General features: G+C 39.8%; 1 protein-coding gene across 2 annotated transcripts; it reads right to left on the reverse strand.

Moving 5' to 3' along the window:
- Window positions 1–884: 884 nt before the first annotated feature.
- Window positions 885–116,081, reverse strand: STK32A (serine/threonine kinase 32A; the record flags this gene model as incomplete). Of its 2 annotated transcripts, XM_082835399.1 has the most annotated exons (11): window positions 885–953; window positions 7,083–7,211; window positions 8,694–8,819; window positions 11,211–11,327; window positions 16,594–16,691; window positions 25,102–25,191; window positions 32,225–32,262; window positions 53,423–53,596; window positions 84,981–85,132; window positions 86,202–86,257; window positions 116,030–116,081. In XM_082835399.1, the coding sequence occupies 11 exons, from the start codon at window positions 116,079–116,081 to the stop codon at window positions 885–887; spliced, it is 1,101 nt and encodes a 366-aa protein (XP_082691525.1). The 2 variants fall into 2 exon arrangements, with proteins under 2 accessions (XP_082691525.1, XP_082691526.1); XM_082835400.1 differs by lacking the exons at window positions 885–953; window positions 7,083–7,211; window positions 8,694–8,819; window positions 11,211–11,327; window positions 25,102–25,191 and having other exon boundaries at window positions 16,226–16,691.
- Window positions 116,082–144,179: the final 28,098 nt, after the last annotated feature.

The raw sequence follows: 144,179 nt of genomic DNA on the forward strand, positions 1-144,179 counted from the left end.
GATTCGCTCCATCACCCAGCAATGTCCATTTGTCACAGTGTAATTAGGAGTGGAAAAAATAAATCTGCGTCCAAATATTCCTTTTAAAATAAAAATAGAGGCTGTTTAGAATAACAGAATGGAGAACGGTGGCAGTAAAAAGGCAGCATAGGGCTCATCTAGTATTACGTTCTCGTTTTTAGATGAAAAAACTGATGAAGCAGAGAAAGGGGTAAGTAACTTGCTCAAGGTCGCGCGGTGGTGAATCTAGTTCCCGGGAGCCTGGGGACTCTTCCCTGGGTCATGCTGCCTCCCTCCAAAGGTATTCAGTCATATTTTCTAAGGTGCGTGAGGTGTGGAGAGGTGAGAATTTCTGTCACTTCTTCCTGACGTGGAAATGTCCCAAGAAGATGTTGAGGACTTCACGGGTTATTCCGGCCATCCTTTTCTTGTGGGTCTTTGGTTTGTTCCAAGGCTTGATTGGCTTGTCTTTTATTAAAGTCCTTTTTGACTCTTAAAAGGAAAAAAATAAAGTGGGTTTATTCATTGAAGTGAAAAAGAAAAGATTTAAGCTTTTGAAGTGATAGCATTAAGCCCAACAATTTATAAAGAGGCGTGAGCCAGGGTAACTCTTACAAACATCATTGATTTTAAGTGTTGAAGTCCCCGTTCTTCTGCCCTTCCCATCAACAGAAACCTGATACTAAGCTAATTTACCTATTACAATTTTTGAAATCTCTTACAAGAAAACAAAGTTTCTGTATTTTCCAGATTTTCTATCATGGATATGCATTATTTTTGTAATCAGAAAGGAAAAAATGTTTAAAACTATATTAAGTCTTTGCAAGTTGAATCTGGCTGAAACACTCCATCATTTGCTGAGCTGCTGTTCTTCCAGGGGTTACTTACTTCTCTCGGTTGAAAATTATGAACTCCTTTTGGACAGATTCAAGGTGCTCCTGAAGAAGGCACATCTTCCGGGTGAATGTTGGAAAAAAAATAGAGGTATAGTTAGCAGACCAATGAAGATCCTCAAGTAGCCAGTAACCTACTGAGTGTCTGTTAACTGAGTGGCCCAAATCGAGGAGGACCAGTGTGTCCTCAAAATAGATGCTATTTGAGAGTTTGTAGCAGGAGTGAGACCACAATGAGATTAATAGAGGAGCATATAGGAAAGAAACAGGGAAAAATACATCAACTCTCTGCTCCCCACGATGAGGCAGCAAAGAAGACCTGGGTTATGGTTTACGAGCTGGATGTCTTTCAGCCATTTAGCCCAAGAAACCACGGCTTCAAGGCAGATGGGCACAAGGGTTTATTAAGCTGGTCCCCTATTTGCTTCTCGTCTCCTGGCCCTCATGTAAAAGGTTTGGAGGTTCTGAAACCAAGTCCCCCTAAAACTGAGTTCCCCTGCCAAGTTTATGATTAATCTCTCTGTCCAAAACTTTATTCCCTTTTCTGTCCTGCCCCTGTCCCCCTCAGGATTCAAAGAGAAGGGGAGACTGAAACTGAGCAGGACCCTGTGGGGCCTTCCCAGGTACAAGAGTCGCTCTGTGCCCCCCGTTTTTCTTTGTAGAGAAAAAAGGCTTTAGTCTCCTAGGCCTTTCCCAAGTTCCAAAGAGCACTGAAGCAGTTAATTATTAGGACAATAGAATCACAGGACTCCCATTTCCTCCTGAAGGGAACTGGATAACAATCTGATGCGTATCTTTGAGTTGTTCTGTAGAAACTCAGACCCTCCAGCCAAGTGGGGGATGGTGACTAAATGCTGACCAGAGCACGTAGACCCCAGGCTGGTTGGAACCAGAGGGTTGAGATTCCCAAAACATCACCCCGTTCCCTCGCCACCAACCAATCAGAAGAAGGTCCATGAGCTGAACACGCATCCTATGACCCTCTTTCCTAAACACTGTCTTTAAAAAACCCTTGTCTGAAAGCCGTCGGGGAGTTTGGGTCTTTTGAGCCCATCCCCTCCTCCCCTTTCACCTTGCTTGACCCCTGCAATAAACCTTTCTCTGCTCTAAACTCAAACATTTCGGTTTGTTTGACCTCACTGTGCGTCAGGCACACAAACTTGGGTTCAACAACAGTTCTGCTTGGATTTAACGAGTAGCCTGGAAACATGTCTTCACGCTGAATTCGGATTGACTGTTCCCCTCAGCTGCACTGGGGCTGATTATACTTCGGTTGTGGTGAGCAGCCTTCTTCAGTTGTGACTTTCTCACAGATTTGCAAAGCATTTGCTTTGCTGCTTCACTGTCTGGCTGTCAGTATCTCTAGATGATGTTTCCAACATAATCAGAAAATGTAACCTCAGAGAAATGACCATCATCAGGCCCAGTACAGTATCAGCCCCAGATCAAATGTTTTAAACATCTGTAACAAAATACTTCCAAATGACTTCTGATGACAAATATTCTTCTTGAAGGAAAAAATATCATTCATTCATTTTGTTTTTAAATCTAGGAATTAGCAAATACTAAGTCTTCAAGTACCAGAGAGTTGTTTTTTTTTTTTTTTTTTACCTTTCCTGAACAAATAATTAAGTGTTGGGAGAGTAAACTATAAAAAGGAGAGGACATTTTCAGAGAAGGGGTGGGGGGAAGCAAAACAAAGGAGAGAAAAGAGATTCTGCTACACCTCACTCTTATCCTCAAGTTGGGGTACCTGTAACCCTGGGGGTTTCCAGTATCAGTAATAGGGGACATGAAGCTATGGGATAAACATGATCTGATAGAGCTCCTGGGGGCAGCAGATTTACCCCAAGATTGTAGAACAAATATTTTTAACATTTAAATATTCCATAAAAATATATAAATATATAAAATATTACATAATGTCTTAACACATTTATATAATACTTTATATGTTTATAGAAACATGTTTATGTTTTATATATGTTTGTATTTTATACATATACATGTTTCTATATTTATGTACATATTTAGGTACTTATATATATTATAGACATAAAAATATATGTGTAATATAAACATATAAAATACATAAACATACAAAATGTTATATAAAGTTTAACATGAAGATATTTAAAATATTAACATTTTAACATTAAAAATCAAGATTATAGTCACTAAAATGCAGAAATTCACTCAAGTTCTTTTCTCTGTCATATAACTCTGTTTTATTTAAACAAAGATGTAAAGTGCACACTCAGATGAGTTTGTGATACGGCACTGCAGACCCTATGAGTCCCACCCTGGCCCTAAGGGCTCATGTGCCACATGTTCTTTTTCCTCTGCTTTAGTTGGAAAAGTTTAAGAAGTGCAGCTACATGGACAAGTCAACAGCAGTAGCCAGAGTATGAGGGAGAGGAGTGGGGAGCAAACAGAATGGAGGAACGAATGAGTCTTATGTGGTTGAAAAGAGAACTACTGATTAAAAAATGTTAGAATGTGCTTCTCAGGGATGACAGAACAAACCGAGATTAGACTGGTGTAAGTAGAGATGGCATCAGAAATATCTGAAGGGTTTAGAGCAGGTGGAAATCTCAGGAGGCAGAAAAAGAGGACTTAGGCCATTTGCTTCCATAGCAGGCAGACTGGGTGTGTGTCAGTCTTTTTGGTTCTCTACTTTAAAGGGGCTGATGAGCAGAGAGGGTCAGTGGAGAACATCCTGGATGCAAAGAAACAACAGAGGCATCTACTGTGAGCATGAACCAGAGTCATGGAAAAGAATGGAGTTAGAAGTCAGGAAGTCGAGTGGAAAAGTAAAACATAAAAAATGGCTAACTTTTTTTTTTTTTTAGGGTTAGCTCTTTAATTTTTTTTCGTTTCTGTTTTTTAATCTTTATTTTATACTGGACTATAGTTGATTTACAACGTTACTAACGTTGTGTTCATTTCGGGTGTACAGCAAAGTGATTCAGTTATACATATAGCTATTCTTTTTTAAATTTCTTTTCCCATTTAGGTTATTACGGAATATTGAGCAGAGTTCCCTGTGTTATACAGTAGGTCCTTATTAGTTATCTATTTTAGATATAGTAGTGTGTATATGTCAATCCCAAACTCCCAATCCATCCCTCCCCTACTCCGTCTCCCCCTTAGCAGCCACAGGTCTGTTCTCTGTGAGTCTGTTTCTGTTTTGTAGATAAGTTCATCTGTGTCATATTTTAGATTCCACATATAAGTGATATTCTATGATGTATGTCTTTCTCTTTCTGACTTACTTTACTTAGTATGATAATCTCTAGGTCCATCCATGTTGCTGGAGATGGCATTATTTCATTCTTTTTTATGGCTGAGTAATATTCCATTGTGTATATGTACATCTTCTTTAACAACGGCTAGCATTTTGGCAGACATGTACTAATTGACTCAGAACAGTCTATGAAGTAGGTAGCAATACTAACTCCATTTTATAAATGAGGAAACAGAGACACGGGGGAAAGGAAAACTTTAGTGCTTTAACTTTATTTAATCACAGCCTGCATTCTACAGCTGTAGATGGTAACAGTCACTGCATACCTGAATCACCTGAAGAACTTAAAAAATCCTGATGCCCCGGCCACACCCCCAGATTCAGCTGAATGAATAAACAAGCATGATGATGATGTAAGGAGCTGCTAAGATTGACTCTCACATTTTAAAATCCTTGAATAGAGATAAAGTGCTACTTTGAGATGCACCATCTTTCTGATTCTTCTTTGAGGGAAGGCTACTCTTTGTTTTGAAACAAAATCCTTTTTATTTTTAAATGGAGGCTATAAGATTAGGAGAAACTAGAGCAAAATGATGGCAGAGGCAGCTCCAAACCCCCAACCCTCAACAGAGACATCAGAAAAACAAACAGAAACCGTTAGGGCCAACACTGTCAGAACTCTGGAAAGCAAGCAGAGGTTTATAGCAACCAGACAAACACTGAATCAGGAAAAAAGCAACTTAAAAATGGTCCTGGTGTTTAAGGAAATCTCTATCAAAGTATTATCTGAACACAAGCTAACATAACAAGAGACAGCAGTGGTGATGCATGACAAGGAATAGCCTTTTTGCAGAATAGTTTGTAAAAGTCACTCAAAAATGCAAGTACAGCCTTCAACAATCAAAAAACAGCAAACCCTAGAGAAAGAAGGGGAGAATCTGATTTCTGGAGTTACTGGATTGTAATAGTCAACTAGCAAGTTTTCAACAAAAATACCACAAGGTGTACAAAGAAACAAGAAAGTATGGCCCATTCAAAGAAACCAAATAAACTGACATAAATCATCCCTGAGGAAGCCCAGACATTGGACTTACTAGACAGAGACCCTAAAACAACTATTTTAGGTATGCTCAAATAGTCAAAGGAAACCATGGAAGGAAACCATATGTTAGGCCACAAAACAGGTCTCAATAGATTTAAAAAGATTAAAATCATACAAAATATTTTCTCTGACCACAATGAAGCTAGAAATCAAAAACGGAAGAAAAACTGGAAAATTCACAAACGTGGAAATTAACACATTCTTAAGCAACCGATGTGTCAAAAAATAAATCACAAGAAGAATTAGGAACTATTTTGAGGTGAATGAAAACAAAAATACAACATGCCAAAACTTAAGAGATGCAGAGAAAGGCAGTGCTCAGAGGGAACTTTATAGCTGTAGATATCTACATTAAGAAAGCAGAAATATCTTAAGGTCAAGAATGGCATAGTACAAGGGTTGGGGCGGGGGAAATAGACAGATCATATAGAGCATGGAAGGCATGGCAAAAGTTACTCACAGATTGCTGTCATCTCTAAAACTTTAGAAAACTTGTAATTAAGATGATGTCCTGTACTTGGCTACATTTGGGGGTCTGTTAACAGAGGAGCCTGCATAGGCAAGCTTTCTAGGTGCAAAGGAAGGAGCTGGCCTGGAGAAGCTGGTTGGTTATATGAAGAAGAACAGATCATTAGGAGGAAGATGGGTGAAGTAAAAAGCAAGAAGCAAGATGGGTTTGTGGCATAGCTAAGCATTCCTTGGAGGGCCCTAGAAAACACTTAAGGATGGGAATCTGGTAAGAGGCCAGTTCTGTGGACAAACAGGATGTGGACTTTGGTTAACTGACCGTTAAAGGGTATAGTAGCCCCTGAGGACTAGAGAAATTAGGGACATTGAGGATACTTATTTGAAGAGCTATTTTCACCACAAGACTATGCAATCTTTGAGAACAGATGTCAGTGAATGCAGAAATAATATCTCATCTATATCTCTCTCCAGTGTTGAGCACAGAATGTGGCAGATAATAGGGATTCAGTAAAAATAGCCTAAACAATTGGATGGGGGGAGGGATGGAGGGGTGGAGAGATGGAGGAATGGAGGGATGGAGAGATGCAGGGATGGAAGAATGGAGGGATGGAGAGATGCAGGGATGGAAGAATGCACGACCATTAGTTGAGTGGGTAGGGTGACGGGTGGATGATGGATGGCCATTAGAGGCAAAATGAATGTTTGTTACTTTACCATCATTATAATATGCAGAACCACATGTATAAAATCCTACTGAGTCCCTGCAGGTTACCGTATTGAAATCTGACCTCGAACTCTGACAGAGGATAATGCAGTTAGTTACAAAATTAATTTGACTCAGCCTGAATTCCAGCAGTAGTGCTCACCCGTATAAGAGTTCTATCTTTTCTGTGAATAGGTACTCCTTACTTCTGCTAGCCCTGATATCACAAGATTCTGCGTCCGGCAAAGAACAGACACCCCCGTCTAGGGTCTGCTGCTCCCAGTAAGTCCTTGGAGTGTGGCCCAAAACAGCCACCATGTGTGTCCTTTAGAACCAGCCCATTTCCATCATTTTAGGGATGGTCACCTGACCTAGGCTTGGCCAATTCGATTTTCTCCCAGGAGATTGCAAAGTTTGAATTGAGAGCTGGGAGAGGGCAGTAAGGGAATCAAGTTAATGGCAGAAACCTAGGGAGGAAGTCCACCTGTGAAATGTTGCTGCTGGGACCCCCCCCCCCAGAGCTGCCCTTTCAGAAGCTGGGGTGTTCAGCTCCGTCTCACATTCATGAAGCAGCCAGTTCTCGTGGGATGGCCGCCCACCAGAAGCTCTCCCACGAATTGCAGCTGCCACGAAGATTCCCACGACCCTGGGTCTGAGGGGACTGCTTACCTGGGAGGAATCACATTTCCTCATTTCCTTCTCCTTCTTGGCCAGGCGCTTCTTTTTCTTGTGAAGAGGCTTGGACTCCAGAATCATTTCTTCGAGCTCAAAGGTGGGGTCGCAATTCAGCCTGCCTTTCTGCAAGGAAGCCAGGTTGACTCACTCCTTAGATACCTGTATCTTTCTAAAACTAGACCCAACCGGATAAGGAGAATAACACTCCCTCCTGCAGGAGCAGTCCAAGAATAACCAGCTCCGAGTCCCACTTGAAGTTTGAAATAATTTATTGCCAACCTTGCTTTTCATGTTCTTTGATTTTGTATATTTTTCTAAACTCCCAAGGAGCCTTCCATGAGTTAGAAAGGAAATCCTATTATAATTATTTTTCTAAAGTTTGCCTTTGGGGCTGTTTCTTGAAGTGGGTTCAAGGGTAGATCAGAATCACCTGAGTTGATTCCCAGTTTCCCCAACCAGACCTGGAGAATTAATGTTTCTGAACACCAGGGCCAGGAAATTGCATGTTTAACGAGCTGCCCAGATGATTCAGATTCACAATTAAGTCAGAGAAGTCTAGGTAGAAGGTCTCTCGAGGCAGCGCTCATTGCAGGGTGCGTGGCAGAGCAGAAACGACAGGAAAGGTGCCTAGATCTCCACGGCGTCATACATCACCCACGGTGCAAGCGGCCCCTGCTGGACCCTGGAGGGTGACCAGGTAGGACCCCACCCCCCTGCTGCTCCATGAGCTTGTTATTCTGCCAATCTGCCGACAGCGACAACTGAATGTGTAAAATCAGGCTGTGGGGAGAGAGGGGAGTCAGAGCGCTCAGTTGGTCCCTTGGCCGGAGCTTCTGGGTCTGGCTTTTACCGGCCGACTGCGGGAGGCCACAGATACCTTGGCCGGGTAGAGACGGTGGGAATTATTTCGCTTTGGCTATTAGTCATTGTGAATATTGGTCCAGCATAGAACTACCAGAGGAAGAGGGGTGCATGGTAAAGATAAATACCCCACCCCATCCCCAGCAGCTGTCAGTCCTTTGACTCAGAACTCCTTGGATACAAATTTCTATATCTTTGGAATCAGAGAAAACTTTTTTTTTTAACTGGCAGATTCCCAGAAATGACTGTGTGTAGGATTAGGACTTCCTCCCATTAAAAGTAAGCCACAGGGGCTTCCCTGGTGGCGCAGTGGTTGAGAGTCCGCCTGCCGATGCAGGGGACACGGGTTCGTGCCCCGGTCCGGGAGGATCCCACATGCCGCGGAGCGGCTGGGCCCGTGAGCCATGGCCGCTGAGCCTGCGCGTCTGGAGCCTGTGCCCCGCAACGGGAGAGGCCACAACAGTGAGAGGTCCGCGTACCACACACACACACACAAAAAAAGCCACAAAACGTGGTTAGGAGCTGGAACTCCCAACATAGATCTAGATTAGAATCCCAACCCAGCTGTGTGACTTTGGTGGCCCATCTACCCTGTGTGTGCCTCAGTTTTCTCACCTGTAAAATAGAAATCTGGGCTGTCTTACAACATTGGCGCGTTATCTAATGAGACCATGTGCATATCTGGCACACAGAGTTAATGTGCATTGAATGAGAGTTACTATGGGTTTGTTAAGATTGACTCACGTTAGGAATAAATCCTGGAATGAGCCTCTTCTGCAAAACTGCGTCCCAGTTCATATCATTCATATATGGGAAGTTCTGAACATCAGACAAATGGGAAAATCGTTGGTCTGGATTCGGTTCCAGTAGCTGCCAATGGAATACAAACACCAAGATCATGAGGAAGGTCAGAACTTGGAGTGCAAAAAAGCATACAGATTCCCTATGAATATTTCCAAGTATAGGATTGAAGGAAACAAGTAGTGTTCTCCTTTCTTAGCCCCATAAACAAATACTATAGATGAGTGGTCAGAATGAATTGTAAGTTGGTTTTTGTAAGTTGCAATGTGGTGAGTGAAAATAGCTTGTCCTACTGAGTCAAACTTATGTGTGATTACTGATTCCCCAACTTAGTAATGATGGGCAAGTTTGTTCTCTAAACCTCAGTTTACCCATCTGTAAAAAAGGGATAATAAGCTATTTCATAAGGTTTAGCTACGATTAAATCAAGCCATGTATATAAAGTGACCAAGAGAAGGTCTGTTCTTCTTACGTGGAAAATGTACATTGGTTTTAACAAATGAAATTTATTTCACACTAGAAAATTTAGCAGTTTTTACCACTAATCAAAATATACTGGGGTGCCACAGATAAGATGTAACTAAGGTTGCTGTGATAGTTCTGGGTTTTATGAACTGGGATTAAAGAATTTTTCCCCTTTAACCACTCCAGAGCCAACATCACTTCAGTCCTGTGGCTCAAATGGAAAATAGCAGTTCCACTTGAGAATGGGCCTGGAGGTGACAGCCGTGGGTCATCCGTATGCACTTTTGGGATAATAGCGCTGTCTTGGAACTAAGGAAAATTTGCTTATGGAAAATGACCCCCGCCCCCATTCTTTATCTTTGACATCACCAACGGCAATATCCCTATTCCAAAACAGAACGCTGGACCCATAGACAAGAGACATAGGTTTTGAATTCTTAGCCCCCAAAGCTCTTTTCCTTGACCAGTTACAACCTGGGCAATTTTCTCTCTTCAGAAAAAAGCCAAGCTCATCCTCTTAGGCTCCTCATTCTTTCTTTCACGTAATTATTCACTATACATGACTGAGCTCTCACTACAGCTGTCCTTAATCTTTCTGGTGAACACAGGCACCTTGACAAGCTGAGGAAAACTGTGGACCTCATTAATTTAAATACCAAAGTCTACCACCTGTCATACTCTGTGTTAAGTGCTGAGGACACCATGAACAAGTCAGACGTGGTCCTTCCCTCATGCAGCTTAAAGAACAATGGTCATTAACCCAAGAGTCACACACGTGCAATGTATAATTTAAAAGTGTGAAAAATATGATGAAGGAAAGTTCGTGCTGTGTGATCTGAAAACAGAGGGAGGCTCCCAGAGGAAGTGATACGTGAGCTGAGATCTAAAGCTGTGTTTCTCAAACTATGCAGAAGGGCCAGTTATTTCTCTTTGTTTGTTTGGTTTAATTTCCAACCCACTGAAGTCTATGTGGTGTTACTGTGCATGGCTGGTGTAGAACACCACACTGTGTGCAACTTGTGATTTGAGTTCAACATCACTGCATAGGCTTGGACCCTATCCAGTGAGATGAGTCCATTGACCATGTGCTTTGAGGTATCAGAGGTATCAAGTTGCTATAAAAGTTTTAAAATACTTCTCTCAATTTCTATACATGTTATGGACCTGTTGGAAGTAATTCGTGGACTTGAACCAGTCAGTGAATCGCATTAGTAGTACTGACCTAAAGGAGGGAGCTGGAAAAGCTGGGGATGGGAGCAATGCTCTAGGCAGTGAGACTAGCTTGTGCAAAGGCCCTGTGGTTAGAGAATGATGTATGAGGGTGAGGAGGGGGAGGGCAAAGAGGAGAGAAAATCAGCTCAAAGCAGTTTGTAGTCAAAAGGGGGACAACAGTCCAAAATAAGACTTGAGGGGTAGTTAGAACCTTTATACCATATAAATAATTTTGATCTTTATTCTAAGAACAATGGGAAGGCAGTAAACTTTGCATTGAACAGATCCCTATGGGGCACAGCAGAGAAGAGAATGGAGTGTATAAAAGTGTACAGGGGCAAACCAGTGAAAAGGCAAGACTTGATGGCAGTAGGACTAGGAAGATAGATGGAGAGAAGTGACAGATCCAGAAGACATTTAAAAGGTCAGATATGAACATGGTGATGAACTGGGTATGCGGATGATGAATGATTTCTGGTTCTGGCTTATATTAGTGGGTGGACGGAGACGCCAGAGCAGGAACGCTGGAGAAAGTCCAGGAAATAATGAGTTCAAGAATTCCATTTGGCACATGGAGTTTGAGATGTCTTTGGGACATTTAAGAGGACGTGTGTGTCACCTTATTAATGAAGCCATGTATTTGAAAGCTCTTAGCTGCAAAACCCACTCTGGAAATGTATTTATCGTGACTGCCTCCAATATTGTAACTTAACTTTTAACTTCAAACCAGAGCATGTGCTTCATTTTTATCACTTCCTTTTGTCATGCATTTGTCCTTCTTACCTTTTTAAGAAGTGACACCATTTCCTGTGACCAGGCAGAAGGGTAAGTCACAAGCGCCGTCTCAAACATGTGTGCAATTTCCTTGCTGGAAGTACTGGAGCGAATATGATACGGTCTCTTAAGGGAGAGAAGTAAGTCTTCATTTTTAAAGGGTAAAAGAAAAAATGTTCCTTTGCAAATGCTTCCAAGCTAAATTTTCAACTAGTAAAATCTAAATAGCATTTTCTAATCCCCTCCAGCCAATTGTTGTGTTGCCACATGCATATGTGGTCCACGGTTGCCAGATTTCCTACTTTTAAAAAAGCGTACCAGAAATCTATACATCCTTGTGAAATCTTGGAATTTTTAAAAGTTGGTAACCCTCTGGGTCAAAGGAAACATTTCTGTGGGCTAAATCCACGCCTGAGATGTCAGTTTGGAACAGTTTTGTAAGGTTAACTAATGTAAGTATTTACCTAAAACACTGGACAAGCGCTCAGTAAATGGAAATTTAAAAAATTGTTATTTAAGTGTTGATGATAAAGAGATTCAGAGTTTTGCCATGCACACACCTCTTTTTACTTCTTCGAATCATAACGACTAAGCTCAGGTTAGAAGGTTACCCAGAAGACTTCAACCCCAGTCCCAAATGCTATGAGCTGCTAGTACTACGGAGTGGGGTGGAGAATTTTGTGATGAGGCAAAAGTATTTTTACCTCTGAGAGAACCAGATTCTTCTATAGTCCTAACTTGGGGGAAAAAGAAATTAAACAAAACGGTGGCTTTGTTGTAATTTTCACAGATATCCACTAGAGGGCAGCCTTTACCTACGTTGATTTCTCTGTTTCATACAGGATTCACCCTGGGATTGTCTCTCTTTATGTGAAGTGAGCTACTTAAAGCTGGAGATTTTTACCATCTTCACATTTTTGCCCATGGGACCTAGCACCTAGTGAGTGCTCATTACATGTGTGTTGAATGAACACAATTTTCATATTAGATTAGCCAACAATAGGACAGTGAATATGGATATGTACATTTATCAAGTGCCTGACTCTTTCGAGATAATAGATGACCGTGGACCGATTTCTCCCAAGTAAATTGGGAGAAATGGAGGAGTTTAATTTTTTCCTTGTTGTAAATCATTATTAAAAGGTAACATAATGTAATTAAGTGTTGGAGCTCTGAAGGCAAAAGGATTTGAGTGCTAAACTGGGTCAGTCAATTTGAGTTTCAATTCCTTCATCTGTAAGATGAAGTTACTTCTGTAAAATGAACCACCTTAGGGGAGTGTTGGGAAAATTAAATGACATAGTACATGTAAAGTTCTCAATAGAGTGGCTAATATATATTAGACATAATACAGGAGAGATATGATTATTGACATAAAGGTAAAAAGGATGGTGGCTATAAATGTAAATAATGAACAGCAAGATGAGTTATCAACAAAGGTGATGTGAAGGAAGGCTTAATTCTATGCATGGCATGTCAACCGCAGTTACCCAGGGAACCAGGAAGTGCTAGGGGTTGACTCCCTAAAAGGGAGATTGACCAAACTTTATTTTTTTAATGCAAGGTTTAAAAACCCCTGCCGCATATTTTCTTGCCTCAAGACTGAATAAAGGACCATAGTTAGTTCATTTGTCTGAGTAATGATACAGTGGAAATAACCCTTGTAACTCAATATCAGAAAAAGAGTGCCAGGTACCTTATCAGCGTCATCAATGTTTATTGACTGTTTGCAAGCCAAGGGCACTGTGGGTCACTACATGTGATTCACTGCATGTTTACCATCAAGAGCTGGGGCAGGCTGGCACACCAAGTTTCCCGGGTTATGTGTATGTGCACATATATTTTCTCTTTTTTCTAATTTTCTTTAATTCATTGATGTCTCGAAACCTGCTTTTGAGACATCTAAAAACACAAAATGCTTTGATAAACTAATAAAGGAACTAACAAATGCCACAAGCAAATGGCTTAAGTATGTTGTGGTTTTTTTCATTAACTTTAGGCCATATGACTGAATATAATATACATATATTTAAATCCTCATGCTCTGTCGACTTGTTCAAAATAGTCAAATTACCTTTGTCTTATACAGTAATGTATGTTTCTAGTTCCAAACTTTAAAATCCACATTAAGCCATCAACAACCAGAGCTTTATACTTATTCATTTACCAAATATTGATTGAACGCCTACCATGTCCTGCACCTCTGCTGGGCCCTGGGGATACAATGAAGACAGGAAAGATGGGATTTCTACAGTGGTAGAGCCTACAGTCTACTCAGCAAAACCATAAATAATAAGAGAGACTGTACACACACACACACACACACACACACACACACACATACATCAGTGGAATACATGCTATAAAGAAAAATTACAGTGTGCACTGACAGGATATAGCAGACAGTTTTAGGGCAGCATATAAGTTAAGAATGAGAATATAAAAAATAACCAAGGTGGAAAAGGTAAAACGTTAGATGGGACAAAGTGAGGTGTTGTGATTATAGTCTTATTTCAGGAGTACAAAAGCAAAAGAGCTACAGCCAAGGATGTACAATTAGTGCAAAACGATGTACTTCCCTATTATAAGCTAATACTATGGACAATACAAAATTAGAGAAGACGTGGACCTTGCCTTTACAATGGCAGTGCAAGCGGGGACACAGAGAGATGACAAAGCAGCTTAAGGGCTATGGGACCATGGTCAGGACAAGATCAGACACCACAGGGAAGTTTCAGGCACATTTCCCTTTGAAGCATATATTTTTCTGTTAATCTCAATTTGTAAATGTGGAGGAAATGATCGTTTAGCACCCTTCCTCTGTGGTTTAGTTGTGTTGCCAGTTGTAATTAAATGTTGGTATTTCATTTCTTCAGATTAGCTATATTTTGAAACATAATTACATGCAGGCTCCTTGGTGATTCTTTGTGAGAATGTGTCAGAATCGTTTTGTAGTGACTTGTTCCTCTGTACTTTCAACAAGCATTTGTTATGTACCTGTTGAAAGCTAAATATTGTGGATAATACTAAACTGTATAAAACACTGGCTCCACCTTTAATAAATTTACAGTCTGATGATATAGAAGAGATTAAAACCATAAAAATAGATATATCTGGGGCTTCCCTGGTGGCGCAGTGGTTGAGAGTCCACCTGCTGATGCAGGGGACATGGGTTCGTGCCTCGGTCCGGGAGGATCTCACATGCCACGGAGCGGCTGGGCCCGTGAGCCATGGCCGCTGAGCCTGCACGTCCAGAGCCTGTGCTCCGCAACGGGAGAGGCCACAGCAGTGAGAGGCCCGCGTACCAAAAAAAAAAAAAAAAAAGATATATCTGGAAAAATTTACAAGGGTGACACATTTGCGAAATAGATTTAATCCTAAAATGTAAAATAGATTTACGTGTTCTGATGTAGAAAGTTCTACATTTTATTTTAAGTGGAAAAAAAAAGTCTCAACAGGTTAAAGCATAATTCTCTTTTTACTGAAACAACAGTAACTACGTATATGCGCATGTATGTGAAAACGTTATCCTTATAAAATCAGAAAAGGTTTGGAAGTAAATACAAGCTGTTAATTCTAGAAGATGAGATTGGAAGGTCAAATGAGTTTTTAATTTCTTAACTAAGAATTTTCTAAGTCTGTCCTTTCTTAGAAATGATCAATATACATGAGATATAAGGATTCTGTTCTACAATTAAGACACATCCTTAACTTTACTCAAACTTAATTTAGCAATTTCCAAACTTATTCAAAGAGTGATTTTTTTTTAAAAAAAAGACCAGGGCTTATCTTAGGAAATACCTTTATAGGCAAAGGAACAAGAGGAAAAGAGCTCCAAGGGATGCCTCGAGACAGGAGGGAGTCCAAAGAGGCTGAAGTGAGTTTGTGAAGAGTCAGGGTCATTCAAATTGAAGCAAAATCTGAAAAGTTAACATGATTCTAACGGGCAAAGAATGCCAAGCTAAGGTGTCTGAAGAGTGTCGGGGAGAAGAGGGGTGGGTAAGGCAGGTGAAGGGTGTGTGTGTGTGTGTGTGTGTGTGTGTGTGAATATACGAGGCATTAGGGAGTAACAGCATTTTTTTTTAACATGAAGTTATATCTGTGCTTTACAAAAAAAAGCACATGCATTCCCATGTTCATTGCAGCATTATTCACAATAGCCAAGGCACAGAAACAGCATAAATATCCATCAACAGATGAACGAATAAAGACGTGTGTGTACATGATATACATATATATATTTATACACCCACATATATACATATATTTATAATATATACTTATATATGGTATTATATATTTACACATCATATCATTATATATGGATAAATTATAAATGAATAATGGAATATTATACCTAACATATATAATACATATCCATATACAATATATATGAATGGAATATTATTCAGCCATAAAAAAGGAAATCCTGCCTTTGCAGCAACATGGACAGACCTTGAGTCCAATACACAAACTGAAACAAGTCAGACAGAGAAGCCAAATAACTGCATCGTATCACTTACACGTGGAATCTTAAAAAAAAAAAAATGCAAACACATAGAAACAGAGAGTAGAATAGTTGCCAGAGGTTGAGGGTGGGGAAAATAGGGAGAGGTTGGGAAAAGGGTACCCACTTTCAGTTGTGAGCCGAATGAGATCTGAGGATGTAAGTGTAACATAGTCACTATAGCTGATAACCCCGAATTTATATACGTAGATATGAATTCAGCAACCTAACAGTAACTATGCTTCACCTTTTCTAAGCAGAAAACGAAAAGAAAAATGAATCTGACGGTGTTAATACATTGTCAGTTACATCAAATCACAGGGAACTACCACGAGGTACAATAATATGGGAGGGAGAAAAAAAATCTTAGCAAAATTCTTCCTAGGCATTTTCTTAGTTTAAGAAATGTTTCTTCTAAAAGGAAACTACTCTAATTTGCCACTGAACCCAGAACTCAAGAGGCAAATGAAAGACAGGAGTCCAACAAGATAGGGCATGAATTGTGTTGTATTAATACTTCACACTGAATCAGAGCCCTGGACTCTGACTGCAAAATTATTTTCTTTAAACGAACAAATATATTTATATTAGATATGGAGTGACATATATTGATTTTCCCTCTCTGGGAGTTAATAATATCCCTATAATTCATTTAATTTTATCTGCATAATTTAATGTCAACTCACATGCTTGGCCCCATATGTAGGAGAGTGAATTAATTATGGGCGGAAATCCCAAGGGTTGTTACCAGCATCACATGGCATTGTTGCTTTCATCTCTGAAACAAACTACTTGACTTTTGGCAAAAAAAGAAAATCAATCCTTTCACTGTAAAAATGAAACTTGCTGGAAGAGTAACTAAAGAGAAATGTAATTCTACTGTACCCGGCCTCTCAACAGTTCATATGCTGTCACTCCCAGTGACCACCAGTCAACAGCAAAGGAATAACCTGCTTCTCTTCTGGAGTTGAACATCTCAGGTGCTGAAAAACACAGAAGAGTTAGGTCAGTTTTACTCCCTGAGACATTAACAAATCTATCTTCCCAACATGTTCCTCCAAAGGCGAATTACCAGGGAAAAGTGTACCAACACTTTTATGTGTGTTTATCATCCATTGCTAGTTTGCTCACTGCAGGCAAAAGTTTCTAATTTTCTAGTCTTTCTCATTCATCACCAACACACACAGGCATACACAGCCCTTAATGGACAAATTCTTCTCTGACTTAGAACATGCACCTGTGAAAACTTGGATCCCATCAGGCCTCAAATGTGTGGCTGACTCTGAAAGCAGGAAGGCTGAGAAGAGGTTATATTCATTGTCTTGATTTGGAAGGGTTGTGATCAGGACGTAAATTTGTATTACTGCTGCAAACATTGTTCAGAATTTAGCTGCAACTACATGGGATTGACTCTCCATCTCAGAGTCATCTGGAAGAGGCAAAGGCAGCATTTGCAGCCTGTACTGGGGCTGAGGGAGAGGAGAAAGGGTGGGGCACTCTGAGAGAGACACGGTTTTCCATCACTTGTGGGGCATTGACCCTTTGTCCCATAGTTCTGTGAATTGGCTCCAGTGGAAGGCAGAACCTCAGTCAATCTTACCCCAGTGGAGACCCCTAGTTATGTGTTCTCTAACACACTGAGAACCTTCTACCTTCTACACACCCTTCCAAGAATGTACCTAACTCCTGAGGGATGGAGTGGGGAAAATGAAGTACAAAGCAAGGGCAGGTCTCTTCTCCGTTTGCTTGTCCAGTACCGAATCTGGCATGTAGTGTCACTCAACAGAAACTGGTTAAAAGAAGGAACAATACTGAACCAATCAATCAGGCCCTGGTTGCAAACATTAGCTGGAACCAGGCTGTCTGTGTTCACCAACTGCCTTCACCACTTATCGTGACCTTAAACGAGTCAGTGGGCTGAGCTTGAGAATCTTCAGCAGCAAAATCAGAACAATGAGAAGGCAGTTCCTACAGAGGTGAGAAGCTAAATGAGATAATAATGCATGCCAAAATCTCAGCACAGTGTCTGGCACCTGGAAAGGACTCAAAAAACTAGGCACTCTTCTAGAGAGGCAAACATCCATAATAATGGGAATTTTACCTAGCCAAAAGTTGCACACTTGACCCAAGCCTCTGGTAGTAAGGTGCTGGCTCCGGACAAAGGAAATTGGTGTGATGTGGGACCTGCATACAGGTTTGCCCTGCCTGGTGCACTCAATTTCAAGGAAAATCCTGTGGGCAACATCCAATTAGAGAGGTACAATGTTGACATCCCAACGTCCGGGGTTGACCCAGACTATAAAAGCCCGCCATAGCGGAACTAAGGAAGCTTCATTCCCTGGTGGGTTCACCTTTCATGCGTCACTGCATTCTTTCTGCAAGTCACAGCTCCCCGTGCAATTTGGGAAATAATGGTCCTGAACCCACGGTGCTCCCACAGACTGGATGGAGTGGGCTATACTTCTGCTTTCCCTTATCAGTATCTCACAGCAAGTCATCTGTAGATGACGTAGTCCCTCCAGGTGACAGATATCTCAGAGAAGCTGCAGAGAACTTTGAGGGATAAACAGACAACTGTGCTAAGAAATTATCCACCGGCATAAACATCACTCTATGAAAGCTGTGTATTCTGTCATCTTGGACCACCCTTGGAGTTTATATGAGTAGAATCCTCTTCTACTTACTGTTTTCCGGCATGAAGATACTTGAATATGAATTCATTCATTGAACAAATATTCATGGTATGCTAGGCATTAAGGAATTTTGGAAGAACACTAAGAAAAAACATGATGGCAACATACGAAAGCATAACAGATGGGTAATTCTTTGAGCCCTCAAAGAGCTGAAAAGTCAGGGCAGGGAGATGCTGAGGGCTTCCATCAACCCTGCAGGAGGACTCCTTGCTCCTGAGATGGTACAAATAGAGGTGGAGAGGGACTAAGTTTCCTTCAAAAAAGACGTTGAGTATTTCATTTAGTTCTTAAACTATTTCCATACTTCCATTCAGAAAAGTAAATATAACATAAAAGAAAAATTAACAAGCATTTATAAGTAAATAGCCACGTAACCTTACACAGGGCACAATATAGAATCTTGACTCCACCACTGGGTCCTGTCCTGTTTACAACCATAGAAGTAACCACTATCCTGAATTTCTGTCGGTAATTTTCTTCTTGCCTTTCTACATAGATTTACTACCTGCGTTTGCATTTCTAAGCAACACCTTAGTTTTGCCTATTTTAGTAATACATATATGTATGTTGTGTATATATATATGTGTATATGACATTATGTATATATAACAGATGTGTGTATAACATATGTATATGTATTTGTGCATATATATATATATAACATGGGTGTGTGTGTGTGTTAAATCTTACTGCTCGTTTTCTTCGGTGACTTGCTTTTCTTGTTCAACATTATGTGTATAAAATTCATCCAACTTGCTGCACATAGTTTGTTCACATTCAAAGCCATACGAATACACTGTCATTTACCTCCTTTCCTACTTTTAATAGCCATTTGGACTGTTTTCAATTTGGAGTATTTTGAATAATGCTCTCATGAACATTCCTGCACATGTAAGACTCCTCTAAGTCCACACGTCTTTAGGTTACATTTCTGGGAGGGGAAATTCTGGGATGGGCTGTGCATCTTCACCCATGCTAGATAATGCCAAACTATTTACCACAGTGGTTGTACCAATTAACGCTCTGACTAGCAACGCATGAGACTTTGCTCAACCTCCTTATCCACTCTCGACATTAACTAACTTTGTGACTTTTCCAATCTAGTGGGTATGTAATGGTCTTCCGTTGTGGTTTAAATTGGCATTCCCCTGATTACTAATAAGCTTGCCCATGCTTTAATACATTTATTAGCTATTTGGATTTCCATTATTTGGCTTTCAGATTTTAAAGCAACTGGACGGTAGATTCTGCTCAGGACATAAAGAAAGGGGACAAAAACTGATATATAAATATAGTACAACAGAAATAATTCATGGAATTTACAAAAATGATTCTAAATTTCCTCTATAAAATATGTGAACAATAAAGGTTTTCTGAAAAAGGATAAAGGGACTTGCATTCCATGTGTTAAACCACATTGTAAAGCTACAATAATTGATTTGAAAGCCACAGAATACAGATGCTAGTATATAAAACTACTTAGTTTATGATAAACATGTTTCAAATCAGCATGTATGGGATCTTATTTGATACATGGTCTCAAAACAATTATTTAAGAATATAACAAAAATAAAGTCACATCCTTACTGTATATCTTACCACATATATAGCTGGATTAAGAAAAATTAAACTATAACAAAAATTAGAATATAGGTAACCATGTCTAAAATCTAGAGGTAAGAAGATCTTGCCAAGAATATCATCAAAGGTAGAAGCTATAAAGTAAAAAGACTAATGGTTTAAGATCTGGAAGCAACCTAAGTGTCCATCAACAGATGAATGGATAAAGCAGATGTGGTAGATATATACCATGGAATACTACTCTGCCATAAAAAGAATGAAATTTTGCCATTTGCAACAACATGGATGAACTTGGAGGGTATTATGCTAAGTGAAATAAATCAGAGAAAGACAAATGCTGTATAATATCACTTATATATGGAATCTAAAAAATACAACATCAAAAAGAGTCATGTACCAAAATGTTCATTGCAGCTCTATTTACAATAGCCAGGACATGGAAGCAACCTAAGTGTCCATCAACAGATGAATGGATAAAGAAGATATGGCACATATATACAATGGAATATTGCTCAGCCATAAAAAGAAACGAAATTGAGTTATTTGTAGTGAGGTGGATGGACCTAGAGTCTGTCATACAGAGCGAAGTAAGTCAGAAAGAGAAAAACAAATACCATATGCTAACCCATATATATATGGAATCTTAAAAAAAAAATGGTCATGAAGAACCTAGGGGCAAGATGGGAATAAAGACACAGACCTACTAGAGAATGGACTTGAGGACACAGGGAGGGGGAAGGGTAAGCTGTGACAAAGTGAGAGAGAGGCATGGACATATATACACTACCAAACGTGAGGTAGATAGCTAGTGGGAAGCAGCCGCATAGCACAGGGAGATCAGCTCGGTGCTTTGTGACCGCCTGGAGGGGTGGGATAGGGAGGGTGGGAGGGAGGGAGATGCAAGAGGGAAGAGATATGGGGACATATGTATATGTATAACTGATTCATTTTGTTATAAAGCAGAAACTAACACACCATTGTAAAGCAATTATACTCCAATAAAGATGTTAAAAAAATTAAAAGAAATAAAAAATACAACAAACGAGTGAATGTAACGAAAAAGATGCAGATTCACAGTTATAGAGAACAAACTAGTGGTTACCAGTGGGGGGAGGGAAGAGAGGAGGGGCAATATGGGGGGAGGGGCAATATAAGGGTAGGGGATTAAAACTTACAAACTACTGTTAGGTATAAAATAAGCTACAGGTACATACTGTGCAATACAGGGAATATAGCCAATATTTTATAATAACTATAAATGGAGTATAACCTTTAAAAATAAAAAATAAAATAGACTACAAAAGAATATGACTAAGGGTTTGATGTTAGGAACATAGTTTTCATGTCAATGCTATAAGAACAGCAACTAAAAAGTAGGAAATTATATTTATAACACATGGCACATTAGAATTTAATATCCTTTATATATAAAGGTCAAGAATTCTTTACATAATAAGAAATAGACAAAAATGTATTAACACTCTAATAGAAAATGGGCAAAGAACATGAACAGGCAACTTACAAAAGAATTAAAAGCAATTTTAATGTCATAATGAGGTACCGTTTTCACTTATCTTTTTTGCGAAGATTAAGATATTGACAGCGCAGCCCTGGTGAGGATGCAAGGAAGTGAATATCGTCAGATGCTTCCAGAGCAAATGAGTAGAAATCAACGCAGACTTTCAGGGGGGAAATGCATTAACGTATATACCCTTTGACCAGAAATTCCTTGAATGGGGATTTATCACGGGAAATAAGTTGTAGCACATATTTCTGCTAACAGGATTTTTATCACAAATTTAGTTATATTTCAAAATGAGAAATAACCTAAAATTCAACAATAAAGAATTGGTTCAATAGATTCTGATGCAGCCCTCTAATTCTGTAGCATGTGAACATTAAAAACGATAGTTATATATATGGGCCTGGAAAAATAAGTAGCGTCAGTTGTGCAGAACCGGGCTCTGAAGTCAGAGAGTAGTGGTTTCCGTTCTGGCTGAGACACACTTATTGCCAGGAGGCGGAGAGATAGCACAGCAGCGTGTGGAGGGTTAGACACTGGCATCCCTCACTGAATTGCTTTTAGTTTAAATGATGTCACACGTGCACTTAGGCCAGTGCTTGGCCAATAGGAAGAGCTCAGTAAATGTCAGCCATTACCCCTCCTGCTCTGTTGTCATCACCATCAGCATTCCAGACTTGAGACGTTTTCGATTTGGATTTAAATTTGTGCTCTGCCAGTTGCTTGCTGTGTGATTATACATGTCGCTTTCTCTGTAGGCCTGATTATTTTTAATCTATGAAAACATATTTCGTTGAGTTGCTTTGAAAATTTAATGATATAATGTTAAAAACTTAGCAAAATGCTTGGGACATAATAGATTCTCACTATATGATGCCTATTATTACATTTTAAAGTGAAAATTTAGGTTGCCAAACTCCAGTATGATCCAACTTAAAAAAATGTGTTTGTGTGTATACAGAATAAAGGTCTGGAAGGAAACCCTAAATATCTACAAGTAGAGAGATGAATTTCCCCATTGCTTAATCAGCATTTTCCATAGTATATCTGTTTGTTTGGTTTGGTTAATTTGGAGAAGAGGAATGTTTTAATTGGTTAAGCTCTAAGCGATCTGAATGATATTTACACAGACCACGGATGGGGAGAAGGAGGGATTGGAGTTGATTGGAAAGAGCATGGAGGTAGAAGATGAGGAATTCAAAAAAGTAAAACTTCCTTGTTGGGTGCAGGTGCTTAAGAACTGACAGACAAAGGGTGGGATAGGGAGGGTGGGAGGGAGGGAGATGCAAGAGGGAGGGGATATGGGTATATATGTATATGTATAGCTGATTCACTTTGTTATAAAGCAGAGACTAACACACCATTGTAAAGCAATTATACGCCAATAAAGATGTTAAAAAAAAAAAAAAGAACTGACAGACAGCTCATCTTCTTATTGCCAGAGTCGAGGAACTGCTGTATAATATGCTAAGCATCTTACATTAGAAAATGTTGTATATTCCTATAATCTTCATTCAGTATTTCATCCTAGTTTTCTTTCTTTTTAGAATTTTTTTTCTTTCTGGTTAATTGCTAATTACATTCTGCAGGAATGCTATAAAATGAGTGCTGGTGAATGTCTGTTAGGTAGATTTTACCAAATTATAGGGAACATACATATATATATATTTTTGCAATACGCGGGCCTCTCACTGTTGTGGCCTCTCCCGTTGCGGAGCACAGGCTTCGGACGCGCAGGCTCAGCGGCCATGGCTTACGGGCCCAGCCGCTCCGCGGCATGTGGGATCTTCCCGGACCGGGGCACGAACCCGCGTCCCCTGCATCGGCAGGCGGACTCTCAACCACTGCACCACCAGGGAAGCCCGGGAACATAATTTTTAAAAAGAGAAAGCAGACTTCCGCCTGTGATACCTCTTAGGAAGATTCCCATCCAAAAATCAAAGGCAAGAACAACTTCTGGATGAAAATATAAGCCTTGACAGTCAGATATTCATTTTTAAAAATAAAACTAGAAACATTTCTAAGAGTATGGCCTACCTAATTTGGCTTACATCTATTTAAGAATCATAAATACCTAAACTTCTAAATTTCTGTCTCTCTCTTTTAGGGAGAAGTTTGGTTTTCTAAACCAACGAGCTTGCTCTAAATCTAGGCTTTTTCAATTATTAGCCACGTGATCTTGAGCAAATTACTTAGCTTCTTATTTTCCTCATTGTAAAATGGTGATAATTACAGTTTGCCTCACAGGGTTGTTGAGAAAAACTTAAGCAGTCAATGAATGCAAAACATTTAACACATTGTCTGGTCCCCAGAATGCTTTCAATAAATATTAGTAACTGTTAATTATAAGGGTGAGGGTGGAGAGGTGCAGAGAAACTTGACAGGATTCCAATCTCCTAGCTCTATGTCGTGAAAAGACTGGAAATGCCAACCTTTAGGAGAATCAAATTATACGGATATTGTATTTAAAATCACTGGGGAGAGGAAACAAAGTTGGGCTTCCTTTACTCCTCTCACCATGGAAACCAGGCTTAGAAAACCCAGATGCACATTTTCTGATTTGGCTTCAAGCAAGTAGCCCTTAATATGGAAACCCAGGAAACCTAGGGAATAAACTCATCAGACCAGCAGTCTCAGAGATTCCTTTTTATCATTTGAGTACCATGGGTTTCAGGCAAGAAAATAGGCTGAATTACATGTGTCCATTATTTTAGAAGGACAAAGGAGGCTTCTTCCCCCCACTGATAATTGGAAGCCAGGAACTTGCTTTTATATGGTTCAAATACCATATAAAATCAGGCTCATTTTTCCCCACAGATGATTTCTTTCTCTTGGAAAGTGAGGTGGCCCTGCACAGTTCTCTTTTCCTCTCTCTCTTTAATTCTCTCTTCAGTTCCATGAGGAAGAGAATGAAATATCGAAAGAAAGTGGCATTGCTCTTGCCTTTAATTTCAAGTTCCAGTATTTCACCTGTGACTTATTCATGGGATTGTTGTGGTGATAAACCTAAAACCAAAATTATAACTGGAAGGTACTTTGTGAACTTACAGCCCTATGCATGTTATGCAGGATTATGTAAATCATGGTTATAATCATACTTATGTCACTTATTACCATCCTACTTATGGCTGTACCTTCTCTGTTGGATTCTACTTTTTTTTTTTTTTTAACTCCTTTTACTAGAAGGTAAGCTCCATGGGCTGGAGACCTTGTATGTTTTGCTCCCTGCAGCACCGCCAGCACCTGAAACAGTGCTGAGTACACAGAGGCAATTAGTAGATATTTATTGAATTAATTATTAATATTCTTCATCAGGAAGTAGGTAGAAACTGTCCTTAATAACTCATAAAATAGTGTTTTTACATGTAATCCGTGACTGTCCTGAATCGAGATCAGTCTGGGTGCTTGCTAAAAGGAGGTTCCTGAGGCTCACTGCAGACCTGTGAAATTAGCAGCTCTCTAGGTAAAGTCAGAGGGGGACTCGTCATTTCTAGCTGCAAGGCCCTACAGATGATTGAACCCGTAGTACATGGTGTCTACAGGAATGAATAAAAAAGCCTTCCTCTTAGTCGCTATGGCGGCTCAGGGGGCCCATACCCATGTAAGGCTTGGTGCCGGCCATGGTGGTGATGCACATCTCCACAGGTAGCATCGTAGCAATGTTGAAGTCTGTGATGTGCACGTGCCCTGCGAGGGAGAAGGACCACAGAGAACGTTAAGTTCCATTCAACCCAGCGGCAGACCACGCTTTTTTTTTTTTTATCAATAGTACCTGGAAGCTTAGTTTGTAAATTCTTGTACGCCATTTGCAATTGGGTACACAGTAAAAAGTCAATTATCCTATCCTCAAGACCAATATAGTCTAAACCAGCAACCCTCCAGGTGCCAAAACACGAAAAGGTTAATGTCTGGTTGTAAGTTTGTAGTTCAATGTCAGAAAGTTTTAACCTTGGTCTTTAAGAGCCCACGCTCTGGTAAATTCTACTTAGGCAATTTTTGCCTGTTGTCAGCATTTTAAGTTGGTACAGCCTGTGAGAATCAAGAGCAGGGTAGATAAGAACTATTTGAAGTATCAAATTTCCAAGCATCTTTACAGCATCTTGTTTTTAAAGAAACAAATGTTGTTAATACAAAGCAGACATGACTGTGGATGCATATATTTATTTCTTTGCCAAGAAAGAGTTCTTTCTCTCCTTGTTTTTCTGAATATCATTAGTAGTTTTTTGTCTGATAGTTCAGGTTGTCCCCCAGTGGTCCCCAACAAAATAATGTACAAAGGGAAAGTAGGGAAAAGTCAAGTTTTATTTTTAAAGAGGCTCTAGAAAGAGCCCTAGACTGGGAGCCAGGAGACTTAGGTCCTGGCCTGAATTCTGCTCCCAATACATCGTACACTTGCAGTTCCTTTCCTGTGTTGAACCTGTTTCCCTTAAAAGAAAAAAATTCATGGGCGGACTAGACGATCTCTAGGGTCTCTCTGCAGCGTTCACACTCGTGGCAGTATAGTGTGGGTCTAACACTTAAGTTCAGAAGGGAGCACACCCTACATAGTGTATTACGATCCTTACATTCATAGCCAGAAGTAGGATAAGCCTGTTCTGTCAGCTGTTGGCAGGAAAGTCATATGTTTTGAGAGGATCGTGAAGTGTTGGCATTTCCATTTGCATGCTTCTGTGGTTGTGATGAGATATGGTGGTAACTGGAGGGGATTCTTCTTCCATATCCCACAGACCACGCTCCCCCTGCCAACTGCACTCTCTGCTCCCTGATAGCATCCCGCCTGCCGCTAACGATTAATCTCACTGTCTTTATCACCAGGGTTTTGTGTGGTGCAAAAAGTGTTTTGTTTATATCTGATGACATTTTAATAAAGTAGCGCTCATCAAGCTGAAAGTGAAGGTATTCTTGCATAAGTTGTACCAACAGATGATTTCCAGAAATCACCCTATCATAATATAGGTTGTTTCAGTATTTTCTTTCTCTGTTTCTCCCCATGGGTCACGCTCAAAGCACTGGATCAATGTTTCACAAGGTTTGATACAAAACAGGTGAGCCTGGAGACTTAATGATTAAGAGTCTGTTCTCTGGAGTCTGACTGCCTGGCTTCAAGTCCCGGCTCTAATACTAACCAGCTATGCTACCTCAAAAAGGTGACTTAATCTCTCTGTAAAGTTGAGATGATGGTAGTCATCTTCTCACGAGGTTGTTGGGAAGATCAAATGAAATAATGCTGTGGAAGGCTTTGCTCAGCATTTGGCAGGAAGTTGCTATTTGTCATGATCAGACGCTCCAGAGTGACTTTGTGAAACTCACACTCCTGGACTTCATTCTTCCGGGACACCGATACAGTGGGACTGGTGGGAGAGCCAGGCATCCACGTTAGAAACAGAACAAGAAACTCCGCAGGTGATTCAGATGGGCAGCCAGGCATGGGATCCTCTACGTTAGCCCGAGCAGGTGTTCTAACCGACTCAGTCCTAAGATTGGCTATGCTCGTGTAGAAGGTAGAGGATGTTTCAGAGTCAGCTGGTTCTCCAAGTGCAGTCCGCAGACCAGCAGCATCAGTATCACCTGGGAAAGTGTTAGAAATGCACATTCCTGGGCCCTACCTCTGCGTACTGAATCAGAAACTCGGAGGATGGGGGCCCAGTGTTTAAAAAGCTCCCTAGGTGATGCTGATACCCAGTAAAGTTTGAGACCACACTTTTAAAAGAAGACTAGGCTTAGTAGAAGATCTTCACTGCAGTAAGTACTCACTCATTACATTTCTTTCGAATGTGGTTGAAAGAATGTTAATGTCATAAGTAGTATTTTTTACATTCGTATGATTAATTGCAAGTTTCAAAAGGTTTTTGTACACTTTAGCCTAATCAAGTAGTTCCTATTTTACAGAAGAGCTGTTTGTGGCTAAGTTCTCAGTACTTAGAAGTAGCAGAGCTAGAATGAGGATCTACAATTTGGTCCCGGACTTCTCTGGTGGGTTATAAATCGCCCAGAAACTTTTTGCGCTTTATCGTAAGACCAAATGGCTGAACAAACTAAAAGAACTATCTGCTGGTTGGCTCAGGGTTCCCCCACCAGGGTGCATCGTAAACAATGGGGAAGAATCATTTGAGGGTCAGGATCTACTGGAAACTGTTGCCTGCTGCCCTCCAGCTGAACAAGGATAGCAGAGCCCCTGGCCACCAGCCCCGACGTCTCCATTCCTGGCCCAGGATGCTGCCATGCTTCCCTGTGCTCACCGTGGGGATCCTTCTGCCATGTTCCCTTCTGTGCCGTGGAAATGAATCTGAGTTCTGGCTCACAGAGGAAGGTTCAGTCACCGGCTGATGGAGGGACACAGGAATTGCTTGGGTGTGAGGGACCACTCTGGCCTCTTCCATAAGCCCCGGCTCTGAGGGAGCCTTAGAACAGAGTTTTTCAACCTGGAACTATTGATATCTTGGACCTGATCATTCTTTGCTGTGAAGGGCTGTCCGGTGCATGGTGGAATGCTTAGTTGCATCCCTGGCCTCTGTCCACTGGGTGCCGAAAGGACTTCCCTCTCCTAGATAGAATCCTGACCATCAGAATTGTCTCCAGACATTGCCAAGTGTCCCCTGCAGGGAGAGACTGTAGAGCGAAAGCATCCCCAGTTAGAACCACTGCCTTACTGTGAAGTTTTTCAGATACAAGACTCAGAACTTCCTCACTGTGAACACCCTATAGGGAGTGATCTGCCAGTTCTTTTCACCTCTGTACCTTGAGGCACAGAATCACATTAAAAATTGGAGTTCACAGTATTGAGTCACTGAGTTTAGTCATCCTTGTGGTCATTACTTACACTCTTTTGCACTGTACCTGTGTTCAGCCTGGGGATGTTTCTCAACACAGCCCTCAAGGACACCATAACCAATTGGTTGGCGTGGCTCCTAACTTTCAAAAATTTCCTCAACTCAAAAATAGTTAGATCATGTGTGCCACATTTTTCTAGGATTCTTATTAAAAATTCATATCGTTAGGCACTAGCAGAGACTTACACACCTGATTATCTGGGGATAGGGTACAGAGTTCTACTACATAGGTGTGTGTGTGTGCATGTGTATGTGTGTATATATATAATATACATATATATATACGTATATATAGGTTTTAAGATGCTACCCACTTGATTTTTAGGTACATTTTGGGACTCTGCAAGGGAGAAGCTGTTAAGGTAGCAGGATTATTTCTTCCTCACACCCCCAAACCGAGTTTTTGCCTTTCTCTGTTCCCTGTGACTAGGGATGATATTAAGAAACCTAAATTATAGATGATGTGGTAATTGTCATTCTCTCAGATACACCAGGGAGACATTATTGCTCCTTGTATGCAGCATTTATTTCCTGAATAGCTTAGGAAAAACACAAGAATTTTAGACACTGTTGAACTGATAGAATTGGCTGGGGTACTTAAGTTGGTAGGACATGAAACCTATATATCAGGACAGTTGGTTATGAGCCCTGCAAGATCTAATGCCATCTTGGGCTCTGAACTAGTGAGTGAGACATTTAAGGAGAACAGGTATGCTCTAAATTGCAGACTTTTTTAAGTCAAATTCTGATGTATAAGGAATGTTCATTCACACCAGTGGAAGGATTCTCCATTTACAAAAGAATTTAGCTCCTTTAAATATCAACCTTTTCTGATGAACATGAACCAATATGAATTAGTAAGAGTAAAACAAAATTTCTGCCTCTTACTGATGGCGCTGAATTAGAATATAAGCTATGTGGTGTAATACGCAGCTCACTTGGAGGAACGGGCATAGGAGGTGTATTAGAGGTAAACAGTTATCCTTTACAGTTGCTAAGTCCCCATGCAAGAGGCGTACATGATCTTGTCCATAAAGGGTGAAAAGTCCATAAAGGGTGAAAAGGGTGAAAAGAAGGAGAGGAGACAGAGGAGACAAATGAAGTTTTCGAATGTGAGACCTTGGAAAATCACACCAGAAAGCACTCCCAAAGGCAGGCATTGATTTGTGGTCCAGTTGGCTGTCACAAGAGCAGCTGTGCATAATGAGCTGGGGAGCGAGGGCCACCGGGAATTTCTTCATTTCAAAGTAGTTAATTATGGTCCCTGAGCAATGCCTAAAAGCTTAATTTTTCAGAATTTGAATAAATGGAAAGTAAATAACCTCAAAAAATTATTTTTTCCAGAAAGGGAGCCCCAGGACAATGCTTAGAGAATGGCTCGCACCCTTTTTGTTTGCTTCTATCCCATTCACACATCCAGTCCTTCCCAAAGCAGTGTTTCTCTTATTGACTGCAGTGATCCTCCAGTTGAGTTTAGGATGGGAAAAAATACAGAAAAGCCCCCTCTTAAGTCATTGTCCAAACCCCAAAACTTGAGAGTGAAAAAGATCTTTGTAAATAGTACACTACATAACAGTTGTAGACTAGGACCGTCCCTCAGGCAGACCGGGATGCCTACTTGTAGTCCCTAAGTAACAGAGCCCCAGTCCAACCAAGAATAAAATGCCCTGCAAAGTGGGCTTAACCCCCTGCGTGCATGAAGGACAGGCAGAATGGGCCACTGAAAGTGTAGTTACCTGAGGATTAAGTGTCACAGAAAATTGTTTAAACACAAGACCTAAGAAGTAGCCACACACAATCTTTGGTATATCCCACCTGGAATCAAAATAATTCTTTAGTAAAGACAGGTGAGGACCCAGCTTTCACTTACGCTATATGATATAGATAAAGTCATATAAAACAAAATGAAGTCACCTAAGCTTCCTTCTGCAGGGGAGAAAGCCCCTACTACCTCATGGAGTCATACGAGCATTTAACCGTTATTGAGTGATTTCCTTGTGCACGTGGCAATCAAGCACTTTATAAACAGGGTGTCAGTGTTTACAGTTACCCTGAGAAGTAAGGACGCCTTTCATCCCTGAAGAATCTAAGGTGCAGAGAAGTTTTAGGCAACCTGTCGAGCGTTTCAGAGCTGGTGAGTGAGAGAACTGGGTTTTGAGCTCAGAACCCCATGCTCGTATCTACGATATCACACAATCTTTCCCAAGGGTAGTCTCTAAGGGTGGACAAACTCGAAGATTAATTTATTCCTGGATCTTTCTCCTAATCTACAATGACCAAGTGGACAAGAAAATGAGGAAGAGAAAGAAGTTGAATGAGAGAGAACAGGATGACCTCATGGTAGGAATAAGATGAAGCCATGTTTGAGATCCAAGACCGAAACGTTGTTCTCTGAATGGAAGGTACATTTTTTTGGTTGACAGGACCCATATGTCTCCATTCAGGGTCCTGACAAATGGTTGAGCAATATATGGGGCACAAAGGCAAGCAGGTGAGGGGGAAGTGGGGACAGAACCCGAAATCAGGCTCTGCATTACCAGTGGTCACCTTCCCAAGGCTGTGGTGGTAGGCACACAGAGCACCTTTTTGTACATCGTGCAAAGATGGCCTCTAGAGGTTGGGGGAGGCCTTGTCCACAGCTGTGAAGCTCCACAGAGTTTATCTGCACCGGTGTGAGAGGGGATCCTGCTTCCTATTTAAGGCAGAGACAGCTGGTGCTTTAATGAAAGTCACCTTCATGTTGTCTCACCATTGCCCACATTTCTGAGATTCAGAAACTATTCCCAAATGTCAGAAGCAGTAAAGGGAAGGAAGAAATAAGGCATCGGAAGAAAGTGGAGAAAATCTTTTTAGACAGTCCATAAATAAATAATGACTCCAAGCTTTGAAATTAGAGGTCATACACAAAAGTGTTTCTTAGCCCTCTGAGCACATGTGGCGTCTGGCAAATCAGGCTTAAAATGCAACTAGGTAAATAAATAATAAGTGACGGATGGTCCGTGGAGTTTCAGTCCCACTTGCAAATCCCTTTTGTAAAAGTTAAAGAGATACAGAGCTTTGCAGATTTAGGACTCCCTCCCCTAGCAGCTTTCTAAAAATTTAACAAGGATCTTATTGCCTCTGTAACATTTATAACATGCAGGCTGTGTGTCCTACAGGTCTGCTCTAATAAATAAATCCAAATGTACATTGAAATAATATTAGGAAGAGATTGTACACATTTGATAACTGTTGGTCAAAGCTTGTTCTATAGGACATCTTCAATCAGTGCTTCTTGAACTTCAGGCATTCATGTATCACCATCATGGTCATTGCCATATCCCTCTGTCACTTTCATAGCTGGGTACCAGAGATACTCTTATCTGCTTTATATCTTTCTTTAAATGGACTCATTTTTAGTAACTGAAAACCTTTGAACAGAAAACTTGATATCTCTTCTGTAAATGTGAACCCAGTTTACCCTCACAAGAAGGAAAGTCTGTCACGAATCTCTAGGTAGATACTATTGCCTACCGAATGCTCTAAGCCCCTTCTGTCTTTATGAAAAAAAAAAAAAAAGGGAGATGATTGCTATAGAGATATTAAAGCAAACTAGCACCAAAACACTGGGATGGTTTTCTTGAAGAAATCAGTAGGAATGGAAGAAAATTGAAAAGAGAATGACTTTCTCCTTATGTAAATGTAAGGCTATTTAAGGGTATACAACGTCACTGCAATAAATGATAAAGTTCCCCCATATGGTCCCTCCCACCATAAAATGGAGTTTGTACATGCAACTCAACTGAACCGAGTAAGACGCTTTTTCCCTATATAGTACTACTTTGCTGGGGATAACCAACTTGTTCTACATACATGTTATGTGGTTGATTGCAAACAAATCATTTACTTACCATGTTCATCAAGCAAAATATTGTCAGGCTTCATATCCCTAGGGGAGTAAAAAGAAAGGAGAAAGTTGCTCATAATAAAACAAAGAAACAACTAAAGGGTAAAGGTGAACTGCTTAAGAATGCTAGCGAGGAATGAATGTACTAGCCCTTCATCACTCACAGTCTCATTCAATTCTCACAGTGAATTGAGATCGTTACCATTAATACCCCCAATTTCTAGGTCGGAACTGAGGCTTAAAGAGGTTAAGTAACTTAACCCAAGGTTACAGTGCTAATAAACAGAAAAACAGGGCTCTGGATCTGGGTCTCACTCACTCAAAAGCTCAGACCCTTTTTTTTTTTTTAATATTTATTTATGTATTTGGTTGCACGGGGTCTTAGTTGCAGCAGGTGAGCTCGTTAGTTGTGGCATGTGAACTCTTAGTTGCGGCATGCATGTGGGATCTAGCTCCCCGACCAGGGATCGAACCCGGGCACCCTGAATTGGGAGCATGGAGTTCTATCCACTGTGCCACCAGGGAAGTCCCTAAAAGCTCAGACTCTTAATTTCTACAGCGTATTATATCCAAGTGTGTCAGTATTGCTCCATAGATCATCCGGCATTTATTTATTTATTTAAATTTTATGTATAATTTTTATTTTTTAAATTTTATTGGAGTGTAGTTGATTTACAATGTTTGTTAGTTTCAGGTGTACTGCAAAGTGATTTATTTCTACATATACATATATTCATTCTTTTTCAGATTCTTTTCTCATATAGGTTACCACAGAATATTGAGTAGAGTTCCCTGTGCTATATATAGTAGGTCCTTGTTGGTTATCTATCTTACATATAGTAGTGTGTGATCATACAGCATTTAAAATGTCATAAGGTAGCAGTACTAATCATCATTGTTGCCTGTGTAACTCTAGAACTTAAAGACTATAAAAAAGAGAAACAAAATGATCTATAAAGTGATTACATTTTAAACTTGCGGAGATTAGAATCTTTTTTAAGATGATGCTATAATGCCTCTAGTTGCTTAATAAGTATTATACCTGGGATTGTTAACTAAAGGATTTGGACGAGTTTTCTATGCATTGGTGAGATCCTTAAATCCGTAGAAGGGAACATAATCCACCCTCTTCCAACGAAGGCAGTAGTTTGATGGTAAATACTTAGAGGTTTGATGGTAAGTACTTAGAGGAATGGCCTGTAGAGTTTCAGAAGTCCTCAAGAAACAAATATCATTGTAAGCAGTGTTCCTCAATGAGAGCACAGCTCTGTAGTTCGTAGCAGCCCTCACTCTTCCACACTCCAGTTTTTACTGCCCTTCCCTGACGTACCATTAAAGCCCTTAAACCCAAATTCACAGAAGCCATTAGGGAAGAAATTCTGCAACAGGTTTGGGAACACATTTTCAGCCTAGTCAAGTGGCTTTTATGTCACTAGAATAAGGTGACTTTAGTCTGTGACAGACCGAGACCGTCAGAGTCCTCTTTTGAAAATATTAATGAATAACAAGCCTCTTAGCTACACACAGAACCAAGTATATGCCCCACCCAACAGGCAGGTGCATGGGCACTTCCATGAGCTTTGAATATCTTCTCGTTTAGTTTATTAGGTTCTTAAAATTAGTTCTGGATTCATAAGCGGTCATTTGTAGCTGTGGCAAATTTTTCTCTGGTTCAGGGTATAATTTGCTAAAAACATAGAGTGCAAGGTGGTTTCAAATTGCATGTTTCCCTGGCTAAACTCTCAGTATTGCAGACTCCACCCTAACCCCTTTGATGGATTTCATTATTCCAAAAATTATCAAGTCTAAATTCACTCACATGGATTAAAGGCCCTTTCATAATCTGGCTCCTGTGCCAGCCACATGGAGGGCATGGAGTCCCCTAAAAGCTCCCTGCATCCCCTCACCTTCTGCCGTTCCTTTGCCTGAATCAGAGCCCTGAACCACTGCACCCAGAAAATGCAGATTCATCCCTCACCTCTTAGCTCAGATGCCACTTCCTACAGGAAGCCTTCCCTGATTTTCCAGTTCTGAGTCAATGGCCCCTCCTGTGTGCTCTGCATGGTATGCTTATCCCATCACAACATTTATCACACTTCTATTCATTTTTTCTCCAACTGAATCATGAACTCCTTGATGGCGGGGATGGTTTCTTGATTAATACATAAACCAGGATATACCAGAGCACTCCAGCGCACCATTGAACACTCTGCAGTTTAAAGCTCGAGGTAAACTAGCCATTAGGTCTTGCCACCTCTTTCGGACCTGTACCAGTGAGCATCAGGTAGTGTCTGCCAGGCGAGGAGGAGGCCCTGAGGAGCCCTGCCAGGAAGGGAGAGACTTGGGTGTGGCAAGATGAGCACAATGATTTCGTGGCCTGAATTTATGAGGGCTTGCTAGGAGAAATGAATTGCTGTGGGTTTGGCACTTTATGGGCTTTCTATTAAATCCCTAGGTGCAATTTTTAAAATTTGTTATAGCCACACTTCGTGATATCCACTACTTTCCCCAGAAACTTCCTTGCAGCTTAAAGAATAATATGGAGATCAGAGAGGTCATAGTTTAAGGTGATATGTCCTACTTCAATCTTATATTCATTTATTTATCAAACATTTATCTACTTTGATAAGTCACTGTGTTAGGATATGAGAAATATAAAGATAGATGAGACATAGTTCCCTCAGGGATGGGGAGGGTAAGAAAGGTTCAAAAGGAACCATGCCAAAGGGGTTTAAAGTGGTAAAGAGGCATGTTTATTACTAAATTCAGAGAAAAACTATGAGGAAAATCTAAGAAAAATATAAAAGAAAAAGTGGACTTTTAACAGAAAAATAAAGTATATAAGCATAGATTCTAAGTACATAGTTTCTCTAAAAAGTGATGAGTAACCTCTAAGTCACTACAGGGTGAATGGCAGTGTGATAAGATTGTTTATTCATGCAGTAGGAGAAAGGAAATGAAAATAAACCCAGGTGCTGTATTAAAATTCCTGCTAGAACAAGTTGAGATTTTCTAGTTCAGAATTTAAGCACCACTTCTTATATTTTCTGTCTTCTCCAATAATCCTAAATGGTTTTCTTCATTTAAGGCAATCTATAAGATGGTTTAACTGGGTAGTTACCAAACCTGGGTGTATCTAGGATCACCTGGGGAGCTGAAAACAACATGCACCCCAACTGTTTCCTCACCCCCATTTCCTTAATCATTCCTTTGTCATCACGACGGCCTATCCACCGGGCAGCATGACCTTCTATCATACACCTTTTATCACCAGACCCGACCCAGGGATTCTAGACTAATAATATGTAAAACTTCCTGCCTGATGTTTCCATCTGTATGTTTAGCAGCCATGATAAATATAAATATAATATGTCCTAAAGAGAACCTTTGATATCCACCAAATCCCACACAAACACCAAAAAAAACCCATGAAATTAATACTTGATCTAGTAATTCTACTTCTGGGTATATACCCCAAAGAAGTGAAAGCAGGTATTTGAACAGATATTTGTACACCCGTGGCAGCACTATTCACAATAGCCACGAGGTGGAAACCACCCGAGTATCCATGGCTGGGTGTATAGATAAATGTGGTATATACGTATGGAATACTATTCAGCTTTAAAAAAGAATAAAATTCTGATACAGTCTCTAACATGGATGAACCTTGAAGACATTATGCTAAGTGAAATATGCCAGGCACGAAAGAGCGGTTATTGTATGATTCTACTTATATGAGGTCCTTAGAATAGTCAAATTCACAGAGACAGAAAATAGAATAGAGGTTCCCAAAGGTTGTGGGGAAAGACGGATTGATGATTTATTGTTTAATATTTATAGAGTTTCATTTTGGGATGACAAAAAAGTTCTGGAGATGGACGGTAGTGATGGTTGCACAACAGTATAAATGTCCTTAATGTACTTTGTCACTTAAAAATGGTTAAAATGATAAATTTTATGTGATGTATATTTTACTACAGTGAAAAAATACTTATACATAGACACACATTAGAATTACCATCTCCAGCGCTACCACCATCATCATACTGAAGTCTGCAATAGTATAATACCTTGTTCTTCTTGCTTCTCCTCTTGTCCCCTGACAATCCATTATCCACATAGCAGCCAGGGTGGTGTTTTTCTTTTTTTTTTTTTTTTCAGGGTGGTGTTTTTCATTACACACACCTTCCCTGCCTAATGACTCCATTGTCTCCCAACCCACATGGAATAAAATCCGAACCATTTACCCCGGCCTTATGTGACCTGTAGGTGCTCTAGTCCTGCGGAGCCCTGAGCTACATCTCATAGCCACACACCATGCTCCAACTGCACTGTTCTTCTTGGTCTTCTTCACACGTTGTCCCCTCTGCCTGCAATCCTGTCTCCCTAGACCTTCAGGTGGCTTGTGTCTTCTTGTCATTCAGATCTTGGCTAAAATATCACATCCTCCAAGTTCTTTCTTGACCACCCAATCTAGAGTAGTAGCCCTCTCCATCCTCATCTCTTCACTTCCACCTTATTTTCAGCACAGCACTATCATTACCTATTTTCTTCTTTATTTGTTCAATATTTGTTTTCCCCCCAGGTTCTCAGAGCAAGGACATCTTTTCTGTGCTGTAGCTCCTAGGCTCATCAAAGTGCCCAGAACAAAGTCAGTGTTTAAATAAATATTTGTCAGAAAAATGAGTAAATCTAGTCCCTTGGCTTCTCAAACTTCTGGAGTAATAAGCCATGTATTTCTTTTTCTCCCAAGAAGAGAAAAACAAAAACAAAAGAATAAGAACAATGACAACAAAACACCCTCCATATGCCAGATGCACTGTATTTACTGTTGGCAACGAAAAAAACCCATCATTTGCAGAGCGGTAAAGTACACTTTTGGGAACACACACATTCTGTAGAAATCCTTCATTGCATCTTGATTTGATGAAACAGAAAAGTCCAGGTCCTGCTGAATCAGCTGATTCTTACTGTAAGAACTACAAGTAGCAGTGTGGAAATGCAACACTCCCTGTGGCAGGGTCCGAGGCGGAACTGACATATCTGCTGTTCTCACCTGAATGACTTTAACAAGACATTAGCAGAACTTAATAGGCTAATTACATCCCTTCACTGTGCCTACCCTGGAATCAGGTTGCTCACCCTGCAATCTGATATGGGGTATTGTGAGAAGAGGGAGCAGGAAAATCAGTGTATCCTAATGAAACTCAACTTCTTCCGTGTCCCACGGCTTTCTGACAGGTCCACAGTTTGGATTTAATTCTTTGTCACATAATGCTCTCCTGGATTGGGTCCTCTCCAAGTTCTTGAGAGGGGGAAAATATTATACGTATAATATTTTACTTATATATTTATATAATGTTATTTTATAATATCGTATTTATCGTGCATATAATATATTAATTACAGTGTTACATGAAGGCTATTGGTCACATAAACAGACCCATGCTAAGAAAAGAGAGGTTTGGGGGTGTGAGAGTGTGATGGGAAATTGTAAGCAAAAACATGTAATTTCGAACAGGAAACAGAAGTGAAAAGATGCCAGGACTGGATTAGTAAGGGCCAGGTATCATCCTCCAACTTTCTTACCACCTGGATGCCGCTTCTTTTTTTTTTTTAATTGAGACATAAGTGACTATTATATCAGTTTCAGGTGTGCCATATAATAATTCAATATTTGTGTATATTCTGAAATGATCACCACACTACGTCTAGTTAGCGTCCATCACCACACATAGTTATGAATTTATTTTTCTTGTGATGAGAACTTTTAAGATCTACACTCTTAGCTACTTTCTGGCTACTTCTTTTTGTTGTTACTCAATCCCAGCCTTTCCCACAGTTTGTTCAAGGTAGTATTAGTTACAGAAGCCATTACAAGGAAGTGAAGTAAAGAGACTGAAGGCTTTCAGGCTGTGTTGGTAAAGGACCTCCATGTCCAAGGGAAAAGATTGATTAGCAATGCCTGGTGTTGGGGCTAGTCCATAAGAGTGTTTTCAAACTGCTGTGCTTCCCATGAGTCAAGAGAGTGGTTATAGCTATTATTTATTGTCCATGCTGTGGCAGGCACATGGCAGGCACTTGAGAGACAGCATCTCTCTTATTCTTCTTAACAGCTCCATAACTTAGATATTATACCCATTCTTTTTTTTTTCTTTTTGCGGTACGCGGGCCTCTCACTGTTGTGGCCTCTCCCGTCGCGGAGCACAGGCTCCGGACACGCAGGCTCAGCGGCCATGGCTCACGGACCCAGCTGCTCCGCGGCACATGGGATCTTCCCGGACCGGGGCACGAACCCGTGTCCCCTGCATCGGCAGGCGGACTCTCAACCACTGCGCCACCAGGGAAGCCCTACACCCATTCTTGCAAATGAAGAAGGGGGAGCTCAGAGATGGTTCAAGATTTTAAGTAACAGACAGAACTGGGATTACAACCCAAAACTGCAAGGTACAGGCTTCCCTGGTGGCGCAGTGGTTGAGAGTCCGCCTGCCGATGCAGGGGACACGGGTTCGTGCCCCGGTCCGGGAGGATCCCACGTGCTGCGGAGCGGCTGGGCCCGTGAGCCATGGCCGCTGAGCCTGCGTGTCCGGAGCCTGTGCTCCGCGACGGGAGAGGCCGCAATAGAGAGAGGCCCATGTACCGCAAAAAAACAAAAAAAACACTGCAAGGTGCAATCTTAGTTTATATCTCAAACTTTCATATCTTACTTCCTCTCAGGAGAGAGAATGTCCTAACATACCCAGGGGTCTGGGGTGTGGTTGAAATTGGTCTGCAGCAAGTTTAATTTTTTTCATAATTTCTATGGTATATTTGAAAATCATATAGACTTTGCACCCTACTCTATAATATATCCATATCTCTTTTAATATAAAAGTAAAATTCCACCTTTCTTACTCTGGATAAATCTGTAGTTCTAGGAAGGAGAATCCCCAGCAGTACAATAGTACAGACATTCTAGCTTGAGAAGTATGGCCATGTACCACCATCCCAGAAACTTGAGAGTTTTAACCATTTTGTAGTCTCTGGAGGCAGAATGTTTATATACCAGTATATGGACTAAACGTGTGCCTTGTATATGCCATACTGTATTGTACTGTGTGGTGTGTTTGTGTGTGTGTGTAGAATACAGTTAGTAATCACAAATGTTTCTATCCCTTCCCAGGCATTACTAGGTTTATTTGGGAAGCAGTAGAACCTAGATGTTAAGAGTGGGGCTCTGGAGTTAGATGACCCAGTTTCAAATCTCAGCTGAGAACTTGCTGGTTCTGGGACCTTGGGCAAGTTAGAACCTTGTATAATGTACATTGTGATTACCCTCCTAACATGCATTCTTTATTCTCTTAATCATTTCAGTTCTAATTTGGGTATTTAACCTCTCTGCCACACACACACACACACACACATACACATATACACACACGCTGTAGTCCCTTTGTTTGGGGGAGTCTATCCCACGCTTGACTTTAGGAGACGGTTCTGTGACTAAGGCCTAAGCTAGTGAGAGTTATGCCACTCCACAGTCCTGGTTATTGGTTCTGGGATGGGCTGTAACGCTTATTTAAGCCATTAAGCAGGAAGAAGCGTTAAGCTATGGGCTTCTGAGGAAGAAGTTTCCTTGCTGTCCTGGGGAAAGCTTTTAGCAGGTGTGTGGTTCATTGGATTTAAAGGAGTTAGCATAGAGTCCCAGGCTGACGTGCTGGATCAAGATAGCCTCCAAGTCTGGCGTACATCTGGACTTGCAAGTATCATAGAATAATAAATCTCCTTTATTGTTTAGTCTCATGTGAGTTAGTTTTCTATTGAGACTAGAAACATGTCTGGTAATATGTTTCTGAGACTCGGCCCCCTGAATCTATAACTCGAGGACAGCAATAGTATCTGCTTTATAGAGCTGTTGTGAAGATTTAGTGAGATGGTGCATGTAAGACTTCTAGTTTCGTATCTGGCACATAGTAATTGTTCAACTGACTTTCAGAAAACATTGAACAAGTAATTAGGAAGTGTCAGTGTAGGAAGGGCTAGATGGCAAGAAACGGGTGTTAAATTGAGGACGATAAATGATGAATAGTTGTGTTCAACTATCATGGAGCCATTGTGATGTACTCATGATGACAGATCTCCTTTAATGCAACAAGTGAGATGAGGATAAGCCCTTTGAATACTTTATTCCCTATTATCCTCTAACAACCTTATGAAGTAGGTATAATTATTACCCTTATTTCATAGATGGGACCACTGAGGCACACAGAGGGCTAATTCCAGGAACGACTGCATTGTCATCCACTATTATGAGAAGAGTCAGGATTCCAGTTCATGTTTACCTGACACCAGGAGTGATATTCAAAATACTTAACAAGGAACAAACACTAATCACAGCAGGGCACCGACCATAAGGAATCCTGGAGGCTAGAGATAAATTACCAGTAAGATTACGAGTGGGTGACGACTAATAGAAGCCCTGTCTGACTTGACACCTTACTTAGTTCAGCTCCAATGAGCAGCAGGGGAACCAGGAGGCTGATTGTGAGTCCACAGAAGGAAGAACTTTCTAAAAATTCAGCATGTCTAAAAATGAAATCATCTACCTTACGTGGTCATGAGTATCTCACCTCTGAAGTGTTTAAAAGCTAGGAAGACAATTCCTTGTTGCAGAGGTTGTGGAAGAAATTCTGCCTTTGGATGCAGGTAGGACTTGATCTCTACGTTAACCTCTAACATCCCAAGGTTCTGTAATAGCCCATAGTTGTTTTCCAACTGGCAGGAAAATAGTGTGGCTTCCCTTTATTAGCCATCCCTGATTTTCTGAGCAATGTAATAAAGGCTTGTCATATTTTTCCCGCTTTAATATATATGACATTATTAAATCTACTTCACAAATTAGAGAAATAGATCTCAGGGCTTATTAATTTTCCTAAAGTCATACAGCTAATAAGTGGACGAAGCCCCAAACTGAGCCCTGATCTGACTAGTCCAAAGCCCCTTACCCTGTCTACTATGTCATACTCTGCTTTCAAACGAGAATATTGTGTTTTCTTAATGGTTGTATTATAAGATAAATGTGTAATTTTGGTGATGATGTATTCTAGAGTATGAGAAGGAACAGTATGTTTTCCCCATAGTTTAGTGCAAGGAAGGTAATGGAAGCAAACGGATATAGTGTATCAATATTAATCAATAGCTATAAATTTATTGAACACTTTCTATGTAGGTGTTGTGCATACGTTAGAATTTATCTCCACCACAGCCCTGTAAATTACGTATAGGTTTCTTCATTTTACTGATATAGCAAATGAGGGTCAGAGATGCTAAGTAACTTGCCCACAGTTGCCTCTCTTGTAAGTGGAAGAGCCATCATATAATTCTAATGCCATCAGTCACTGCTTATGATGGACACCTTGCAAATAGCCTTGCTATGGGCATATGAATATCATGGTGGACAACTACATGATTTGAGCATATAAAATATCTTCATATTATTCTGTTTACAAAGGATATGACTATATGTATATATTTGTATATTCCTATACATATAGTGATAATTCTATAAAAGATTATCAGTATATATTTAATGCTCAACCAAATAAGGCTAGAAATAAACCACATTAGATTACCACTGGGTTTTTATTTTCTGCAATACTTTTCTATATTCCCCCACAAATTTCTAAAATAAACATGCCATCTTTATCGATTTGAACCAAAGTATTACATAAAAATCTTATTATAAGATATTACATAATATCTTCTCATTACTTTTATCAATGAAGACACTATTTTGTTTTTCTTTTAAGTACCAGCCTAATAGCTAGAACACATGACTTCTTATCATAGCCATCTCTCTGATTTGCCTTGTGACCTTGGGCATATCACTTACTTCTCTGGGCCACAGTTTTAGCGTCTGTACCGGGGTTGACAAACTATGGCCCATGGGCCAAATGTAGCACATCATCTGTTTTTGTATGGCTATGAGCTAAGAAGGGATCCTACATTTCTAAATAGTTGAAAAATAAAAAAGAATACTATCTTATGACACATAAAAAATCATGTGAAATTCAGATTTCAGTGTCTGCAATAAGGTTTTATTGCAACACAATCATGTTCATTTGCTTACATATTATCTGGACGCCTTCACTCTACAATGGCAAAGTCAATGAGTTGTGACAGACCCTATAGCCTACAAAGTCTAAAACATTTGCTATCTAGCCTTTTACAGATAAAGTATGCCAATCCCTTACCTACAGAGGGAGCAAGGTGAACTAATAATCTCCAGGCTCTTTTTTGCCCTAGTATCTAGAATAGCTCGTGGATCCCATTCTCTATGATTTCCATCCTTATTTTCCTACCACCCACTGTGAATGTTCTATCCTTATCTCCAAACTGATTACAAATTCAAATATGTCCCCTTTCCTGACTGGCTCTGTATTTTCATTAAAGCACAAATAAGAAATAAGTTTGAACTAGAGCCTTTGTGAGAGCATGGGAAGACAACCTGATTTCGGCTCACCTCTCCTGTGGCTTCTTGAACCACGCTCCCCCTTTCTTACATGTTCCAACCACAGAGGCCTCTGTTCTGCTCCAGGACACCTAACAAACTTCCACCTTAGAGCTGCTTGTCCTGCAAGGCTTGGCTCAAATGCCACCTACTGGCGAGGCTTCTTCGAGAGCAATGACTCTCACCCCCAACTCTGCACTCTTTTTCTTAGATTCTTGTTTATTTCCCATAAAGCACTCAACAGACTCTGTAACTAACATGATTATTTATGTATTTGTTCATTGTTTATGTTTCTGTATTATAGTCATTGTCCATCTCCTCAACCAAACTGTAAGCTTTAAAGGGACAGAAACCATGTTTTTAATCTTCAAAAACTCTTCATACTAAGTGAAGTAAGTCAGACAGAGAAAGGCAAATATCATATGATATTGCTTATATGTGGAATCTAAAAAAATGTTACAAATGAACTTATTTACAAAACAGCAATAGAGTCACAGAGGTAGAAAACAAACTTATGATTACCAAAGTGGAGGGGGGAAGGGATAAATTAGGAGTTTAGGATTAACATATACACACTACTATATATAAAATAGATAACCAAGAAGGACCTACTGTATAGCACAGGGAACTATACTCAGTATTTTGTAATAACCTACAGTGGAAAAGAATCTGAAAAAGAATAGATTTATATATATATATATATATATATATATATATACACACACACATATACACATATATACGTATATGTATATAAACTGAATCACTTTGATGTATACCTGAAACTAACACAACATTGTAAATCAACTATACTTCAATAAAAAGTTTAAAAAATATACATGTAAATAAACAAAGTTGTTAATGAACAAGAAAAACCTCCATTCAAGAGCTGTGTGCCCGGCACATAAATAAGTCATCAATACTACCTGTTAAATGACTAAACCTGAAAGAATGAAGCTTCAGCTTTGTACTAAAATGTAGGCTAGGCAAAGTAAAATTTAATTTGGACTAAGTTACAGGCTGCATATTAACGAAACTCTTGACCTTATAGAAACTATTAAAAGCTCAGCACCAGGCGAGTTAAATGTTAACCTGTAAACGAGCAGCTCTTTGCCTTGTTCACGTGGGTTTTCACAAATGGGTGCCCTCGTGTGAGAAGCACAGTTTCAAAGCTCCTTTCGGAACTGCCTGACGCACGATACAAAGCAGGCAGAGCCTCCTGTTTTCACAATGTGTAATTCATGCTCATTCATTATTCGGTAGCTTGGGAGCAGGTGCTGAATAGAACGTACCAACCTAATACCCTCATTACTGCACTGCCGTTTTGTTTTTGAGGCTCAAGTAGCCCTTCTGCCATGGGAGTTAGGAAGAGAAAACATTCGCAAGGGCTGGTGAGCTTCTGAAGAGAAGATTTACCAAAACAACAAGCAAGGGCATTTTCTCAACCACTCCACAGAAAATGGCAGTCAGAAGCCAAAATCTATTATCCCACTGCAATAAACAGAAAATATTAATACACTGGGAGGGGGCTTCCCTGGTGGCACAGTGGTTGAGAGTCCGCCTACCGATGCAGGGGACACAGGTTCGTGCCCCGGTCCGGGAAGATCCCACATGCCGCGGAGCGGCTAGGCCCGTGAGCCATGGCCGCTGGGGCTGAGCGTCCGGAGCCTGTGCTCCGCAACGGGAGAGGCCGCAGCCGTGAGAGGCCCACGTACCGCAAAAAAAAAAAAAAAAAAAAATACACTGGGAGGAAGAAAGGCAGCATCACTTGGAGCATGGACAATACAAGTAATCAGATCATCTATAAGTATTTTTAGACTTTTAATTTCATCATCCTGGACATGCTGCTTTGGTAAATTGGAAAAGATTTCACTTCCCTTACAGATATGTAAGCACAAAACAAAACTCCTTGGACTAGAGAAACGTTATGAAAAAGCCAGAGATATCTGAAATATCTCACCAAATCTGAAATATGAAAGTAAGTAGAGACAGTGTCTGGGCAACATAAAATAGCTTACCATCTACTAAAGCTAATGGATTTGACTTAGTGAACTCTCTCTCGGGTTACTGTAGTTTTATAAACAATTCTAACAAGTTTTGTTCTGGTCTTCCATCCCATAATATATTTGAAGTAGCGTATCAGGAGTGAAGTAGAAGCTGCTCTGAGTAGTATGTGTTAGAGAAGCAAAGATTGAAATTTCAGCACCTAAAAAAATGATGAAAACTTACTGTATTCATTTGCCAGGGCTGCTGTAACAAAGTACCTCAAACTAGGTGGCTTAAAAAAACAGAAATATACTGTTTCATGGTTCTGGAGGCTAAAAGTCTAAAATCAAGGTGTCATCAAGGCCCTCCTCCTTCTGAAACCTGTAGGTGAGGGGTCTTCCTTGCTTCCTCCTAGCTTGTGTTGGTTTGCTGGCAAACTTTAGCCTTCCTTGGCTTATAGACACATCACTCCAATCCTTCGTCTTCACAGAGTTCTCCCTGTGTCTCTTCACATCATCTTCCTTCTGTTTATATCTATCTCTATGTCCACATTCCCTCTTTTGGTAAGAATCCCCGTTATATTGGGTTAGGACCCACCCTCATAAACTCATTTTTACTTGATGACCTCTGTAAAGACCTTATTTCCTAATAAGGTCACATTCTGAGTTACTGGGGATTAGGACTTCAACATACCTTTTGGGTGGGGGGGCACAAAATTTAACCCATAACACATACCAACTAAAAATGTGTATCTAAACTAATGTTTGTTGCTGTTGGGTAAACAGCACTAAATAGCTCATCTGATCTTGAAGAAGTCTATTATGTTCATAAGAATGAAACTAAAAGAGCCTATATAGAGTAGGATCTTTGAATCAGTTCATCCTACTTTTGAATGTGGCCTTAGTATACCAACTGTATGGTACTGGGCAAGTCACTTAACCCTGTCACAGTATTGCTGACTATCAGACTAGGCAGTGTGTGCAAAACGCTTGTTAGCACAGTGCCTAGTTCTTGGTATATGCACAATGAATGACAGCTCTTCTTAAGCCATTAAGAAAATGAGATAGGTATTTGTAGTATAATTTAAGTGGTGAGCAGAGGGGAGTAAACACCTCCAGGAATTAGAAAAGCATCTCTCCAGATGACTCATTTCCACAGGCTGCAGAAACCTGGGGTGTCACTGTGTTGATAAGTTCATTCATCAGAAGCTCATCTGTCACTCAATGATCATTGACTAAAATGATTAGCTGCAGAAAGATCTTATTTTTCCCTATGAATGATCATCCCAAGAAAATAAAATGTGTTTTCCAAGATGCTGCAGTGTGTATGAGTCAGACAAAAAGACGAAATCTCAGCCTCGAAGATCTCTGCCTGTAACAAACTCAAGACCTTCGTTAAAACAAAGAATTTTGGCTCACAGCTGAATTGCAAAAAGGTCTTGATTATTAAATGTGTTAAAGGCTGACTATACCACCCCACTGTTACATGCCCTTTGACAGTTCATTTCGGTCATGGGGCATTGCTGGGGAGAAATAGGTGCGTGGTAGAGAGCAGAAAGTCAAAGAGGTTATACTTTGAAGAGCGTCATCCTGTCAGGGCTGAGGGGAATCACCCTAGACTCTTAGGTATGAAAGAACCATTCCTGTTCATCTGACCAAACCACCTCATTGCTTCCTTGACAAGGATGTTCAGGATTATGTTTACGGTCATAGAGGATACTGATGTCGGAGTCAGGCATAGGAAAACTTGTTTAGAGGAAGTATGGTAGACAGACTTTATGGTGCCCCCCATGTTCCCCACCTCCTCCTGTTCATGTCTTGTGTCATCCTCAGCCCTTGAGTGCGGGCTGATTGTATGATTTGCTTCTAACTGACATTATACAGCGAGGGTGATGGGAGGTCGCTCTTCTTTGTGAGTGATTGTGTTACATAATTTTATTCAATGATATATACCCTGTCTTGCTAGCAGACTCACTCTGGAGTCTTGGTCTCCTCACTGAGTTTGAGGAAACAAGCAGAGTCCTATAGTCATGAGGCAATGAATTCTGCCAACATCCCTACTGAACTTGGAAGTGGACCCTTGCCCAGTCCAGCCTCCAGAAGAGAACCCAGTTCTGGCCAACACCTTGATTACAGCGTTTCTGAGAACCCAGCTAAGATGTGTCCAGACTCCTGGCCCAAAGAAACTGTGAGGTGGGATAGGGAGGGTGGGAGGGAGGGAGACGCAAGAGGGAAGAGTTACGGGAACATATGTATATGTATAACTCATTCACTTTGTTATAAAGCAGAAACTAACACACCATTGTAAAGCAATTATACTCCAATAAAGATGTAAAAAAAAAAAAAAAGAAACTGTGAGATAATCAATGCGTGTTATTTTAAGTCACTACATCTGTGGTGGTTTCGTTACATGGCATAACAACTAACACAGCATGGAGGAAAGGCAGCATGGAGCCCCACACACTGTAGACACACAGTGGGAATAAATTAAAAAGATGCTGAAGACAACTTTATCCACAGCAACCTTTACCTTCCACGTCCACCCAAGGAGCACGTGTATATTCTGTCCTCATTCATTTGTTCAGTCACTGATGTATTTAGCAACCGCTCTGGATTAGACTAGAGATTAGATTAGAGATTAGAACAGGAGTGAGGAGTAGGGCCTCAGTTTAGGAGGGAGAGACCACTTCTTATAAGGAATATTGTGAGCCAGGGGCTACCACTAAAAGTAGGATCAAGACCACTGAGAAGCTGCACTGAGTGTGAGTGACGTGTATGGGTGGCACAGGATACACACATAACTGCTTATTTCCTTTGTAGTAAATGCCACAGAATTTAAACACCTTTCTCGTACGAGTGTTGAATTGTTTACTTGACTCCCTTTCACGCTATATTATCAACTCTGGATGACGGGGAAGCTGTCCGTCCTTTCAGAATTGAGGGTCAGCACCGAGAACATTGTCTGGCAAACAGATACTCAAGAAACAGTTCTTGAATGAATATTTATGAAAGAAGCATATCCCTAAGTTTTTATCTTCACCATCAAAATGCTGATTTCCAGAAGAATGATATAAACACCCGGCAAGCAGCTACTTCAGTCCAAGAGGGGATGTGCGGAAAAGAATTCCTTTGTGTATTTTATGGAGGCTCCGAGATGGACTGGGTGTCAGTTAACGGTTTCTATGATTATAGCAGAGAAGACAAAGGTGATTAATAAAAATAGCATCCTATTCTTTTTTTGACAATCATGAATTTTCTTTTATTCCTACTTCAGCGTATCTGTAATCAGTTGGAGATGGAGATGAACTTTTGCAGCTCACTCTGTTGCACTGCCATCATTGATACCAATGGCCTAATTAGATTTTTATCTTATTCCTGTAGGAATTTAGAAAGCAGTCAGTTATAACTTCACTAGAGTGAGATAATTCTTAGAAAGACAGAAAAACAAACATTCACTCAAATGGTATTTTTTTTTTTTTTTTTTTTTTGCGGTATGTGGGCCTCTCACTGTTGTGGCCTCTCCCGTTGCGGAGCACAGGCTCTGGACATGCAGGCTCAGCAGCCATGGCTCACGGACCCAGCTGCTCCACGGCATGTGGGATCTTCCCGGACCAGGGCACGAACCCGTGTCCCCCACATCGGCAGGCGGACTCTCAACCACTGCGCCACCAGGGAAGCCCTCAAGTGGTATTTTGACCCAAGATGACTTACTATTTAACTGTCCCAAACAATTCATCTCATTAGATTAAATCTGTAATTGAGCCTTTAACATCTGACAAGGGAAGGAATACAAATTTGTCATTAGACTGTAATAATTACTTTCTATCACTTTATTCACTGGAGAGACTGTGGCAATCAACAAATCAGAGTACTATCCCATAGGAAGGATTGTAATGAGTTTAATTTTCCTTATTTTTAAAAATAAAAGCAAATAATCACTGTATCTATATCTTAAGATCTTGATTCACTGATGTAATGTAAGTAAAGCGGAATATTGAACAAGGAAATGGCCATAATTTGGAAACTAGGGCTGATTTTCAAGCTGTACTCATAGAAAAATGTTTGACTTCCCGTCCAATAAGAAATATGTCTAATTGCACAATTCGAAATTAATGATTACTGTGCAATCTTGTGTCTTTCACAGCTATAGAGAAAACAGATTCTAAAAGTGAAAAAAAATTAGCTAAATATTCTACATATTTAGGAAACTACAAAAAGTCAAGTCTGTGGATTAAAAATAATCCACAAACAAAATAAAACAAAACCCCATTTATGTCTCATTTGGAATTTAGGCAGAAATAGCATTTATGGTATTTAAAAAAAATAACTAAGATGGCCATTGCTGGCAGGAAAAACAATGCAAAAAAAACCTAAAGACAGAGCCTATTCTGTGCTACCACAGGGAGACAAACTAATACTTTCATTCAGAATACAGTTCCCCTTACACAGACTAAATTCTCCTTCCTGCTTTTAAGCCCTCTGAGCTCAGAAGAAACTTGTTTTGTTACCCCAAAGCATCTTCCCTACTGAAGCACTTCAGTCTTTCTCATCCAATTTAGCTTCTAGTTTTAGGCTCTTCTGTTGTCTGTTGGCTCCATTTGTGTCATCTTCATTTGTGCAGCCAGACAGCGGGTACCTGAAGGCAGGTGGCCGTGCCCCGCCCTGTGCCACACCCTCCTCAGGGCAACAACAGTGCTGAACATCAGTAGGTGTGGAGAGTGGCTAAGAGCTCTGCATATCCTTCAAGTGTAGGTGGCCTCACCTACACGTTAGCCAAGTGATTTTCTGAACCGGAGTTTCATCAGCTGTAAAATGAGGACGGTCACACCATCAGCCTCTTGGAGTTGTGTGTGGACTGAGTGAAATAATTCACAAGTGCTTAAGCAGAGCACCTGGTACCCAGGAATCCCTCAGTCAGGGTAGCCTATTACCACTTCTGTTCCACACATATTCGCTGACCACCACAGGTAATTTGGAACCTTCTACCCTGTCCAGAGACAAAATGTTGTTTTGAAATTAGGAAGTCACATTTTTTTTTTTTTTGGTACGCGGGCCACTCACTGTTGTGGCCTCTCTCTCTCCTTGCGGAGCACAGGCTCCGGACGCGCAGGCTCAGCGGCCATGGCTCATGGGCCCAGCCGCTCCGCGGCATGTGGGATCTTCCCAGACCGGGGCACGAACCCCGTGTCCCCTGCATCGGCAGGCAGACTCTCAACCACTGCGCCACCAGGGAAACCCTGGAAGTCACATATTTTACATCTGCACTTTCATGCAAATGATCTTTCCTTGCCTGGGAAATCTGTATTTTGTCCTTTTATTTTTTAATTCACATTTTAATACTTTGGAACTCAGGTTGTGTCTTAAATCCAATCCTCTAAGTAGCTGAAAGATGTTTTGTTATCTTAGATTCCATCAAATACAGCATGAATTCTTCACATTCTTTTAAAGAAAGAGATTTAGAAAGAGAATTACAGTACTCAGAAGCCTCTATCTCTTCTTCTGTGTTGCTCTTCACGCTTTTAACTCTGCCCCAGGAGCCCTGAAGCTGGCTTCAGAGTGCCGCCACTATTATCCTCTAAATGCCATAGACAAAGGGACACTGCTTAGTTCACCACGTACATGTCTTTTAAGCCATTTGATACCACTTCAAATGGAAATCACTTCACATTGATATCTACTAGTCTGAAGGCAGAAAGTCCTGGTTATTAGAGCTCCCTCACAATTAAAATGCCTATTTGGTCATGACTGTCTTGAAAAGCCCTAATGAGGTTGATATATGTTCTGATTTTTCCGAAACACTTAGGGGTTTTGCCTGTTGTCCCAGCATAATTATTAACACAACTCCTTTCATTCTCAGGAGTACCCTGGTTTGGATGATAAATTACATGATTACCCAATGTGAAGACCAAGGTAGCTCTGAAATTTATGGCTTTAATGCCTTCTAGTTTAATTTCGTCTTTGTTATCTGTAAAGCTGGGCTTTTAGTCAATCTGTCATCCGTGTGGTTCGGGCAGTGTTCATTCCTTCAGATTTTTGTCACACACTGGTTACACAGTGAGAAGCACAACACGCATGGCCCCAACTCATGGAGTTTACAATTTAGCACAGCACACAGACATTAGGTAATTACATACCCAAAACATCACAACTCCTCAGGAGAGGTACAAAATGTTATGATTGACTATAAAATATAACGCATGGGGAGGCAAGGTAGGACATATGGGCAGTAGAAATACATCTGGATTGTTTTTTGTGTTTTTTTTTTTAACATCTTTATTGGAGTATAATTGCTTTACAATGTTGTGTCAGTTTCTGCTGTATAACAAAGTGAATCAGCTATACGTATACATATATCCCCATATCCCCTCCTTCTTGCGCGTCTCCCTCCCACCCTCCCTATCCCACCCCTCTAGGTGGTCACAAAGCACCGAGCTGATCTCCTTGTGCTATGTGGCTGCTTCCCACTAGCTATCTGTTTTACATTTGGTAGTGTATATATGTCCATGCCACTCTCTCATTTCGTCCCAGCTTACCCTTCCCCCTCCCCGTGTCCTCAAGTCCATTCTCTACATCTGCATCTTTATTCCTGTCCTAGGATGCTCTCTCATTTTAACCCAGCATTCATAATGTCATGGTGTTTGCCTTCCATTCATCTGCCATGAGGAGGAGACATTTCAGTACAAAGAGGCCCTCTGAAGATGGGCACTAAGTAGTAATTGTGAGTGTGTAAAGGGCAAGGAGCAGAAACTTATTCCTTGGTTTCTTATTCAAGTGGCAAAACCGTGATAGGAGCAAAAGAGAGTGAGGGAGACAAGGACAGAAAACAATGCTATTTGGTATGGTTATGTTCCTTGGGGGTGAAAATTGTATCAAGTTTTCTGTTTCGTTTTTCTCCTGTATTCTTCTTGGAACATGGTTCTAAGCACATGGCAAAAATGCTCAGAGCATCTTGACTTGTGATGACTGAGAAAATGAAGCTCAGAGAAAGAAGCCACAGAACTCAGATTCAAACAGAGAAGGGAGAAAGTTACAAGGTGGCCTCTGGTGATGTTGGCTTTTCATAGTCCCTGGCTTCTGCTTGAGATCTGCAATGTCAGCACCCCAAACAGACTGTGGGTTGGCAATTTGGGGGAGGATGAGTGAGCATGAAGACCCTGACAGGGACTCTATAGCCTACAAATATGAAAAGTTTCTCCTCGGAAAGAACTAGGCGGGAGGTAGCAGAAAGCCAGTATGGGAGAAAGATCGCTTGTCAACAGGATTCCCAGTTATGGACAAAAACACCGGGTGTGTAAATTTACTTCCGAGATCATACATGATTAACTGGTCTGCTTTCCATTTATCCATTGCCTGAAGAGCACGTTTCCAATACAAATGGGCCCTTCCAAAGATAGAAAATTAAATAATAATTATGTAAGCGCCAAGGCCAAAAAGAGAGGAAAAAAAAAAAAGGATTGGTCCACAGTGCTTTCATGGAGAATCTATAAATTACGATGTTACATCTTCAACCACAGGCCCTGTACTAGTCCTGATAAATTCTAGATAAATGTCAACTAGTGGAGGGCAAAAATTTTATCTAGACAAATTTTCAGTAAATGAGACATAATTAAACTTAAAAACTCAGCAGATTCTTCAAGGATTAGAGATGACAGTGGCAGAGTCACATGTTGGTTGTTCATTTAACAATGCATAATTAATTAATGTATATATTTCATATGTGTAATTAATGCAAGGTAGTATAGTAGACAGAGCTCTGACTTTAGGATCGGAGAGATACAGGTTTGAATCCCGGCAATGCCAGTTGTCAGGGTCTCTCCTTGGCAAATCTTTGAGCCACACTTTTCTCATCTGTATAATGGGAATACTGTAATGAAATGTGGCGTCCTCTTTGAGTTTTGAGAATTTAACAGGATAATATATGAAAGTCCCTAGCAGTACCTGGCATATAGAAAGCCAGGTAAATAGTAGCTGCTTTGATGGTGATTAGGTTCAAACTTCTTATAAGTAACCTAGATGATACTTTAATGCCTCCAGGTCACAAAATCTCATATTTAATACTGGTCTAACTATACCTGCTCAGCTCACTTATCACTTATTACAGAGATCAAGTGAGATATTATATAGGAACTTGCCATTAAAAACTACGAACTCCTATATAAACATAAAGCATTATCCTTTTCTCTCTGTTGTCTGTTTGGGTTTATAGCTACTTGTGTTATTTGTTTGTCTTTAACATAAATGCCCCAAGTGAAGGAGATACATTGCTTTTGCTAACTTCTGTCTGCAGCTTGCCCTCACAATAGGGTAGATGACAGGCAGATGTTAGGACTCAAATTTTCTCCCCAAAGAATTTTATTCCTACCCATTCTATTTCTTTCCCTTCATGCACTTCCTCCATTTCTCTTTCGATTAATTCATTTATATTTATTAAGCTCCTATATGTCACCTTTTCTTCTCTTTGTCTAGGCTTAGTTATAAGCAGCACCAACACTCACTAATTCTGGTCTTATTGTTTACAAACTGTGACCTTGGGCAGACTAAGTTCAATGTGCTCAGTTTTTGGTTTTTTTTAATCTGAAAAATGGGGCCAATACACCTACCTCCAGGGATGTTGTAAGAATTAAGTAAGAATTAGATGTCACGTTCAACAAGGACCTGTTGAATGCTTCAGGTTGTGCATTCCCTCCTGTGCATTCAGACCAAGGCTGTCCCCTTGGACTTGACTCACCTGTGAATGATGCGCTGGCTCTGCAGGTAGTCCAGGGCCATGGCCAGCTCACAGATGAAGAGCTTCACAGTGTCTTCCTGGAAGCGGACATTCTGCTGCAGGTGATAACGCAGGTCCCCGCCCAGCAGCAGGTCCACCACCATGAACATGTCTTCCTCATCTTGGAAGGAGTACCTGGAGGGGAATTAGAAATGCAAGTGGGTTAAATACATTTACACACTAAAGAGGCCCAGAGGCAAAGGACACCTTACAGATCAGAGCAGAACTTTCCTAAGCTAAGGGTTCAGGCTTTGGGAGTACTGGTCTATTACTCACTCCAGGCCCTCTGTTTCCACATGTGTAAAATGGGAATGATAAGAAGATCTTCCACATTTGATCATAGTGAAGACTAAATATGATGAGTATAATATTTAACGTCATTCCTGGCATATAGTAAGAACCCATTAACTGGAGGTCTACAAAGCTATAAAGCCCAGGAAATAAAGAACACCCCATTTATTCACCTATTATTAACGATCATATCCTGAACACACTGTTGCAGGAGGTCCATAAAGTATGAGTTACAAGCCCTCCTTGAAGCACCTCGTGCTTATTTTTCCACACTAACAACTTCATTGCCCAGCAACATTATAACAAATCATGAACCACATAAATGATAAGAAAAAGATATTAAAAGGGCAATAAAGAAGTAAGTGCACAGTACAGGGCAGTAATTCGCTCAGTCTCTGGGATAAGGAGGGAAGGGAAATCTTCTCAGCAGAGGAGAAAACTGAGTTAAAATTTGAAGGATGGTGACAATAATAATAACTACAAAATAAAGCCAACATCTCTGGGGCAGACTCTAAAGGACTCCACAAATGTGGTGTCATTAACCCCACAATGCTGCTCTTATGCTCCCATTTTCCAAATGAGGAAATCAAGGCCCGGTGAAGCTTAAGTAATTTGCACGAGGTAGAACACCCAATAAATGGTAGAGGTGAAGGGGTCTCCAGGTCCAAAAGGAAGATCTGAGAGAGGAAAACAGCAGGAATTAAGCACAGACATGGGAAAGAACACAGTGTGAGGGGGGAAAGGAAAATAGTTTGGGTTTGTTGGAACGACAGGTGTTACGGGGAAGCTTGAGCCTGGAGAGAAAGATAGAGGGCAGATCCCATGACAGGAGCTTGTTCACAAGTCTGTACACGTTGGAAAGACGGTGAAGAGGTTTAAGCAGGACGTATGATCAGACGGGGACTTCACACTTGAAGGAGCATGGGCTGGACGGACGGGAAGAGGGAAGGAGACACAGGCCAGCAGAATTGGCCTCTGCTGTCTGCAAAGAGTCTTCTGTAAAAAATGCATTCCAACTGCTATGACTCGTTTTGTTTTCCTCAAAGCACAGACATGATTTCTAGTCACAGAAAGCTCTCTGTATCAGCACTATGTCAACATGTTTCTTTTGACATCATGTCACTGAGATTGTATTTTCAAGTTTTATTTGAATCACGGAATTAAGAGTCTGCAAAGCAGTGCCCAGGATGCAAACGAATTCCTAGTGACAAGTTCTTTGCTTAGGAAACAAACATAGAATATCAATGATGGGAGAACTGTACTGAGTACATTTTCTTCTTTAGAGTGATCATTGTGCTAGAGGAGGAGAGGACTTGCAAACAAAAGAAAAAAGAGAAATTCAATGAAGCATTAATCTGAGGCAGTAACATTCTAATGAAGACTAGGTCCTCGGTGTTTCCTTGTTCAGTAAATAAAATTCTGTTTACCACTGAGGACTGATTCACACAGAAGATGTCAGAAATTAAGCCCTTAGGGGGAATTTAGACAGAAACACGGGAAGGGCTTGTAAAAGTGTGGGCAGCGCATCCTTGGTATTGTCTTTTAGGAAGTGTTATTGTTCACCTCCTTGCAAGGACTGGCTGGACATCTCTGCCATAGGTTTAATGGGCACCAGGATAGGTTCCTGAACCTGGGCTATTTGGTTCAGAATCCTCCCAGCTGCACCACTACACGTTATATCCATTGTTTTACAGGTCTTTCAGGAAGTAATAATGTGCTAGTTATACGTAACCCTGCCCGGGATCTATTGCACTTCGGCTGCCCTTAGCTAATATAACAAACGATGATGGCTCATGGGATGTGAGCAGTGTCTTCTTGGGATAGCTGGCAAATGAGGTGGCTGAGAACTGGGTACCAAAAGAAGGGAGAAGAGAATGCTAACCATGAACGTAACTCGCTGCCAAAGGATACAACCCAGGCAGACTGGGTTCCCATAGAGAGCAGTGATTGGCTGCATTCAGCTCCCCACTGGAGGCAGGCGGAGGTCCCAAACCCGGTGACAGAGAAGAGGACTCCTCTCCCATTACTCTATTTAACTCGAAGTGAGGGACAAGTGTATTATTAAATTCACCCTAAGTGAACGAACATTTTTATTGCGACTTGGGCTCAGCGATTTTTATTCAAAGAACAAACTGATAAAGGTGCCAGTTGTGTCAAGTTAACGACAGTGTCCGGCCACGCGGGGGATTATTAGTCAGAGAAGAAGCAGCCCAGGCAAGAGGCAACATGCTTCCCTTGGCCAGTATGATTTTAAATTTATTTAATCATGGATCCAGTTGGCTGTTAAAAATCCTTTTTCCCCTTCGGCACATCAGACCTGAAGCCCTCTATCACAGATCCTAGACTCTCAGAGGGAGAGAAGATAAGATTTTAATTTCCAGGACTATATCCAGTAAAATATGTGGGCACAACACAGTTTGGTAATAACTAGGATATGAAGGTTCATATCATAACCTGATTTTTTAAGCCTAAAAGTGAAAGAGCTTCCCTATACCTTGGCCATTTATCCCATAGACTCAATGATGCATTTCCATTACTTTTTAAAAATGCTATATCATGGCTTATTTGTTAGTTGACAGCTCCAAAATTAGTAAATCTGGTCCCACTACATGTGAAATGCATTGTAAAGTCTGCTCAGTAAGAGCGGAGATAAGTAACAAAGGACCACCACCCTGCTCCACCCTACTCCATCATATTGCCATAGACTATACACAGCTCTCTCTGTGTAATGTTGAACCTCTCCAATTCATTCTACACACCATGGTTATGTTTTTACAATGTGAATTTTATGTTTTGCAGCCCCATAAAACCCCTTCACCTCTTTCCATGGTCCGCAGGACCCTGTGTGGTCTGGCCCTGTTTACTTTTCCAGACTTATTTTGAAGATCTGTTCCTTCCATTACTCAACTAGCAGTTCATGCCCCCTCCAGCTTTAGAAGACTGTGATATGGTATGACCTTGCCTGCACGCACATGCTGTCCACTACCTGGTTATTGTCTCTTCCTCTTTCAGTCTCAGCCCAAAGGACACCTCACAGAGACATTTCTAACACTCCATATCAAAGCTATACAGTGCCGTATTCTTGTTCGCTCAACTTATCATAATTTGAAAATATTTTCCTGCATGCTTTTGGATTAACAGCTTTCATTCCCACTCTGCCATCAGGAAGCATACCTGTCTTTACTCATCCTTCATTCCTCGGTCCCTGTATGCTTCCTGAAATGTAGATTCTACAAACAGTTGTAGAAAAAGTAACAAATTCATGAATGAACTAAAAAAAGGAAAGAGAAAAGCAAGATTAAAACTCAGGTTTGGGGCTTCCCTGGTGGCGCAGAGGTTGAGAGTCCGCCTGCCGATGCAGGGGACGCGGGTTCGTGCCCCGGTCCGAGAAGATCCCACATGCCGCGGAGCGGCTGGGCCCGTGAGCCATGGCCGCTGAGCCTGCGCGTCTGGAGCCTGTGCTCCGCAACGGGAGAGGCCACAACAGTGAGAGGCCCGCGTACCGCAAAAAAAAAAACAAAAACAAAACTCAGTTTGGGTGGGTCTGATATACATTTGTTAGGTTCTATTTTTAGAAATTAGCATGGCTAGCAAATCAGTCACTCACCTTCTTGAAGCTGTCTCATGCATGCCACTTTGAAATAAATCTGAATTGGAGCACTGGAGGAGATCTAAAGTATTTTCCAATGGAGGGTTTGTCAAATTGTGGCTCATAACGCACTAATGGTTGTGGAATCAGTTTGGTTGGTCCTAACAAGCACTTTTTTGGAAGAAATAAAATAGACTGAATAAAATAAAATAAATGCCATTAACATATAAGGCCAAACATTGTTTTTGTGAATATAACGTGTGTCTCTGTGAGTATATCTATTGGGTTGTGATGAAAAATAGATTTCTTCCTGTGGGTTGAAGATAAAAAAAGCTTGAAAACCGTGACACTAGGGCAACCTGCTGCTTATTCCAGAACTATTGTATCAAATCCCATTCAGACTTTACCATTTCTGATGTCTGTCAGTTCTGATGTCTCCATCTAGCAAAGCATGGGAAATGCAGGACAAATATTATTGGATATTGCTTTTTAAAGCTCTCAGCTTTTGTAGAAAAAGGCATTGATTCATCAAAGATGGAATCCATTTAAAAACATATTTAAGGAAAATACAAATGGAAAATGCATAGGCTTTAGGCAGGCCTGGGTTTAAATATCACATGTGAATCTGGAGCAAGTCCCTTAAAGGAAACTGAAACTCTGAGAGGATATTTGTACATTGGAAATGATTTTATGTACCATGTGGCAAAGAGCAAATTAGATATCATGTTTGTAAAGTAATTAGCGCAAAGCATGGCTCAGAGCATGGTGGTAAGGAACTTGGCCCTGGGAACAGACTACTTGTGTTTAAATCCCAGCTCTGCCCTTTAACATCTTTAAAACTGGATGGAGCAAGTTATATAAGCCCTCAGCATGCCCATCTATAGTAGTATATACCTCATAGGGCTGTTGGGAAGATCAAGTGTAGTTAATACACATAAAGTGCTTAAAAGAGTACATGGAAGTACTTGGAAGATAGCTATTATAATTACCTTTCTTCTTCCACCCATGAAAGTATTTTAACTCTGGTATTAAGCAGATTAACTTGTTTTATGCAATTGTTTCCTATTATTTTATATGAGGTAATTATATGAAGATACTGATTGATTTATAGTTGATTTACAATATTGTGTTAGTTTCAGGTATACAGCAAAGTGATTCACTTATACATACATATGTATATCTATTTTTTTTATTCTTTTCCATTATAGTTTATTATAAGATATCGAATATAGATCCCTGTGCTGTATAGTAAATCCTTGTTGTTTATCTCTTTTATATATGGTAGTTGTGCATCTGTTAATTCTGTACTCACAATTTATCCCCCCACCCCTTCCACTTTGGTGACCATAAATTTGATTTCTATGTCTGTGAGTCTGTTTCTGTTTTGTAAATAAGTTCATTTGTGCTATTTTTTTAGATTCCACATATAAGTGATATTATATTTGTCTTTCTCTGACTTACTTCATTTAGTATGATAATCTCTAGGTCCATCCATGTTGCTGCAAATGGCATTATTTCATTTGTTTTTATGGCTGAGTAATATTTCATTGTATATGTATATGTATATATATACCACAACTTCTTTATCCATTCATCTGTTGATGGACACTTAGGTTGCTTCCATGTCTTGGCTATTGTAAATAGTGCCACTATGAACATTGGGGTGTATGTATCTTTTCAAATTAGAGCTTTTGTCTTTTCTGGATATATGCCCAGGAGTGGGATTGCTGGATCATATGGTAACTCTGTTTTTAGTTTTTAAAGGAACCTCCATACTGTTTCCCATGGTGGCTGCACCAATTTACATTCCTACCAACAGTATGGGAGGGTTCCCTTTTATGAATATATTTATTGTCAGTGGTATAATTGACATGATTACCATTAACTGAGCTCTTACTATGTGTCAGATACCATGCTAGGTACTTTATGTATATTATTGCATTTGATTGTTACTATAAACCTGTGAGGTAAGTAATATCTTTTTTTAAAAATTTCATTTATTTTTATTTTTTTATACAGCAGGTTCTTATTATCTACTTATTATCTATTTTACACACATCAGTGTATACATGTCAATCCCAATCTCCCAATTCATCACACCACCAAACCCACCCCCACTTTCCCCCCTTGGTGTCCATGTGTTTGTTCTCTACATCTCTGTCTCTATTTCTTCCCTGCAAACCAGTTTGTCTGTACCATTTTTCTAGGTTCCACATATATGCGTTAATATATGATATTTGTTTTTCTCTTTCTGGCTTACTTCACTCTGTATGACAATCTCTAGGTCCATCCGCGTCTCTACAAATGACACAATTTCTTTCCTTTTTATGGCTGAGTAGTATTCCACTGTGTATATACACCACATCTTCTTTATCCATTCGTCTGTCCATGGACATTTAGGTTGTTTCCGTGTCTTGGCTATTATAAATAGTGCTGCAATGAACATTGGGGTGCATAGTGCTGCAATGAACATTGGGGTGCATGTGTCTTTTTGAATTATGGTTCTCTCTGGGTATATGCCCAGTAGTGGGATTGCTGGGTCGTATGGTAGTTCTATTATTAGTTTTTTAAGGAACCTCCATACTGTTTTCCATAGTGGCTGTATCAATTTACATTCCCACCAATAGTGCAAGAGGGTTCCCTTTTCTCCACACACTCTCCAGCATTTATCGTTTGTAGATTTTTTGATATGGCCTTTCTGACCGGTGTGATGTGATAGCTCATTGTAGTTTTGATTTGCATTTCTCTAATAATTAGTGATGTTGAGCATCCTTTCATGTGTTTGCTGGCAATCTGTATATCTGCTTTGGAGAAATGTCTATTTAGGTCTTCTGCCCATTTTTTAATTGGGTTGTTTGTTTTTTTAATGTTGAACTGCATGAGCTGCTTGTAAATTTTGGAGATTAATCCTTGTTGATTCGTTTGCAAATATTTTCTCACATTCTGAGGGCTGTCTTTTTGTCTTGTTTATAGTTTCCTTTGCTGTGCAAAATCTTTTAAGTTTCATTAGGTCTCATTTGTTTATTTTTATTTCCATTACTCTAGGAGGTGCATCAAAAAGGATCTTGCTGTGATTTATGTCAAAGGGTGTTCTTCCTATGTTTTCCTCTAAGAATTTTATAGTGTCTGATCTTAAATTTAGGTCTCTAATCCATTTTGAGTTTATTTTTGTGTATGGTGTTAGGGAGTGTTCTAATTTCATTCTTTTACACGTAGCTGTCCAGTTTTCCCAACACCACTTATTGAAGAGACCGTCTTTTCTCCATTGTATATCCTTGCCTCCTTTGTCATAGATTAGTTGACCATAGGTGCATGGGTTTATCTTTCGGCTTTCTATCCTGTTCAATTGATCTGTATTTCTGTTTTAGCGCCAGTACCATATCGTGTTGATTACTGTAGCTTTGTAGTATAGTCTGAAGTCAGGGAGTCTGATTCCTCCAGCTCTGTTTTTTTCCCTCAAGACTGCTTTGGCTATTCGGGGTCTTTTGTGTCTCCATCGAAATTTTAAGATTTTTTGTTCTAATTCTGTAAAAAATGCCATTAGTAATTTGATAGGGATTGCATTCAATCTGTAGATTGCTTTGGGTAGTATAGTCATTTTCACACTCATTTTCAATCTGTATGTGTCCCTAGGTCTGAAGTAGGTCGCTTGTAGACAGCATATATATGGGTCTCATTTTTGTATCCATTCAGCGAGCCTGTGTCCTTTGGTTGGAGCTTTTAATCCATTCACATTTAAGGTAATTATTTATATGTATGTTCCTATTATCATTTTCTTAATTGTTTTGGGTTTGTTTTCATAGTTCCTTTTCTTCTCTTGTGTTTCCCACTTAGAGAAGTTCCTTTAGCATTTGTTATGCAGCTGGTTTGGTGGTGCTGAATTCTCTTAGCTTTTGTATGTCTGTAAAGCTTTTGATTTCTCCATTCGAATCTGAATGAGATCCTTGCCGGGTAGAGTAATCTTGGTTGTAGGTTCTTCCCTTTCATCACTTTAAGTATATCATGCCACTCCCTTCTGGCTTGTAGTGTTTCTTCTGAGAAATCAGCTGTTAACCATATGGGAGTTCCCTTGTATGTCATTTGTCATTTTTACCTTGTTGCTCTTAATAATTTTTCTTTGTCTTTAATTTTTGTCAATTTGATTACTATGTGGTGTGGCATGTTTCTCCTCAGGTTTATCCTGTCTTGTACTCGCTGCACTTCCTGGACTTGGGTGGCTATTTCCTTTCCCATGTTAGGGAAGTTTTTGACTATAGTCTCTTCAAATATTTTCTCAGGTCCTTTCTCTCTCTCTCTTCTCCTTCGGAGACCCCTATAATGCGAATGTTTGTGCATTTAATTTTGTCCCAGAGGTCTCTTAGGCTGTCTTCATTTCTTTTCATTCTTTTTTCTTTATTCTGTTCTGTGGCAGTGAATTCCACCATTCTGACTTCCACGTCACTTATCTGTTCTTCTGCCTCAGTTATTCCGCTATTAATTCCTTCTAGTGTAGTTTTCATTTAAGTTACTGTATTGTTCATCTGCTTGTTTGTTCTTTAACTCTTCTAGGTCTTTGTTAAACATTTCTTGCATCTTCTCAATCTTTGCCTCCATTCTTTTTCCGAGGTCCTGGATCATCTTCACTATCATTATTGTGAATTCTGTTTCTGGAAGGTTGCCCATCTCCACTTCATTTAGTTGTTTTTCTGGGGTTTTATCTTGTTCCTTCATCTGGTACATAGTCCTCTGCCTTTTCATCTTGTCTATCTTTCTGTGAATGTGGTTTTCGTTCCACAGGCTGCAGGATTGTAGTTCTTCTTGCTTCTGCTCTCTGCCCTCTGGTGATGAGGCTACCTAAGAGGCTTGTGCAAGGTTTCTGATGGGAGGGACTGGTGGTGGGTAGAGCCAGTGTTGCTCTGGTGGGCAGAGCTCAGTAAAACTTTAATCTGCTTGTCCGCTGATATGTGGGACTGAGTTCCCTCCCTGTTGGTTGTTTGGCCTGAGGTGACCCAGCACTGAAGCCTACAGGCTCTTTGGTGGGGCTAATGGTGGACTCTGGGAGGGCTCACGCCAAGAAGTACTTCCCAGAACTTCTGCTGCCAGTGTCCTTGTCCCCATTGTGAGCCACAGCCGGCCCCCACCTCTGCAGGAGACCCTTCAACACTAGCAGATAGGTCTGGTTCAGTCTCCTATGGGATCACTGCTCCTTCCCCCTGGGTCCTGATGTGCACACTACTTTGTATGTGCCCTCCAAGAGTGGAGTCTCTGCTTTCCTCAGTCCTGTCGAAGTCCTACAATCAAATCCCACTAGCTGTCAAAGTCTGATTCTCTAGGAATTTCTCCTGTTGCTGGACCCCCAGGTCGGGAAGCCTCATGTGGGGCTCAGAACCTTCACTCCAGTGGGTGGACTTGTGTGGTATAAGTGTTCTCCAGTTTGTGAGTCACCCACCCAGCAGTTATGGGATTTGATTTTATTGTGATTGCGCCCCTACTACCATCTCATTGCAGCTTTTCCTTTGTCTTTGGACGTGGGGTATCTTTTTTGGTGAGTTCCAGTGTCTTCCTGTCAATGATTGTTCAGCAGTTAGTTGTGATTCTGGTGCTCTTCATGTTAGATTCTCTGCCATGCGTGATGTCTGGTGATTCTCTCGGTAAGTAATATCTTTATCCTCATTTTTACTAATGGTAGAAATTCAGGTTTAGTCATCAGAAAAAATAGCAAACCGAATCCATCAACATATTTAAAAAGTTATACACCATGACCAAGTGGGATTAATATCTGAAAATCAATGAATATAATACATCATATTAATAGAATAATGGACAAAACATTATGATCATCTCAATAGGCACTGGAAAAGCATTTGACAAAATACAGCACTCATCCGTGATCAAAACTCTTAACAAATTTGAAATGGAAGGGAGCTTCCTCAATTTGATAAAGGGTATCTGCATTAAAACCCTAAAGTTGAATACTTCCCCCTCTAAGATCAGAAACAAGGCAAGAATACCTCCCCTCACTTCTTTTCAATACAGTAGTGGCAATTCTAGCCAGTGAAAGAAAGAAAGGGAAGGAGGAAAGGAGGGAGGGAGAGAGGAAGGCAGGGAGGAAGGAAGGAAGGAAGAATGGCATATTGGAAAGGAAGAAATGAAACTTCCTTTAATTACAGACAACACGATTCTGCATATAGAAAATCATAAGGGAACTACAAAATACTATTAGAACTAATAATCAAGGTAGCAAGGTTTCAGGATACAAGATCAATATACAAAAACCAATTGTATTTTTCTATATAAGCAATGAACAAAATGGAAATAAAATTAAGAATACAATTGTGTTCAGAAAAGTTCAAAGATAATAAAATGCTTAAGAATATTAAATTAAAATTTAGCAAAGAAGAGCAAGACATACACAAAAAAATCACAAAACTCTGTTCAGGGAAATTAAAGATCTAAATAACTGGAGAAACATTCCATGTTCATAAATTGAAAGACTCAAATATTGTTAAGATGCCGATTATGCCCCCAAATATCTATAGGGTCAGTGCAATTCCTATCGAATTCCCAGCAGGCTTTTTGTTTTTGTATGAACTGACATGCATCTCTTAAATTTATAAGGAAATGCAAAACACCTAGAATAGCCAAAATGATGTTGAAGAAAAAAATCAGAGGACTTTCACTTCCCAATTTCTAAATGTATTTTAAAGCTGTAGTTATCAACACAGTGTGGTACTGGCATAATGTAGAGGTATAGGTCAATGGAACAGAACTAAGAGTTCAGAAATATATCTTTATATTTATAGTCAATTGATTTTTGACTAAGATGCCAGGAAAAGATAATCGGTTTAACAAATGGTGATGGGTCAATTAGATATTCACATCCAAAAATGATGAACTTAGACCTCCACACCATACATAAAAATAACTCAAATGGATCATAGATGTAAGTGCAAAAACAACAAAACTTTTAGAGTAAAACACAGGATAAAATCTTTGAGACCTTGGATTAGGCAAAACTTTCCTAGATACAATACTAAAAGCAAGGTCTATTAAAAACTTGATAAATTAGAGTTTATCTAAATTCAAAATTGTTGCACTTCAAAAGATGCCATTAAGAAAATGACAAGGCAAGCAACAGACTAGGAGAGAATATTTGCCGAATATGTAACAGAAAAAAGGATTATACCCAGAATTTACAAAGGACTACTACATTTCAATAATAATACAACCCAGGGGCTCCCCTGGTGGCGCAGTGGTTGAGAGTCCGCCTGCCGATGCAGGGAACGCGGGTTCGAGCCCCGGTCCGGGAGGATCTCACATGCCGTGGAGTGGCTGGGCCCGTGAGCCATGGCCACTGGGTCTGCGCGTCCGGAGCCTGTGCTGCGCCACGGGAGAGACCACAGCAGTGAGAGGCCCACGTACTGCAAAAAAAAAAAAAAAAAAAAAAAATACAACCGAAGAAAAAAGTGGGCAAAGATATGAACAGATGTTTCACTAAAGAAGATACACATGAAAAGATGCCTAACATTACTAGGCATTAGAGAAATGGAAACTAAAACCACAAATGCCATGCTCATCTGAATGGGTATAATAAATAAAATAGACAATAACAAATGTCAGCTCTAGGATGTAGAGAAAAGAGAACCCTTATACATTGCTGGTGGAAATGTAAATGGTGCAGTCACTTTGGAAGACAGTTTGTGAGTCTCTCAAAAAGTTAAACATTAAATTACCATATCACCCAGCAATTCCACTGTTAGATTTCTATCCAAGAGAAGTAAAATCACATTTCTATGCAAAGACTTGTACGCAAGTGTTCATTGCAGCATTATTCATTATTGCCCCAAACTGGAGACAAGCTACATGTCCATCAACTGGTGAAGGAACAGACAAAATGTGGTACATCCATATAGTGACATACTATTCAGCTCTAAAAAGGAACAAATTGATAGCACAGACCACATAATGGATGAACCCCATAAACATTATGCTACACGAAAGGAGTGAGACACAAGAGGTTACATATTTATAATTCCATTTATATGAAATTGTCAGAAAAGGCAAATTTATAGATACAGAAAGTAGATTATTAGTTGCCTGGGGCTCAGGCTTGGAATGGGAATTAACTTACTAAGGATCTTACTAGCAGGATAAAAGTTTCTAAAATTGATTTATAGTGACTTGCACCACTCAGTAAAATTACTTAGGATCACTGAATTGAACACTTGAAATGGGTGAATTTTATGATGTGTAAAATATACCTCAATAAAATTGTTGCAAAAAAGAGGACAGTGGTTAGGAGGAAAAGAAAAGATTATGGTGTAGAGAGATTAAATATTTGCTCAAGAACCACATGTTAGGAAATTGTGGAGGCGGGATTGCACCTAAACCCACGCAGTTAATATACTATATATATAATATGTAATATATATATATTATATATATATTTATATATATATTTTATATATTTTTATTATATATAAATATATATATATTATTTTTATATATTTATATATATTTATATATATAATATATATATAATATATAATATACTAATATAATAATATGGGTGCACAGCGGCCAATAAAGTTCATGCGACCAAAAAGCATCTAAAGCTTATAATAAAATCCTGTCAGGGAGCAGGTTACTTATTTACGTCCCCTCCAGTTCAGCTCTCAAAATTCAATTTGTATGCCTCTTGGGTAGTCTCATTCCAATGGTGGGACATTTCTGATCTTCAGCCAGGGATCTCCACAGAAGTGTTTTTAAGAACCATTGTTGTCCTATGCACTAAAATGGGAGAAAAATTAATCTGTGTTTTTCAGACTCTGACCAGGGAGTGCCCACGGCAAGCTTTTCACAGTTTAGGAAAATCATTAGCCCTTGTGAGAAGAGATCCCTGAGGAATGGGCAAAGAGGAGGTTAGGGTGCACTGTCCCATTGTCTTTCTTTGGAGCACTGCTCTATCATATTTCTCTTCTTGTGGCTCTGTAGTAATTTTCCAAAGTGTGTCTAGTGTGAAACTCACAAAAAATAAAACCAAACTAGTATCATTTCATCTAACGAATTTGCCATGACAATACAGAAAACCTAAGGTTTGCAAAAGTCAGATTTCAACAGTTTATAAATAACTATGCCCAGTTGTTGCTGTGTGTGTGTGTGTGTGTGTGTGTGTGTGTGTGTGTGTTTGAACTGAATTTCCAAAGCATGCATGACAAACTGAAGTAAAAGAAAGGTACATGGCTAGGATAACATGGGAACCAAGTTGAGAAAAGAATCTAAATTCTCTCTGCTATAAATTTAGAAGGAGGGAATTTACAACCTAAACAAGCGTGTTTGACTCCTACTCAGTGTGTCAGAGTGAGAACACTTCCATCAAGGCTTGAGGTGAGGCACACTCGGTGACAACTTGGAGAACTGGGCACTCTCATGTGCTCTGGATGGAAGGTAGTTTGGTAAAAGTGCCTCTGAGGACAATTTGGAAATACCTCTTGAAAAACCACATGGTGTTTGACCCTGTAATTTCACTGCTAGAAACTTTCACTATAGATGCACTTGAAAAATCACACCAAGATGTACTTGTAAGGATACACAGTACATCATAAAAAATCGAAAACAATTTGCATGCCCATTAATAGGGGAACATGTGAATAAATTATGGTAAATTCATGTTACTGATTATACAGCAATTAAAAAAATAAGGCAATTCTATATTCTCATATGAAAAGATTTTCAAGATATTATATTATGAGATAAAGTGAAAGAAAATGTTTAGACTGTAATATGCATTATAGTACTGAATGCTTAGTGTACATAAAAACTATACAGTAAAAAAAGGATATATAAACACAACCACAAAAGGAAACATATTACACAAGTATGCTGGTATATGCATAAAATTTGTTTTGAAAATAAGATAACCAGTTATCTAAACAGTAAGATTGCATCATTTTATTTTTATATTTAAAAGGCCTAATAAATACAACAAAAAAATTTCTACTTTGATATACCTAATATATTTTGTCTCCTTGTACTAGATCCCAATGATCTAGTACACGGTATAGTGAATATAGACAACAATACTGTATTATAATCAATAAACTTGCTAAGAGATTAGAATTTATTGATTCCAACCACTAAAAAAAAGGGATCATTATATAACTCAACAAAGGTGCTAATTATCGCAATGGCAACCATATTACAATATATAAATGTGTCAGATTAACATGTTGTACACTTTAAATCTGCACAGTGTTAGATGTCAAATATATTTCCATTAGAAAAAGAAAAAATGATCTATGTTGTCTCATCAGGAAAGGAACTAACACAGATGAATCAGCTTCTAATCTCTATAAATTACCTAGACTCGAGGTTTTCACCAAATACTCAATGTTCACAATTCCCTGATTGTTCTATAAATGTCTGCTTTTATTTTTTAGTTATTTTTTGAATTTTATTTTTAATACAGCAGGTTCTTATTAGTTATCTATTTTATACATATTAGTGTATATATGTCAATCCCAATCTCCCAGTTCGTCCCACCCCCCAAACCCCCGCTTTCCCCCCTTGGTGTCCATACGTTTGTTCTCTACATCTGTGTCTCTATTTCTGCCTTGCAAACCAGTTCATCTGTACCATTTTCCTAGATTCCACATATATGCGTTAATATATGATTAAATGTCTTCTTTTAAAAAGGAACTTTTATAGAATATTTGGGTCCTTTAAATGGATTCAAACAAGGTCCATACTTTGTCCTTGGTTTATGTGCCTTTAAGATGTTTTTTTATTCTATAGCTTCCCTGACCAACTCTTCTTTTACTCCTAGTAATTTTTTGTTGAAGAAACCAAATCATTTTTGCTGTAGCTGTTACACAGCCTGAATTTTGCTGTTTGCATTTCTGGCTCGTCTTTCTACATGTTTCACAACTCTCTGTATTTTGTGAAAATTGCTGGTTAGATCTTAAGGTTTGCTCAGATTCAGGTTTGATGCAGGGGGTGGCGGGCAGGACTACTTCACAGGTGGTGGGGTGTACTTTGAGCAGGAGGTAGATAATCAGTAGGTCTTTCTTTTCATGGTGAATGCCTCGATCCAAAAAGGCACCTGAATGCCTAGATCCAAAAAGTTCTTATGGGTTGTAATATTTGAATTCTATCATTTCTCCTTTGTATTTTAGCTGGAGTACTTTTATAAAGAGAAATTGGCTTTCAGCAATTATTTAGTTACTTTGAGGTACAGTTCATACAGAAAACGTAAAACAAATGCTGAAGTCTTTTATTTATCACTTTTCAAAATGATTTGTTGGTTTCCTAGAATCCTCCCAAAGCAAACAGTAAGTTTTTTTTTTTAAATCATAATGAAATCATGGGTTTGGTAGGTTATCACCCTTATTGATGTCCATTCTTTGGCCAGTAGGAACATAGTCAAGTTGGATCATGTGTTTTTTTGACATGACCCTAGTAGGTTTTGATAGCTTTATGACTTTCTGATATGAAAAGATATTTCCTCCTCCAGACTGAGCGATAGAAGTGTCTGCTGCAATTGGATTGTCATTGTTACTAGGTCTTTTCAATGGCTAGAGCTAGGATTAGATACAGATATTTGATATAAGTATAGGTATTATATATATATATATAGGCATACACAAATGTAATTGAAGATAAATGCACTGTAAATTCATAATGATAGTTTCAATTTATATTCAAGACTGCAGTGACTCTTAACCTCATCACTATTTTTTTTTTTTTTTTTTGTGGTACGCCGGCCTCTCCTGTTGCGGAGCACAGGCTCCAGACGCGCAGGCTCAGCGGCCATGGCTCGCGGGCCCAGCCGCTCCGCGGCATGTGGGATCCTCCCGGACTGGGGCACGAACCCGTGTCCCTTGCATCGGCAGGCGGACTCTCAACCACTGCGCCACCAGGGAAGCCCAATCTCATCACTATTATATCAGTAACTCCTTTCTTCCTTACTGAAAATCCTAGTTCTCAAAGATATTGAGATCTCTCAAGTTTTTACCAAATTACCCTCCATGCTGTTTGTTTTATCCATAATGGATGTAAAACACTTTCAGAATAGCAATATAAACATTACCTTCAACAATACCGTTACTGAAAACACTTTAAGATATTGCTATTCTTTTTTGTCATTAAGGTATAATTCCACTATTGATATAAAGTCATTGTCTGAAACTCACTTGAAATAGTACATTTCTGTGTGGTTATGCCTCAAACTGGATAGATACTTGGGTTCATTTGTTTTATTATACATTCCATTTGGGGGGATTGTTTTTAAATTTTCATTTTGTTTTAGAGTTATATAAAGTATTTCTGTATTTTATAAAATCAAAGTCAAATCTGCAAAACAAGGTATCTTGAGAAAAAATCTCCTATCCCTCTCTGTTTTCTTTAATACCACCATTTGTCTATTAATAACTTTTTAAAAAATATTTTTTGATTGTGGTAAAATATATATAACATAAGATTTACCATATTAACCACTTTAATGCCACTAAGTACATTCACAATGTTGTGTAATCATCACCACTACCTATTTCCGGAACTTTTTCTTCATCCCGAACAAGAACTCTACCCATTGAATAATACCTCCCTATTCTCCCTCTCCCCAACCCCTGGTAAGCTCTGTTTCTATCTGTATGTATTTGTCTATTTTAGGCACCTCATGTAAGTGAAATTATACAACATTTGTCCTTTTGCATCAGGCTTATTTCACTTAGTATAATGTGTTCAAGGTTCATTCATGTAGCATGTATCAGAATTTCATTCCTTTTTAGGCTGAATAAGATTCTGCTCTATGCATATACCACATTTTGTTTTTCCATTCATCTGTTGACAGACATTTGGGTTGTTTCTACTATTTGATTACTATGAATAACGCCACTATGAATATTAGTGTACAAGTATCTGTTTGAATCCCTTTCAATTATTTTAGTATATACTTAGGATAGGAATTGCTGGATTGCATGGTAATTCTATGTTTAACTTTTTTTTTTTTTTTTTTTTGGCGGTACACGGGTCTATCACTGCTGTGGGCTCTCCCGTTGCGGAGCACAGGCTCAGGACGCGCAGGCTCAGTGGCCATGGCTCACAGGCCCAGCCGCTCGGCGGCATGTGGGATCTTCCCGGACCGGGGCACGAACCCATGTCCCCTGCATCGGCAGGTGAACTCTCAACCACTGCGCCACCAGGGAAGCCCTAGTTTTAGCTCTTATATTTAGGTCTGTTATCCATTTTGAGTTCATTTTTGTATAGTGTGAGGTAGGGGTCCAACTTCATTCTTTTGCATTTGGATATCACATTGTCCCAGTACCATTTGTTGAAAAGACTTTTTTTTTTTTTTTTGCGGTACGCGGGCCTCTTCACTGTTGTGGCCTCTCCCGCTGCGGAGCACAGGCTCCGGATGCGCAGGCTCAGCGGCCATGGCTCGGGCCCAGTGGCTCCGCGGCATGTGGGATCTTCCCGGACCGGGGCACGAACCCGTGTCCCCCGCATCGGCAGGCGGACTCTCAACCACTGCGCCACCAGGGAAGCCCTGAAAAGACTTTTTACCCATTGAATTGTCTTGGCATACTGGTCAAAAGTCACTTGATCTTAAATGGAGGGTTTGTTTACAGACTCTCAATTCAGCTTCATACCCATCGTTACGCCAGTACTACACTGTCTTGATTACTGTAGCTTTGGATTAAGTTTTGAAACCATGTGTGAGCCCTCCAACCTTGTTTTTTTCCAAGACTGTTTTAGCTATTCCCTTGAATTTCTTGAGTTTCAGATCCCTTGAAGTTATATATGAATTTTAAGATCAGCTTGCCATTTTTTATCAAAGAATCTAGCTGAGATTTTTTTTTTTTTTTTTTTTTTTTTGCAGTACGCGGGCCTCTCACTGCTGTGGCCTCTCCCGTTGCGGAGCACAGGCTCCAGACGTGCAGGCTCAGCGGCCATGGCTCACGGGCCCAGCCGCTCCACGGCATGTGGGATCCTCCCAGACCGGGGCACGAACCCGTGTCCCCCGCATCGGCAGGCGGACTCCCAACCACTGCGCCACCAGGGAATCCCCTAGCTGAGATTTTGATAGGCATTTTGTAGAATCTGTAGATCAATTGAGGCTACATTGCTTTTCCCACTTGACAGTATATTCTGGACAGCAGACCATAAAAGTATATAAAGATACTTCTCATTCTCTCTTTCAGCTGTGTAGTGCTGCATTTTATGGGTGTCACTTGTTTACTCAACCTGTTCCCTACTGAAGGACATTCAGGTTGTTTCCAGCCTTTTGCTATTACTGATACTGCAATAGTGAAAAACTTTTTGCATCTGGCTTTTTGTATTTTGGCCAGAACTACTTTGAGATAGATTCCTAGAAGTGGGTTTGCTAAGATAAAGTTTGTTAAAACAAAGGATAAAGGCATATGTAATTTTAGACTCTATATTGCCAAATTATCTCCATAGAGGGTGTATCATTTTGAATCGCCACCAGGAATTTATGAGAGTACCTATTTCCCCACATTCCCTCTCTAGAATATGTTGTCAAGTTTCCATCTTCAGAAAAACCCAGCAGTAGAGTAAGATTTGAAACTTACAAAGTACGTTTTCTCTGTCTCATAAGTAGCCTTATAATGTTCTAAAAGGGAAGAAACACACCTTAAATGCCCTCATCAAAACACACATAGATGACCTCATCCACCCTTGTGTATTTTGTGTGTACAGGATATCCAGGTTCAAAACCCATGTATCTAAAATTCATAAACATGTAAAATTTAGAGTTTACACAGATCTTTTTGGCAGTGGATAGAATGGATTTGAGGAACCCACCATATAATAGTTACGATAAATGTTCATTAAAACTTCCTTTTTAGCCAGAAGAAGCTTTTATGTGCATCTCACAAGACATAAAGACTCTGTCTGAGTTCATTTCTCCTTTACCTTAGTCTTTCCTGACCTCTTCTTGCCAAACATAAATTAGATGTTATCCCTCTTTGCCCTTCCACAGCACCCAGCCATTTCTCTGTTACAGAACACTCCAGGAACCTAGCTATAGATGGTTGCACTGTATTGTATTGTATCATAACCATTAGGTTTCTTTTTGCCTGAATTCCTCATTTGACTGAACACTTGGAGGAATCTGTGCTTTGCTCATCTCCATCCAACAGCAACCCAGCATATATTATTAGCTTGATACATAATGAACACTTGTTTATTCAGTGGCCATTTTACAACTAGTTATTGTATATTTATCATACAGGTGATGAGGCTAAAAGAGTAAACCAAGGAACATGGTTTCCTTCATCTTAAACCTAATCATCTATACAACATAAATATTTGCATAAACAAATATGTAGTTATAAAATGTGGTAAGGGCTTTGAAGGAAAAGTGCAGGATACTGTGCTAGAAACTAACGGAAGGACCTAATTTTGATTGCAGGGGATCATAAAAGCCTCAGAGACAGTAATACACATACTTACTTGCCTGATTCAAACCATAACCTATAGCCTCCAACAGAATGAACAAAAATCCATAATTTACTCAATGAAAAAGATTGTGGATGATTTTTAAATGTCACACCTAACAGGTTGCAGATTATTTTCCTGATGTTCTGATGTAATAGCTGATTTCCTCCAGCTCTGACCTTTCTCTGGGCAGAGCTTTAAATGCTATTTTGTGATCTGTCAGCTCATCTGTGCGGGCTCTGGAGATGTATTTATGAAGCTTCTCTGGGGAAAATATAACTATTATTATCTTCTACAGATTCTCTTGAGATAGTTACCTCAGAGAATAATACAGCCAGTAAACAGGCAAAGGGGAATAACAACATCTTGCCACCCATATAAAAAGAAAAGCCAAGCCCCAAGCTCAGATGATGATGAGGAACAATTAGATCAGACTCTTACCCAGAGAATTTATCAGGGGTCCAGAGAAAAAAATGTTAGAAGTGAACACTTTTTGTGCTTCTGGAGAACTGTAGACTTCCAGCAGAGAGACAGTCCAAGGGGATGAGTCTGGGTCACTGATGGATCACAAATTACCACTTGTGATTCAGAGAGTGGCTGGGCAGGTCCTGGCTGGGCTGAGAGGGTTCCAGGACGTGCTGAGTCATACATTTTGATTGGTCATTTCTCCAGAGTGGATGAAGTGGAGAGAGGGCAAGTTCATCTGGCTCATGGTATCATCTACCCCTCTGCCTCTCTAGCCAGAAAAGCAATTTATTTCCCTACTGACCTAGCTGCCCCTGTCTCAGAATTCCAGGGCAGGCAGAGGACTTCCCAGTGCCACTACCAAATACAGAGATTCTTACTTTGCCCTCCGTGCCCTTCTCCTAGTCTCTCATTTGTAATGCATCCCACTTCTGATTACCTGACTAGTGTTTATAGTCCAACTAGATCAATTGCATCTTCAGAAATGTTTTGATCTTTCCTGTCTCTGCTCCCATCTCATGAGGCTTTCCATGCAACTCTAGTTCTGATATCCAGCCCTTGGAACTCTACCAGGGAAGCAGGAGTAGACATAATTTTTTTTTTTTTAATCTCAAACTGAAATATATTAAGTTGCAAGTGGTGATTTTGTTTCTCTAAAACATCATAACTCATCATGCTAAAAGGCTCTTGAAATTTTTTAAAATTGACTTTGCAGTGGTGTATAATTTTTTCAAGTTCAGTTTCAGAGTCTTGGAAGTAATGATACATGTATAAGCAACATTAAAATAAAATGTAAGTTAACACTAAGTGTTCTAAAGAATTTGGGGGTGGGATGTAGGATCTAGATGTGCTATGACTTTCTGGTTTTGTAGTTTGGCAAGGAATCAAACCTCGCATCTTCAGCTTACTCACATTTATAAGGGGTCAAATACTATTCCTGTTTCATAGGAACTAGTATTTGAAGATGTATGAGATAATGCAGGTAATATTTTAGCATAACACCTCAAAAATATTAACTGTCTTAGACTTCACGAATGTATGATTTCCTTAAGTTTCCCCCAGGAGCCTACTTCTTGAGTCTACTCCCTCAAATATATTTTTCAATTCATCAAATTCTGTCATAGTGAAGATACCTCTCCCAGCTAGACTCCAATCCTGATTGAACACACCTGTATGCTTTAAAACAGCAACAGAAAACAAACTAATATCCATTAAGTGCACTCTGAGGAGAAAAAACACAAACAGTGCTGACTGGATTCACTTACATTTTTAACCACAAGTCTCAAATAGATATTAAGAAAGTCCTAATTCTCTATTGATTTTATACTTTCAGTCACTTAGCTTTTCTCCTCAAAATTTCCTATACTGGGCCCATTCCTCATTCTCAATTGGTAACTCATGTGTCACAGAGGCAATGGCATGAGAACTACTTCATCTGCCCAGCAACACATCCACCACTTTAGGAATGTATACAGTTACGTACTCTGCCTTCTGTCCTAGTACAGTGAAAGAAGTGCCCTGGCTTCTCCCTAAGGCCAGCACACTTAGCTGTGCCCTGAATCACATCCATCTCTCCACATTCAGCAGCTTGCTCTAGCTATCTTCCCTTTTCTATCCTACATTACCAGGTCCTTCCTCTTGATGGGCTCATACTCTGCATTCCAACTTGCTTATGCACATTTGAAAAAAAAAATATATAGTATACATAATAAAATAAATGTTGATAAATAAAAATGATATATAAAAATAAATACTTAAAAATATGTGTTATAGTGTCTAGTGATATATACAAAAGGATAATAGAACATGACCAACTAGGGTTTATTTGAGGATCAAGGTTGTTTTAAGATTTGCAGATCAATTAATTTACTTCACCACATAATAGAAATGATCTTGATAAAACAAAAACACATTTGACAAAATTTAATACCCGTTCATGATCAAGACTTCTAGCAAACTAGGACTGGAAGCAAACTTTCTTATTGTGATCATGGATATCTACAAAGAGCTTACAGCAAACATACGAAATCTTGAAATCCCTAAAACCTTGCCCATGAAATCAGGACAAACACATAAGGATGTCCGCTATATTCGACATTGTTCTCAATGCAAATACAATGGGCATGAAAGTAAAAGGTAAGAAGATGGGAAAGGAAGAACTAATAATGTCACTGTTAGTTAATGACATGATTGTAAATATTGAAGGTCCAAAAGAATCTACAGGCCTACTGGTAGAAAGAATAAGAGAATTTAACAAGGTCATTGGACATAAAATCAATATTGAAAATCAATTGTATTTTGGTAAACAAGCAACAAACTACTAGAAAATTAAATTTTGATAAACAATTACTATTTATAATAATTTAAAAACACTAAATACCTAGAAATAAATCTAAAGACAAATATGCTAGAACTCTACACTAAAAACTGAAACTAAAGACAGAAATTAAGGGATACCTTAATTATGTGTGTGTGTATTTGATAAATTGGAAGGTTTAATAGTTTTCAAATATTTTAATTCTCCCTGGACTAGTCTATAAATTCAATGTAACCCAATATAAATAACAGCAGCTTTAAAATACAAATTGACAAGCTGATTATGAAATTTATATGGAATTGAAAAGGTCCAACTATAATGAGGATAATCAAGAAGGAGCATTATGGGTTTTTTGGGGTTTTTTTTTTTTGCGGTACGCGAGCCTCTCACTGCTGTGGCCTCTCCCGTCACGGAGCAACAGGCTCCGGACGCGCAGGCTCAGCGGCCATGGCTCGCGGGCACAGCCGCTCCGCGGCACGTGGGATCCTCCCGGACGGGGGCACGAACCCGTGTCCCCTGCATCGGCAGACGGACTCTCAACCACTGCGCCACCAGGGAAGCCCAAGAAGGAGCATTATTTTACTGAATTCTTTTACCAGTCTGAAGCTGTAGTCCTTAGGGTAGTGTGATAAATGTGTCAAGGTACACAAGTAGATCAATAGAACAAAGTCTGGAAACCCACACGTATATGATGACTAACAACAAATGTGTTACTGTGATGCAGGAAGGAAAACATAAAAGCTCCAATAAATGGTGTTGGGTTAATTAGATAGCCATATGGGGAAAGAAAGTGAATCTTGGTCCTGGAATGTAGATCTAAATGTAAAAGCTAAAACAACAAAGCTTCTAGGAAACAGGATAGATATTTTCACATTGGTATGGGCAAAGATTACCTAAACATGACACAGGAAGCACTACCCATAAAGGAAAAGGTTGATAAATTATACCACATTTAAATTCAAGCTTTAATGATTATTTTAAAAAAACATCATTATAGAGTGAAAAGGTAAGTCACAGATTGGGCAAATAATTTACATCCTCAAAAAGACTTGTTTACAGAATATATAAAGAACTTCTATGGATCAATGAGAAAAGGAGGCAAACCATAAAAAGATGGACCAAAAACTCAAGCACTTCTCAAGAACACGTTCCCAATGGCCAATAAGCATATAAAAATGTTCCCAAACTCTAAGTCACCAGGGAAACTCAATCTGAAACCAAATGAGGTACAATTAACACATTTACTGGAACACCTATATGTAAAGAAACTGACAATACCAAGTGTTGGTGAGGTTTTAGAGTAACTTGAATTCTCACATCTTGCTGATGTGAATATAAATTGGTACAGCTTCTTTGGAAAACTGTTTGCCAGGTAAACCTACATAAATCTTAGGATCCAGTGATTTAATTCCTAGGTTTATTGCCCCCAAATGTGTGTACTTTTGTTTACCAAAAGATACAAAGAAGAATGTTAACAGCAAGACTATTTGTAAAAGTTTCAAACTGGAAACAACCCAAACATCCATCAGTAATAAGATGTATATACACACACTACTGTATATAAAATAGATAACCAACAAGGACCTACTGTAGAGCACAGGGAACTATTACTCAATATTTTGTAATAACCTATAAGGGAAAAGAATCTGAAAAAGGAGATATATATATATATATATATATAACACAACACTGTATATCACCTATACTTCAATTAAAAATTGTGTTGCAGTGCTTCCCTGGTGGCGTGGTGGTTGGGAGTCCGCCTGCCGATGCAGGGGATGCGGGTTCGTGCCCCGGTCCGGGAAGATCCCACGTGCCGCGGAGCGGCTAGTCCCGTGAGCCATGGCCGCTGAGCCTGCGCGTCCGGAGCCTGTGCTCCGCGACGGGAGAGGCCACAACAGTGAGAGGCCCGCGAACACCAAAAAAAAAAAAAAAAAAAAAAAATTGTGTTGCATAATAAAAAATAGTAAGATGTATAAATAAGTCATGGGATATTCATACAGTGGACTATGATAGAGAAATGAAAATACACTATTGCTGCTTGTGACAACATGGATTAATCTCAAAACACAACAAAACCACTTTGCACTCCACCCTCGAAAAAGAAGATTACTCAGTCCCATGCTCTGATCAAGCCACTCCCTTCCACCTTTTGTCCAGCCATTTGGAGTTGGCTCATATCAAGGTCACCACATCTATCCCTTCCCAAGTCAGTGGACAGTTGTCTCCTTATTCTTGACTTCTCTGCAGCGCTTGAAATGGTTTACATGCCTTCTTTTCTGAAACACTTTCCCTTCTTGATTCTAGGATTCTCTCCTGATTTACCCCTAGCTTGTTGGCTAGGTTCCTGGGAGTACCTTCTTTGTCTAGTTCCCTGAGTCTTCCTCCTCTGTCAGAACTACTGTATTAAATGCTCTAGGTCTTGAGTCCTCAGCCCTTTTTTTTAATGTAATCTCCCTCCAAAGGTGCTTCCTTCAAGTCTCTGATTTAAATAGCACCTATAAGCCAATGATTCCCATATTCATGTTTTGTGGGACTTCTCCTGTGACTCTGGATTTCTCTTCTGAGCACCAGACTCAATGCCTATTCAACAGCATGACTAAGATGCAGCTCAAAGTCAACAGAGAGTTCTTGTTAATTAAAGAGAGTTCTTGATTTTGACAATGAATCTGCTCCTCTTCAGTGAATGACACAATTATTCACCAAGTTTTTCCGGCCAACAATCTAGGAGTCATTATTTGTTTCACTCTTTCTTCTAGCCAAGCGGTAAGCATGTTTCTGAGCAAGGCCAGTTGGATTCCCTCCCAGGACTTTGAACGTTGAGTCCGTGATGCAAGGTTAGAAAATTGGCTGGAGCTGATTCATCCCAGCTGAGATACCCTGCATGCAGGCAGCCCGGAGAAGCTGGAAAAGGTAAGGAAGTAAGTCCTCCCCCCTAGAGCCTTCAGAAGGAACACAGCCCTGTGATAGCGTGGTTTTAGCTCAGGAAGACTGATTTTGCACTTCTGTCCATTACTTCCTGCTACCTAGAGTCCCAGAACTGCCTTTGTCCCTCACCTTCCTGAGACCTACTTCTTCAAGCTTTACTTCTGATACTATGTAAGCTACCACATATTCTTCCAATGAATTTCTAAGGAATCCTTTGTAATATTGAGGAATAAATGAATAAGTCTGCATTATAAAGATCCAGTTCCTTGGCCATTAGCCCAACAGTCAGTCAGTCAACAACTATATGGAACAAGTACTATGTATTGGCCACACGATAACACGGTGGTCTGCCAAGTTCTTCTTCAGGGACTGCTTCCTTCTTCCGCAACTATCCAGGTTCATCAGGGACAACTTCTTCCTATGACAGCACTGGATAATTCAGGATAATCTCCCCTTCTCAAGATCCTTAATTTAATCACATCTCTTCCTAAGTTAACAAAGCTGACACTGGTTAAAGTAGTAAGGAGAGAGTTTAGTCCGTAATATCCTACTGTAATAGAAAGAGTCCACATGTATATGTATAACTGATTCACTTTGCTATAAAGCAGAAACTAACACACCATTGTAAAGCAATTATACTCTAATAAAGATGTAAAAAAATAAAAGAAAGAGTCCAGTTGTGAACTGAACTCAACTTTGATTAGTTGAATAGGGAATAGAGAGGGTGGTGAGCGGGGGCTCAGAAGAGCCAGCAAGTGAAAACTTACAAAAACTGGGAAGGCGGGGTTGGTCCGCGTGAATCCCACCTGGTTTGTTAACTGACGCCGTGTATGGAAATTGGGCTCCTCCCCTTCCGCAGTGGCTGGGAGACAGGGGCCCTCTCTTCAAGTGTTCGTGGAGCAAACAGTAAATTTTTCTCCAGCCTTGAGTTTTCTCAGGCAAGCACTATAAGTGGGCTAGGGTCATCCTAGGATGAGGCCTTGAGCTGTTAAAAAGGATGTTAGTGTTTTGTTCAAGTCTTTATTGGGTAGGGTTGAGGCCTAGCTGAGAAGAGAGCCCAGTGGAGAGTGGCTAGAGCTTGGGCAAGAATCATCATCACCAGGTGGGCCCAATGCAATCACAGGAGTCCTTAAAAGGTGGAAGAGGAAGGCAGAAGGTCAGAGAGAGGTTTGAAGATGGAAGAGGGAGCCATGAACCGAGGCATGCAGGCGGCCGGGAGAAGCTGGAAAAGGTAAGGAAGTAAGTCCTCCCCGCAGAGCCTTCAGAAGGAACACAGCCCTGCTGATAGCGTGGTTTTAGCTCAGGAAGACTGATTTTGCACTTCTGACCTCCAGAATTGTAACACATCTGTGTTTTAAAAAAAATTTTCCATATTCTTTTAATGAGGGAAAATTATAGTGAAATGCACAGATATTAAGTATAAAATGTAATGAATATTTACAAATATATACTCTCCTAGGAGCAACGCCACAATAAAGATAATGGAATCTTTCAATCACTCCCTAAGTTTTCCACATGCAACCTTCTAGTTAATCTCTACATTCCATAGGTAATCATTGTTCTGATGAGTTTTGCCTGTGAAGTTTCAGTGCAACTAACCATGCACGGCAAAAGGAAAAGAATGTTTTCATTATATTACGAAAATAGCTTTAACCTCAGCTACTTCAATTCCTGTTGTTTTAAAGCACTAAGTTGGCGGTAGTTTGTTGTTGTTGTTTTGTGTGGGCGGTAATTTGTTAAAGCAGCAATAGAAAACTATTACGACAGTTATTCTGAGTGACGATATATGGGTAGTTGTTATTTTCATTAGAACACTCTGTAGTTCCTTATTTTATATCAAGACATTTATTTTAGATTCAAAGAAATTGTTTGAGTTAAAATTTTAGAACAAAAGACTTTCTAATGCCCAAGCCAGCTCAAGTTCAGGTGCCTCTGTCCACCTGAGAATCTCTAGAATCGTCTCTGGCTATGGGGGCAGGGGGGTCATGTCATTTCTGGGAGGGGCCTCAGAGTTGGTTGTTTAAAGCCATCATTTATTAAATATCTACTGTGTTTGAGATGCCTTATATACATGTTCTTATTCGTATCAGTACCTTCTGCTATGGCTATTGCTCTAATTCCCCATTATAGATGAGGAAACCAAGAAAAACATATAATGTAACTTGCTTCGTTTACACAGTTAGCAAATGGCGAAACAGGGATTCAAACTCGGGTCCCTCTGACCTCAGGGCCTACAAAGAATCTGGAATGGGCGTGATTATATGGGGCTGTGTGTGAGTGTGCAAGAGGTGGCAGAGGTATGATGGGCAAAGAGCAAAAAACCAGGAGCCAGAAGACTAGTCCCGCTGCTAATTCACTTCGTTTGTTCATTCATTCATTCAACATATATTTATTGAGCCCTTTCTGTGAGCTGGGCACTATCGTAGGAGCTGGAGAGTGAGGCAGTAAACAAAAGATACTAACGTATCTGCGTCGTGGAGTTTGTATTCTGGTGGGGTGTGGAGAAAGATCAACAAATAAATTGCATTTCTGTACGTATTTTGTAAGAGAGTCTCACAAGATATCTGTGGGGGAGGGTAGAGGATAGCAGGAAGAGCAGGGTCTTTGAAATCAGGATTCCTGGGTTTGGGTCCTGGCTGTGTGACTCTGGGGAAATGGTGGAACCTCTCTGAGCCTCAGTTTCTTCAGGTGTAAAATGGGAAGAATAATCCCCATCCACGTAGGTTGTTGGGATGAATACACGAGAACGTATATGTAAAACCCAAAGTAATAGAAGCTATTGTGGTTGATGCTGGGACCCTGAAGGCTGCCCTGAGTTCTCAAAGGTCTCTGATTGCGTGAAGAGGTGCTGGCACTCTGAGTCACAGATGATAGAGGTTGCTTCCAGGGAACTCATTTATGTGACTGTGTTGAGCTATCTCACGGGGCTCCCTTTTCGCACTCCCGGTACCCATGGTCCTTTTCATTTAACACACACAGTCGCATCTTCTCATTTTCTGAAATCACACGAGGACCCTTGGGGTTCACGGGACGGGAGGAACGGGAGACGCGGGTGAGGAGAGCTCGGAGCGCTGAGTGGCTGTGCGCCGCTGCAGGCTTAATCTCAGTGAACAAAAGCCGCCTGGGGATCGGCTGCGCCGGGCAGGACTCAGGCGCTTGTTTTGCGGGCTGTGGGTTGCCAGGGCTTTGTTTAGAAGCCCTCAGGGAGGGGCTCGCAGGAAGATTGTATTTGCTTTTCTTGGATGTCAGCCCTGTCGGGCAGCCTTCACTTTATAACAGGGCCTTTATCTGATAACTGTGTTCTGAGTCTGGCCAGGTCTGGAGAGGTCTGGAGAGGCTGAATTTTAATTCAGAAGGTTCTTCCACCCTTAACACTGATGGCTCCCAGACTAGTGACCTTCCTTCCCTGAAAACCCTCAAAACATACCACCCACACCCCTCTTTCTACTTAGTTCCTGCATGCACTTCTCATAGTTGATATATTCACGCGCTGTTTGTACTCAGTACTGCGTCCCCACGGTACGGGCCTCTGTTACAATTAGGGTCCCCAGGTTGAGCAAATAAAAATACAACATGCCCACAAATTAGAAATTCACATAATGAGTAATTTTTACTTAAAATATGTCCTGTGTGATCCTTGGGACATATACTAAAAGTTATTGGTTATTTATCTGAAATTCAAATCTAATTATGCATCCTGTATTCTATCTGGCAACCCTGATTATAAATCGTGATGCTCCGGAAATATATACATGAATGAAGGAATGAATGGGACTCATGCATAATCAGATGCAGACATTTTACTGGAAAGTCCACACTGTTAGGAGTGGTTTCAAGGTGATAGGATTATTGGAGAATTTTCAGTTCTCTATGTGATTTTCTGTTTTTCAACTTGCAATGAGCAGAAAAGTTTTCAAAGATCATATGTGTCTGTGTTTATACCAATATAGTCATAAACCAACGTCTTAACGTTAGTGTAAAACCTGCTTGAAAGAGAAACAATTTGTGTTTTCCTTCAACCTGAAAACCAGAATTTTCTGAACACATCCCCAGAGGACATTTTGAGCATCCCTGAGAAGATTATTATTAAAAGCAATATTGGCAGGCCAACACAACGTATCAGCAAAAGAGAGTACATGAATGGGTACAGAAGTACATGAGTGTCTAAAAAATGTTGCTATTATTCTGTTAATCATACGATGCTTCTTAAGAAAGTCGGCTCCTGAAGTTTTGGGGATATAAAGCTCAGTCTAGTTAAACCCAGGATAGAAAAATCTTGATTCAGTTGTACATAATACACAGGGAATCTTTTCTTTGATTTGCAGAATGCAGGTGGAAGACAAAACAAACATAAGCTCTTACAGGGAATGAGTTGAAGACTCTTCCCCCCTTCCTTCACCACACACAGCTTGCCAGGTTGCCTTGGGACCAAGCACCCTTCAGATTTGTCTTTTGGAGTTCCACACTGGCCACCAGTGATGGGCACTTGAGAATGCTATGCCTTAATGGAGCAAGGAAATTAAGAGCTACCGTTTGTAAGATGCTTACTGTGTGCTGGGCACCGGGCAGAGCACTTGATCATACTTCACTCATAGAAACAACCCGAATTACACACATTAAGCGTATCTTATAACAATGGGACTTAAAAATGATAAAGTAAATTACAGCCACATCTCCTGAAGCACTGCAAGGTGCTTAATAGTTGTGGAAAGATCACTGATATTTACTATGCTGTACTGAGTAAGGCAGAAAGCATTTATTAGAAGGAGAAAAGGTGCTGAAGTCGGAAGTCTTTTATCTCAAGGTCTGAAAGACAAAGGGGTTTCTGCTGTACCTTTGGGAATGTCCCTTATCAGTTTCCAGTTCTGAATGTGGTATTAGAATCATGGGGGTGGAGCTGTCTCTTCTCTCTCTTCTATCATGTTAATGGTGCCCAGGATTCTACTGTAAGATTCAGTGTCAGAAGTGAGAAGAAGGGTAGAATAGGATATATGTCCTGTCATTGCCAAGTCAGGATGCACAGACAAGAGAATGATGTCTGGAGTGAAACCAAGTAAGCAAGTAGCAAAATCTATACTCTTTGGCCAGCTTAAAGCCTCACAACACTCATGTTATTAAAAAAAAAAAAAAGGGAATAGAATGAAATCAACGTGGCCTGCTCCGGGATGACAGACAAGCATGAGGAGGGCAAAATGGTACATGTGCCCTTACAAAGGTTTCCTGGTCTTAAAAGAAGAAAATTAGTTGGTTGAACTTTTGAAGGAGGACAGTGTGAGTTTGAACAAAGGGAGGATCATCATTGTGAAGAGAGGGGAAAAAAAGGCAATTTGATGATTGCTAAGGACGGGGAAGAAAGAGCTGCATCCGTTTAACTCTTCACATGGCAGCATTGTGAAGAGGCCATTGTAAAATACTGATTAAATACACCAAGGCTGGGCCAGAATGAGCTTCCCCATGTCTGAACAGTGCATACACTCTAACAGACCTATTTCCAAGTCACACAGAACCATCTTCTTTTCAACTGTGGCATAGAGTCTTCAAGCAAATTGTGTATTAAGTGAACTGTATAAATTAAAGATGGGGGGAGACAGGTTTTAGGCACTGATTCCTCTAGAGAATCTCCCTAAACACACAGTGACATTTCGATGATTTTTCCATTAGTATTCTCTGAATAGAGATCTCTCTTTTTTTTTCCCTTTGCTAGTAAGTAAGAACTGCTTGGTATACATATTTAAATAACAGTCATACTGAATTAGCTTTAAGAACTGGCTCTTAACATAATGGATGCATTAAAATGTAGAGCAAAATGAGCCAGCCACATAAAGACCTCCATGGGTAAGAAGAGAGCAGGAAGGAGTAGATAATGCAAGCGTCTCCACAGTCTTCTAAGGCTTGGATTATGATAATGGCTTTGAGAGCAGATCAGTCATTTAATGTCTAGCTACTGACATAAATTAGCTCCGGTTGTGTTAAAGTCTATTTGGTGAGAAAGGCAGCACCCGTCCTTTTCCAACTCACAGGTATATATGTGGCTGCTTAAGAAGTATGCTGCAAGGAAAAAAGGTTGATTGCCAATCACTTTAAGAAGAAAGTGTTTTGTACAAGTCCTAACAGTCAACCTCATCTCTGCCAGTGATGCCGTACTTTGCACTCCAAGTCCCTGCCCCACGAGTAAGGGGGATAAAGACCTAATGAGTGAGAAGACATCTGAACTCATTCCTTGCCAGCCTATTGAATGACAATGCTTAAAAAAAATACTGACTCAAGGACAAGGGGAAATATGGCAACTGAACTGAGCAGTATTTACTGGTGATAGTATAACATTTTTGCTTCTTTATAAAGTCAAAGAAGCCAAGGCGAACGAAAGTCCCGAGGAAGATCCCAATGAGGGTTTTGCCAATGCACACGTAGAAATCAGGATGTGTTTATGTAAGAGGATTTGTGGGTGAAGGTAGGAGTGTCCCATTCAGAGGTCCAAGAAAACCACTTACCACAAATTAACCAGGAAAGGATGCTCCAGCCCCTGCATGATCTGGAGCTCCTTGAAGACATTCCTCACTTCATTGCGCTCCACACACTTTTGTTTGTTCATGTACTTCATCGCATACATCTTCTTGGTATCGTTCTTCTGTACGATGCAGACCTAATGGTGCCAACCAGAGTGAGAAAGTGATTAGGGAGATGATGGATCATGGGAATGAGACAGAACAAGACCGTTTATCACAGCATGGAGGCCCCATCACTTGCAAATTCTCTGATGTTAAAGTTGCCACGTAGCTCTGATTTCAGAGTAAAAAATTGCACTTTCTTCCCCTGTACCAAGTCAATTTCTAAATCTCTGCCTTCTCAAACAAGTTTGCCTGTTTTTGCTTTTGGGGATTTTTAAGACAGCATTTTGGGGAAAATAGCTGCCTCCATGTCAGGAATCTTCCAATAACTAACAGCATCCTTATTCTGCTTTTTAGTGACCAAAATAGGCATGACTAAACTGTCAAGATGAACAATATTGTGCGAGAATTTCTGTTGACAGCCACAGGTGATACAACCAAAAAGGACTTGAAGCATGGGGCTAAACACGAAGTGTGATGTGCATGTTTGTGAAACTCTTTTAGAGGTTCATATAATGCCTGATAAAGTCGACAGCAGAGGATTCTAAAATGCAAGTTCACTATGAAATATGAGGTATTCTGTTAAAGTATGTTTCCACAAGACACAATAGTAATCAGGATATGAATCTAGAAGATTCTTACAAAGAATTGGACTGAATGTGTATGAATTTTATGGTAGGATTTTTGTGGTAGGTTTGTTAAAAATAAAACTGTGGTACAATTGGGGAAAACAGAAATCAGGTGGCTTCTTTCCCACATGAAAAGATTTAATTCTTACACTGACAAGACAACTGTTACTGAATGTACTGGTACAACTTGCAAATGATTATGAAATCTTACTCTCCCCATTAGTGTAGAGAAAGCCTCCAACCCTAGTGAGTAAACTGATTTGACTTTGAGATAATTCTGAGAACATACATGTTCATTATGTAGCTGCCTGTCTCATACTTTGCTCAAACTGTGGTCATAATTTTATAAAAACCCATTATGAAAACATCTCTGAATTATCATTTACTGTGGTCCCAGTAACTAATCTGAACCTTCTTGGGCTCTCTGTTCTCTGAGCTACATACCCCATTATTGGTTAATCATTTTGGTTCTCACCTTCCCAAAACTGCCTTTTCCAATGGCTCTTAAAATTTCAAAGTGGTCAAAGTTGACTGTAAAACAAACAAAAAGAACATCATGAGTGATTCAGGTGCTCTTTTAGTAGCTAATGAATAATAGATAAAGATTGAACTAAACCTAAGTACTGTATTTAAAACAACATTCCTTAACATGACCATTCATTCACCCAATAGACATTTCTTTAACACTTAATCACATTGCTTAGTACTGGGAGATATATTAGTAATAGAGTAGAAATAAAATCTCTACTTTTATGGAGACTGTAGTCTAGTGAAGCCTCCCCAGAGAGACTCTTATGGATTAAATAGTCACAAAATGAGTGGACAATTAAAACTCCTGGTGAACGTTAAGAAAGAGAGAAGTTGTTGGGCTCTAAGTGGATATAACAGAGGGTTTCACACAGGTGGCCAGAGACCTGGTCCTCTGTGCATACAATTCTACTAAGGGTTGGCACTTTAAAAATCTTCTCCTTGTCTGTTTTCTCACTAAAACCGCTCTTTAGTGTATCCAAATGATCTCCATTTTCCCAAGTAAGAAACTATTACACATGTAAGATTACAGAATGAGTTGATCCCCAAGGCACAGATATCTAAGAGAAGAGGATGATTACGAGTATTAAAGTCTATTTTATACACTTCATTTGAAGTTGAGATGATCTTTTCCATCTGCCATTTAAACAGTTCCACTCCTAAACTTTAAATGGAATATAATCTATAAAAATATTGAATCACTGTGCTATATACCTGAAACTAATACATTTTAAATCAACTACACATCAATTAAAAAATAATAACATGTTCACTCCTTCCTAGGAGCAGTAGATGTTTAGTGTATAGATAGCATGGTCTCTTGGGTCAATGCTCAAGAAATGCTTGGTGAAGAGAAGAACAAAGCCTAGACTCTCCCAGACAGGTGACATTCTTTGGTTCCTTTCCTTGATGATCTGCAGAAAATGTCCCACTTTCTTTCCTGGTTTTTGAAATAAGGGTTTAGATGAGTAAAATTCCAAATGAGGGATTTTAAGAATTTAATCAGAAAAGATTGCAAAGTACAAGAAGGTGCCATTCTTCTCTTTAAAAGACATAATTTGTCGATTTCAAAAATTATCAGATTAGCTCCTTCTGAAGGAAAGAGAGATGAGTAATGGGACCTCTCATCTTCCAAGCTTTCTCAAGGTGAAAACATTTTTATAATGTGACTTAATCGTCACTTCTTTTAAACTCCCAACCCACTTTATTTCAAAAAGAAACCAAAACATTTAATCATGTGAGGCAGCATGTCTATTACAAATAATCCTGGATTTGGCCTGTAAACAATGATGTAATTCTGGTAAATGACAGATTCTTTTTTTTAATTTTATTGAAGTATAGTTGATTTACAATGTTATGTTAATTTCTCCTGTAAAGTAAAGTGATTCAGTTATACATATATGTATATTCTTTTTCATATTCTTTTCCATTATGGTTTATCACAGGATATTGAATACAGTTCCCTGTGCTCTACAGTAGGACCTTGTTGTTTACCCATCCTGTATATAATAGTTTGTATCTGCTAATCCCAAACTCCCAGTCCTTCCCTCCCCCACTCACCCCTTCCCCTTGGCAATCACAAGTCTGTTCTCTAGAACTGAGTCTTTTCTGTCTCGTAGATAAGTTCATTTGTATCATTTTTTTAGATTCCACCTATAAGTGATATCATATGATATTTGTCTTTCTCTGTCTGGCTTACTTCACTTAGTATGATAATCTCTAGGTCCATCCATGTTGCTGCAAATGGCATTATTTCATTTTTATGTCTGAGTAATATTCCATTGTATATATACCACGTCTTCTTTATCCATTCCTCTGTCGATGGACATTTAGGGTGCTTCCATGTCTTGGCTATTGTAAATAATGTGGCTATGGACATAGGGGTGCACGTATCTTTTTGAATTATAGTTTTGTCTGGCAATATGCCCAGGACTGGGATTGCTGGATCATATGGTAGTTCTATTTTTAGTTTTTTGAGGAACCCCCATACTGTTCTCCATAGTGGCTGCACCAGTTTACATTCCCACCAACAGTGTAAGAGGGTTCCCTTTTCTCCACACCCTATCCAACATTTGTAATGATGTCCTTTCTGCCTGGTGTGAGGTGGTACCTCACTGCAGATTTGATTTGCATTTCTCTAATAATTAGTGATGTTCAGCATCTTTTCATGTGCCTATTCGCCATCTGTATTTCTTCTTTGGAGAATTGTCTGTGTAGGTTTTCTGCCCATTTTTCGATTGGGTTGTTTGGGTTTTTTTTTGTTGAGTTGTATGAGCTGTTTGTATATTTTGGAAATTAAGCCCTTGTCTGTCACATCATTTGCAAATATTTTCTCCCAGTCCATAGGTTGTCTTTTTGTTTATGGTTTCCTTTGCTGTGCAAAGCCTTATAAATTTTATTAGGTCCCATTTGTTTATTTTTGCTTTTATTTCTATTGCTTTGGGAGACTGACCTAAGAAAACATTGGTACAATTTATGTCAGAGAATGTTTTGCCTATGTTCTATTCTAGGAGTTTTATGGTGTCATGTCTTATATTTAAGTCTTTAAGCCTAAATGACAGATTCTGAGTCTCCATTTTCTCATCTGTAAAAATGGGACTGCCCCTGCTAGATAAAGAAATACTTTTTATCCAGAAAAATGCTAATAAAACAGTTTACTTACTTAAGTCATTCACTTGACTATGTTGTCTTCCCAAACTCCTTGAGTTCTGAGTTTCTTTCATTCACTAGATCATAAACTCTGTGAGGGCAGAGATTATATGTTGCTTTGTCCACCTGTGTTTTCCTGGCAACTCAGAAAATTCCTGGCTTGGGGTAGTTGAAGGCATCTCTTTGCACTTCCCATAGAGCCTGGTACAGTGATTTACATACAGTGATTTACATACAGGTACAGTAAATCTCACATAAATCTGGTTCTCAACAAATAAAGTAAGATGTAAAGATACAGAAGAACCCCCAAACAGTTGCTTCTTGTAAACCAGAGCAGTGTGAGAATGTGGGTCTTCTAGGGAAGTGTTTTGTAAACTGAGTCAAGACCCATTAATAAATTATGAAATAAATTTAGTTGTAATAAAGAACATTAAAAAATTTAATGGAATGGAATAGATAATAAAATATCAGAAATGTCTCAAATGTAGTTAGAGTAGTATTGACTCTGAAACTTTTGTTTCAGTTTACATCTGTGTGTAGATAGACGTGTACTGTATCATGAGAATTCTTTTAGTCTATATTTTACTATGAGTTGTGGTCAAAATAATTTGAAGAACACTTTTGTAAGTTTTTTCTTAAGTTTCAAACTGAAATAACCAATGCAATGATTTCCTCACACTCATCACATGAGGCTGAGTTATGCATTATGTACTATGGAAGTGTTAAATAACCAAGATTTATTTCATTTTTAGCAAATCCAATAACTCACAGTGGTTTCTTCACTAGCAGCCTAGCCTACAATGCTGTGATGATGTTTTGAATCCCCAAGTATATAGCAGGTACCTAGAAAGCAGGACGTTCCATTGCGATATCAATCCATTTCACGAACCGTGTCTCTTTATAAGCCATTTTAAGCTTTAATGAAAATGATAAAGGATTAGATGCCAGGTTGCTGATAAACTTCTACTAGCAGAACTGCCTTAATTAATGTCAGGTTAGGTCCCAGAAAAGTGGCAACCTTAAGGTTTTAGAGATACTACATCTTATTTATGCCTTTGTTTCTAGTCAGTCAAAGAAAGATCCAACTCCAGTCCAATGCCATAGTGCCTAAGGTCACTTCCCTGTATAATAATACATCCTGGAGAGAAAGCCGATGACACGCTGAAAGTGACTGAAAAATAAGCTCTTATTCCATCCTTACGGTCCCTTCTTAAATGTCCAACAACAGCAACACTAGTTTGGAGGAAGGCTGATTGAAAAGGCAACCAAACCTCATCAATTCAGACAAAATGAGAGAGAGAGATGAAGTCAGAACTGTGGATTATTTTGTCAACGGGAAACCAATTATATTACAGGCATATAGGATTTGCCTAAGGGGAGTATGCAATAGCACACCCACTGTGTGCTTAAACCTTTGATCACCCCGTGCAGTATTAACCAGCAGATTACATATGGCCCACAGCCAAAATGGGCCTGCTGCCTGTATTTGTGTCTCCTGTGAGCTAAGATTGGTTTTACATTTTTAAAGGATTTTAAAAAAAAACAATAAAGAATATGCAATAGAGACCATATGAAAAGCGATACCATAATATTTACTAGCTGGCCCTTTACAAAAAATTTACCAGCCCCTGAGATTAAGAGCACAGTCTGTGGAGACAGACTACCTGAGTTCAAATTCCAGCTCCTACAATGAATACTTGTGTAATCCTGGCAATTTTTTTTTTCCTGTCGATTTATTTCCATGCTTTTTATCTTCATTGATAAAATAGGGATCAAAATAATATATACATCATAGGGTTTATAGCAAAATGAAATGAGTTAACATATGTAAAGTACTTAGAATATGAACTGGAACAAACTACTTTTACTAGTACTACGACTACTGCTTAGGGAATAGGATAATTCAGAGCTCCCAGCAAATACCATGGTAAGCTGCTATCATGACACATGGTTATTAGCAGGCAACACGGAAGTAAATGGCAGCTGTCAGTGTCATTTCTACACATCTGGGCTTTGCAGTCTGTGGTGTGGTGGCCTTGCAGCAGTGTTTTCTTCAATCTCTGAAGCAAAGTTAACCTTTGTTGTGGCTTCTTCTTGTGTCTTGTCCTTGTATCATGTTCTAAAACTTTCCTTCTGGTTCCTGGAGAAGCTCTGGTGCCAAGAAGATAAAAAGGGTCTCCCGGAGACCCTGTTAGACCCTGGGTCTTTGTGGGGTTTTGAAGGTCGTGGTTGAGTGTAGGGAGAGACAGAATCTGGTTCTCACTTACACTGATAGGTCTGGGCCAGGGAACGTGGCCTGTGGGGAAACAAACAGGCAACAGCAGCTCAACCTCCAGCACCTTCCTCTGTGCCTCAGTCTTGCTTTCACACAGGTCTTCTCACCTCAGTCTTAGCAACCATCATGTCAGTACGCACAGTATTCTTAAGGCTGCCTGGAGGCATATCAGATTAAGACAAAGCTGAACAGATCCTAACCTTATGAGATCCCTTGGAATATTTTTATTTATTTTTAAAACTAAGTATCTTAAAAGGACTTATTTTAGAGTTTTTCTTTTGGGTAGGTGCACATTCTCCACTAATCAACCAGACACAGAAATTCTATAGGCATCGGAGGTCTGTTTATGTATGTTTCCTTTGTATTCTCTCAATAACCTTACGGCTTTTACAGATAGGCGTGTTCAGCCTCAGAGAGATTAAATAATTGGCCATGATTACAACTAGTATCGTGACTCACTCATCTTGGGGTTAGGTTCGTAAGTCAGAAAGTAAGGCAAAACCTGTTCAGTCAAAACTACACATGTAAATCCTCGGAGAAGGTACCTCATTTGAAGACCAAGACAGTCTGTCAAAGTCCAATTCAGTTTTGTTTTCCTTGTGTGAGCACCCAAGGAATTGCATTTAGGGGCTATTGTATGAAAAACAAATGTTTAAGCACTAAAATCACACTCAGCTCTTTGGTAGGCTTGAATTTATAAGTCACATGGACAGTAAGACCAACTGAGGGGACAGCAGTTGACTGTTGTCACAAAGCCACACCCAACGCTTGAGTGGAGGGGTGGATAGAATAAATCCACCTTCATGTAAATTCATATACACCTTTCTGATCCTGCACCCACATTGTTAATCTCTATAGCTGTCCACCCATTCCAGAGGTAGAATCAGGAGAAGCAAGGTGGAACTTCTTTGTCTATCCTTCTAGAATCACAGGTCAGGCTTTCCCTAGTCTTTCCCTAAACGGAAGCGTACTGATGGTGGGATTCAGGCCTGATGCTCTTTATTTCCTTTGTTCTACTTCTCTTACCATCTCCCCAGTCTAAACATTCTGGCCAATAAACAGTGTTGAAGGAAAGAAGAGGGGAAACACTTTTTAGACTTTGTTATACCACCCTGACACTTGGAATTTGGGAGAAGAGCATTCTAGAAAGTAAAGCAGAAAATCTATTCTTTTTTCTACTTTTGAGGTAAAAATATTTGGAAAATATTTTATTTTTTCTTTAAAAATATTTCAGCCTTCCTAAGTATGGAAACATGAACATACATGAGATTACTGAGAACCGCACTCCTTGATATTTCTGTAAACCTTTCTATTGATGAGAGAACAAGGACACCAGTGGTGGGACCCTAGATAAGTTACTCCATCTTTTCAAATCATAAGGTCCCCATCTGTAGAACAGAGCTAATTAAACTTGACTCGCCAGTGGTTTTGAAGATGACATGCTATAAACCAGAAGTATAATGTCTGGCCCACTGAAAGCTAAAAGTTACAAATGATAAAAAAAGTACAATTATTCAGAGAAAATTAAGTCTTCTTCCCATTGCAAAATTTTAGTTCTATTCCTAGAAGGCAACCACTATTAACCATTTCTTCTGTATCCTTTAAGAGATTTTTTCCCTGCATATTATATGTATTCCCTTTTGACAGCAATAGCAAGGTACTAGCATTCCTGTAGGAACAGAGATTATAAGCCCTTTCTACATAATTATACTGTTTCTGTCCTTTCATACCATTACATATAGCTCTATATCTAATTATTTAAAATAGCTCCTTTATACTTCATTGCATAAATATACCATAAAATATTTAGCCTGTTGATGGACATTCAAAGATGATTTAATTATCTGCTATTTCCTACAATACTACCATAAACATCCTTGATCAGCTTATGTACATGTGTTGTAGGCTAACTTTATAAAAGTAGAACTACTGGGACAAAGATTATGTGGATTTTCCAATTTAATGGATATTGTCAACAGCCCTCCAAAGATGTTGCACCCAATCTCCTTCCAGCAACGTGTAAGAGTGACATTTTGTCCACCACCCTGCCAACACTATCACATCAACTGTCCTTTATCTGACAAGTGAAAAAAAATTGAATTATTTACTTTATACAGTTGACCCTTGAACAATGTAGGGGGTTAGGGGTGCCAGCACTGCTCTCAGCAAAAATCCACATGTAATTTATAGTCAGCCTTCCAAATCTGAGGTTCCTCCATATCTGTGTTTTCGTATCTGCGGATTTAATCCAAGGTAGATCGTGTACTACTGTAGTTATCGTAGTACGTATTTATTTTACAAAATTAGTGGACCACACAATTGCTGTTCAAAGGTCAGCTGTATTTCTTTAATGAGTAAAGTCTCATATCTTTGTACATTTATTTTTTCAAAGAACTGCCTATTCATATATTTTGCCTGTTTCTAATGAGTTATTCTTATGGATTTGCAAATGCATTTAAAATGTTAAGTAAATTAACTTTCTCTTAGTACATCTCGGAAATATTTTTCTAGGCTGCCCATTTGGCTTTTGACTTTAAAACATTTTTAATAAGGTAGAAAACTTAAGTGTTAAATTTATATTTTATAGTCAAATTTTATATGGTCAAATGTATCCATCTTTCCCTTTTTGTCCCTCTGGACTTAAGTCTTTTTAAAAAAGGCTTTTTTTTTTTTTTTTTTTTTTTTTTGTTAAAAGCAGGTACTTGTATTTTAAATCAATAGCTTTTGACATTTCTAAAATACAACATAATTTATTCTAAGGTTATATCTATCCAAGATACACAGAGCAAAAAAGTTTCCAAATTCCAACAATTCTAAAAACTCCTGCTACTGCTTAAATGAAAAGCCCAAACAATCAATCATTTCCTTGCATGCCATCATGCCAATGTGATTGTTAATAAGTGGATACTTCTAAGTGCTTTGGGAAATATCCTCTTGACGCAGGCTCTCCATACCTTGCTTATGTTGGCAATTTATTTAGTAAACACTTTACTTATACAGCACGATGTTAAATTCCAGTGCTGTTTGGTCCCAACTGATACATTACACACATTGGTTGCTTAAACACACATTGGTTGCTTAAACATGACATTGGTTGCTTAAACAAACCACTGGCTGTGGTTCTCTAAAGGCAGAGTCAATTCCACATGGAGACAGTAATGGCTTAGCTGGCCCCATGTGCCCCTTCTTCACCCCAGTTCAGGAAGTGTGTGTGTGTGTGTGTGTGTGTGTGTGTGTGTGTGTGTGTGTGTGTGTGTGTGCGCGCGCGCATGCGCGCGCGTCAGTGTGTGTGATTCCTCCCCCCACTACAGCAGAATAGACACTTAGGTGGAGTAAAGGTACAGAGGATGCTCACTGAACTTGGTCTGCGTTCACTGACAACAGAGCTGTACTGATGGCTCACGCAGTAACAGCCAGCCATTGCGCTCTGTGCTGGGGACAAAGAAAGCCAAGGTTGCCTACCTTCCTGGGGCTGACAGTCTAGTGGGACACCAGAATAATTAATAATAGCTAATATCTAACATTTTTGTAAGGAATATCAGGTATTAGTCTAAGCATGTTATATAGGTATATTATCTCAATTTTCCATCAATCCAATGAAATAGTACTACTATTATTGCCATTGTTTTAAGCTGAGCAAACTGCAGCCCAGAGTAATGAAGTAATTTTCTCAAGGCCACAGCGTAAACAAGGGGCAGCTCCAAGGGTTGAAGTCCGGAGCTGTCCTCAAACGCTGTTCTCTGCTGCAGCCCATTAAATGTAGAAAATTGTACCCGAGAAAGTGGTATATGCCGCACAGAGTCAGGGGAAGACTTGTCTCACAACAGTGAACATCTTTCTGGCTTGTCTTCTTCAGCAAGATCTTTTTTTTCATGGATCCTGTCTTATAACACTGATCCCACCAACCATGTGCGGTCACTGGTATCTGTCACTCATCCTGTCCCCGACCTTTGCCAGAAGCCCTGGTCTGGGAGTGGGACTGTGACCTGAGTCATTCCAATCTATAGACTCTACATGCAGGGTTTTCTGATCTGGAAATGCATGCTTCCCCGCTATCACAAAGCTGTCTGAACATGAGAACAGAACTGGCCAAATGGAGAAAAAGCAGGTCGGTAGGTCCCAGGAAATGAAACCAACACAGGGAATAAAGTGGACTTGCACGATAAAAAGGGATCCCTGGTAGCACTAAAGTGTGCGGCTTCCTATTCAGATAGGGCCTATCTTGATTACTCTGCAGGCACCCTGATATTCTTCCAATAATTTTAAAATTTTTATGTTTTTAGCAAAGCTCAAGTTCCAACTAACACAAGCTCCACTGCTGTAGGGAGAAAATCAGAGTGTCATGGGAACATACAGCAGGAACAGCTGTCCAGGAAATGCAGTAAAACATCTTAGAGGAGGTGATTAGCACCTGAGAAAAATGTTACAAGGGACTTCCTCTTTCTATTTTTTCTTATTTTTATCCCTACATTGAATTGGAGTGTCAGAAAGATAATCTCCAAGGAAAAGAAATGAAACCTACACATACATGACTGCAGTGTAAAGGAATGCATATGTACTGAGAGCCTCATGTTGTCCTACAGTGATTCCCAAATATGTCTGCCCACCAAAATCACACAAAACACTGTTTTAGGGCTTCCCTGGTGGCGCAGTGGCTGCGAATCCGCCTGCCGATGCAGGGGACACGGGTTCGTGCCCCGGTCCGGGAAGATCCCGCATGCCGCGGAGCGGCTGGGCCCGTGAGCCATGGCCGCTGAGCCTGCGCGTCCGGAGCCTGTGCTCCTCAACGGGAGAGGCCACAACAGTGAGAGGCCCGCGTACCGCAAAAAAACACAAAAAAACCCCACTGTTTTAAAGATGCAGATACATGGGCCTCATCTGAATCAGACTCTGGAGGCTGGACCTAAGATTTTGATGGAAACTTCCCGGAACCAGTCTGCAGGGCTTTATTTACGAACCACTGTTTTGTTCACTAAAAACCATGGGAGTTCTAAGGTGGGAGAAATTTCTTCCTACTGTAGAAGATGAAAAGAGCTTCAGGGAAGGGCAGCATTTCACTTGAGCCTCACAGAAAGGGTAAGAGTTGAACAGGTGACCAAGCAGTGGCGCGCAGGGAGGATGTACTTACTGAGCGACTCAAACCCTAGTGTGACAAGGCTCTCAATAAATAGTTTACTTAATTTGATTTCCAAGGCCTCAGACCTCCCCTTCTACCTCTGCCCCCATCCCCATGAATCGGAAGCGAATTAGTAATAGTGTCTATAAATAATTAAGAGGCCTCTGTTGCCTGCACTGTGCCACATCTTAGGTCAAAGTTGATAATTATTATCTATTAGGTACACCCATCGTATAGGCACTGATCCAGTGCTTTATAAACATTATCCTAATTAATCCTTACCAAAGCACCATAAGGTTGTCATATTATTGCTGCTTTGCGGATGAGTTACAGAGACTCAAAAAAGTTAAATCTCCCAGGGGTGGTGCTTGGACTTGAAACTGACTATGTGTGGCTCCAGGTTTGTTGATTTTAATAGTACAGATGAGTCCTGGAAGTTTTGCGATACAATATGGTGGTTATGAGCATGAAATTCAGGGTTTGGGTTTGGGTTGCCCTGCTTACTAGCTGTGGACTTTAAATTAGTTAACTTCTCTGAGTTTAAATTTCCTTCTCTGTAAAACTGATTGCATTTAGTATCCCTTCTAAGGTTATTAGGAGGACTAGGTGAAATAAGGCATATCAAAGGTGCTTATCAAGAGTTTTTAGTTAGAACTCAATAAAAGTGTCATTATTACTGTTTTCGCTATCGTTACTGGATGAGTCACTGTGGTATCAGCCCAGAACAGTGCTTTCCTTGCCAAAACATTAGGCAAAATGATGTTGGGACGTGACACAGGATGAACAGTACCAAGAATATACCCTCTATGAAGGCAGACACTGGGCCCATCCTGCTGACTATGGTATCTACATTGCCTACAACCATGTTGGGCATGTAGCACATGCATAATCAATACTTATTAAGTGGAGGAAGTACCGTCACCAAAATTTAACAGAGTATGTAATAGCTTAGGAGGAAACATTTTAAAGATATTTTTCTTCATGTTTATTTCCTAGCATGTCATCATTTAAAATTGGTACCTCTACACAACACTGTAAGTTAACTATACTTCAATTAAAAATTAAAAAAAAATTTTTAATAAAATGGGTAGTGCAGCTCCTAAGGAATATCTTACCAATTATCTGACCTATTATCAAAAGGCTTCTTAATGAGCTAGGCAATTAAGAAAGAAAGTCTCCATTTGAATGGTGACAACTTCAGATTTCTCTGAAGGCACTAGATTTATATCTTAAACACCTCAAGGATTGATTTACTCATTCTTTGAGCCCAAAAGTGTCAAGAACTGCCGTGCTCTGAACTGCCATCTTCCACCCTACCAACCTCATAACCAACAACTATCCTAAGCAAGGACATGGATGAAAACCCCAGGAACTGAAGGATAATTAACAGCAGGAGTCAAATTGCCTTTGTCACTGCTGCATGATCTTCAAACAGAAGTAAATGTATCTCACTATGGCAACTGGAAGGTACCCACATGAAATTAGTCTTCCATATACCTCATCATACCTTCCATATACCTCCCGCTGTCACTTTGCCCATTTATTTTTAAGAATGGACACTGCATGATTTGCCAAAAAGGGAATAAAAGGACCGAAAAAAAATTGAAGCGCTGGCGAAAAATAGTTCTTTTGGTGGATTTTACCAGTTTTCCATTAATTAGGGTGAATTATGCTATATTCCCAAATGGAGGCAGTTAGCAAAAAAACTGCTTACACCCTTTCAAGACAGTCACAACAAGGAGGAAGGAAATTCAACTCACTCCTCCAGAAGCCATAGCTTTACTAGCAAGTCAGATCAACCAATATTCTTTGAGCATCTCTATGCCCAGGACTGTGCTAGGCACTGGTGGAAAAACAAAAGGAGCTTGGGTTCAAGTCACATCCTCAGGAAACTGAGTATGACTCATTCAGTTGTATTTGTGAGAACCTGGATAATCAAATGCCCCTGCCTGACTTACATTTTATTTTGCTATAGTGTATTTATCTTTGGAATACATTTTTTAATCTTTCTGGAATTAAATGAGTCTAAGTAAATACATAGACAAATAAGTAGACAAATGAAAGCAATCAAATGTTTGGTATAGAAAGCAGCTCTATGGAGAGGGGAGCAAGTATTGGGGCATGGCAATTTTGCTTCTTGGTTTTTAGTGAAGGTGGAATGCTTTGATGGAAGATAAAAAATGATTTGAGTCAGACAGACTTGCACTGGAATCCTAGATGCACCACTTACAAGATAAATGGAATTAGGAAATTTACTGGCCGTTTCTGAGTTTCAATTTCTTGTTCATAATGAATATTTTTTATATAAAACCCATGCTTTTATCATAAATACAGAAAAGTAGAAGAAAAACAAAATCATCTAATGATAACAGTGATTACTATTTCGATTAGTTTTTCTATCTTTTAGGCATTTTTATTTTTATCATTTTTATGTTTATTTTATCTATATCTACATTAAACACTGATGTTAGTCCTGTGATCCACTTGTCTCACGCTTCAATCTCTTCTGGCCAAGAAGCTAACACTTTTACTTCTTTGAGTTAATAAGTTTGGTAGTTTCCACTGTATCATCTAAATAGTATCTTTTTTTATTTTTTTCTTGTCAGTTTTAGGCATTACTTACTGAATTTTCAAGGTGGCAAGTGGGCATTTAGCTCACTTCCTTGGTCTTTTGGTCTCACCCCAACATGCTCCTATCTTTCTAATACAGTATAGCTGTATCTGATAAAATAATTTCAATCAGATCAATATTCAGTATTTCCATTATTATGAGTATGGAAATGGTACACACACCTGAGTCATGTAGTAAACCACAACTGGTTTTCCCTTCTTGCACATGTTTTTTTTGGTTTTCCCTGGAGTTAATAATTGTCTTGTTTATACTTGTTTGCTTTTCTATAGCCTTTTTCCTAATTCAATCTCAAACTCTTCTCTAGTTGTTTAAGTTCCCTTTCAACATGTTCAAGTGCATCAATCACAAGGCCATCTTCCTGAAAATGTCTCTACCACAGCCCTCCAATCTGGACTCTTTATCCTTTTTGCTTCCCAGCTGTCATTCTCGGGCTCCCCGTCACAGTCGTCCTAGGAATTTCCTTCACTCCTCTTTCACGAAGGAGTCCCTGCTTATCGCATGCCCTGTCTCCCTCTCTCTTCCTTGATTCCCCTGTTTTCGTGGAGTGCATTCTACAGCAGTTTTGTAGGAAGGATTGCATGGGAGGTAAATTTTTGAAGCCTTATACATATGCAAAATATATTATTCTACTCGCGCTCAGTTGCAAGTTTGGCTGAGTATTGAATTCTAGGTTTAATTTCCTCCCAAATTTTGAGGCCTGGCTCTCCTTAATTTCTAGCTTTTTGTGTTGCTGTTACGTCTAAAGCTATTTTGATGCCAGACCGTCTAATGTAACAACAGTTTTCTTCTCTGGAACCTTGCAGGACTGGGTATTTGTGCTGAATGTTTTGAAGTTTTATGATTATATGGGCTTATTTTATTTGTCATGCTGGGCACTTGATAGGCTCATTCAATCTGGAAAAGTTCTGGGCTTTTCTTTAAATTATATAGTGATGGTTTCCTCCCTTTTATTTTCTCTTGCTCTATTTTTGTACTTACTATTATTTAAAACTAGAACTCTTAGACTGGCTCTTAAGTTTTCTTGTACTTACCCTTCTGTTTTCTATCTCTGTTCATTATTCTAGGAAATTTTCTCAAATCTATCTTCTGAACCTTTGGAATTTTTCCATTTTTGCTGTAATTTGTTCTCCTCACACTAATTTTTGGTCTATGAATGTTGCTCTCTTGGTATCCTTTTTTTTTTTCATCAAAATAAATTATTGGTCACTATATCACATCTCTCTCTGATAGTTATCGTCAAATTGCTGTTTTCTCTGTTCATGTGTTTTAGTATCTGTCAGTCCTATTAGAAGCCTTTCCCACATGTCCGAAAATCCTTGGTTATCTGTTCATCTTTAAGTGTGGAGACCTAAACCCCTGTCTGAAAGTTCTGAGCATGAGGGTGGAACTTGTCGACACCAGGCTTCACTCCAGAAATCAATGGCTAGGATGTTGAGTTAGAAAATTCTGAAGTCGGCTAACTTTAAATTTTCCTCTTGGGTTGTCAAAAGCTCCAGGAAAGACACTACCTGGAGTTTTGTCTGGAGAGGGAGGACCCTGGAGTCAGTGTTATCAGAGCCTAATGGGAAAGAGGGCTGAGGGCTTGCACACCCAGCATGCATTCATTTATCCAATTCCTCCATTCTCCACAAGGCACTGGTGGCCCTCTGTGTGCCAGGTCTTTCCCGTTAAGGGACTTTCCTCTCCAGAGGATAAACTACAGTGTGGATGTGTGGAGAGCAGATGACTAGTTTCTTTCTTTTGACAAAGTGGTAGAAGGACCCGACCAGTTTTTAAACAGATATCCAAGCAATTCTTCTTATTTAACACCCCCCTTTCACCTCTACTTCGAGAGACAAGTAACACTGCAGATTCCCCGGGGACTGGAAGGAGAAGAATGTGTTTCACTCACCATCTCTCCCTGGAAGTCTTGCTTCCATTTTTCCTCATCCTTAAAATAGATACCTACCTCCCAGGGCTACGGTGGGAACTAAATTAGATTACGTAAAGCAGGCATATATCCAGAGTACAGTAGGTGCTCAGTAAATGAGCTGTTTTTGATTACTTTTGGAAGGTGGAACTTAACAGTGGGAATCAGAGATAGCCATCAATATATCATTTATTTTCTATGTTACCTTGGCTAGTGTTTTTGTTTTTTAAATTAATTAATTAATTTTGGCTGCACCAGGTGTTGGTTGTGGCATGTGGACTCTTAGTTGCAGCATGCATGCGGGATCTAGTTCCCCTACCAGGAATCGAACCTGGGCCCCCTGCATTGGGAATGTGGAGTTTTTACCCACTGGACCACAGGGAAGTCCCCTTGGCTAGTGTTTTTTAAAACCATCTTTAGACTTGTATTTTCATCCAAATAAGGGATAATAATCGCTTTCTTATTTATCTCAGGATTACTTTAAGAGTCAAATTAGAAGAGGATGAGCAAATACTGTGCAGCACAAAGCTGCCTCCTTGGGCTGGAGGCAGCCAGAAGTGGGTGAGGGCTCTTGCTCTGCCTCTTCCCAGCATGTGAACTGGGCAGACTTTCTAACCTTGCAGAGTCTCCACTCCTTGCTCTGGAAATCAGCGTGGCTGATATATTCCTCATAATTTGTGATGAGGATAAAGTGAGATAACCTAAGCACGGTACCCCGTTTTGAGACGCACTCCTGGGAGCACGGGTTTCCCTTATTCCACCTGACATCCACCTGTCTCTCGGACTCAGCTCTAAGTTTTCTGTATTGAAGGTTCCCTATAACCTCACCATGAATTGCTAAATATGAGTACAAGCACAATCTTAAACTTGAGGGGGTGGCATGGACTCCTTGGGCGAATACGTGGACTCTTTTTCCAGGGAGAATAAAGAACACAAGCATACAAACTAGTCTTGGTATAAATCACAGGACTCCTCAGAACCCTATTTATAGATCCCATGTTAACAATTAATAGATGTCTTCTAAGTGAGAGATACTACCTCTGAAGCAGCATCCTAACGTAAAACCCTAAGTATAAGCCCCGTTCACAAATCAAATGGTAGCACTTTCAAACATTTACTATATGAAGCATTGTGCTAGGCATTTCCCTTGCATGATTTCATATAATTCTTATTAGCCCCCAAACACAAGTAAAACATTGAGAAGAGAGTAGGTAACTTGCTCAAGGTCGTAGAGCTAGTAATGGCTGGAGTTAGCAATCAAACCAAGGGTATAGGTTATGAGTTGAGTGTCCCCCCAAAAAAGATACATAGGAGTCACAACCGCTAGTGCCAAAGAATGTGATCGTATTTGGGAATGACGTTGTTGCAGATGTAATTAGTTGAGATGAGGTTGTATCAGAGTAAGGTAGGCTAGGCCCCTCAACCAATATGACTGGTACCCTTGTAAGAAGAGAGAAGCCTGCACACAGACACAGACCATATGAAGACAGAGTCAGAGGCTACGGTGATGCTACCACAAGCCAAAGAACTCTGGGGGCTACCAGAAGCTGGAAGAGGCAAGGGAGAAGCCTCCCCTACAGAATCCAGAGGGAGCATGATCCTGCCATCACCTTGACTTCAGACTCCTAGACTCCATAGTTTTCAGTGGAAACGCACTGAGGAAAGGAAGCAAGTCAATTCTAGTTACCAATTAGGAACCTAAGTCTTCAACAGAAATTCTTTTTAATGCTTCAATCAAACCTTAGTTTAGAACATTTTTCCTGGTATGTTATATCCTGGACACAAAATGAAGTTATCAAAGTGACAATGACTTTAATATTTTATAAAAGTAAGTCAAAATTATTCTACAAGGGATCATACAATTAAATTGAAGAGTGAGTGAGTGATGATGATCAGGACGGTGAAATGAAAGACATGGATGCAGGTCATTGAAATTGTTGTCCTTGGAATCAAAATGAATAGAGGAAGACAAGTAAAACTCAAGAGTAGTGATGACCTGCGTAATTAACTCCAGGGAAGAAGAGGTGTTATACATTGAACCCATAACACTTCAGCAATAACACTGAAGGGATGTGTGAGTGATAGCAGACGTGAAGATGAATACCACTGTGAAATGAAATGACTCAGCCCTCTGAAGCAGGATGCACCGGTAGGCACGAAATGAGTGTCTGATGTATTCTTATGTAAAAGCAATCCCCTAGGTTTGTTTACTTTTATAAATTCATTCTGGTTGGCCATCATGGGAGGATATCTATAACTGAAATAAATGAGATTCATTTCTATCAAGATTCAGGATGTAGCCAGGTGGCTATCCGATTTCAGTGGTTTAACCTTCCTACGCCTCAGTCCTGCTATGTTTAAATTGCAGGCTGATCTGATGATAAAGTGCATTTTGGTAGTTGGTCTTACTGGGTGGTGAGTACATCTTTACATCACTTGATTCCAAATCGAACTCCGTGACATACTCAGTATCTGGATGGGAAGGTGGTGAGTGAGATCCCAAGAGACAGTGCCCAGCTGGTCACCTACCAAACTACCAGCCTGAGGCAATGACAGCCACCACCATGCCCCGCCTGAGTATGTCATGGGGGTGCTCACCCCCAAACGTCCCCCTCATTAGCACCCAAATCCTCGTTGTAGGTGGAGGGTAGGAGGGTCTAGGTAACTGACTTAGAAGGCTTCCTAGGGAGGGGACAGACTATGAGGCAAAGCTCCAAGCCCCTGGCAGGTGATCCACTACCCCATCAGACCTCACAAACATAAATTCTAAGATAAAATTAGTAAGAATTTAGAGACAGCAGCTGGAGGCAGTGAAGCCCACGTGTGGGGCCCTTGTGAACACAAGGCACTGTGTGCCTGCACTGGTCTCATGTGGATGAAGCCAGCCCTGGTTCCTGATCACATCATTTCACAGGAATTAACCAATATAAAGGGAAGAAACCATCGGCTAAGACTTGCTCTACTATCTCCTGTTTATTAAAAAAAAAAAAAAAATCCTCCCTTAACATCATACTCAGCTTCAGCTGTTGGCTTATTTCTCTGCTTCCCTTTAGAGTAAACTTCTGGAAAGGGTTTACTGTACCGGCTGTGTCCACGTCCTCCCCTCCCAAACACTCCTAATCCCCCAGACTCTGGCTCTTGCCCCCATATCCCCACTTGAACTGCTTTTGTCAGAATCACCTATATCCTGCTGATTGCCTGATCCCCCAGATACTTCTCACTTTACTCAACCACTCAGGAACGTTCAGCACAAGAGACTACTTCCTCCTTCTTCAAGAAGTCTTCTCTCTTACATTTCACGACAAATGTTTTTCATGTCTCACAGGCTGTTCCTTCTCAATTTCCTTACCTGATTGTTTTCCTCTGCCTGACTTCTAAATACGGGGGTTCTTCTCCTCTGTTTCTTCTTACCTCAACATAATAAAGGCCATATATGACAAACTCACAGCCAACATTGTTCTCAGTGGTGAAAAATTGAAACTATTTCCACTAAGATCAGGAACAAGACAAGGTTGCCCACTCTCACCACTCTTATTCAACATAGTTTTGGAAGTTTTAGCCACAGCAATCAGAGATGAAAAAGAAAGAAAAGGAATCCAAATCAGAAAAGAAGAAGTAAGGCTGTCACTGTTTGCAGATGACATGATATACTATACATAGAGAATCCTAAAGATGCTACCAGAAAACTACTAGAGCTAATCATTGAATTTGTTAAAGTAGCAGGATACAAAATTAATGCACAGAAATCTCTTGCACTCCTATACACTAATGATGAAAAATCTGAAAGAGAAATTAGGGAAACAGTCCTATTTACCATTGCAACAAAAAGAATAAAATACCTAAGAATAAACCTACCTAAGGAGACAAAAGACCTGTATGCAGAAAATTATAAGACACTGATGAAAGAAATTAAAGATGGAAACAGATGGAGAGATATACCATATTCTTGGATTGGAAGAGTCAACATTGTGAAAATGACTATACCACACAAAGCAATCTACAGATTCAATGCAACCCCTATCAAACTACCAATGGCAATTTTCACAAAACTAGAGTAAAAAATTTCACAATTTGTACGGAAACACAAAAGACCCTGAATAGCCAATGCAATCTTGAGAAAGAAAAACGGAACTGGAGGAATCAGGCTCCCTGACTTCAGACTATACTACAAAGGTACAGTAATCAAGACAGTATGGTACTGGCACAAAAACAGAAAGATAGATCAATGGAACAGGATAGAAAGCCCAGAGATGAACCCACACATGGTCACCTTATCTTTGATAAAGGAGGCAAGAATATACAATGGAGAAAAGACAGCCTCTTCAATAAGTGGTGTTGGGAAAACTGGACAGCTACATGTAAAAGAATGAAATTAGAACACTCCCTAACACCATACACAAAAATAAACTCAAAATGGATTAAAGACTTAAATGTAAGGCCAGACACTATAAAACTCTCAGAGGAAAACATAGGCAGAACAGTCTGACATAAATCACAGCAAGATCCTTTTAGACCCACCTCTTAGAGAAATGGAAATAAAAACAAAAATAAACAAATGGCACCTAATGAAACTTAAAAGCTTTTGCACAGCAAAGGAAAACTATAAACAAGATGAAAAGATAACCTCAGAATGGGAGAAAATATTTGCAAATGAAGCAACTGACAAAGGATTAACCTCCAAAATTTACAAGCAGCTCAATATCAAACAAACAACCCCATCTAAAAATGGGCAGAAGAGACATTTCTCCAAAGAAGATACACAGATTGCCAACAAACACATGAAAGAATGCTCAACATCACTAATCATTAGAGAAATGCAAATCAAAACTACAATGAGGTATCACCTCACACCAGTCAGAATGGCCAACATCAAAAAATCTACAAACAATAAATGCTGGAGAGAGTGTGGAGAAAAGGGAACTCTCTTTCAATGTTGGTGAGACTGTAAATCGATACAGCCACTATGGAGAACAGTATGGAGGTTCCTTAAAAAACTACAAATAGAACTACCATATGACCCAGCAATCCCACTACTGGGCATAGACCCTGAAAAAACCATAATTCAAAAAGAGTAATGTACCACAATGTTCATTGCAGCTCTATTTACAATAGCCAGGACATGGAAGCAACCCAAGTGTCCATCGACAGATGAATGGATAAAGAAGATGTGGCACATATATACAATGGAATATTACTCAGCCATAAAAGGAAATGAAATTGAGTTATTTGCAGTGAGGTGGATGGACCTAGAGTCTGTCATACAGAGTGAAGTAAGTCAGAGAAAAGAGAAAGAGAAAAGAGAAAAACAAATACCGTATGCTAACACATATATATGGAATGTAAAAAGAAAAAAAAAAGGTTCTGAAGAACCTAGGGGCAGGACAGGAATAAAGATGCAGATGTAGAGAATGGACTTGAGGACATGGGGAGGGGGAAGGGTAAACTGGGATGAAGTGAGTGAATGGCATGGACTTATATATACTACCAAATGTAAGATAGATTGCTAGTGGGAAGCAGCTGCATAGCACAGCGAGGTCAGCTCGGTGCTTTGTGACCACCTAGAGGGGTGGGATAGGGAGGGTGGGAGGGAGATGCAAGAGGGAGGATACATGGGGACATATGTATATGTATAGCTGATTCACTTTGTTATACCGTAGAAACTAACACACCATTGTAAAGCAATTATACTCCAATAAAGATGTTAAAAAAATTAAAATTTTTAATAGTGTTAGCTTTATGAGAAACTACATTGCCCTTGTTTTTCACCCTTCTCAACAAACTAAGAAAAATGTTACATTTGTCCACAGAGGGTGTCTGGAAGCTACTGATTTAACCTGTAACTCTGACACCATGATGCTAGTTAAGGTTGAAGGTCCACTCTAGAACATTTCACTGGTGATTCACTAATTAAACTACTTAGCTGGTTCACTAGCCCTTTATCAAACCAAATGGCTGGCAGCTAACGGTTGCCACTAATACGTGTGGAGCTCGGCAGGTCATTTCAGTATATATTTGAAACTTCTCCACGGAAGGAGCTTCCAAGGCCAGTTGAGGCATCTGCTTGCACAGCCACCACTTCCCTTTTAGCAAATGCGGTGCCCCAGGGAGTCTGGGCTTTACCGACATCCATTACTGGTGCCAAGACCAAGCAGTAGGCACCAACAGCTTCTTTTTCTGCTGCCTGGACCCCAGGTCATGAATTTGCTCAGAAGTCAGAATTACACTGGCTATTTCTTTAGAACAAATCAGGAAGTAGAACAGTGGGGCAGGATGGGGGATCAATACCCCCAACTGTTGGATGCCTCTCAGTTGACTAAATAAATGCCCCAGTAGGAAATAAACTCTATCTAATGATATTTCAAATGAATTCTAGGTTGTACCCATTTAACTGAATCTAGTCTATGTGGTTACCAAATAATATATATCACAAAAATGATATATTTTATTCTCTAAAAGAGTAGATTTCTCGGTTCAAGTACTTCCACTGACTCAGACTAATGAACCAAAAGAGAGTTGGTGAAGACTGCCTTTGTTAAGCATCTACAGAGAACAGATGTCAGTCTCCTTGCCCAGTCCCTCAGTTACAGCTAGAGGGTTATGAATGGATATCAGATGAGCCCCTGGCACATGTAAAGAAATGTCTGCAGGATGCTTTAGGGCAAAGGTCAGTACAGTATGGCGTGTGGGCCAGATCCAACCCACCATCTATTTTTACATGGCTCATAAGCTAGGAATGGCTTTCATATTTCTAAATGCTTGGAAAATAAAAATATTTTGTGACAAGTGAAAATGATGTGAAATTCAAATTTCAGTGTCCACAAATAAAGTGTTAGTGGAACAGAGCCATGTTCGTTAGTTTCCACATTATCTCTGGCTGCCTTCATGCCGCAACAGCAGAGTTGAGTCGTTGTGACACAAACTGAACAGCAGAATATAAAACATTTACTATCTGGCCCATCACAGAAAAAGCATGCCAACCCCTACATTCAGCTGTTCTCAGAAATAACAAAAAACATAGGTTACTCGAGTGTAAAACAAGGTTAATATTACTTATGGTACTGTAAATATGCCTTCAGGAAGGAAAGAAGAAATAGTTCAGGAGAAAAAAAAATAAAGCCTCTGCCAGTCTTTGGAATTCAAAATCTATACCCATAGGTTTCTCAGTCCTTTCAACCATATAAATTGTGCTCAGCATCCTATTTTAACAGGAATATAATTCCATCATTGGCATTGTATGTGTGTTTCCAAATAAAATTTCCACAAATGGTCCCATAGCAATGCATAGTTGAAATCGCCATATAATTCATAGGACCTAAACTGGTAAAGTGATGGGTAACGCTGGTCACTGTAACTAAGTTTACACTGGCCAGGCCATATAGCAGAAGTCAGATCCTCTGAAGGCCTTCAGTCCGTTCTCATTGAAGTAGCTGCTGAATATTGACGCCAGCTTACAGATTTCGGTTTTCAACCTAGGTTAGTTTCAAGATGAAAATTTTAAAAATGTCTCTAGCTTTGGATAGGATAAAAAGTTAGTATAGCATGAGTGTTTAATAATCGGCAAATACATCACCATAATTGGTTCATAAGACACTCTTTGAACTAAAATGTTCTTTATTGAAAGAACAATAAAGAAGTGAATTATCTCCCAATCTGATTCCCACTTGGACTAGAAGCATCCCACCATTAAACAGAGTTACCTTGTGTTTTACTCATTAACCTGAGTAAACATGAATTGTGTTGCCTGAAAAAGTTGTAGTGAGGAGACCTTAGAGAACATAATCGCTCTTCAGCTGTTGAGATTCTGCAAATCAGAAGCTGTAGCTGTTAAACCAGGGAGGGGAGGGAGGGGAGGATAAATGGGAAAAAATGATGTTTCCAATAGAAAAAGAGTGTTCCTGATCATGACCTTTTGTTTCCCAAATTGAGGTCCACAGAGAATTATTTGCCACAAGGTATTAAAAGGTTTTCCACAAAACTGATTTAATTTTGAAATAAGTTTGAAAAATGTCAGAGTACGGAGATTTCAACATTGTTGCACATTTCAGAGCCTTTATTATGCTAATAAGCATCGTGAATCTCCAAGGGCAGGATGTCAGTTTCCTAAATTTGTTTGAGTAGATTCTCCTAAACATGTATCAGGAAGCATGCCAATCAGAAGCACTAGCTCAGTCTTTGATGTCTGTTTTCTTGGCCGTCTAGTCTGTTTCTCCCAGATTCCTCCAATCCCTTGGGATAGGGGAAATTAAAACCCTCCCAAATTAAAAGTGTTTGTTGCTATAAACTAGTGGCTGAGATTATTTATGACAAACACCTTAACTAAATATTAGACCGTCCAAGATAACATAATGATTTTAGGAAGCTGATTCTCGGGCTTCCCGGGTGGCACAGTGGTTAACAATCTGCCTGCCAGTGCAGGGAACACGGGTTCAAGCCCTGGTCCGAGAAGATCCCACATGCTGCAGAGCAACTAAGCCTGTGCGCCACAACTGCTGAGCCTGTGCTCTAGAGCCTGTGAGCCACAACTACTGAAGCCCGCACGCCTAGAGCCCGTGCTCTGCAACAAGAAAGCCACCACAATGAGAAGCCCGTGCACCGCAATGAAGACTAGCCCCTCTTTGCAACTAGAGAAAGCCCGCGTGCAGCAACGGAGACCCAACGCAGCCAAAAATAAATAAATAAAACAAATAAATTAAAAAAAAAAAAAAGCCAATTCTTACTAGGGAAATTTTCATTTTACTTTCCCAATCATTTTAACACAAAATAGTAAATATCAGACAACATAACTCAAGTTTGAGAGGGGAAAGTCTGAAATTCATTTGCCTACGCCACTGGGTACAAATATGCAATGCATGGACATTAAAATAACAAAGAAGAGTCTCAGAGTCCTTCCGTGGCTGGAATCAATTCAGGAACCTCCCATTTCTTTTGGATTGCAAATCTGTGACCAATTTTTTTGGCCCAACTTTTTTGAAGGACCCAGTGCCTCCCTCACCAAAGATGTAGGAAAACTGGAAGCGATCACATATCCTAGGAGACAAGTGTTGCCAAATGAAAGTGGAACATTGGGTTTTCAGCAAGTCTGAAGAACAATGCAATAATTGAGGTCTCTTTACAAACTCAGGGCATTGATGTACTCTTTGTAGAGACATTTTAACCTAAGGCCAACTGTTCTTAGCTACAGCACTCCAGAAGAAAGTTGTCTCTTGGTTTAACTAAACCAACTCTATCTCCTCTCCATTCTTTGTATATGCTTGGAAACACATACTACTTATAATGATTGCAAGATCCTCTTCTGTTGCCCAGACTGTGAATTATAACCAAGTCCACTTTTTCCCGTACTAAAGAATTTCTTTCTCTAAATCAGCCTGAAAACCTCAATGATTGGACTTTAAAAATGTTAATTTTTTAATCAAACAAGCAAAAGAAAAAAACCCAAACAAAACAAAAAGCACTGCATTCAGAGAGAGGAAATAAAGCAGATATAATGAACAAGCTATAAACAGTAAAACAAGTATTACCTGTACTTCTTTTCTTTCAGAAAACTTAGGATGCTTTCTGTATCATTATTTCTCATAGTATCCACATGATAGTTGGGTCTGAGGGACAACTGTCACTGTGTCTGTTGTTCGAATGGGATTACTTAAATAATCTGTTTTGGGCTTAAATCAGAAAAAGTAAGTTTATCAATTTTTCAGCCCAATGAGTTATTGATTTTGCCTTAAATGAAAATACAATCACCCCAGAGGGGATAACAGAAAAAACAGATGGGATTATGTTTTTGTGAAGTTAATAATTTGGCTTCTTTTCAGAGGACTTATATAGGTTTTCACAGAATCCATGCAATCTGCCATCTGACAGTTCGGCTCTGTTGATAGAAGTGTGAATAGGTCATTAACTATGGCATCTACACAGTTGCATGTAATCGATCTTGTTCCTCTTAGAAGTTGAAATACTTCAAAGAGTTCATGCTCAGAGACTCTGACACTGGTAAATAGTATTATAACTAGCATTAATTGGGTGGTTACTTTATATGAGACACCTTGCTAAGTGTTTTATCTGCGTTATTTTATTCTCTCCTCACAATGACCCAGTGAAGTATGCCCAATTAACTTGTATTTTATATATGAAGAAACTGAGCTTACAGAGGTTTGATAACTTGTACAATCAAAGGGTTTGTTTGGGTTTTTTTCAAATGAATTCACTAGTAATTATTCAGATTTGGGGACTTCTTTCTATTGTATTTCAAATCCCTTTAGAACACTTTATAGTTAAGTTGACTCTAGTGTTTGATGGTTGATCAGGCTATATCCCCTTTGCTTTTTCTCATAGAAATACACAGATTGCTAGGCTGTGGCACAGCTGAGATTTGAAACTGTGTATGTGTTTCCACTACCAGAGCCCTGGCCTGTTATGTCAGGTGGTCTCCCACTACTAAAACACAAAACATAATTAGGTGGAAGACATTGTGCTGGGTGGTTCCTTAAAAAATTGAAGAATTATCATATGATCCAGCAATTCTGCTTCTAAGGATGTACCAGATGAAAACAGGGACTTGAACAGATACTTGTACACCCGTGTTCACAGCAGCATTATTTATGGTAGTCAAAAGGTAGAAACAACCTAATGTTCACTGATGAATGAAAGAATAAACAAAATGTGGTATCTGCATACAGTAGAGTATTATTCAGCCTTAAAAAGGAATGAAATTCTGAAACATGCTACAGTGTGGATGAACCTTGATAACTGAAATAAACCAGACCCAAAAGGACAGATATTACATGATTTCACTTATATAAGGTACCTAGAATAGTTAAAATCATAGAGACAGAGTAGAATGGTGGTTGTCAGGGGCTGCGGGGAAGAGGGAATGGGGAGTTACTGTTTAATGGGCACAAAATTTCAGTTTGGGAAGATTAAAAAGTTCTATGGTGGTGGTGATGGTTGTCCCCAAATGTGAATATACTCCATGCCACTAAACTGTACACTTAAAAATCGTTAAAATGGTACACTTTATTATGTATTATACCACAATAAAAAATGTAACTAGGACTTGGGTTTGCCCTAAGCCACAAAAGAAAACAATATCATGTGAGGTCTACTTTGTAAAAACTCACTTAACAGTAATTAAATAAGCAAGCCTTCTGCTCTTCCACAGCAGCTGTAAAGCTTATACTTTGTTTTCACTAAATAAAGATCAACGTAAGTAACTAACAGAATGATCTCAAGATCAGTATCAGATGGAACAGCATGAAACACAAAGTATCAGGACGAATTCCAGCAAGAACAGCTTATCTCAAGGGACATCCACTAACATCTTATTCCTTAATTACCTTCAAAGTGAACCAAAAATTTTTTTTCCATGAGAAAGAAATCTTGAAATCTTACTTGGGAAAATGGGTACACATTTTCTCCTCAAATCTATATATTGGGAATAGTAAACACTTTGAAGGAAATATTAGATACTTTTCCATCACATTTTGGGATTCTTTTTCAGCAATTAAATTGGTTCATTTAAGTGCCCTAGATTCTGGCCCCATTTGATTATTTATATAAAAATAGATCAAAATGATACAGGCATTTATGTTCTTGGATTAGTCAGTGATTTTGTTGTTGTTTCTTGGTCAGAAGCCTCACAGCAATCAAAGTTTCACCTTGTGCTCTGTCCAGACCTATGAAAGGAGCCAAATCACCTTTATAGGATTTACTGATTAAAAAAAAGTAAATAACTGGAATTTCATACTTTTCCTCCCCAAAACTCAATGATCTTGTAAACAAGTTAATACGGCAATTAAATGCGATTCCTTTCAGGACTTCCCTGGTGGCGCAGTAGTTGGGAGTCCACTTGCCATTGCAGGGGACTGGGGTATGACCCCTGGTCCGGGAAGATCCCACAGGCCTCAGAGCAACTAAGCCCGTGCACCACAACTACTGAGTCTGCGCTCTAGAGCCCGCGAGCCACAACTACTGAGCCCGTGTGCCGCAACTACTGAGCCCGTGAGCCACAGCTACTGAGCCTGCGTGCCACAACTACTGAAGCCCATGCGCCTGGAGCCCATGCTCCACAATGGGAGAGGCCACCGCAATGAGAAGCCAGCGCACCACAACGAAGAGTAGCCCCTGCTCGCCACAACTAGAGAAAGCCCGCACGCAGCAAAGAAGACCCAATGCAGCCATAAATAAATAAATAGATAAATAAATTTATTTTAAAAATATCGCTTTCATAATATAGAAACTCATCCTCATTGGAATGTGAAGACATAGGCAACTGGTCATTTCCGATTTTGTCATCATTTGGACTTTTTCCTATGCCTGAACTGTTCTTCTGTTATTACATGAGTGGCTTCCTCACCTTTTCAGCCTTTACCTCAGATGTCACCTCGTCAGAAAGGCCAACCCCGGCCACACCCTATCTGAAGTGGTCTCCTTACCATCACCTGTCCCTCTCCATAAGATCACTCACAGTCACTTCCTTGGTGGTACTTTAACACTATCTGAAGTTATCTGGTTTATGTATTTGTGAACTAGTTTATTGTTTGCCTCCCACGATTAGAATACGAGCTCCACAAGGGCAGGGGAAGGGCCCTCTTCTCTCCTACTCTGTTCCTCACATCTAGCAGAGGGACATCTAGCAGAATGATGGGCTTGTAGTAGACGGGGTTGCCTTTCTACTTCTGCCTTGCAACTGTGTGTGTGAACGGACTCAGAGCTTCACCCCTGGGAAGTGCAGACATACTGTTAGGCTCAGCTCTTCTCTCTAAGGGTGCTGCTGTAGGCTCATCTCATTGGCCTGGCGGACAGGACCACAAAAAGTGGTGACCTAGAGGGTGTTAAGAAAGATCTCCTTGCTCATTAAGCCTAACTTCACTCCAACCTAGTTTTCCCAGAGCCCCTTGAAGGTACTTATAAAGTGCTACCTGATTTCCCATTTGCCATAATCCCTTGGGACAGTTGCTTTCTTGGACACTCCATGAGACCAAGGGCTGGCTGGATTAAAGATTTAGACATCTCTGTATTTTCTCATTATCATGTTACCCTAATACCTTAAAACAATACATACCCCTAGCAAGTAACAAGCACGAAGCTGGCCTCTCTTACCTCCTCTGTTCTCTGAGGACCAGCCTCATGCACATTAGTTTTGAATCCGTAGGGAGCAGAGGGAACCAAACAAATGAAATGTAAGCCTTCTTGCCTTCCCATTTTAGAGATGGAAGAATCAAGGAACATCCCTGGCCTCTAGATCCTTGACTTTACAACTTGATAAAGCAAAGCAAGGCAACAGATATGAGTGGGAAAAAGTTTTCTTAAGACCATTTTCAAACTATGTAATTTCAGGGTTCCTATGAGAATATTTTGTATAGGTAGTCACGATGCACCTCTAAACTGATAGTGAGTAGCTGGCAACAGGCATGTTGATTGGTTAGACATGTTTTTTAAAGGGTCCAACCAAAGATTCAAAAATTAAGATTGCAGCAGACTTCTGTTTGTCTCCCAGCCATGGCAAATAGCTAATTGTCCCCTTCTTTTGTAACAAAACACAACTCCTTGTATTTAGAAGATTCATGGCCACACAAGATAACTAACTAAATTTCCCAGTCTCCTTTGTAATGAAGCATGTGAGTGAAAGTGACAAGCGAGAGGCAGATCATATCCTTAAAAGAAGTGGGCTCGGTCTCCCCACTCTTCCCCTTCCCACTGGCTGGAATGTGGATGTGGTGGTGAGCCATCCTGAGGCATGAGGGTGACAGTAACACTCTAGGGCAGGGAAGGGAAGGAAAGAAGCCAGCTTGTCAGAGCCAGAGTCCCTAACCCTTCGCAGCCACATCTCACCTGAATTACTTATGCCTAGATTGTTACGTGAGAAAGAAAAACACTACCATCTTCTTTATGCCACTGTTATTTGTAGTTTCTGTTTGAGCAAACTTTCCTTGATGATTCAGATGCTGCTTCCTAAGTTTTGCAAGGTGCCTTTAGGATCTCAAAATGATAAACTTTTGGAGTTGAAAAAGACCTTCAGGGTTACTACCCTCTCTCACTTGATTGATGAGGAAACTGAAGGTAAATAAACTTCTTGAGCACACAGGTAGCTGGTAATAGGACGAGCGTTCAGATCTCCTGGATTTCAGTTCATTGTTCTTTCTCTCTGTGGTCCATTTAGCAGAACTCCCTGGAAATGACTGTGAGGGCTGCCTCTGGGGAGCCTGGATAACTTACTAGCTAGGACCTAGGGCCACCTTTTTCCCAGGCAACCTATAAACAGTGTATGCCTACAAGGCTGCTGTAAAGTTTCCCTTTTCTCCAATAAAACTGATCCTTTTTCCTAGGACCCAGCATTGTGGAATTTGGCTAGGACCCTGGAACATGCTAATCAGAAGCTCAGAAGGCACCAACCTGCTTGCCTGACTCCACTGTATAATATTATGAGTATCAATTATCATTCATATGCAACTTGATAATATAAGAATTTTTCTATAACAACTAGCAATAGGGGTAACTTCAGCTGTCAAGGGAACAAATAAATCATTTTGTTTCAAGGTCTTCTATCCACCAGATGACAACCCATAGCTCCCTTTGGACAAAGGGCATTGGTAGAGTTGTGATTAAGAAAGCTGTATGATATCACTTATATGCGGAATCTAAAAAGAAATTATACAAACGAACTTATTTACAAAACAGAAACAGACTCATAGATGTAGAGAAAGAACTTATGGTTACCGGGGGAAAGGGATAGTTAGGGAGTGTAGGATTGACATGTACACACTGCTATATTTAAAATGGATAACCAACAAGGATCTACTGTATAGCACAGGGAACCCTGCTCAATATTATGTAACAACCTAAATGGGAAAAGAATTTGAAAAAGAATAGCTACATGTATAGGTATAACTGAATCACTTTGCTGTACACCTGAAACTATCACAGCACTGTTGATCAACTATACTCCAATATAAAAAAAATGTTAAAAAAAATTTAAAAATCTAATATATCACTTTTCTAATTAAAAAAAAGTTGTCCAAGGTCCCATGGAAAGTGGAAGGTAAAAATCCAGCTCTTAGCATACCAGGTCCTCAGGCTTACCCTTGCAGTTCTTTTTTTTTTTATTTTAAGGTCTTACATGACAGTTTACTTATGAAACAAGGAGCTTATATTTGAATTTTGCAAACTATGTTTATATACAATTATCGCACGTTTCTCACCATCGTCATTTTCATCAAACACCGGTGGTTTGCTTGAAGTGTTGGCTCCCATGGTCAAGTCTGCCCAGACCCGGGTCCTCCAGTTACATTATCCCAGCAGAAACATTCAGCTTCACTCAAAAGAGAACCGGAAACCTTAGCTAGATATCTAGGAGAGAAAAAGAAACAGTATCCTTATGATATGGTGTACTCTAGGTACCCTGATTATAGACGATGGCCGAAAATTAACCTCATCTATGCCCCTGCAGTGGAATTTTTTTGTTCTTGAAAATAATAATTTCAGAGAAAACAGAGAAAATCAAGCATCTGGGAGTACCCGCTACATGGCCTCGTCAGAAGTGGACCTGGACTTACAAGAAAGGAGGAAAGCAAAATATTTTTCTGAGTGTGAAGGCAAGTTTAAAATGAGGTCAGCAATACTTTATTTAACCACTATAAACTAAAATATATTTTATTGTGACTCTCCATGTCTTTGAGAAAATATGTTAATTTTAAACATTTTTTTGATGTGTGATCAACAACTTATTTTTTAGTCATGAAAAGACATACCCCTCTTTCCTCCTACCCTGGAAGTTCTACAACATCAAAGGAACAAGTTCTGAGTTTGGGTTTGATCATACCAGCAAGTCGCTGAGTTTCATGGAACACATTACTTTTTTTTTTTTTTTTAAATATATTTATTTATTTTTGGCTGTGTTGGGTCTTCGGGCTTTCTTCATTGTGGTGCGCAGGCTCCTCGTTGTGGTGGCTTCTCTTGTTGCAGAGCACAGGCTCTAGGCACACGGGCTTCAGTAGTTGTGGCACGTGGGCTCAATAGTTGTGGCTCGCAGGCTCTGGAGCGCAGGCTCAGTAGTCGTGGCGCACGGGCTTAGTTGCTCCACGGCATGTGGGATCTTCCCGGACCAGGGCTCGAACCCGTGTCCCCTGCACTGGCAGGCGGATTCTTAACCACTGCGCCACCGGAGAAGTCTGGAACACATTACTTTTTTTCCTTTCCCTGAACTTGAAGATCATAAAGGTCCTTACCTCAAAGACAAATTAAATGTGATTTCATGTGATAAGTAAAGTCTTTTCACAGCACAAGTGCTTGATAATTGCAGGCCGCTAGGGAGCCCAAATTGAACGACATACATGAGAGCTAAAAAGCCCTGAAAGTTGTGTATTTATGGCTTTGTTCATTTTTAAACATAAATTACTTTCTTGGAAACTGGTAAGGAGAGGCAGCATCCAGAGTTCTGGTTCTAAAACTGACACTGATAACGGCTTTGGCTCAATGACCTAATCTCTCATCTCTTAAATGGGAGAAACAGCAATGCCTTCTGTAGGAATAACAAGCTCAGATGCCCACAAGAGCCAGAGGGAAATGCAAGTAATTGAGCTGGACCAGGTGGAAGACATTACTGCCTGCTGGCGACACTGGTGACCTAGTGAATCCAGGCTCCATCGAAAAGATGTCACTGCTCTTGGATCTAAAAGATTGTTGCTAAGTGGAAACATGGGCCCAGGGGCCAGATCTTCAGATTTACCCAAAAGAGGGTCAAGATCCAGATGTTATATAAAATTATAGTTAAAAGCTCGTTTTATGTAAAGCAACTATACTGCAATAAAAATTAATTTTAAAAAAAGTTTGTTTTAGCTATATGGCTTGAGCAAATCTCATGTACAGGACAAATACAGCTCATGGCATATAGTTAATGAGAATCTGTATGAGGCAGCTAGCACCACGCCTGGCACATAATTTGCAAAGAATTAATATTAGCTATTACTATTTTATTAGTAGTGGGTATTTCCTTATCACGTATTATTTTCTTTTAAATTTGACACCTGTTGATTTCCTCTTGGAGTTTTTGCATGTGAAGGAAATACAGATCGGAGTCAGAATTGAAAAAAGTATCCCACGTGAACCTGGGCTAAGGATGAGTTATTGAAAAGGAACTAGAGGAGCCCCGGAGCAAATCGAGAAGAAAAGCTCCTTTTCCTATTAGGGGAGATGTAAGTAAAGCCTTCATTTGGAAGGCAGACTCATTAAGGAAATGCGGCTTGTCATACTGAAAGCCAACTGCTGGCAAAGTGCCTTCTGGACTTTAAAAAGAATCATTAAATGGAGAGCAAAGACAGAGTCAGCAATTACGAAGCAAGTGATTAAATGGTATGGGGGAGGGGAGAGAGGGGCAGGAGGTAACAGGTGTCTGGAGGAAGCTCAGAGGGGATGATGGAGATCAGGAAGATAGAAAGAACTCAACTATATCTCTGGGCTAAAAACAAAGGGCTTTTAATGCCAGTGGAAAAGAGGATGAGAAAGAAGCAGGTGGGATGCCCTTAGTGTTTCCTTGTGGGCTAGGGAGAAGCAAATGGGGTGCCCTGTGTGTTGCATTACTGCATTTAGAGTCCTGAATAAGTGGGAAATAGTGTCAGGGCTGAGCCACAGATGACATTAGAGAGGCTCAGTCCTAAAGAGAATATCAATTTGAAGCAGCTGCAGTTGTTAATACTACCGACTGGGGCTATGTTCTCTTTAATTTTGTGCATAAAACCTCGGTACATGTAGTTTTCACACCACACCCCTATCCTGTCTTTCTTAGATTTTTCTTCACACCTCAGGCTTTTCTCAAGTAGCCCATCTTCCTGCAACACAAGATGTACCGAGCACTGACCTTGCAAGTTGTCAAGTCAGAAAGAGAAAGAGGAATATTATCACAATTTGCCATATTTCTGAGTTGCATTCTGATGTACAGACAATTTTGTTTACCAAATATCCGGTGATTTTGTTTTTTTAGCGGGAAGAAAATCTGTAAACAGGGAACAAATTTTGTGTATGTTTGGGGGATGAGCAGGCTTGGACTATTGGGTGGTGGTTTCTCCACTGCACTTAATACTCTTAATCCAGTCTAGAATGGTCTTTATTTTTTTCTCCCTTCGTGGATAACCAAATTGGTAACTTTCGCTCATATCCAGAAAGAAATCAATGTTTTTCTGGCAGGCAAGTGGAGACACATCTTTTCCGTTCCACTGAATAGGGCCCAGCAGAGCTATAGGCCTCTTTCCTGACCTGATATGAACTCTGCAGTGTTACATAACCACTTTTTGAGATGTCAAGCAGACAGTCACCACCCATGGAAATGAACATCCTAAACAGAACATACAAGAGAAACAGCAATGTGTCTTATAGGAGCACAAAGAGTTTCCAGATTCTACCTTGACCTGGCCGCTTATCAGATTATTAACTGCAGATGACATTCGACCTTTGGCCTATACTTTTGGGGGATGTCAACAGGTGAGCTGCTCCAAGCAGCTAAGTCTCCCTAGGTAAAGAGGTATCTTCTTCAGGAAGAACCTATGTTGTGATGCAAGAAAGTTGTAACTTCTGACAGAACTGTCTAGTTTTATTGTCACAGCATATGCATAGACATAATTTATTTTGTTTGCATTTGAAAAACAGAACTACTTAAGCTGAGACAAATTTAGAAATGTGAGAAAGAAAGAAAATATCCTGAAAAAGACCCAAGTTACATCCACTTGCAGTTAAGTATTGTTTATATTTCATCAACTTTTGCTTCATCATTTTTATATATTAAAACCATAGGTAAATAGTTTTTCCACCTCAATCCTCATGCCAAATTAATTCCCCTTTCATACTTCCCCAAAACAGCCACAATTGTGAATCTGGTATACATTTTACAGTCAGCTTTCTACGATTTTACACACAAGACATGTCTTTTAAAGTAAGTCACCTAAATGACATCATATAGTAGGTATATTTTGCATCTGACTGTAATCATTACCATTATACTTGTGCGATCTAGCCACGCTGATCTCTACAGCTCTGACTTCTGCTTTTTAAGCGCTGCATAGCAGTCCATTGTGTGAATCCTCGGCACTTTGTGTAAAAACGTTCAAATCCTTCAGCTTAGGGGGGAAAAATCCTGGTGGAGATGAAGCCAACCATCAAAGGCAGTGTTGGCTTGTTTTGAGACCGGATAAGAGAAACAAGCAGAAATACCTCCCGTACTTATCTCCACCCAGCAAATATTTATTGAAGTCTGTCCGCATCTGGACCCGAGTCGGAGGCTGGGGGACAAAGTAGGGTACAAAATAGCTAAGAAGCTAGGAATGGTCCCAGCCCTGTCAGATTGTAGTGGGTCATCCTGACGGCCTGCCTTTATATTTCTCTTCCGTTTTAACTTCCTAGGTTCCCAACAGTGCCCTTAGTATGCAGGTTTACTTAAAAGGAAAAAATCTAGACCATCACTCACCTAGATCTCGTTTCTCGCTTCACGCCTTCCGAGAAGCTCAGACTGGTGCTTCCACCCGGGGAGCAGAAGCTAAAAGATCAACTCCGAGAAACGAGAAGCAAGCAGGGGAAGGCACCTACCTGCCTGGGCGTTCCAGCGGCCGCCAGCGCGGGGCGTGGTGAGGCGGGCTGGCACCTGCAGCTGCTGAGGGGTCCGAGCGTAGGCAGAGGTCGCAGCTCCTCCGGGAGGGGTGGTTCCGGGGTCGGGGCAGGGGTGGGGAGCGGCCGGCCGGCGGGCGGTCCCGGGCGCAGTGCTCTGCGGGATCGGCCTGGGCAGTCTCCAGGGCTCCGAGTTCCGCCAGGGCGAGGGCGAGGCGGGAGGGCGGCGCTGCGAGCTGGCGGCGGGTCCCGCGGCGCATTGGCCGGATCCGGAGCCGCAGAGACGCAGAGCGCGACCCAACTTCCCCGACAGAGACCCGGTTCCCCTGAAGTGACCCCTTCCCCCACCCCCTACCATCTCCCACTCAAGATACCTGGGCAGCGCCGCCGAGGATGGTGGATATGGGGGTGGCGGATAGGAGCCTGCAGATCTCAGATGGGGAGAGGCACGATTTCCTCTAAGACTTCCTAGGGGTGTTAGGAAGACCCAAGAGAGGGTTGAGAATTTTATAGATCCTTGCAGATTTCCTCGTTTTACGGCTGGGGAAATTGAGACACAGAGAAGAAAAATACTTGTCCAGTGTAACATAATTAATGGAGAGAACCTTTTCTAGACCTGCGTTTCCTGGCTCCCAGCCCCCATTTTTAACATCAATCCCACTGGAAGTTTCTTTGTTCTCTCCCGTGGCAGCTCCCTGTACTTCCCTTTTGTAATAATCAACACGATTGAAATAACTTCTTACTGTTTTCTCTCTAACTCTAGAGTCACACACACTTAAGCCATCAGAGAATTGGCATATATGTTTCTTACTGAAATTGCCAGGGTGTGAGATGGTGGGCAGTGGTGAGGCGAGGGTGAGGGGGGAGACACCGGAGGGTGTAAGTCTAGTCTGGGAGTGATGTGGGAACAGCTTCTATCCAAGTCCAGCGTTTCGCTGCAATGTGGAAATACCAGCTCTGCGTTGCCAAATATTCAGATTTTAAAAGGGAAGCGAGACACGAGAACTTCTGTGAAATCTCGCATCATTTATAAACATTGGCAAGTTTTAAAAATGTTAAAAACTGTGTTGGTCCAACAAAATGTGTCTGTGGCTGAAACGTACTTTTCAGACTCCCACTTTTTGATCTGTCTAGATGTAAACTTGCACAGAGTGCAAGAACCTTCTTGGCTTTGATCACCTTGTTTAGTACTAGCTCATACAATGGTGTCTAATGCATCTTAAATATCTGCTGAAATTGTTGAAGCTGTTGGTGGCTCACCTTATAGTCAAGAGCCCCATAATTTACTCAAATATTTCAGAGTAATTATCTTGTTTTATTATGACTTAGCCCCTTTCATCTTCTTTCTATTACCTCAGCCATGGACTACATTCTATCCTAGTAATGTTCAAGGTTGGAATAACCTTGAACTTCAACTGGCCCACTCTCTCCTTTACCAATGGGGGTCCTGAGGAAGGAATTTGCCAAAAGTCACACAATGAGTTGGTGGCAGAACTCTGTAGAACCTTACTTTATATTGCCAGTTCCTTATGAAAACCTGTTTGAGAGAGGATCGGATGGTATAAATGAACATTTAAAATGGAATTTGCCTCAAGTTCCAAAAGAGGGCAACTAAGTTTAGAAAAATGAAAAGAGAATTTTTAAGGAATCATTTTGGGAAGAGGGTATTATTTTTAAGGCACAAATCAGACACCTGATTGAAAATACATTGTTTTTTTGTGTTTTTTTTAACATCTTTATTGGGGTATAATTGCTTTACAATGGTGTGTTAGTTTCTGCTTTATAACAAAGTGAATCAGTTATACATATACATATGTTCCCATATCTCTTCCCTCTTGCATCTCCCTCCCTCCCACCCTCCCTATCCCACCCCTCCAGGTGGTCACAAAGCACCGAGCTGATCTCCCTGTGCTATGCAGCTGCTTCCCACTAGCTATCTACCTTACGTTTGTTAGTGTATATATGTCCATGCCTCTCTCTCACTTTATCACAGCTCACCCTTCCCCCTCCCCATATCCTCAAGTCCATTCCCCAGTAGGTCTGTGTCTTTATTCCTGTCTTACTCCTAGGTTCTTCATGACATTTTTTTTTCTTAAATTCCATATATATGTGTTAGCATACGGTATTTGTCTTTCTCTTTCTGACATACTTCACTCTGTATGACAGACTCTAGGTCTATCCACCTCATTACAAATAGCTCAATTTCGTTTCTTTTTATGGCTGAGTAATATTCCATTGTATATATGTGCCACATCTTCTTTATCCATTCATCCGATGATGGGCACTTAGGTTGTTTCCATCTCCGGGCTATTGTAAATAGAGCTGCAATGAACATTTTGGTACATGACTCTTTTTGAATTTTGGTTTTCTCAGGGTATATGCCCAGTAGTGGGATTGCTGGGTCATATGGTAGTTCTATTTGTAGTTTTTTAAGGAACCTCCATACTGTTCTCCATAGTGGCTGAACCAATTCACATTCCCACCAGCAGTGCAAGAGTGTTCCCTTTTCTCCACACCTTCTCTAGCATTTCTTGTTTGTAGATTTTTTGATGATGGCCATTCTGACTGGTGTGAGATGATATCTCATTGTAGTTTTGATTTGCATTTCTCTAATGATTAATGATGTTGAGCATTCTTTCATGTGTTTGTTGGCAGTCTGTATATCTTCTTTGGAGAAATGTCTATTTAGGTTTTCTGCCCATTTTTGGATTGGCTTGTTTGTTTTTTTGTTATTGAGTTGCATGAGCTGCTTATAAATTTTGGAGGTTAATCCTTTGTCAGTTGCTTCATTTGCAAATATTTTCTCCCATTCTGAGGGTTGTCTTTTGGTTTTGTTTATAGTTTCCTTTGCTGTGCAAAAGCTTTGAAGTTTCATTAGGTCCCATTTGTTTATTTTTGTTTTTATTTCCATTTCTCTAGGAGGTGGGTCAAAAAGGATCTTGCTGTGATTTATGTCATAGAGTGTTCTGCCTATGTTTTCCTCTAAGAGTTTGATAGTTTCTGGCCTTACATTTAGGTCTTTAATCCATTTTGAGCTTATTTTTATGTATGGTGTTAGGGAGTGATCTAATCTCATACTTTTACATGTACATGTCCAGTTTTCTCAGCACCACTTATTGAAGAGACTGTCCTTTCTCCACTGTACATTCCTGCCTCCTTTATCAAAGATAAGGTGACCATATGTGGGTTTATCTCTGGGCTTTCTATCCTGTTCCATTGATCTATCTTTCTGTTTTTGTGCCAGTACCATACTGTCTTGATTACTGTAGCTTTGTAGTATAGTCTGCAGTCAGGGAGCCTGATTCCTCCAGCTCTGTTTTTCGTTCTCAAAATTGCTTTGGCTATTCGGGGTCTTTTGTGTTTCCATACAAATTATGAAATTTTTTGTTCTAGTTCTATGAAAAATGCCAGTGGTAGTTTGATAGGGATTGCATTGAATCTATGGATTGCTTTGGGTAGTAGAGTCATTTTCACAATGTTGATTCTTCCAATCCAAGAACATGGTATATCTCTCCATCTATTTGTATCATCTTTAATTTCTTTCATCAGTGTCTTATAATTTTCTGCATACAGGTCTTTTGTCTCCTTAGGTAGGTTTATTCCTAGATATTTTATTCTTTTTGTTGCAGTTGTAAATGGGAGTGTGTTCTTGATTTCACTTTCAGATTTTTCATCATTAGTGTATAGGAATGCCAGAGATTTCTGTGCATTAAGTTTGTAACCTGCTACTTTACCAAATTCATTGATTAGCTCTAGTAGATTTCTGGTAGCATCTTTAGGATTCTCTATGTATAGTATCATGTCATCTGCAAACAGTGACAGCTTTACTTCTTCTTTTCCCATTTGGATTCCTTTTATTTCCTTTTCTTCTGTGATTGCTGTGGCTAAAACTTCCAAAACTATGTTGAATAAGAGTGGTGAGAGTGGGCAACCTTGTCTTGTTCCTGATCTTAGTGGAAATGCTTTCAGTTTTTCACCATTGAGGATGATGTTGGCTGTGGGCTTGTCATATATGGCCTTTATTATGTTGAGGAAATTTCCCTCTATGCCTACTTTCTGGAGGGTTTTTATCATAAATGGGTGTTGAATTTTGTCAAAAGCTTTCTCTGCCTCTATTGAGATGATCATATGGTTTTTCTCCTTCAATTTGTTAATATGGTGTATCACATTGATAGATTTGCGTATATTGAAGAATCCTTGCATTCCTGGAATAAACCCCACTTGATCATGGTGTATGATCCTTTTAATGTGCTGTTGGATTCTGTTTGCTAGTATTTTGTTGAGGATTTTTGCATCTATGTTCATCAGTGATATTGGCTTGTCATTTTCTTTCTTTGTGACATCCTTGTCTGGTTTTGGTGTCAAGGTGATGGTGGCCTCGTAGAAGGAATTTGGGAGTGTTCCTCCCTCTGCTATATTTTGGAAGAGTTTGAGAAGGATAGGTGTTAGTTCTTCTCTAAATGTTTGATAGAATTCGTCTGTGAAGCCATCTGGCCCTAGGCTTTTGTTTGTTGAAAGATTTTTAATCACAGTTTCAATTTCAGTGCTTGTTATTGGTCTGTTGATATTTTTTATTTCTTCCTGATTCAGTCTTGGCAGGTTGTGCATTCCTAAGAATTCGTCCATTTCTTCCAGGTTGTCCATTTTATTGGCATAGAGTTGCTTGTAGTAATCTCTCATGACCTTTTTTATTTCTGCAGTGTCAGTTGTTACTTCTACTTTTTCATTTCTAATTCTGTTGATTTGAGTCTTCTCCCTTTTTTTCTTGATGAGTCTGGGTAATGGCTTTTATATAACATCTGGTAGTTTCCAAAACACTTTGATTGTCTTCATGGCATTGGAGATGCACTACAGATTTATTGGACCCCTATTATTATCTCCCCCTTTTCCCTAGGAGATAATGATATCCATTTTATCACTGAGAAAACTGAGATTGCAATAAAGTAGATTGAGACTAGAAGTGATGTCTCTGGAAGCCTCTCTTTGGTCCTGGCTTTCATAAAGTGTTTTGGAATCAGGCAGCCTTCTACCCAAATGTGAGCTCCACCTCTTAATATCTCTGAGATGTTTGCCAAGTCACTTAAAGGTCCTAAGTCTCAATTTCCCAATTTTAGTAAAGAGGATAATGGTCATTCCTATCAGCTATGATTAATGGGAGATTTAATGAGACAATATATATATAATAATGCACTTAGCATGGTGCTAAGCAGCACAGAGTAAGCACGCAGAAACTGGCAACTGTTAAGCCTGTCATTTTAATTAGCAGGCTGCCAGGTTCTGCCCTAATACTTCTCAGATATCTTCTATAAACCATTCTTCTGTCGGTACACTCACTTCTGCTTAAAATGAAACTACTCATCAGTCCTAATGTATTTAGTCATGTAAAGGCTTGGCATACATGGGTTTTATAGAAAAAATAGTGATTCTTGTATCATATATAGTCTATCAAATGCAGGTCTGTTTCAAAGAGCTGATTGTGTTTTACCCTTTTATATATTGTTCATACTCTCTTGTCTGTATTCCTATCTTAAACATAGCTGTTTAAGGAGACGCAGTTACTTGGGAGACTAACCAGGCCAGATACTTATGACAATCTTTGGAGCCACCCAGTGGAGAGGAGAATGAAGTGACCAGTAAACCAATGAGGAAGTCTTGAACAGATAGATATCCCGAATTTGAAAACTTTCTTTTCTTTAAGTCATGACTTACAACACAAGCGCTAATACCACACCAATCCAACCATTCCATTCTTGGCTTGAAGCTGTCCACTGGGTTCCACAGCATTGAGAATAAAGTGACACTCTTTTATCTAGTCCATTCCCTGCCAACTGGTCCAACTTCATCTTGGACCAGTGTTCTGCTCATTCCACTCCAGCCACCATGGCTTTCCGCAGACCATGCTAAGTGTGTCCCAAGCCCAGGACATTTGAATGACTCTTGTTTATGCATGAACATGGTTCTGGACTCCTCATTATTCAGCTGTAAGTTCACCTTTCTCTAGTTCAGAGAGGCCTTCCCTCAATTTCTTACCTGAAGTTGTTTCCCTGCCACTTTCTCCATTCCCCACCATGTAGTCTAATTTCTTCCATCTTATCACTCATTACAAACTATAATTAATTTGCTTATGTAAGTTCTTTGCTATGCTTTCCCCCACTGAATGCAGGCTCCATGGGGGAAGGAACATCTGTCTTATCCACCATTATACATCCAGTGTTGAACCAGTGTTTGGTAAATAGAAAGTGTTTAATTAAATAAAGAAATGCTTGTCTATTTCCACCATTTTTTTCACTTCTTAGTCCAGGAGGAAAATACAAAGAAGACGTATTACACCTCAAAGCAGTAACCATTCCCATGATGTAAATGGACATTTATTGGGCTCTATTTAAAACATACAAAGACAAGTAAGACATGCAGCTGGACATGAGAATATTGTGGTTTGGATGGAAGTGTAAGAGATTGATAGGTGCCCAGTGGGAACCCCTGGAGAGCACTGGCTGAATTCGTTACTTCTGCCTGAAGGTGTCAGAAGCTTCAGTTACTTGATCAGTGTCTTGAAGGATGAGTGGAAGGTCACTAGGTAGAGAGCAAGTCATTCCAAATCTGGAGACTGGAGGCATACAAAAACACAATATCTGGGGAGACATATAAAAAGTGTAGTGTAGGTTTTCCCTGGTGGCGCAGTGGTTGAGAGTCCGCCTGCCGATGCAGGGGACACAGGTTCGTGCCCCAGTCCGGGAAGATCCCACATGCCGCGGAGCGGCTGGGCCCGTGAGCCATGGCCACTGAGCCTGCGCATCTGGAGCCTGTGCTCCGCAACGGGAGAGGCCACAGCAGTGAGAGGCCCAAGTACTGCAAAAAAAAAAAAAAAAAAAACTGTAGTGTAATTGGAAAATAAGGAGTATAGTGGGAGTGAGAAAGGATGGAAGAAAGATCTGAGGAACCAAATATGCTATGGAAAAGAGCTTGAAATTTAAACATAATGGCAGTGGGAAGCCCTCAGACGTGTTAGGCAGGAAAATGGACCTCATTAAGTTAAGTTTTAGTAAGATTGCTCTGCCCTCTCCACATAAGACAAAGCTTTCTTTTCTCTTGGTCTGACATGCAAATTATTCTCAGTTACTAAAAAGGTAAATTCTCTTTTGTAACAATAAGAAAATTCTCCTTAGTTATCAGATAAATCATAGATCCTAGCACAGTGTCTCAGGTTGAGTAAGTTGGCAAATATTTGCTGAATGCAATTTAATGTTCAGTTTTACCTGGTTTATCCACTTCTGCCAATTTACTCACTTGTAGAAACTGAGTGATAACCTGACATTTCTTTTAGCTATTATCCTTGCAAAGACCCTCCATTTTGTTTCTCAATTTCATTAAATGAGTTATATTCATAGTTTCTGAACAGCCTTTACAAATTCTGTAACCTCAAGTTCACGATTTATTTAACAACCCGTTACTGCAGAGTTTATCATTTGTCTACAGTGGGGACAACATCATGCCAGAAGCTGGAGCCACAAAGATAAATAAACAACCCCTGTTCTTGAGGAGCAAACACTCTAGTGAGTGCACAGTATGTATCACGCCGTCTTCACCATTCAGCCTGTGAGTGTGACAGTTTAATTGAGGAGAAGGAAACAATAAGATGTGATGGGAACAGCTTATATTTATTGTCCAAAATGAAGAGATAGATACAGTATCAAATTGTTCCCTCATACGTGCTTACTCAAAATAATTAACTGAAAAAGAGAAAGAGAGGAAAAATGGGTATGAGTTAAAGCACATGAGAAATGAATAGTTGTGGTGCCTACTGTATATATATCCGTGTGCTCATTTATTCCACAGCGTTCATTGAGGACTGAATCATTTAATTGTTGTCCAGAAAACTTGCATTCTTGGTGAGAAAAATTTTTTTTAGCGTCAGACAGATCTGGGTTTGTTTCTTGAATTCGCCGTCTAAAGCTTCCTGCCCTTGTGAAGTCATTTAGACTCAGAGTCTTTGTTTCTTGATCTGTACAATGTGGATGCTAGTAGCACATATTCCCAACGAGTATTGCAATGACTAAATGAGATAGTGCATGAAAGCACTTTTTGCCACGCATGGTGCAGAGAGATACCTAATAATTGCATTATTATTACTATTATTACACCAAATGCCTCTCTTGTGTACAAAAGGTGTGAAAGAATGCCCATTGTTACTGGGCCCTCCTCAGCACTGTTGGTTTGGAAAGATCATTGTTGGGAGACATGGTTAGAACCCTGAACTAAATAGATACGTATTTTAAAGAGCTCATTGTCTAATAAAAATTCAGGCAAATTAGCTGGCAATTTCAGTCCAGGGTAATAGGGGCGTGATAACAGAAGTTAGAATGCTCCGCGAGTACATAAATGAAGCACACGGCCTAGTCTGGGGCTGTCAGCAAAGGTGTCACAGGAGCATAGTACCCACGCTCAGTCCTGAAGGTAAAGTACACGTTAGTTGTGCAAAGGGAAGGGGAAAAGAGTGCTCCAGGCTGAGGGAACAGCATGTGCAAAGCTGTGTGGGCAAGAGAGAGTGGGTTGTGTTCAGGGAAACCGAGGAGCATTAGTGTGGCCAGGTCGTGAGGGAGGAAAACACCGTCCACAGAGAAAACAGCAAGCGCGCTAACCTGACAGAGGCAGTGTGTACTCCTGTCATGACAAACCCGTAAACTCTGTGCTGCTCTCTTCTGTTTTCAGAACAGAAGTTAAATTACTAAAGCAATTTCAGTGTATTTGTCCTAATCAAAGAAGTATCTTTTCCAAAAGTGTCTGTAAATTGTTCAGATCAGCATGACACAAGTTCACAGTGACTTATTTCAAGTAATTTCCAAGTGTGAAACACTGTCATTTGGTGTACTTAAAGTCTATATGATTTTAGTGAAAATCCAAGAAAGAGTCTTATTATCCTTCCTTGCGTCTCCCTTGTTCTAAGTAGCAAGTAATAATAATGATGATGATGATAATGATTAATGAAGGAAAAGAAATAGATTAAAACTAATACTACTTTAGCATTTTTTATGTGCCAAGCGCTGAGCCCAACACTTTACTTGCACCCCGTCATTCAATGCTAACAATTACCAATTTTCAGTCGAGAGTACTGGAGCTTAAAAAGGTCAGAGAGTTGGTGCAGAGTCACAGGATAGAAGCCCAAGTAGTCTGAGTTCAAGGTCTGGGCCTTTCACCGCCATAATTTTTTTCCTCTGTATGACACTTACAAATCTAGAATTAGAATGCTGGAGTTCCCTTGTCTTCTGAAACACTCTTTGGATTTAGCTCTGCACCTGGGGAGATGTCACTGGCCCATACCTAGGATCAGACTTTCCATCTGTTAAATGAAGAGGTTGGACTGGGTAGTTTCTATGGTCCCTTCTAATACTGTTATTCTGTGACCAGGGAGCAAGGACTGTGACCTATGGTTAGAGCAAACAGCCAACTCTGTTTGCCCCGGATTGAAAGGGTTACTGAGTTGTGGGACTTTCAGTGCTGATATCAGGACAGTCTGGGGCAAACCTGGACTGTTTGTCACCTACCACAGTACCTGTTCTTTTGACCTCATTATTCTGAGCGCAACCATTTTTTGGAGAATTCTTTGCACTCCTTTGGGACTTCCTGTATTTCAGATAAACCCTTGAAGAACTGGAGTGTAGAGTAGATTATTCAAAGGGAGGTAGGCCTGCTTTTTCCTCCCCAGGCATGGTACGCTTGAGTGGTTGGGATAGTATCACCTTCCTTTCCTTTTACTTCAAAAGAGTGGTGGGCTGGTTTGTTTTGCAAATTTGCTTTTGCGCTGATACTTGAGGAGTGCACACTGACAAGATTACAGCAGTAGTATTCCATCTGAAATGATCTCCACTGATGAAAGGAAATGGTTATGGAATAACTTCATGTTATTAAACACCTACTCTTCAAAAGGCATTTTGTGTGCACTAAATGAATTCTGAAAGCAGTGATTCCAAGTAGCTATTATTATCCACACTCTAAGGGCAAGGAAGCTGAGACTCAGAGAAGTTCAGTAACTTACTGAAATTCACAGCTAAATCTAAACTGGGATTTGAACACTGGCACCCCCAAGTTCAGAGTCCCTATTTTTCCCATGCAAATGGCGACTTCTGCTGTTCAAAACAGCTACAGTTTCTAGTTTCTTTGAATGTGAGTGCTGCTTTGATTCCACATGAAATACACTGAGATGTCTGGCTTCTTGCTTTCAAATCCTGACTTTCTTCCTATGCAGAATAATGGGATCCTTTCTTTGACAGATAGGAAGCAAGTGCCTTATGTACTGCTGTATTTTCCCCCTACTTTGTAAGTTTCCTGCTTCATTAGAACAGTTATATTTCCAGTTCTTGTTAGAATAAGCAAAGATGTATTTTTGTCATTAGAAGAAACAAGGTCAGTAGAAAGTTGAAAGACCTATTTCCATGGACTTAGGTAGGTCAGGCAACAAGACATAACATTTCAATGAATCTCAGCGTTTAACAGAATTTACTTGTTAAAAGTACAATGCTAAATAATATGAACTACAAAATGTGTCTGCTCAAATCCAGTATGTAATACTAGAAAATCCTTAACTCTAAGTATAAAGAAATAGATGCAAATCTAATTTTTGAAATCTAGTCATTAATTAGCATTAACACAATTTTTGCAGTGTCTAAACAAACAAAACTACAAAATTATGGGAGTATTACAAACATTTATTGTGTGTTTACTATGTGAATTTAATCCTTACAAAAGCCTATGGGTAAATAATTTCTCCTTTTGTACTAACGTAGCATCTAAAGTTCAGCCAGATTAATTTATGTGACTAGGAAATACGAGAGATAGTATTAGAGACCATACTGGAACCTTAGTCAACCTAATAACACTCGGATATGTTATCTCAGAATTATTCCAGAAATTTTTTTGTTTTTGAATTCTTTCTCTGGGATGTTCTATTGTATATTATAGTAAGCCTAATTAGCTCAGACAAGGTTACTACTTATGGCCATATTTCAATTATTCAAAACATTTTAATGCATTCATTGTTAATCTGAGTCTATAATGTATGTGTGTATGTGATTGTAAACACCCTGGCTACTCTTACACAACTAATTAAGAGTTTAAAAAATGTGTGAATTATTATTCAATTTTCCTACCTTTATTTGACTGTTATGGTAAATACATACCATACTTTTCTACCTTTATTGAAAAGCCATCTTTCTTCCAACCACGGAGGATTAGATAAACTTTTCTGTAGAGGACATTTTTCTTCTTAATTAATTATGTAATTTTAACATCTGCCTCTCATGAGACGCTTAGTGTGTTTCCTCTGCAGCTCAGCTATTTCCTCCTTCTATGTTAATTGTTATTCTCCAGTAACAGGAACTGAATGTTACCCAAATACTAATGAGAGTTAAAGAAATTACAAATTACATTTCAGCAAATGAGATGTTTCTTTTCACGTATATGGAGAAATTAACGGCTCCAAAATCCTTTAAAAGAAGAAAAACTTCATTTGCAAAGATTGTAGAAAGCAATTAGGTTCTGAACTAATAAAATGTTGACTTATATTGATAGTTAGTATTAAATAGTTTTCAGTTTGCATAAACCAAAATTTAATCGGAAGTAAAATTATACTTAAGTTTGCATTATTCAGTGCAGACTCAAACACTTGTAAAAGCATGTGTAAGCATATCATTAACCAATTACAAAGGATTATCATACTAACATGAAATATAAATAGTATTAATCATACTTGGATTTAGAGTATTTTTCCTAATGATTCCTCCACCATTCCTATGAGGGAAGGAGAGACTTATTTTAGCTTCTGAAATAGAAGATTAGAGAAGTTACTTGTTTTTTATAACTTTAAAAATGTAACTAGTAAATAGTGAACAATTTGAAAAATAGAATGCATCCTCCTAAGACTCCCATAGTATTCACTGAACTTACTTCTTAGCTGGTTTATGAAATACTGACAAACTTCATGTTAAAGTTACATCTCAGTGGCCTCTATCAGAGCTCCTAATTTCAGGTCAAATTCCTCTCTATAGTCCCCCATAAATTCCTGGTTCTTTCTTATTTTTATGTTTGACATTCCTTTCTTATGATGAATTTTTAATAACAAAACAATAAAAGTAATATAAATTTTATAATAAAATTCACCTTTTTAAAGTGTGTCGTAAGGTGAGTTTTAGACAAATACATATATTCATGTTATGTTACTTGCCCTTTTTTTTTTAATTGGGGTGTAGTTGTTTTACAATGTTGTGTTCGTTTCTACTGTACAGCGAAGTGTACAGTGTTATACAGCAGGTTCTCGTTAATTATTTTATACAGTGTTATACAGCAGGTTCTCGTTAATTATCTATTTTATACATATTGGTGTATATGTATCAGTCCCAATCTCCCAATTCATCCCCTCCCCCCTTTCCCCCCTTGGTGTCCATACGTTTGTTATCAAATCTGCCACTGATACCAATTCTCTTGACTTGGCATTCAACCCACTATTTTCTCATCATACTTTAGCTTATACTTATTCTGTAAAGGATCAATTAGTAAATATCTTAGACTTTGTGGGTGTACACCCTCTGACACAGCTACAACTCTATGTAGTGTAAAAATGGCCATAGGCAATATGTAAACAAATAACAGTGACTATTTTCCAATAAAACTTTATTTATGGACACAAATATTAATTACATACAATTTTTACATTTCACAAAATATTATTATTCTTTTATTTTTTTGGTGATTTAAACATGTAACATCTATTTTTAGCTCACAGGCCATACAAAAACAGGTGATGAGGTGGATTTGATCCATGGGCCTTAATTGGCTAAAGGATCATAAAATCATAGAATTCAGTGTAAGTTCTTGAAAGCATCTCATCTAGTGCTTGCTTTTTAAAAATCATATACAGAAATGAAGCTCAAAAACAGCAAAGGAATCTAGGTGGTTTAAAAAAAATTATATGGAATGTCAGAGAGTCTGCACTGGTCAACCTGTAGTGACTGCCTGGAGTGCTGTGTTGGGAAGAACTGTGAGGTCAAGTCTGGGCGGAATGGAAGGAAAATCATGTTGTGATTGATTGATGATGTCTGCCTTGAGTGCCGCAGTGGAATCAAATCAGAGGGATATTTAATGTATGCAAATCACCTGTTTGTGCTCTGCTAAAGGAGAGGGAGAAGAGGGTGGACCAAAGAGACAGAAGTCAAGATTGTATGAATGAATGGTAACTTAAGAATGAGGATGAGAACAAATGAATGAACAATTGAAATACTGCAGGCTCTTCTGATTGCCTTCCACTCAATGAGTATATTCCTAAATGTGTGAGAAGATGGGTAGGAATCTCTTGTTCCCTCAGTCAGGCACATTCACCATACAGAGAGATTCTAGACTTTAAAATACTTTCTTTAAAAATTGCAACATGTCCCAGATGCAAACTACCTACCTAACATGGTGTTCAATCAGAAAAAAAAAAGAAGAAGAAAAAAGAAGTATGTTTCAGTAAGAAAGAAAAATTTGGCTGTGTTGGATGTTTTGAAACATGTTACATTTAGGTCCAACATGGAACTTTCCCAAATGCAGTTTTGACTTGATTCATTTTTACCTTATGTGATGTGCTTACTACCCAACCCCCTTGAAAGATGTGTCTCTACTGTAGGTCACAAATTTGACATTCCCTATTAAACCCAAGGTAACCCCAGACATTAACAACTCAATTTTTAATTTTACTTGGTACCCTCACCCACAGGGGTACAAGTGATCGAAGAATATGTGAAATGCTTAAGGAAGGATGCTGCATTGTCACATTTAGGAGAAACTGTATCAATTTATCCTATTCTTTTGAAGTTAAGAATGACCTTCTAGAGTGGTGTCTTTACTCATTGTTTATTCTTTTTCTCAGGCTTTTATATTTGGAGTAAAGAAATAGCAGGGCCAGGGACTATTCTTTACTTTTCTGATAACTTTATTGGATGATCAAAGAACGAGTTTACCTTAGGCATTCAAGTATCTATACTAACTGTTCACCCTTGCAGCCACCCTACAGAACAAGTGGGATCAGACAAACAGGAGTTCAAGCAATGTTACTGAACTCCAGCAATATAAGCTCAGGCCCTTGCCCAGGGTCAATCTTGGTCTCTGCCTGGTTTGCAGCCCATGACAATACTGATACCAATTTACATAATCATGAGTTACAACTGCCATTTTCCCACACTCAGCCCTGCTTCTATTATAGGGAAATTGGTTCCCAGACAGAAAGGGAACATACACAAAAGCATTTAGAATTCTAAATGTCATTCCTTTCTTTGTTCCTAATCTATAGGTATTTTTGTAAATCCTTTGAAAAATACAGAAGTGGTATATTCTAAGTACCAACTGGAGTATTAATCAGGGATTAAAGATACCCGGTTTCTATTTAAGCTCTGCCTTGTGTGCTGGTTATATTCGACATCTCTTATCTGTGGGATAAAGAAAGTACTGTATCTGTCTCTTTTGGCACAAGGGAGTTATGAGAGTAAATGATATATTCTGCTTCAGTATAATTCCTTAGTTAATTGCATTACTATGTAAAAATTATGATAATAAACATTATATTGCTCAAACCACTATTTGTGGTTTATGACAAACGGGCTTATTTCCCCCCAATTAGTTCTAACATACCAGCAGATACCCTTTTTTTCTTACAGCCTATAACTGTTTGCTAAGTACACTCTTCCAAATTATTGGTTAGGCAAGAACAAAAAATCCATTGCCCTTGCTGTATATTAACTAGAAAATTGGCACAAATAATCTTTGTGTTATAAATAGTTCCCTTTCATCCCAGATGCAACTAGAAAGTCAAAGAAAATAATGTTATAGATGAAGACAAGCATTCTTTCCATTCTCTGGAAGGAACACAGTGCCGCCAGTGTTCAATTTTTTTCCCTTTCATGATTTCCACAGACACTGCCTAATTGTGTAGCCCTGATAATTTTCCAAAGAGGCTTGCTAACATGTGAAGGATCATATTTTCTGGTGATAAAGAGACATGACAGCTCTCTTTTACAAACCCCCAAATTCAATAATTCCTAATTTTGTTTTTTGGAAAGTTAATGCTATACAGGTCAAGGTAAATGTCTTTCTAAAATCTTAGTGTTGTTAGCTTTTTTTTTATTGTGGTAAAAAAAACACATAATATGAGACCACCCTCTTACATTTTTGTTTTTCGTTTTTTTTGTTGTTGTTTTTTGTGGTACGCGGGCCTCTCACTGTTGTGGCCTCTCCCGCCGCGGAGCACAGGCTCCGGACACGCAGGCTCAGCGGCCATGGCCCACGGGCCCAGCCGCTCCGCGGCACGTGGGATCTTCCCGGACCGGGGCACGAACCCGCATCCTCTGCGTGAGCAGGCAGACTCTCAACCACTGCGCCACCAGGGAAGCCCTTAAACTTTTAAATGTAGAGTACAGTATTGATAGCTGTAAGCACAGCGTTGTACAGCAGATTTCTAGAACATTTTCCTCCCGCATGACTGAGACTCCATACACATTGAATAGCAACTCTCTGCTTTCCCTGCTCAGCACATGGCAACCTTCTTTTTATTTCCTGCTCCTATGAGTTTAACTACTTTAGATACCTTATATTAGTGAAATCATGTAATATATGTCCTGCTGTGTCCTTATTTCTGTTAACATAATGTTCTCAGAGTTCATCCATTTTATAGTGTATGCCAGGATTTCCCTCTTTCATGACTGAATAATATTCCATTGTATGCACATACCACTTTTTAAAAATCCATTCACCTGTCGGCGGACATTTAGGTCGCATCCATGTCTTACCTATTTTGAACAATGCTGCACTGTACATGAGAGTGCAAATATCTCTTCAAGCTCCTGATTTCAGGGTTTTTTGGATAAATAACCAGAACTGGAATTGTTGAATCATGTGGTAATTCTATTTTTAGTTTTCTGAGGAAAAGCTTTACTGTTTTTCACAGTGGCTGCACTATTTTATATTCCTACCGACAGCGTGGAATTCCAATTTCTCCACCTCTGTAACACAACTCGTTATTTTCTGGGCTCTTTTGATAACGGCCATCCTAGCAGGTGTGAGGTGCTGCCTCATTGTGGTTTTGACTTGCATTTTCCTGATGGTTAGTGATGTTGGCCCTGGGCTTTTCTTTCTTGGGAGATTTTTGATTACTGACTTAATCTCCTTACTAGTTATAGGTGTGCTCATATTTTCTATTTCTTTCTGATTCCATCTTGACAGGTTGTATGTTTCTAGAAATTTATCTGTTTCTTCTAGGCTATGTAGTTTCCTGGCATATAGCGGTTCACAGTAGTCTCTTATAATCCTTTTAATTTCTGTGAAATCAGTTGTCATGTCTCCACTTTTATTTCTGATATGATTTTTCTAGTCTTCTCTTTTTTTCCTTAGGCTAGCTAAGGATTTGTCCATTTTGTTATATCTTCAAGAAAACCGCTCATGACAAAGGCTTGCTTGTAGGCAGTTTACTTTGGGAAGTAATCTCAGGGAACAGGAAGACTTTGAAGACTGAAGCAGGGGAAAAAGGAAAGCTAACAGAAGAGACGATTATTAAGCTGGTTTTATTGTAGCCAACTGAGACTGACCTTGTAGGAACCCTCTGAGGAACCTGTAGAATGTTCCTTAAAATAGCCCCAGCTGAGGACAGATGAGAAGAGTTATTTACTGCTGCACGTTGCTTCAGGATATTATAATCCCTAGTAACTTTGTCCTCCCCCCCGCCCTTGATCATTCCTTAAGAATTCAGTCCAGATTTTACATCCCCACCGTCTTACTTTGAACATAGAAGGTACTTATTAATAAATACTTGTTGAATTCATCAATTGAATGTGCTCTCCTCCGTAGTTATTCTGAGCCAAGAGGGGAGCTACTAAAATCTGCAGTGTACATGGAAACTTTCCCTTAAGCAAAAACTACGAATATTAACTATGAGTCCATTTGGACTGCTAAAATAAAATACCACAGACTGGGTGCTTATAAACAATACAAATTTATTGTTCACAGTTCTGGAGGCTGGGAATCCATGATCAGGGTACCAGGATGTTCACCTTCTAGTGAGGGTCCTCTTGGTGGTGCATAGCCTGCACCTTCTCACCGTATCCTTACATGGTGGAAGGGGCTGGGGATCTCTCTGCAGCCTTTTTTATAAGGTACTAATTCCACTCATCAGGGTTCCACCCTCATGACTTAAACGCCTTCCAAGGGCTCTACCTATTAATAACATCATACTGGGCATTAGAATTTCAACATATCAGTTTTGTGGGGGACATAAATATTCAGACTAGAGTATTAACCTTTATCTCAGAAGAAGTGTCCAAATTATTCTCTACCTCTTGACCAAGGCTACCACTGGTGGGGTGGAAATGTCTTTCATACTTTTAAAATTTATGAATATATATCATTGTTCTACAGTCCCTTGTTTACCTTAAACACACATAGAGACACAGACACACACACACAGACACACACATAACTTGCTGCAGAGTTATACTGCCTGGGTTTGAGGTCTGATATAGCTAACTGTTCTCTAGGTGGCTTTGGGCAAGTTGTTTAACCTCTCTGTTCCTGTGATTCTACACTGATAAGTGACAATAGTTCTAATACCTGCCTCATGGGAGAATTATAGGTGATAAACCATGTAACCTACTTTATAAATAGGTACAAGCCCCCCAAATGAGGCATTTTATTGATAGTATATAGTAATAAGCACTGTTTGGGCCAGGGAAATATCTTCTGTGTATCTCTGGCATCATCTGAGTACACGTTATCAGGGGCAATGTTGAAAATTTTTAACAACTGTCTGGCGTGGGCATTGACCAATCATTATGGCCCTACTGGTATGTACAGGCCAAACATAGGCATGCAGCTCCCTCAGAATTTTCCCAAAGCAGAGGGCTCCTCTGGTACTCTCCTGACTCCACTCCCTGTCTGCAGCTTTCCTGCATCCTGGGGTGGTCCTGCCATTGCCACTCTTAGCCATTCTTCCTGCAGTTTTAGAGAATCAGGTGTGCTCTGCTGTGGAGAGAACCTGTGTCTCTTTGCCCACGTGCAGCACCAGAGCCACCTGGAGTCTCCCCTCTCTCAGCTGTCTACGGGCACCAGCAAGGACAAACTTCCATTGGCCGATTGTGTAAGAACCAAGGGTGGAGGCTGCTTTCAGACTACTGCCATCAGTCTGACTTTGCATGGTTGTCAGCTGAAGAGGAAATGTTTACTTTTATTAAGCAAAACAATGACTACAATAGAAAGCTTACAGCCATCTGGTTTCTGAAGAGTAGCAAACTTTTATCTACTGCCTCCGTTTATAAAAACAAACAGCTAAAATACAGTGAATTCCCACTCCATCCCTGTGGGATACATGGATGCTTTGGAAAAGGGAAAGAGGCAAATTTTTTACATGATCTTTTGCATTACATATCTTTATAGGTTCTCATTCAACACGTAAAAGCTAGAAACGTGACCTTATAAATGTGAATCCCCGGGACTCTTTGGGATCTGGGCTGCTGGATTTTTTAAAGCTTATTGCATCGAGAGAGGGAATGAGATGTAGTGGAAAGAATGTGCAATTATAAGAGCTGGTTTTGTCTGTGACCTGTTATATTCTAACTGTGGGAAAGTCAGAAAGGCATTGTCACTGTTCTGAGGGCATCTGCTTCTTCATCTGCATCAGGATCGTCCTTGTGTACTTTATAGCCTCGGGTACTGTGACACTCTTGAACGTAGCAATGAAGGGTGTGGGGGCACATCAAAAAATTCCCATCACCACTCCCACTCCTCAAGTCATCTGAGTCAGCTCTGGGGGGACAAAACCTCAAGATTGGTTACCTCTGGCTGCCAGCTGTCTTCTTTAGGTACAACCTCCCATTGTGACAAAGAACAAATGGAGCTGCTGGAGGAGTCTGTGTTCCAGTTGTCCAAAGAGCATGTCATGATGCCCAAAATGTGGCCAGTAAGGATGGGGGACTGCAAAGCTGGATGGGGACCTGGGAGATGCATTTGCAGCCTGATAGCCAAATCTCTGTCTTCCCATGCGTGGGGTACGTCTATCCTTCTGCAGTAGACATGGCCTTTTAGTGTTATGCAGACTGGCTTCAGAGTTTCTCTGACCAAGAATGTGAGTTGTACAAATGAAAATTCCGTCACTCTTTTAAACAATAAGAAAAAAATGATAAGGTTAAAAAACCTGTTTTCATTATCACGATGTTTGTCATCAAAAGATAGACAAACTATTAGCGCCTTGATAAAAAATAAATTTTTTCAAATATTTGAATGCTGAAAATTATGTTTCATTGTTTAATCACATTCTTGAGCAAATAGGTATTTTGTGGACAATGTCTAACCTGAATTTGAAGAGCCCATCATTCAAAAAGTCTTGATCAAGAATTGTGTCAAGCTATTATTTAGAAGTTATACAAATTGAATATTTAGAATAATCTATAATGCTTTGAACTTTATTTTTATAATAATATAAATAAGGTATTTTATACCTTATTTATAATATACCTATATATTTATAATTATACCCTATAATAATATAAATAAGGTATTTTTATAATAATATAAATAAGGTATAATAAAATATTATATATTAGAGAACATATACTCTCACATCCCTCAGTTAACTCCTGCATTCTGTATAAATGTCTTGATTTTCTGTGTTCTGCCTTAAAGGGTGGGTTTGAGGCTCCTTGGAGAAAATTCATAAGAATATGCTTTATGAATCACATTTTTTTTTTTTGCACAACTATCATGTATTAGCTCTTCTGCTACTTTCAACCCAATCCTTTCCCATTCTGACAGGCCATTTCAGGCTCCAGATACTTTATCGATATTTTTTGCCCAATTGATTTCATTCACACACACACACACACACACACACACACACACACACACACACACACACTTCTTATTCAAAATACTGAGGAAACTGGACTATTTCAGAATTGAGTTAACAGAAGGCAACTTCTGCCTGGTGCCCCAAAAGCCATGGTCCCCATATTCCACATACCAAAGCCTGAACAAATACAACTACTCCTTTAGTTTATAGCCCTTTTTAAACTTCACATGGCCAACATTTTCATTGAAATTTTTCTTTCTGTGAATGAGGTTTGTTTTAGCATGTAAGATCCTAGAGAGCAGAAGCATGTTTCAGAGCACTGGACAGGTGTATATATTTATTGGATGATGTAAATTTTAGCACTCTGCCCCAACAGAGCCAAACAATTTCCTATAGTTCTTCTGGGTCTTAACAAAGTAGGTAAGGACAACAGGGCATTATAATCCCGATTTCCATTTAAAAAACAAGAGCATTAAAGACACCGAAGAGATAATAATATAACACAATGGTTCTGTCCCTTCTACTTCTAGAACATGTGCTGACTCCATCCCCTTCCCTCTAATTTCACTCTCTCCATCTTCTCTTGTGTAATCTCGGTCTAAGCCGTCATCATGTCACCCGGACCATGATAACTGGTCTCCCTCTCTTGATTCCTTACAATGTATTCCCCACACAGCAGCCTGATCCTATCACTCCCCTGAATGGGATCCTTCAATGATTTCCTATCTCACTTGGAATGGAATCCAAACTCCTAACCATAGCTTACTGGATCTGATGTGATCTGGCTCCCTCACGCCATCTCCTGCTGGTTCATCCGGCTTAACGCTTCAGCCACCCTGTTGACTGATCCCTGTTTCTGCCCAAGCTCCTTTATCCCAGCTTTTGCGTCTGTGTTTCCCTCTGCCTAGGATCTCTTTCCTTAGATCTTCATACAGCCAGCTGCTTCTTATTCTTCAACTCTTTGACTCTCCTAATTAGAAAGAACTTCCGTGGCCATCCTGATTAAAGTAGCCTTCCGGCAAACCTGTGGATTTGCTTTGTCATCATAGCACCATGCTTAGCACTCACTGAAATTTGAATCTATCTTGCTTAATTATTTGTCTCTGTATTTATCTTCTACTTCTCCAATGAAAGACAAACTCAAGAGCAAGCAACTTGTCTCCTTTTCCCACCACTGAATCCCAGCGGCTATTAGAGTACATGGCAAATAGTAGTCAATCAATAATTATTTACTGAATGAAGGAATGCATGAATGAATGAAACGTATCATGTCAAACACTCTGAAATGATTACGACAGGTTATTGGGTCAGTAGATCCTGCTGAGAAGGTAGAAAGAAAAGGAGTAGAAGTTGCTAAAATTTATGCTATCAAAGTGATATTTCCTTGTCAGTTGGAAGTAAGGCTATCAAGAGCAAAGAAGGTAAAGAAATTTTTTCAGGTTCACTCTACTAACAGCCAAGCTAGGATTCAAATCTGAAAGTGTCTAAGTCTAAAATGCACGGCCTTTTTACTGCATAGGACTGGCAATAAATGGCCAGGTTCCTTTCACTTAAAAAATGTCCAATGCCATAGTGGTTAATGTTATTGCGTAATTTAAAAAAATGTCATCAATCTCAACTGAATATTCATGGTGTTTGAGAATTACATTCTTTCTTATAAATATGTCTTTTATTCCTCTTAAATTATTGCAAGTGACTTGCCAAACCATGGATCAGCAGTATGCTGACTCCCTAAAGAAATAAACTAATATTTGCAGTAAATTTCCTCTATTCTGGACCACAAAGATGTGCAAAGAGAAGATGGGTGAAAAAAAAAAAAAGTGCATTTGGTTGGAAATAAGAAACTAATTCCGGGAAACCGATCAAATTGCCTCTTTGGAAGCAATCCCAGAGTTTTGAAAGTTACTCTTTAAAATAAAAGGAAGGTGCTCAAAGAAATTAAATGGCTACCTATAAACCACAGTGACTGCACCTCTCCTCTCAGGAATGACAGGCTCTGTTGTACACGAGGTAAATTCTCTCCCACCAGCTAGTAAGTTCTTGCCTCAGAATCACAGTCAGGCAAGCCATGTAGCAAAGTCTACCAATGAATCCGTTTATTCTCTGGGCAAAGACCGGCCCCATGTGCTCTACTTTTCACATTATCAGCTCTAGTCAGGTCTGTTGTGCCACATACAACCACTTCTTATATCATTTTGTTCTCACAGCATCCCTTTTTCTCCTATTTAATCAATTATGAAACTAAATCTTAGAGAGAAGTGACTTGCCCAAGGTCACACAACTTAAGGTGTTATTATTGAGACTCAGTCCCATAGGGTGTGACTTTAGAACCCAAACCCTAAACCATTCCATTATATTCCATGTGCTTACAGTTGACAACTATGCTGACTCTTTTTAAATGAAAACAGAGCAAAAAACTTACAATCAGCTGGTTTACTTCATTTGTTTTTTTATAATGTTGCTTACTGTAAGTGAAAACATAAATCTATATATATGTTTTTTATGCTTAGAGCTCATATAAAACTATAAAACCAAAATAGAGTTGGAAGTTAAATATAAAAGAAGAATCGTATCCAAATTAACACAGTTTGGGGGAAGTGAATCTTACTTTACGGAAACTAAACTGTCACTCACAGCAGGGATATGGTAGTGAATCTCTGGTGGGAATTCTTTCTGACTTGGCAGACCTCCAATACTGTGGGTCATGATGGCTCTATTCTACCACGGCTTTTCTCCATTAAAAATACCAAGATGGTTTGTGACGATCATTTGGCCCTCACATAGCTCGAGCTCAACATTGACATATTGGCTCTTCCTCTGTTCTTTTCTCGTGATCCTGTGACAATTAAATGTCGCCACCAAGTGCCAACGTGAGCATAAGCACGGGTGTGAATGCAGGCACAGAAATCATGCAGCAGTACTTGCTTAGAAAGGGGTCATCCAGATAGTCAAGAAGTGCTGGTAGTCAGTGTTTTAGGATAACCACACTGAACATGAAATTTAAAAAAATTTAGAGATGAATGTGGAAACCTCATAAGTATGTTCCTGGACACCCCCAAGGGTCTGCAGATCCCAGGTTGAGTAACCATGTTTGCAGTTGATCTATCTGAGTTCAAATGATGACACTACCAACTCAGTTTCTCCATCCATGTAATGGGAATAGAAAGAAGGCTGTTCTACGGTTGTCATGAGTGTTAATGGCTACAATGCACATAAATTGCTCAACTCATAAGATAAAGGATAAGATAAAAGCTCTGTAAGTATTTTCTAGTATTGTTAATATTATTAGGTGATCATGGTATATTGAGGAAAGCAGATATGCATACAACTAATAAGACCCAGAGAAAAACTGCTTTGTATATTTATACACAAAGTGCCCTGTTAGCATAGATAAGGCAGTGACAACAACAAATTCACACAGCTGGTAAGTGACAAGGCTGGGATTCCAACCTGGACAGCCTGGCTCTGTGGGCTGTGCTTTTGAGTTCTTGAAAGAGATTTAAAATTAACAAGTATCAATAAAAGGGAGAGGAACATTGGTAATCAGCAGAGCCAGTCCATCTGACTCTCAAATCCTCACACTAAAGCACTGTGATCTCCTGACTCTGTAGCAAATGCCACAAAAGTCTGAACTTTAAGAGCCCCATTCAGTCTTGGGGCCCTTTCCCCCCAGACTTCCTGGCAAATACAGGTATTGCTCTGGGGTTCCTCCTACTTTGTACATCATGCATTTTAATTTTTATAAGTTTTTTTTTAATTGAATGAAAGATTCTTTAAATTCTATAGTGCTTTACAATTTTCAAAAGTTTCACACACATGATTTCATATAATCCCATAATAAAAATTTTTTCCCCCCTACTCCTGTATTGCCCCTCTCCCCACTGGTAACCACTAGTTTGTTCTCT

The sequence above is a fragment of the Leucopleurus acutus genome (genome assembly GCF_964270905.1).
Source record: "Leucopleurus acutus genome assembly, chromosome: 3".
In the NCBI taxonomy this organism is placed as follows: domain Eukaryota; kingdom Metazoa; phylum Chordata; class Mammalia; order Artiodactyla; family Delphinidae; genus Leucopleurus; species Leucopleurus acutus.